This window comes from Aspergillus ambiguus (assembly GCF_047715705.1).
Source record: "Aspergillus ambiguus strain CBS 117.58 unplaced genomic scaffold BDV59scaffold_38, whole genome shotgun sequence".
NCBI lineage: Eukaryota > Fungi > Ascomycota > Eurotiomycetes > Eurotiales > Aspergillaceae > Aspergillus > Aspergillus ambiguus.
Window position 1 is genome coordinate 89,595 of NW_027395551.1, and position 128,397 is coordinate 217,991.

Here is a 128,397-nt window from a genome sequence, read left to right on the forward strand (position 1 = left end):
CTTGATTAGGCCTGGGTAACCCATTCTTGGCAGTGGCTCCTATGATTCGGACGGTAGACGCACAATACACTTCAAAAAGTACAAATTAAAGGGGTGTTGCACATACATTGATTGCCTGGTGGCTGTATTACCTGGAGAGACGGATGCGCGATTTATCAACCAAGGTTTGTCTATGCGTGGAAGAATTGTGGGGTAGCTTGAACTGTCTCATTTTTAAGCTCACGCCCGTTTTGAAGGATAGGCAGTGTCTCGCCACTAGTTCATGACAGGAAGGGAGCTGTAAGGGACAACGGGAATTTTTATATAGTAGAAGAGTCCGGCCCATCTTAAACTTTTTCAGGAATGAATCAGTACATAGCGGTGAGCCATTTGCTCAGAAGTAACACAATATCATTCCCCATAACAATTAGATCCACCCCTGGCACTGCCTCTGGGGTCGGCATAGAGATCTCGATCAAGGGAGAATCTCACAAGCCGAGTATAGAAGGAGTAGGATAATCTGTTCTGCCAGCATAATTTGTGCTACAAAATTGATATTCTTTTGTACAACTTCAAGCGTTATAGGGCGACTTGAGCCTGCTATAATCTACGAATATTAATTCTGTCCATTTGCAGTCTTGGTCTGGAAACACAACATCACAATCACACATCATCGCGATGCTCTCTCGCCTGAAGGCCTTCTTTCTGGGGCAACAGCCAGAAAGTGACCGCATCGAGGTCTCCAAGTACAATCCGTCAGATATCATCACACGTGATGTCTGCGTTATTGGCGGCGGTGCTGCAGGGACCTATGCTGCAGTCCAACTGCAGCGAAAAGGTAAGAGTGTCGTGGTCGTTGAAAAGGAAGCCCGGCTCGGGGGACAGACAACCACATACATTGATCCAGACTCGAACAAGCCGATCGAGTATGGGGTGACCTGGTTCATGGACCTGCCGGTGGTGCGAGACTTCTTCGCGCAACTTGGAACACGCGTCACCCCCTCCAGCTTTACATACAAACTCGACTACTACGATTTTCGCACGGGAGAGCAGTTTCCACCCATATCATCGGCGGAGGATCAGAGAGCTGCGCTGGAGAAGTATCACGCGCTGATGACTGCCAAGTATCCATTCCTGCGGCTGGGGTTCTACTTGCCTGCCCGCGTGCCAGAGGAACTCCTCCTACCCTTTGGGCAGTTTGTGCGAATGCATAACATGGGCTCTCTGTTGCCTTCGCTCGGTGGATTGAACTTCCTTGGCGATTGGCTGCGACAGCCAACCATATACGTGATGAAATATCTTAATATGGACTTCGTGACGGGACTCGCCCAGGGCTTCCTCAAGCCGGAGAACCGCAACAACAGCACAGTCTACGATACCGCACTTGCTAAGATTGGCACAAATAACGTTCTCCTTAGCCACCGTGTTCTGGCGGCAGATCGTGTGGCAGACCCTATGTGGACTTACCTCGAAGTGCAAGAGGGGACGGGGGAGAACGCAAGCAAGCGTCTCATCCGCGCGCAACGTATTATCTTGGCCGTACCGCCATTGCCCACCGTTCTGCACGGTCTCGATCTAAGCAGTCAAGAGAACGATCTTTTCAATCAATTCCAGTACACTTACTGCTACACCGGAGTGGTGAAAATCCCGGGGCTGGGTTCCGATATCTGCTACGTGAACCGCGGCTCGGCGGACCCTTTCGCCTATCCGCGAGTGCCGAACCTGTTCGTCTTGAGGCCCAGCGACGTTCCTGAGCTGTTCACCGTTCACTTCGGGTCATCAACGCCGTTGTCGGAGGATCAGCTTAAGCGCGAAATCATTGGCTCGATTCGCAGCTTCCGCCATATCACCCCGGAAATCCGCATCTTGGGAGACCACAGTCCGTACCAACTACGCGTTCCCGCCGAGGCTATAGCCAACGGTTTCTACCGTGACCTCAATGGGTTGCAAGGACACCGGCGCACGTACTATATCGGTGCTGCGTTTGAGTCCCATAATTCGCCGCAAATTTGGGAACTCACCGCTCAGATCCTGGAAAACGAGCTGCTCCCGTCGCTGAGCAAGTGATTACCGCCGGAGAGTGGGGAAATGTTCGTCCATAACTTGATCTACATTATCAACTAATCAGACTCATGTTAACTTCTTGTGCCCTGTCTATGGAACGCCGTAGCTGTGCAGGCGCTTCAGCGGGTGAAACAGGAACATCTGAACGTCTGAAACCATAAGCCCAAGTGAACACAAAGAACAGCGTAAAACCATCCAAAATGAAAAAAGTAACTGCAAAACAATATGCCTTTAGCAAGCCTCATTTGCCACCAGCTAATCTATATCTACGCTCTTCAGACGCTTTCTGCCTTTCTCCGTCATTCCATGTAGTTGTTCAAGGCTATACATTTTTGTGTTTATGGATCGAAGGGTTGCTAGAGGCCCCTACCGGAAGACATGTCATAATTTATTATGACCTTGTTGTTTTGCTAAGCCTCAAGCAATCCTGGTACTTTAGGTTTTCAGCGGAGGCAAGGAGTCTGAAGTACCATATGCCGGGTTCCAACGCCGTAAGAATACCCAGGTTACACAACCCTACATTCTCGATATTATAAAGCTGTCGTACAGAGCAGCCACCACTTCTGGAGCTTTACAAGAGGTACTGCGAAGCGGTGAGACAGATATGTGACCTATTTAAGCCTCTGCATTCACCTAAGATATTTCCCAAACAAAACCAAGCAAGAATACTCAGAAACCCAAAACTCTCAATACAAGACAAGCTCGTGGCCCATAGCTTGAGAGACGCAGCTTTCCACGATGACTATCAGTTCCTCTAAGACCCGACTGACCGAGGCCAAGGGTGCAACCAACCTCAATCCATGCAGTGTGCTTTCCCGTTATGGATGCTTTTCCAGTGAGCACGAATGGCAGTGGTGGCAGGACTCAGGGGCCCTGATGGCTCGATTCTTGGAGGTTTGCGAGTACGATCTCAATGAACAGTACGGATATCTATTCTTTTTGCGCCAGGTAGTGATTCCAGCCTTGGGCCCTTATCCGCCCCTGCGTCGATCTTTCCTTAATACCGCCAAGATTGGGCTTGAACTGAGCGTCAATTATGAAAATTCGGGCCATCCTACCTTTCGAATGACTATTGATCCTACAAGTGCCGATTCCGGGAACAGAATGGACCCTTTCAACGTCCGTACTGTGGATAAAATCGTCGATAAACTTGCGACAATGAAGCTGGAAGGATTTGATACAGTCTTGCATCATCGTTTTATGGACGAATTCATTATTTCTGATAAGCAAGCTGAAACAATTTATAACGATACTACGGCTAACGAGCGTATTACCACGGCGATGTTGGCTTTCGACTTCAAGGGCGGAAATGTGGCTGCCAAAAAATACTTTTGGCCCCAGATGGCATCTCGGGCATCTGGCACCTGCATTTACGGTATGCTGCGTCGTGCTCTTTCTCGACTCGATGACAGGATGGCGAACTTATCTGCAACAACCCTCGTCATGGAATATTTGGAAGCTAACAATCACCTCCATGAAATCGTCTTTTTCGCCTGGGACTTGGTGGATGTGTCTAAGTCCAGGCTGAAACTGTATGCTTGGGAAAAGGATTTGAGTCTTGCCAAAACCAGAGACCTATGGACCCTTGGAGGAAAGCTGACAGGGTCTGATATTGAGAAAGGTTTTGAGCTTGTTGAGCAGCTATGGAATATCTTGAATATGGGACAGCGGAAACCCTGGTTGCCGTTCTTGGTCAACTACGAAATTAAGCCTGGTCAAGACCAGCCGATTCCCAAATTGTACTTCCCTGTCGACGACGGAAATGATCTTGAGGTCGCGCAGGCGATCGCTCGGTGGTTTCAGGTTTTGGGCTGGCACGACAGAGCAAATATGTACGTGGATAATGTGCGGTATTTACAGTAAGTGGCCATTGCTTGATTCATTTGCGGCCTGGTGATTCCAAAGCTGATTCTTGTTGCTCTCGATAGACCAAACCGGGACCTCAGTAGGACATCTGGACTCCAGACTTGGGTCGTATTTTCCTTCAAGGAAACAGATCCTTATACAACCATTTACTATCACCCTTTAGCTAGCTACCCGACGCCCTAAATAAGCTATTTTAGGGTTCCCTGGCTGGTAGAAATATGCACATCTAAGGGCACAGTGAAATTATCCTTATGTTGTTTGATCACATCATACGGCGGTCCAACATGGCCCCTTCACAAGAATTCAAGATGCCACTAGGCCGTTTTACTGCCTTTAATTTTCCATTTTAGACTCTTCTATCTCTGTAGTAGATAAATCTACATTCTTTCGTACGGCACAGATTTAAGGGACATCTTGCTTCAGCCAAAGGGAGTTGAAAAGCTTGGGAACTTGAAGCGAGAACACCTGCCCGCATATCATAATTTCTTGACATGTACCACCTATCACACTTTATCACACCTTTATCTGTTCTACACGTTTGTCACATGGCTGGTTGGTGTTTAACTGGGTGGAAGCTTTAATCGATAAATATGCGAAGTCCAACAACCCAAGACATCGAACAAGATCAGTTTTACCACTTCGACAAAAAAAGAACCTATTCCTACTACCGTTTATGCCGCCCTAGATTTCTCTTTTGTCTGTTTCCAATTGCTAGCCGAAATCTGACCTTGTGTTACTTTACGCCTTGAATATATGTATATAGACTGCAAAATCTACTACCTCAGCTGGAACTCCTCACAATTTACAATTCAACTCAACCCGGCCATACATTATTATCATGGCATCATACGCCAAATTCCACTACCTAGCATACCTAGAAAACAAAGGTGCCTCATTCAGACTACTCAGCCCTCCACTCAACCCCTATTTATTGATCTGCCCCGGCTACTCGGAGCGTGCTCAGGTCTGCTCAGCCACACCGAATATTTTGATAGAAAGCAAGTTAAGGTGTGCACATTAGGGTAAACATAGGTTCACCCGCACATCCTTTCAGTCCCAACCCTGTGTTTATTGCATTTGACCCCTTAGATTTACTACGTGAAGAGCAGCTATGTCAAGGCTGCTGAATGGCCTATCCCATTAGAATATGGCCTGATCAGAATTTTCTCAGTTAACACAATATTGGAGCAGTCATTAATAGGGTTATCGGGTAAACAGAGATGTGCTATTATTCATGCAACTCATACCCTCTGATCGGCTTAATAGCGCTAACTTTTTAAGAATGTAGGATTTATAACTACTTAACGCTTAATCAAACTATTCTAGCTCTAGTTTAGATTAAAAGTAAGATGCTATATAGTGACAATTAGAGAGGAGACGTAGTCAGGTTTAGGGTGATCAAGTAAATACTATTCCACAATAGAGGTATCCATTTATATATATTGAATTATTTCAATCTAAATATTATATTTCACTAGCCTATACAATCGAAGTACCCCTGGTGTGAAGATTTCTCCTTTTCGGATATTTATCGCAATAGTAATGTCAATACTATATCCCTAGTGCGAGGTGCTATAGAGATCGTAGCCCTATTACCCACACCTAGCCCACACCTTGGTTTTAGAGCAAAATTGGATTGAGAATTTACCATGCGACTCTAGTGTAGCTTAAGCACGGCTGAGCGAACGCGAAGCCCTGTTCTTCACACCCTATGGTCGTATGTGCTTATTTCAACAGGCTAAAGACATGTATATTAGGATGGAAAGAAATCAGGCCTGAATATTTTGATCTCAAGAGCACCTGGCTTTGAGAATAACGAAGTCACCTGTTCTACATTCTAGGTATCTTTGGGAGTGCTTTATATGAATGGTACCACTTATATCTGATTCGAACGGCTCCCAAGGTTTCTACACCCCATAGTATCCACGCCGTACGCGTTAATATATTCCTCTCTACCAACTTCCCAAATCCTAGACATTGTGGGTATAAAAGGTCCGGCCATTGCCCTATCAACTAAGCCCAGGCCTTTTGATCTAGTGGTAGAATGGTATCCCCATGAATATATTCCAACAGGATCTCCTGCAGATCTCTGGCGGTAGCCTTGTGGGTAGTAGTTATCCAGTTTTACACTGAAGAACGTACGGAGTAAAAGATAACGTCAGAGCAAGTGTCGGTCTCCCAAGCACATTACCTAGCTATATATACAGTCAGTCATAAGTAATCCAGTCCAAGCCCAGTACCGAAATGACAGGAAACGGAATGGTATTATGCTGAGGCTTCAACCAAGCAATCCCTAACACAAAGAAAGAAAGGCGTACAAGTCCAGATTCCAGTCCCTCCAAAATAAAAGACGAAAACGAAAAGCGCCGTACTAATGCAAGCCATGGACATATCCATACATCAAGCAATCTCTCCATGTCGATGGATCCGTCCCCTATCGGGAACGTTGTCGTATCATAAGAATCACAATAAATTCTTTTGTTCGTCACGTCGTTGGTCAACAAAGGAAACACCGGAGCGAATGACCGTGCCAAGAGGACAAGAACTGCTAGATCCTCGTCGGGAAAAGAACGCAAAAGGGGATTGGAAAACAAATATAGACAGAGAATAAGGAACTAGATTATGATATACAAAAAGGAACAAGTCTATTTAGGTGAACCCAAGAGGGAAAAACACCAGGCTCAAGATCAAGCGGCAAAAAATCGAGCCGTGCGTCCAAGGACTTCACGGACAGAGTCGAGCGTCGAAGGCTCATACGACCGACGAGGCGGTAATGATGGACGGTACAGTTTCGTCCCGGTGATCCCCACGGTGTCATTCTTGCCCGGGGCTGGGTTGGGATCGCCGTCATCGTTGGGTATCACTTTGATGCTAGAACTGACCGAGGCTGAGTGGAAACGCGAGCTTAAAGGCAGCTGATACTTCACCACACCACGTACGATTAGGTCGAATGGATGCTGCATCACACGCTCCCATCGTTCGGTACCGCCTTCCTCGGTCTTATTTCCCGGCCGAGCCAACCGGATCTGGCCCTTGGAGTTGGCCGGATGGTGATTCCACGGTGACGGATCGAAAGTGAGGGGGGAGTCAAAATGGAACACTCGGCCTAGCAGCATTGTCTGCGGATCGCCTGTCGGGTCTGGATCCATAGGATCGGTGCCGTGATCCACGCCATCGCGGATATGGACGGACTGGGTTGACGCCTGCGCCAGACATTCCGAGTTACCGTTGCAGCGAACGACGCGCGCTCGTTCAGCCCGTTTCCGCCGGTCCTCCACCCGGGGGAAGGCGCTCATATCAGACCCATGATCTCGCCAGAATTGGTCCGTGCCGACATATCGGCTCTTGGCAAAGATATTCATGTCCATGTCGTCAATCGCCACTGGGAAAAGGTTCGGGTTGACGGCCTGTACGCTGAGATCCAACATGATCTCCTGTTCAGACGCAAGAATGTTCTGAATTTCGAGGATCTGCACGTCGACGAGGCTCTTGGTGATGGCCACAATGAACGAGGCGGCCCCTCCCACGACCAACAGGGCTAGTATAGCAATCACCACGCAAGCGCCATACCGGGAAAAGTAGCCCTGTTGCCGTTGTTGCATATACTCCATCTGGCGCAGGCTGGCGCTGTTCGGGCGACGGTTGCCGTGACGGCTTCGTGTCATGCGCGGGGACCCGACCAGCGGGGTGCGTTCATCATCAGCGCCTTCAGCGTCAAAATCGTAGCCGTACATATCACCAGCCTTTTTGGCACTGTTGATGGTACGGTAGTTAGGGGCAGTTCGAGATCCAGGGTGCCGCGACTGTCGGAATCCACTGCCAATAAAATGCCGGGGGGACTTATGAGGCTGGGACTGAGGGAATGGGGAGTCCCCGTCGAACAGAGATGGGTACATGTTATTGTTGCGGCCATATCGTCCAATGTGATAATGGCGAGGGGTATGTGAGCCATTTCCGTCGACGCGGGAGTGACTGCGGGCACTCTCATCACCAGCATCCCCGTCCACACTGCTCGTGTATGTATTGTTGGTGAACTTCATGCTGCGTTTGCCGGTAACGCTGTGATTCCCATCCCGCATTCCGCCACGCGCGCGACCACCGAGTTGGTCGACCTGGCTCGCCATAGAGGTGGCACTCGGCGTGCGGGAATGGTATCGATTCTGCCGAACCGGATACGGATCTGGAGGGTTCGATTCGTACACAAACGTCTCATCGGAATCAGATACGTCTGCTTCGTCAACAGCGCTCGCCACTTTAGCCTCGAAGATATCTGCTTTGGACGATGCGGCGCCGCTCGACAGGGCGGCGGGTTTGCGGGCACGTCGCTTCTCTTTCTTAGGGCGGATGGTTTCCGTACTGGGCTTCATTCGTAGAGTGCCGGAGTCGACACGACCGGAATTGTTTCGATCGCCCGTTGCCACCCCCAGAGACACCTGGGGGATGGAGCTGACCGTTTCAGTCTCAACGATCATGTTTCGAACGGACCCGTCGGCGGGTTTTCCACGACCTCCGCCCAATGACGTTGACGACCGCTTGGGCATCAACGTGTCCGAGTCTTTGCGGGACGCTGAGGAACGCCGATGGTTTTCTTCCATCTGTTCCGCCGAGCTCTTGTTCCCTCCGCTATCACTCCCACTGTCCGGCGTCTGCTTGGGCGTCTTGACAATCGGGTCTTCGTCGATCTTTTGCAGGCGAGGTTCTTCCGTCAAGGGCTGATGGAGGACAGTATCGGTTGACGGCGTAGACTGGTCACTGGCCATCTCCTGGACAGTCTCCAAAGGAGAGACGGGCCCATTGGGTCGGTTTACGGCGCGGGGTGCCGTCCGATCTGTCTTAGAAGGGGGTTCGTCTGGGAGCGGTGAGGCTCGTTTGCTGGATGTATTCGCGAGGTTTGGCTCCTGTTCCGGCCGTCGAGATGTAGGCCATAGAGGCATATTGGGCTTTTCTGGGCTAGGGACATCGGTGGGTATTTCGACATTGGACGGAGGGAGGTTGATGACGGGAGGTTTGGTGGTCTGGGACAGAGGACCCGAACCGGAAGATTGGTTATTTGTGGACCGATTCGGACTGCTATCGAGACTGGCTTTGCGCGGGCGAGACGAGACGCGGGACTGGGAAGTGGAGTGGCGCAAACGTTGGGGGGAGCGGACGGGAGAGGATTCACGGGAGGATATAGCCGAGTTTGTCGTCGACGTGGGAACGGAGGCGCCAGGAACGGAGGGAGTCAGCTTTGGCATTTGTGAGGTGATGGCGGCCTGGGTCTGCGGATTAATGGTCGAACGTGGCAGTTCGCTCATGTCACCTCCGGTGGGTGATCGCCGGGATGCAGGTAAGGCAGCATCATCTTGGGCTCCTCTGGATCCACCGGAGGTCCCATTGGTGTAGGGCGACCTCCCGGATTCCGCAGCCATGGTCTTTGTCGAGTCAGCGCGGCCTGACAAGACCGTGAGGAGTTAGGAGATCCGAGAGGGAACCGGGAAGCTAGAATGAAGAGGACAACGACGAATAATACGGGAACCGAGGAATGAAAAGGGGGAGCCGTTGTAAGCGGTGACCACAAGGAGAATGTAGGGAAAAAAAAAGTATTATGGCGAAGGTCAGGAGATTCCAGTCTCGAAAGGGGATAGGATGAAAGGGCGGATCCAGATAGAGAACCAGCCGGAACGGTTGTCGCACAAGGGTTGAAGGGGGAAAAAAAAAAAAGAAAAAGTATATAAAAAAACACACGTTACACGGGTCTGGCAGTCGAAGCACGAATAGGCGATGACCACATGCTGATGAACGTGAAGAAGTGCGGAAGATCAGAATCGGTGAAGAGAGACGAACTTGGTCGAACGGGACGACGGTGGGAAATAGCGACAGAGCGGACCGGATGAATTGTTCGCAAGATATTCAGGAGAGAATCGAATAATAACCCAGGCCGACGAAAGTCACGGAGACAGATGGCACAAGGTACATATCTTGATCAGAAGACGGTGAGATGGAACGTCTAGAACGCCAGCGGATTCAACCCTGTATGGCGGAAAGCCTGCCGATCCAAGCGTGCGGGAAGAGGAGGGGGAGGCCTCGGGGCCCAGCCGTTTTCTGTTGATTCGTAGCGTCCGGAAGGCAACTCAAGTGTCAGGCGCAAGGAAATCCAGGCGTGGTGGAAGAGCAGCCAGGTCCAATAACAGCCACCCACGTCAAGAGGCGACGAGGACTAGTGGGGGAGACGATGTGGGCGGTTGCCGGGGTGAAGATGTTGTCGATGGGGTGGAGAGGAGACAGCCACCGCGATTGAATGCAAAGGCAACAGGAGAGTAGAAGACCGGTGGTTGATGGGAAGATGAAGATGAAGAGGGAGAGGATGTTGTTGTGGAGAGAAGACGAAGATGAAATTCGACGAGGGAGGAAGAAGTCGGACCGCGGGTATTGGCGATACACAAATACGTGTAATATTACAGGAGTGACACGGAGGCGTTCAGTACCCATCGTCATCTCCTTACATCCCACCCCATAAAGTCATGATGAGGTCATCCAGATGCCATCCCATGTTTTTATTTTTATTTTTATTTTTTTTTTATTGTTCAGGAGGATGACTTTTTGGGTTGAACAGATGTGCAACGATGATACAATCCGTCCCAGAAGAGACAAGAGATGTCCAGGAATGTTCAGATACAGATAGACGAGGCGAACTCCAAGTATACGGCCCAATCGGGAAATCCTCGACTGCCCCAACACCGAGCAATACCTTAGATGTACCTTATATACAGACAACCTCCCATCTATCAACACAATCAATACAGTGACTTAATCAGACCAGGTCTAGACAATCTTGTACACCCGTTTCGCAATCACAAACGACGCAAAAGCAAACAGGACCAATCCCCCCGTAACTACATCCCATGTTAGCATATAGTCTGCAACCGATAGAAAAAGGAATCATACTCGACCAGAACCAATGTAGATTGTCCACATCCTGTCCAGGGACCTTTACGTTCATCCCCCACATGCCGCAGATGATGTTCAGTGGGACCACAATCGTTCCCAGCACCGTCAGTTTCCCGAGGACGTCGGCCGTCTGCTCCTGGCGTTCGTTCATCAGGATGTTGATCTGCGCCAGGTAGTTGCTGTGCGCCCGCGACAGCAGCCTATAAGACCATAGTTAGCAAGGAACGGTCTTCAACCCGCAAAGGAGAAAGATATGGCCATACGTCTCATAGTAAGTTAGACTGCTGGTCATCGTCATAATATGATCCTGGATGTCACCCAGGTAGAGACCGATCTCTGACTTGGGCGCCACTTCCCACTGCTCGTTGCATCGTTTCGCAAACCCTTTCACCACATCCGCCTTGTTGCTCAGCAGTCGGTACATGCCCATCACCTTCTTCCGACACACACCGACTCGACGGAGCATCTCCCCAGGCGCCAGCGACGACTGCGCCTCGTCGCCGCTCTCCTCCTTCCCATCGCTCTCAGGCGAGTGCAGCCGCATGATCATCTCGTCGATCTCGTCGACCTCATCCTCGATCGACTGGATCAGCGGCCCGAACACGTCCGTGATGTCGTCAATCAGCGCGTACGAAATCCAGTCCGCGCTCAAGATCAGGTAATCCATCAACTGCCGGATGCGACGGCGCACGTTGGCGGGATGTGGCGTCGGCGAGAAATGGAACGACAACACCCCGTCCCGGAACACCACTACGTACATGTTCACCGGCTGCAGGTAATTCTCACTGCTGGGGTCCTGCTCGAATGTGCGGTAGTTGACGAAGTAGTAGTTCCGGAATAACTCCACCTTTTCTCGCGCCTCCTGCATCATGATGTCCTCCGCTGTGAGGGCATGGATCCCGAACGCCTTGGCGATGACTCGCATCTCCGCGTCCGTAGGGCTCAAGACGTCCAGCCAGAAGGTTGGGCGGGGTCCGTACCGCTTGGTCCTCGGGGGAGGCGCCGGCGGATGAGGAGAGGCGTCAACGGAGGTACGCGCTTCGGATACAGCTTCGCTGATGATCGAGGCGCGTGGTTGTTGCCGATCAGACGACGGGCCTTTCGTCCCAGGATCGGCTGCGACGTGGTTGCCGTTCGACTTGATCTCTGCTGTACTATCGGCGAGACGATCGTTCGACTCCGCCTCGTCATCTTCATCGGAGGACATGTCTAACTCGGGCGGATCCGGGATGAAGAGCTCGCGGAAGCTGCCTCCTGGCTGGACCAGTTCAGAGATGGTCTGCGCGTGGATCGTGCTCTGGAACTCTTCGTTGAAGTAGGTGAACCGATAAGGCACCTCGTCTTCCTCGCGTCTCCACAGACGGTACTGCGGACGCAGGCGACCCTCAATGAGGACGGGCTCGCTGATTTTCTTCGCCCGCAGATCGCCCGTTCGATCCTCCTTCTCCTCACGGCTCCATTCTTCCAAAACCGACAGGTCCGGCCATTCACGACGCCGGCGACGACGTCGTTCGCCCGCCCGCGCAACCCGCGCCTCCTCTTCGGCCAGCACGGAGGCTTCCTCTGTCGGGAAACATACGTCTTCCTCCGCCGGCAACGTGCGGCGTCGACGGAGCTCCGGTGTCGGTCCGGGAGAGGCAGGGGATGAAGGGGGGGATTTCTGGAACCGCTTGGGTCCACCCTCCATGTCAATGACCATGTCGTTTGAGCGGGAGAGAGACTCCATCCGATTGTCGATCGACTTGGCAATGGAGAAGTCGAAGTCCGCTCCTGTCACGACGGCATCGTCATACCCCATGTCCGCACCCAGCTTCGGGGTGCCAGGCATAGAGGGAGGGTTGTTGATATCATAATCGCGGTCCGGTTCAGGGAAAGCTGGGCTGGAGATTCCTCGCGGGGAACGGGGAGAGCTGGATCGTCCTGACGAGCGCCGCCGGCGAAACGAGAAAGGACTCGACTTGGAATCGGTCCCGTAACGGGCAAAAGGAGGTTTGTGGCTCGAAGTAGGCCGCACCAGTGGTGTACGATCGTTCACTTCTTCCAAGACGTCGCTATGGTCCTCCTCATGGAGTGTTCTCGTGGCCGACGGAGGGTTTCGAGAGCCCATATACGTGGGAGTCGACAGAGACCCAGGTCGAAATGACTGAGACAATCGACTCTCGCGGCGAGGCATCATAGGTTGGTGCCTATATAGAGAAAGCGAACGCGTCAGTCCTGTACACTCTGGCGGCCCGGATGTGAGACGATTACGACGTACCTATGATCCAACAATGCTTCGCTCTCCAGACTAGTGCTGCTTAGATCCCTTCCCAGCTTGTAGAATGGCAGGGCAGATTGTGACTTGGTCTGATCGGCGGCCATCATATCCCCCGGTTCAGCCACCGACGGGCGAGGAGCCCCCGAGTCGGGATCCTCTGCACTGAGGAAAGAAGGCCGGCGATCGCGACGTTTCCGCTGGCGATTTTTCCTCCGTTTCGCCGACTTCTTCGAGGTCTGCTTACCGGAGCCCTGCGGCGCGTCCGATGCTGGAGCCCTGCCCGGCCGAGGGTCGGTGGACCGACCTTGCTGTGGGGAAGCCGGACTGGGATTGGCAGGCTTTTGATGTAAGTTTGACGGAGAGCCAGGCATCGTCACGGACCGGTTTGTTTCCGGAATGATTGGCGACGAGGAAGTGTGTGTTGGAAGGACGCCTTGTTCCAGGCAGCTCGGCTTGCTGGCACGATAATACTCCGCCCGTAGGCACTCAAGAATCCAATATATCCCTCCCAGATATTACTCCAGTCGCGACAGTTTCAACGAAACCCAATTCAACATTGTCATCGACCATTCATGGAGACGCCAGGCGGGGGACGATGAAACCTCCGAATGACGCGGGTGGCGAGATGCAAGGGGAGCACATAAGGTACAATCGGGGCGTAAGACAGAGGCGCGAGTGCATCGGCAGGCAGATGGATCAATGGCGACGATTGGATAGGGAATCAGCGCTGCAAGGAAGACCAACTGGCGTGGTGGTGGAGGGGGAGGGAAAAAGTTGGATGGGAGAGAGGAGGAAGTTGGCAGGCGGAACGGATCATCGAGAGGGGAATTGCCGGCGATGAGGTCAGCACTCACCGCTCTGGAAGTATACGCAGGCGTATTCTGAGGGCTTACACTTTACCTAGGGATGCTTCTCTCCACCTGTGCGGATGTATTAAAATAATAGACGGTTTTGATGTCTACATACGACCGTGTCTATCTAGCACTCTGAAGTAGATCGGATCCGATGCAATTGCATCATACTGACGCTACATACCTTGGCGCATACCACCGCAGCGATCGACAGTCAACGTGTACGCAGTACCCAAAGGCTGAAGGAAAAAGGTCGGAATCCTATCAATACATTCGATACTATTTTAAAAACACTTCATAGCTCATGTACATGCAACCACTCCCATATGCGGTGGGTGGACAAACACTAGAATAGAAAGGGCCGTAACATCATCAGCTCTAAGATGTTGGCATCATCATGGTCATCATCAAGAAATTAAGAAATAGAAAACATTAAGAAGAACAAAAGCCGCCCAAAGGTCCCCAGTTGACGCCGTCCCATTCCAGAACAACCACAGAAGGCCCCATGATCGAGTGTGACGCCTCAGATCACGTTGCTCATGTCCATGGTGGATGACGGGGCAATACTGTGGACCGACTTGGTCGCATCAAGGGACATGCGATCGCTACTCAGAATCCGGTCCATCTTCTTGTCCTTGCCGGGCCGGGCAATCAGGACTTGCGCCGGACAGACCACCACTTCGTCTTCGCCTTCGCCGGAGTCGTTGCCCTTCTTCACCACTAGCGGGAAGAGGACGACGCGGACCACAGCCTGCTGGGACTCCAGCTGCTCGTTGGAAGTTGTCTCCCCACTGCGCTCATTCATCAGTGAGGCATTGAAGTACACCTGGCGGGCGAGGTCCCCATTTGTATCGTACTCGGGCTGCAGGGGCGGCAGCATAATGTATTCGGCGAGCTGCGTGCGCATCTCGATCGAGAGGCTGACCGCGACCCGGAGTACTTTGCGCAGCGACTCCAATAGTTGCGCTTCCACGTGGCTTGGTGGAGGCAAGATTCGAGACAGCGTGTCGAAGATCTCCAAGGCGACCGCTTCCGTGTCGCTCTCCCGTTGGCGGGCAAAGGTTGGTCGCTTCGCCAGGAGGGTGAGAGTGGTTGCTCGCCAGCGATGGATGGCCGTCCGCGGGCCCACCTCGGTGAGCTGTTTCTCTAGGGATTTCAATTTTTGTCGCTGTTCCCGGTCCATACCGAACAGGTACCGGGTGAAGATGAACTCCCACACCATGGTCATCACGACCGACATGAACACATCACGTCGCCGCACCCGGTCGGCAAGGTAGACGTCGGCATCTGATCCATCCAGGATGGCATTGTCAAAGCGATCCGCGATTTTTTCGTCTTGCAGGTCGATGAGCTTGCGGCAGCGATGATGGTCCGAATGCTTGGAGAAGCGCAACACCCATTGCTGGACGTGGCCGCACAGTTTCTGACAGGCGGCATCGAAGTAGTCCTCATCGCGGAAGACAATGACATTCTCATGCATGGAGGCGGCGATTTGCTGCTGGAGCTCTTTGACCTTATCGCGCGCACTCTCAAGCTCCTCCCGCAGCCGACGCAGCTCGGTGTTTTTCTGGGTCAACGCGGCATCAATCTGCTGTCGGATCTTCTCGTGGAGGTCGGTCGACAACTGCTGGTTCTCATACCGCAAGACTTCAACCTCACGGGAGGATGACTCGCGCAGGGCCTGGAGCTCGGCGACATGAGCGGCGGTGAGGTTGGAATTGGTGGTTGAGAGTCCCTCATTTTCCTCTGTCAAGCGGGACACTTCCTTCTGGAGCCAGTCCACTGAGTTCCTCAGCTGCTCCACCTCGGACACCCGATCACGCAAGTCGGCATCGCGAGTGTTGAGGGCATGGTCACTTTTCCGGCGGGCGACGCTGGCACTGCGGAGCTTATCCTCGGCAGCATCCCGGGCCGCCAGTAAGAGACGATTTTCGGAGATGAGCTGGTCGAGACGGGATTCCAGCTCTTGAAGATGTTGCATACTTCGGCGATGACGGATACTGGGCGGTCGGCTGGGCGACCGAGGCGAGCTGGGCGTTTCGCCCCAACCCTCCTAGGATAGTTAGTACAAGGAAGTTAGGAAGCAGAAAAATAAGAAAAAGACTTACGTATACATCGGTCATACTGCGAAGGGGCCGTTTGCCCTTGTCGGTGAGCGGATCATAGGAAGAGGAAGAAGGAATGTGCTCGATGCTCAAGTCGGTCGGTTGAGGGGGCGACGGGGCGGGTGGCTGGGCTGACCCGACCCCCCCGCCAGCCGCCTCGTCTTCTTGCATTTGACTGGCCGCCCGTAGATCGCCGCTTGTGCTGCGGTTCGTGCGTCGCAGCGATCGCACTCCTCCTCCACCGCCGCTGCTGGCGATGCTGCCCACACTGCTGGGTCGGAGGATCGGCATGTCCTGCTCGGGGGTTTTTAGGACCTCGGCGGATCCGAAAAGCCCTCGATGAAGCCCTCGTTTCTTCACCTTGGCCTCTCCGCTTCCCCCATCGTCGGGTTCGGGTGTGGGCCATCGCTGACGGTCCAATGCATTGTCGGTGAATTTACGGACGGGAGTCTGCGGTCTGGGGAGGACATGTTCAGGCTTCATCTCCAGACGGGGCGTCCCGTGGGCTTCTTCCATGGTTCGCGAGCCCTTGGTTGTCTCCACCCGTTCATGCGGCTCGTCTTCCGCAATCGTATGCAATGGCGTTCGAGGGGGAGAACCTTCCATTGTGGATGGCCCAAGGGGGGGCGGTGTCTTGGCCGGGGGAACCGGAGTCTCTTCGTCCAGTGACCAGGCCCGAGGGGGGTGGTTGTGCCGTCCGTGTATAGACGGACTGCGGCGAAGCTCGCAGGAATCAGGGCTCGCTTCTCGGGGTTCATCGGCGGGCACAGTGGAAACCAGGGCAGATATCGATTCACTGATAGGGATAGGCGCATGTAAAGGAGCGTATGGCGTCTCGCTACCTATAGACCGGGACGCCTCTGGACTTCTGGGCATCGTAGACTCTAGATGTTCCGCTGTAGACTGCTGTGCCTGACTGTAGTCCTGCGCTGACGACGGGCTTGGGATATACCCACTGGGCCGGTCGTCAGTTGCAGTTGGGATGGGCGCCTCCGAGGCCAGGAAATCACGGTTGGCTTCGTGCCTGGCCTCATCCTCAGCCCCATCTTTTACCGGACGCAAGGACTCGGTTGACGTAGGACGTTTGAACAACCCCCGTTCTAGATGCGGAAAAACGTTCGCGACTTTGCTTTGCTTGTGAGGGAGCACTTCAGCCTCCTCCGTTCGTCGTTTTTCCGGGACAGACTTCGTATTAAGTTCCGGTGCAGTTTCATCGGGGATTTCCTTCACCTCAACGTGTGCCTCTTTAGTTGACTCAGGGACACTAACATCGATGATTTGCTCTCCTTCGGCCTGGGGATTGTTGTTGTCTTGCGTCGTGTTCGCAGCCGGCTCATCAATCTGCTGGGCTACTCCCTCGGGAATGGCTGACTCGTCGAACTCAGCAATCGCAGGCTCAAACGGTGTGACATGGTGAGCCTCAGGAGATGATTGAGGCGTCTTCTCCACGGGTTCAGCTTGGCCCTTCTCCCAGTCTATCGTAGGCCAAGTTTCTTCCTCGCGTGCCCCCGTGGTATCCACAGGCACCTCAACCTGGCTTCCGTCTGCGCTCTTTTCCTTGCGCTTCTTCTTCTCCTTCTTAGACATCTTTCGTGAAAGTAAAGGGTCCTCAGTCAAACTTTCCTCGATCGGAATAGCCTCTGGCTCCTGATGTGGTTGGTCCTCCAAAAGCTTCTTTTCCACATCTGGCTCGGAGGCTTCTAACTTAGCCTGCTGCTTGGCCTTCCTTTTCTCCTTCTTGGATAACTTCCGGGCTACCGGAACTTCCATCTCGGGGTTGGTTGAAGAGCTTTCAGGGAAGTCTCCAGCCTTACCAGGGGCCTCCACTTCCAACCTAGCCTCATCGCCACTGGTTAACGGTTCTTGCTGCACATTCTGTCCAGCAGGCTCTGCAGTCTCCTTTTCTTCAATCGGAGCATCCAGAGACACGGTTGGCTCCGTCTCCTCAATGGCCTTCTCTGAACTCTCCACAGGTTGCTTTTCGACTTCCTCAGTCAGCCCTCCAGCGTGATGTCCCGAATCTTCCAGTGTCTTAGTCTCGGGCTCTGCAGAAGCTGGTTCGGTAGAGACAATGGGTACAGCCTCAAGGAACCCTTGCTCTTTAGCCTGTTTTTTGGCCTTCTTCTTTTTCTTCTTGGATTCTTTGCGGCTGAGAGCCGGCTCCTCCATCACTTCTTTCGGGGGTTCTTCATTTTTGTCTGCTGGAGACTCCACGGGCATATCCACATCCCCCTTTAGCAACTGATTCTCTTCGGCCATTGACTCTGTCTCCTCAGGCTTGTTTTCAGGAGTCTCCTTGGTCATATCGACATCCTCTTTTGGTAGCTCTTTCTCCTCAGTCACTGGCTCTGGAGCTACCTCCATTGTAGAAACGGTTTCCTTTTCAACATTGCCGCTTTCAATTGCTGGCTCAACATCCCGTATATTCTCTAGCTCGACGTCCTCGTGGAGAGCCGAAGCCTTCTTATTCTTTTTGGCCTTCTTTTTCTTCGTAGCTACCGGCCAAAGCTCCTCTGCTTGAACCTCTGTGCCGTCCTCCTTTGAAGGCTCTTCGCGTGTAGAATCCTCTTGTCGTTCTCCCACATGAGCTTTGGCTTCTGTCACATGCGCAGCGTCCTCTGATTGCGCCTCTCCAGGAACAGTCGATTCTGGTCCTTCCCCATCGCCTTCAATGGCCACTTGAGCTTCTTCAGAGGAAGTGGGTAGTTGAACTTCTTTAGTCTCAGGAACCTCCTGCTCCGGCGCCTCAAATTTCTCCTGAACAGGCTGCTCGAGCTCAATATCGGCTTCTTGTTGGCCGGCCTCTTCAGTGGGTTCTTGCATAAAAGCCTGGGCCTTCTGCACTTGGCGCTGTTTCTTCTTTTCTTTCTTGCTCAGCTTCTTGGACAACGTCACAGGCTCTGGCGTCTCAACCTCTGGTAACATAGCCTTCTCTGCCTTCGGCTGCTCTTCAGCTGTCTCCGTCTGAGCGACGACTTCCTCAGGGGCGGCGGAGGTCGATCCTGCTGTATCAACAGATGGCACATCTTCAGCTTCTTCCTTCCTCTGGATATGCTCATCTTGCTGTTCCGCAGACATATCACCCTCTTGATTCCCCCGCACCACAACCTCTTCGTCATGCACCAGCACCTCCCTCGCCGCATCATCGACTAACTCCTCACTACCTTCAGCGGGTAGACCGCGCGCAACTACCTCATCAGCTACTCCCGACTCGATGATATTCTCATCAGCGGACTTCGTTTCCTCGGGAGTAGCACCCCCAACCTCAGCCTCAGGCGCGGGTGGGGGAGGAGACTCGGATGAGGTCGGTGGCGGTGATTGCTGCTGTTGCTCTACCTGCGAAGACACCATCTCATCAGTCCAAATCATATCTTTATCGGTGTCGGCGTGCATCTCGGTGCCGTGGGACTGATTGTCTTTACCGTGATCTTCAGCAGGGGCGATTGCCGTCTCAAGCGAGGGGTGTTCGTCGGCGGGCTTCGCGTCTTCGACGGGGATGTCGCGTGTCGTATCGTTGGCCATCTCGGCTTGAGGTAGGTCTTCGATCGGAGTGGGCTCGGTCGTCTCAGCGTCGAGGTTCTTGGATTGGCGCTTCTTCTCCTTTTTCTTGGCTTTTCTTCTTTCTTTGGCCGACATTGTCGCCATTGCGTCTTCTTGTGGGGTTTCCATCTGTGTCTGCTCTTCTGGTGCATCTTGCTGGGGCTCTTCATGTGCCACTGCCGGTTCAGCCTCAGGAATGGCTAGGTTTTCCTCCCGAGTCTCGGCCTGTTCTTTGGGCTCATTGGCAGCCACAGGCTCCTTTGGCGTCTCTTCTGATGTCTCAGGTTGAGGCTCCTCTTGGGGAAGAGTAGACTCGCCAGGGCTCTCGGACTCTACCCCAGACAGCTTTGTCTCGGTAGTGGGCGTCTCGACCTCCTTCGCAGGTTCGGCCACCGGTTGAGGCTCATCGGCTTGCTGGTCTGGTGTGGGAGCGGCTTCCTCGGTTAACTCGACAGACTTCTGTTTCTTCTTCTTTTTCTTGTCCTTTTTCGACTTCGGTGCCGTGGCTTCGGGTTCGGTATCCACCGGCGTCTCCGGTTCGGCAGCTGCTGGCTCTGACGAGGGCTCTGTTTCGACCTTGTCGCCTGTCTCTGGAGAAGCTGTCACAGTGTCTTCCTGAGTGGTATGCGCCTCTGGGTGTAGATCTGCTTGCTGGGGTACTGCAATGCTTTCTCCCTTCGAGTCACCCGCCGGGACATCCTCTGCTTGCTGGGGTTCCGCGACACTTTCTTCCTTCGACTCCCCAGCCGGAGCATCCTCTGATTCTTTCACTTCAGATTGGACTTGTTCGGGAGCCTCCCTGTTGATAGATGTAGACTCTTCCATTGCAGTGTCCTGGGAAGATGGCGCTTCTTCTTCAGCATCGGTTGGCGCCTTGGGTTCTTCATGCTCTGCCACAACAGGGGAGGCCTCCTCGGACTTCTCGGCAGGAACAGGCTCGGGCATTTCGGAAGCCTCAACGTCAGAAGTGTTGGTACCTTCCTTAGTCTTATCAACAGGCGCATCTTCAGCAGCCGGCTCTGTGGTCTCTTGGGTAATATCGCTAGCCTCGACAGCCGGCTCGCCAGGCTCCACAGGTTGAATCTCCGGCTCCTCCGTGGCAAATGAGACCGACTTGCGCTTCTTTTTCTTCTCCTTTTTTGCCTGCTTCTTGGACATGGGCGGCTGAGGCTCTTCCACAGCTTCTGGCTGCTCTTCGAGCTCCACTGTACCTGGTGCGTCCTGCGAGGTAGATTCAGCGGAGGGTCCTTCAGCCTGCACCTCAGGATCTTTAACAAGTTCTGGTGAATCAGTCTCAGGAGCGGGCTCTTCAGGCTTCTCTCCGGAGTCAGCGGGAGCAGCTTCTTCCTTAGGTGCAGGCTCTTCAACCGGTTCCACAGAAGCCTCTGGAGCCGCAGCAACCGTCTCTACCGCGGGCTGCTCCTCAAGGGCAAGAGACTGGCGCTTCTTCTTTTTCTTCTTGTCCTTCTTTGACTTTGGAGTGGGTTGCATTTCTTCGGTGGGAGCTGCGTCCGCTTCTGTCCTTGGCTCTTCGGCCTTCTGCTCTGGGACGTTCTCGTGTGCCTCTTCTTGAACTGGTTCAGAGACTTGCCCGTTTGACTCGTCCATTCGCTCCTCTTTACTCGGCTCATCAACCGCTGGTTCCGAAGGTTCTTCCTTCAGCTCAGCGGTCACAGGCTCGTCTTTCACTTCAGTCTCTTCTCCAATGACAGGGGTCGTTTCCTGTTCCTTCTCCTCCCTCTGCGCCGGAGCTGGCTCTTCGCCCACTGGTTCCTCCGTCATATCCTTGGATACGGAGTCTTCTTGTCCTTCTGTCCCAGAAACTACTTCCCTCTGGATGGGTTCATTGGCAGCCTCATCAATTGGTCCCTCAGCCACATCCTTGGAAACCGATTGTTCTGGTACGTCAATCGCTTCAGCCACTTCCTTCTCCGATGGCTCGGGAGCAGCTTCGACAATTGGCTGTTCTGTCGGAGGCTCCGAGGCAGCAGCGGGTTCCTCCGCCTCGACGTCAGCAGCAGCGACGAGTGCTGCGTCCGCCTCGGCGGGAGTCGGTTCGGCCACTTCCTCTGCAGACATCTGCAGTAAAGCCGACTGCCGCTGCTTCTTCTTTTCTTTCTTTGCCTTCTTCTTCTGGGCGGCAGTCATCGGGACAGTTTCGGCTGGTGGTTCCGCCATCTCTGTGGGCGGTTCGCTCTCAGCCGGCTTCTCCTCTTGCTCCGGCTCCTGCTCCGGCTCCGGTTTAGGCTCCATATTCGCCTCCTGCGCAGCAGGCGCAAACTCAACCTCACGTTCAGCTGCAGACTCAGCCTGAGGTTCACCTTGTAGTACAGCCTGGGGTTCAGACTCAGCCGGGACAACCTCCGCAGACTCGATAGGGGATTCAGTAGACGGCATGCTCTCATCTACTGTGGAAGAATCACCGCCGCCCTTGCTCTTCTTCTTCTTCTTTTTGTTCTTCTTGCCCGTCGATGCCGTTTCCCCCGCATCAGGTTCACCGGCTGTCTCAGGCCCATGTGGTGTGTCATCATTGGCCTCGGCGGTCTCCACAGGCTGCTGGCTAGACGGCTCGTCCGCTGTCGCAGGGGTGCCTTCAACGTCCGTTGCCGCTGCAGGTTCCTGTTGGTCGTCGTTGGTGACTGGCTCGGGCGGTGCCTGGGCATCGAGGCTGTCGCTCGCGGGCGCCGGCAGCTCACCGCTTGTTCCGTCGTGCGGGGGCTGCACGGCCGCGTCTTCTGCAGGTTCGGGCTGCGCTTCGGGCGTTGGCTCGGCTTCAGGCTCCACCGCGGAAGTGGATGATTTGCGGTTCTTCTTTTTCTTCTTTTTCTGGGAGAGTTCTTCGGCGGGCAGTGGCTCTTCGACCACGGTGGCCGTCTCTGGGGGAACTTCAGGCAGGGTCTCGGGCTGCTCAGACTGCGGGATATCGTGTGCTTCCTTGTCCTCAATAGCCTTCTCCTCAGAACCCTGTTCGGGCTGTCCAGATTGAGGGACGGCGAGTACTTCATTGTCCTCCGGAGTTTGTTCAGGCCTGACTTCGAGACCCTCTTCGCTTTTGATGGCATACTCCTCCTCAGCCGAAGGGATCTGCTCTGCCTCCGCGGCAGCCTTCTTCTTGTCCTTCTTCTTCTTCTTTTTACTGCTCTTGCGTGATAAGGAAGCATCGAGCTCTGGATCTTGCGTCTGCGGCACGGTCTGCTCGGCCGCTGGTACCTCAGCGGCAGGATCTTGTTCAGGCGCGGCCTCTACACCTTTAGTGGCAGAATCGACGTCCATCTGCGGCGCTTCGGCCTCAGCATCCTGCGTCGCAGCAGAAGCAGGCTCATCTTCTTTGGGAGTATCGTCCAGAGCCTTGGGCTCCGTAGAATCAACTCCAGTCTCCTCAGGTTGCTGCTCCGCAGGGATCGTAGAAGGTTGTTCGATCTTCTCCTGCTCCATAGTAGGCGTAGGCTCAACATGGCCGGTCTCAACCGGAGTCATAGACAGATCAAAACTCTTCTCATCCATCGCGACAGCTTCACCCTGCACGCCGTCATCCACGTGAACCTCTCGGGTCGTGGCCTCAGTCTCAGCCTGCCCAGTAGACATGCCGACAGCTGGAAGATCTTCTGCCAGCGCGCCCTCCACATCCGGAGACCTCGCCCTCTCTTCTGTCGGCGTGACAAAGCCATCCGTAGACTTGGGCGTATCCTCAGTGATCTGCCCCTCTTCTGGCTTCTCCATGGCTGCGTCCGCAGGAAGGACGGGCTCATCCTCAGCGACCCCGCCCTTGTTCTTCTTTTTCTTCTTCTTATCGCGCTTTGCCTTCTTCGAGGAGACCGAGGCGACGTCCGCAGTCTCAGCGTCGGGTTGCTGCTCTTCCACATCCTTGGCAGGTTCACCCGGTTCAGCAGCCTCCAACGAAGAGACCGGTTCAACAGACGGCTGCTCTTCGACCGTCATGGCAGGCTCCAATGCAGGCAGCTGCTCCTCCACTGCCTGTTCTCCCTCCAGCCGGGGGACCTCCTCGGAAGGAATAGCCGGCGCCGGCGCAGCACTCGTATCGTCGGGTGGCATCTCCACAGCCTTGTTCTTCTTCTTCTTGTCCTTCTTCTTTTTCTTCTTCGACGTAGAAGGCTCCACGGGGTCTTCCTGCACCGTAGCTTCCGGAAGGTCCCTCTCTCCAGGGACAGCCTGCTCGGGGATCTCAGTTTCGCTCGCGCGGGCCGCCTCAGGGTCCGGCTGATTCACAGGCGTCGCGAAGACACCCTCGTCTCCATCGTCGGGCGTAACGCCGGACGGCGCGTCCACAAATACAGCAGACGCAGGTGACTCGGGCACGTCCCTATCTTCCGTTGCGGCGGGGCCATCCCGGCCTGTCTCGTGAGGCGTATCCTCCTCCTTGTCGACGGCCGCACCGACAGCGGCGGCAAGGCCGGCGCCAGCAACGGCCACCCCGGCGATGTCACACCCGCTGGGACTGACAGATCTCTTGACGGTGGGGGTGGTCTTCTCCTGCGTCGGGGTCGTTTCGTCGACGTCCTCGCTGTGGATCATTTGATTCTCCGGGGTTGACGGGCGCGAGGACGGCAGCGCTGGGAGATCGGTCAAGTCTAGGTCGTCGCGGACGCCGACAGCCGAGCCCTCTGCGGAGGGCAGTGCGCCTAGAGTCGGGGACGGGGGCAGCTCGGCATACGTGCTGGGGTCCTGGAGGAGCTCCGAGGGCGAGTGGAATTCATACTTGAGCTGGTCTTTCCTGCTCAGCGGCGGCTGCTGTTGGTGACTGAAGACGGCGGCGGTGGGGGTGCCCTGCCGTGAATCGAGGAAGTCATGCTCGCCGTGCGGCGGCGAGGCCGGTGCCGGTGCCCGGCTGTCGTGAACGTGGTGGCTCAGATCGACGCGTTCCCAGCTCGTCTCGTCTGGGAGAGTGGTGAGGTCTTCGACGGACGCGTTCGCCGAGGACGTCTTGCTCGAGGGCAGGGACGGGAGGGGCTCGTCCTCGGGCGCCTCGGTCACGCCGTGGCGCTCTACGAGCCACAGCGGCCGGATCTCGCGGGAGTGCTTAAATTCAGTGGAGTTGGGCCTGCGATGGCGCGACTGCGTCGGAGAGCCCGTGGACGGGGAGATGGGCGAGCTGGCTGCCGGCGTGCCTGGGGAGGTTGGGGGGCGACGGAAATGCAGAGGCACAGCGGTTGGCGATCCCGTAAGATGCAGGACAGAAGAGCGTCGCGATCGCTGGCCTTCTTCTTCGTCGTTGTCGTAGTAGTGGCCGGCGGCGGCGGTCTGCTGTACGGGCTGGGGCGATGTTCCCATAGTGTCGTCTACCGCGATGGGCAATTCACGACTGTCCTCCAGGAACGGCTGGTCTTGCGATATCTCCCGGTCCTGTACGAAAAAGAGAGAAAAGGCGAGATTTCAGTATATGTATGATCAAAAAGTTCGTTCAATCGTTCAATATGGGAATAAGGGCACACATCATGATGTTTACAGGCGAATGGAGACCGAAAAAAACAGCTAAAAACTATACCTTCTCGTCCTCAGCCCCCTCCCCCGAATGCAGGATTCCTTCATGTCTCTGGCGACGTTTCTCTTCCCGGCGCTGCCTGCTAGACTTGTAGCTCTCAACGTTAAAGTTCTCCTTATCCTCGGCCAGCTCTCCACTGCTGCGCCGACTGGACGATCCCTCTCTCCGCCGACGTCTGGGCCCATCAGACGTCCGAGGGCCAATCTCCGACTGCACCTCGCGGGATGCCGGTCTATCGTCGGAGGATTTGTTGCTCTCCACCGGTTCGGAAACTCGCGATCCAAACAAGCTGCTCAGGAACCCGCCAGACTTCTTCTCCTTCTCTTCCGCACGCTTCTCTTTCTCCTCGCCCTGACCGATCCGCGCGGGAGAAGAGATGATCGAGACCGAATCGTCCAAGTCATCGCCACTGTCCCGCTTGGAACGACGCTTGCGGCGCTTCTTCTTCCCTTCAGTGGCGCCTTCTTCAGCAGCGGGAGCCGGGGCATCTCCCATCACGTCGAAGTCATGGGTTCTTCTCGAATCGTCTTCGAAGTCACCGGGCATGGGGGCAGAAGCGACGGATCGGGTGTCGTCTTTCGGGCCCTCGCGAGAAGTCTCCGGCTCGAAACCCCCAGGCATGGAGTAGTCCTCGGGAGCCGTCTCTGCTGCGTCCTCTTTCTTCTGGCTCAGTTGCGCGATCACCTCCTGCGCAATCGATGGTTGTTCGGGCTGCGACTTATTTTCTCGATTGGTCATGAAATCCGGCTCATCGTACAAGGGTTCGCTCTCGATGAACTTTTCCTGGGGCGTATCTACCTCTCCTTCAACGAAGCCCCGCTGGCCATCGCGGCCGGGAACGATCTCGGTCCACGAGTCGATCTTCTCTGCACCCGGCGGCGAGGACCGTGTATGGTACATGGGGTTATCCGTGACGATGGAAGGATTGAACCCTGTAGCAGCTGTTGCGGCAGCGATGGTCGCAGCAAATTCCACGTCCGTGCCAAAGTCTTTTGCAGTGTTTTTGGGCGAGTGAGACTCATTGCTCCGGGGAATCTCCTCAATGGGAGAAACGTCTCTCAATCCACGCTGGTGGTCTCGAACAGCCTCATGGTCAACCGATTCATGATCGGAGGATGTGGATGGTACTTCATACTCATGCAGCTCGTGCTCTCCCCACGACACCCGGGAACCTGTCGTCTGCCGCTCGGCGATCTTGTCTTCGGGAATCACCTCCGGCGTGGCGGGAATCGGCGAAGTTGCTCCTCTGACAGAACCACTCAGGCTCTGCGGGGGGGTGGGCTCGATGATCTTCAGGGAAGGCACCGGCCATGGAAGGGCATTGTAATCTGGATGCAGCTCCTCGGTGAGAACCTGTGACCGCTCACTTGCCGGAACGGCTTCAATGATGGTGGGCATTGAAGTGGGCTCGCGCTGGGCATAGGTGTCGGGACTGTACCGCAGCCCCTCAGGAGCGAAGAACTCGGCGTAATTCTCGTACGTAGGCGTTGGTCGAGCTGGCTCTGGGTACGTGGAACGCCGTGAAGGCGACCTGTCCCGCTTTGGATACGAACGCTCCTCCGTGTCGTCGGATATGGGGAAGCTGCCAACAGACGATTCATCTGTCGTACGGCGTCTCTCGGCTCGGCGCTTTTGTCGACGTTCGTCGTGACGCTTCTGGCTCGTCTCAGACGAGTCATCATTCGATGTCTTTGAGAGGATGGCCGCGGCGGCAACAGCACCCATCGTTCCAACAGCGGCATCGCCGATCCAGGAGGTCGACTGTTTTTCTTTGTGTCCTCTGTTATACTCATCGTCATCGTCACGCTCACGGCGCCTTCTTCCATCGCGGTCGTCGTACCGTCGACTCTCACGCTCGGCGTCACGACGCGCCATCTCACCTTCGCGATCCACAAGTTGGACCCCGTCATAGCGATCCGAGTCGCGTTTCGATCGCTGCTGACGAGCAGCACGCCGCTCTTTCTCTTCTTGCTCGTGTGTCAGATCGAACTGGACAGACGGCTGCTCCCTCAGGGTAGAATGACGCTTGAGGCCGGTTGCAGTCACTCCCTCCAATGGTTCCGTATGGGGGACCGGTGACGAATCGCTGCGTCTATGAGGGCGAACGACGTTCGACGGACCCTCCGAATAAGCTGGCTTCCACTGCGTCTCTCTCGACGGTTGGCCGTAGTTGTATTGTCCAAAAGAGTTATCGAAGATCGGAGGGCCAGCTGGGGCACTGTAAGCGTGGATGGATTCGCCTTGAGAAGTATACACGGCCTGAGAGACCGGAGTCACAGGCTGAGGCTGCTGAAGAGGAATGGCCCCGGGCCGAACGTAAGCTGGCTCAGGAGGCAAGGAGGAGATATTGACCGTCTCGTAGCGGGACGGGTCAGCCGTCGGGATTGGCGCCACTTGCTGGAGACTTCCTGCGCTGCTGGTTCTAGCGTCCCGGCTGTCCGTCCGGCTGTCACGATGCCGTCCAGCCAAGGCGGCGGCTCCTAACACTCCAGCTCCCACGCCCGCCGCGGCAGGGAGATAGTCCTTCTTTGGGGTCCTCTTCTTCTTGTTCTTTTTGCTGCCCCATCTCCAGCCCCACAGCGACGCACTGGAATCAGACGAATGTGAAGAATCGTCCCCAAACCTTCCAGTGTCCCCGAATGCCAAAGCCGAACTGACACTAGAGGACGACTGGTCTGCGGAGTCGAGATCTTCCCAACCCTCGTCATTGGTAGCAGAAGAGGCATAGTCAGAGGGGCCGGATCTCGAATCCTTGCCGGCTAAGATTTCACCACGGCGCCGGCCTCTGTGGTGGGATTTTGCGGCCAAAGCAGTCGCGGCAGCACCGAGTCCCAACAAAGCAGCGTCGACGTCGCCCGAGTCCTTCTTCTTACCCTTCTTCTTCAACTTACCGGGAGACCTCCTAGCATAAGCGGATCCAAACGCCAAATCATTATCCACGGACGACGACGACGAGTTGTTGAAGGAGAAGATGCTTCTGCGCTTTTTGGCGCGCCGCTTCTTTCGATTCTCGGAAGAGGCCGTGAAGAAGGAACCAAACCCACCGGCGACGGGCCTGCGAGCTGGCCTCGAGATATCGACGAAGGACGAATCTGACGACGACGACTTCCTCGACTTGCTCTTCCGCGGAGACCGGCTCCGACTCCGGCTGCGATTACGAGACTTCGCCAGCGACATGGCCGCCGTGCCGACGGCGGCTCCGAGGGCGGCATCTCGCAGGGTATGCTTGGATCCGGAGGATGATCGCGAACGCGAGCGAGACCGTGGCCGATGGTCTTCGTATCTGGTCATGTGCAAGTCGGGGTGAGAGTGACGGCTCCGACGATCGCGAGATCGGCTACGGCTGGATCGACGATAGACACCTCGGGATGTTCGACTCCGTCGCGAAGTGGAGACACTTTCACTGTCGTACGATGAGCCAACGACCTGGCCGGTCCGAACGCTGTAGGTATCGTCAAAGTCTTTGTTATTGAAGAGCGACTTGACTGCGTATCCGGTTAAAACTCCAGGGAGCCAGGAGCTTCTGGATTTCCGGCGGCGGCGGCTTTCGTCCTCAGAGGATGCGTAACGGCTGAGCTTATCCACTCGGGAACCGCTACTGTAACGATCGCTGGAGCGGCGCCGAGGTCGATAGTGGTGCTTTCGAGGCGCATCCCGCGAGGTCGTGCCCGGCTCGAAGCAGTACTTGCACACGCCGATCGTCTCCGTGTAATCTTCGTACATACCAACACCCTCGGGATCGCGCCAGAAATCAATGAATTTACCCAGCGGGCCCCGTTGTCGCGGCTGGAAGGCCAACCCTCCGGCTGGGAAGGGCGCCCCGTGGTAGACGGCAGCATGGTGAGGATGTGATGGGTGCGCGGCGTAGCCCGCAGCGGCCGCGGCCCCAGCTGCAGCATACGGCGGGGGATTTGAGTGCGGAGGGTACATGGACGGACCCGGGTAGCCCAGTCCGTTCAGAGAGACATCGTCGGGGTTTTGCATGGTGTATTGCGACACGTCCGGACTCGACGAATGGTGATGGTGACCCAGCATATAACCCGCCGCTGCACCAGCAGCTGCAGCACCAACTGCGGCGCCCGTCCCGTGCGAGTGGGAAGGTTTGTGAGGAGGCTTTCCGGCAGGGACAAAATTTGACGGTGATGCGCCAACCGATAACTGCGGCGAATCGGGGTCGTGGCCATCCGATGAACTATGTCCGGCTGCATATGCCGCAGCGGCGCCTACTGCCGGTCCGGCGAGCCCTGGAGCCTGCACCGTTGGCTTCGGAGGTTTGGACGAGGGAAGATTGCTCGACTGAGGCGGAGGCTGACCTCCAGGGACATCATTGTAGTACGACGCTGCAGCCCCGAGCTCTCCTATGGTACTGGGCTCTGGGGGTGGGTTCTCAACCGGCGAAGCTGGCTGCAGGTGCGCCTGGCTATTTGGGATGACCAGAGGCTGTTGCGGACGAACGCCAGGCTGGTCGGCCACCGACTGACCCTGGTCCCCATAGTATTCCGCAGCTTCCCCAGCCGGGTTGGGAGGGCGATACGGCTCGGCCACATAGGCAGGGAACTGGCCGGGGAATTGCTGCTGGACATGGGGATCGTAGACGGTGGGGGAGGCCTCGAGACCGGGACCGGTGGTGGTGGTCATACCGGGGAATTGGTGATCGGGGGTGGCCATGATGTCGGCGGGAAATCGCCCGCTGGGGGCAGTGTAGGTGTCGCCGGACTGGGTGCGTCGTCGCTCACGACGACTCGTGGTGCTGGCGCGATCACGACCATCTGCGTCACCAGATGGATCGTCGCGGACAGGCTTGGTCCGTTCGCGCTCTCGACTTGGCGATCGGATGCGCTCGCGCCGGCGGGAGCTCTTCCCATCGCGATGGCGGTCGCGGGAGTCCGTATCGTCAAGATCTCTGCGTCGGGAGGTGCGATCCGATTCCGGGGGGAAGATACCCGGGTCGGCGGTGGCATAACTCGAAGCGACCGAGTCGCCGGCTGCACTGTCTGCATAGCGCTTACTGCGGCTGCCCGAGGACGGGTATGCAGACAGATCGCCCAAGCCGCGGTCCCGGTCGTCACCCCGGGAGGACTTGCGACTGACAGTCGAGGAGGCTTTGGAGTCTGCTCTGCGACGCGAGGAGGAGGAGCCTTTGGCGCTGGAGCGGGAATCGGAGGAAGAACGGCCCCCGCCCATGAGGGCCTTGAACATGGTGGGCAGAAGCGATCAATCGATCAGAGGGATGCCCGGACAGGTGGGAATGGCATGTGGAGGGTGGATTGAGGGCGATGTATGGAGGAGGGGGAAGATGATGATGATGATGATAGATGGAATTGGGGGGGTGGTTGGGGAGGAATGTAAGAAAGTAAACAATAATAAATAAATCGAGGTGTGGAGAGCTGAACCGTGGTTCTTGAGTCGAAAGGCCCCAGCGGTGTCTTAGCGGCAGTGGTTGCTCCAGACACTCGGCCACTAGGGGATCTAGCGTGGAGATGCGGTCAGATGCGGTGAGATGGAGTCCAGTGAGGGTATGGGGGTGCAGGGAGGGAGTAGAATGTTCGATACGAGGAATGGAAGAATGGATGGAAGGATGGATGAAAGAATGGAATGGAAGACGGAGGAGGAATGCAGAGAAGATGAGAAGATGAAGCGAAAGAAGACGACGAAGAAGATGCGAGTCGGAGAAAACGGCGGTCACGTGCCATCGGCCAATCAACATCGTCGTCCATACACACGTCATACAGGGCCTGAGAATAGTTATCGACTTGGTTAGAGAAGTATGAGTAGACGTATATACCCCTAGGGACTGGTTGATGGATATAGATAATGATATAGATAATGATATAGATAATGATATAGATATTGATATGGAGAGTACCATGGTTCACTCTCCGATCCATGGTTCGTCACGGAGTACCCGATTAGGATAATCTACAAGCAATCAATCAAACAAAACATGCGCAGAGGTATCAAAAATCCAAGCCAAAACCCCATCACTCCTCTACTCCTCCGCCCGCATCAGCCGCTCCAACTGCAACCGGATCCCATGCTGGAACCAACCCGGGAACCCTCGCAGACACTTGGCCAGCCAGCCCGTCGACCCAGGCACCAACACATGGCCACTCTCGCCCGTCAGCACCTGCGAGACGATCGCCTCCGCCACCGTCTCTGGGTGCAGTAGCGGGTTCATCCACGTATCTTCGGGGGTCAACCGGCTGATCAGGGCGGTGCGGGTGAACCCCTGGGTGATTAGCACCGAGCGCACGCGGGGCGCCTGGTACCGGGTGACCAGCTCCGCGGCGAGACCCTCGTGGAAGGCGACGGCAGCGGCCTTGGTGGCGGAGTAGTCGACCATGTTGGGCGTGGTGGTGTAGCCGGCCTGGGAGGCCACGGTGACCACCATGCCGTGGTTGCGGCGGACCATGGCCGGGAGGAACTCGCGGGTCAACCAGTAGTGGGAGAGGGTGTTGACCTCGAACTGAAGGCGCGTCTGCGCCTCGGAGGAGCCGAGGATGGTCATGCCGCTGCAGAGGCCGGCGTTGTTGATGAGCACGGTCGGCTCCCCCATCGTGGTGCGGATCTTGGCCGCGGCGTCGGCGATGGCCGCTGCCGACGTGATGTCGCATTCGTGGTAGCGCACCGTCGGTGGGAGCTTGTCGCCGTCGTGCGGCGGTTGGATGTCCAGAATGGCCACCTTGATGCCGCGACTGCCCAGGAGCGAGGCCACCTGTCGCCCGATACCGTTGCTCCCGCCCGTCAGCACCACGACCTCCCGGTTCCAGTCGTACCGGTCCGAGACGCCGTTGTTAAGGGCCCGTCGGTTCATGGCGGCGTTTACGCGCCGCAGGACTGCCAGCGACGCGAGCACCTTGAGAGCCTGGAAGAGCCGGGGGTACTGCTCAGCGACATCCTTGCCCTTGGCGGTGTAGTGCGCAAGGAGAAGCAGCGGGACGGTCTTCCATGGGGACAGGACGGTGCGCTGGAGGAATTTGCCGACCACATCGGCGGTGAATCCTGTGTTGGGTGAGCTGGACGTGCTTCAAGACGATCCGGAAAGGGGGTCAGGAAAGCCGACGAGATGGGTACCTTCTCTCGAGAACCGCGGTGTCTGAGACATCCTACGTGCTAAGGTACCAGGTAGGTATCTTCCGTCACGACCTGGTCTTGCAGAGTCCCCAACCGACAGCTAGCCCCTGATGGTATAAATAACGAACCCATGAGGGCGGTCTCCCTCGTGGCGCGAGTTGATCGACCATAATGCGGGGAAAGAGGAGCGGGAATCAACAGCCGACCTCGGCAGACAGATTGGCGTCTTGTGCTTGTGCAGCATCACAACTATTCACAACGGCCTTTATTCAAAATAAGTTACTGGCCCTGTGCAGATGTCTGCATGTCCCAAAAGATCATGAAAAGGGCCAAAATCAAATAGAACTCAATAACCGGGGTAATCGCAGTGTCTCAGTACCATGCATCTGTCCAGCCATCAAACATGAACTCCCCAAAATGTACTTCGCTGTATCGGAGATCGCCTTCAGATCCGCTGTAAATGCAAAAAGATGCCCCCTGGAAGCCTCTTGGGCCAAAATGCAGTAACGCCAAGAAACGCCAAAGAAAAGAAAGCCGCCAGATGAATGTCCAAAAGTCCGTCCCTGCAAGAAACAAAAAGAAAACAAAACGATGGATGCGTGCGGTCATCCCGAGGGACGAGTCATAGTGGTGGTAGCGAAAGTGGCCCAGAGAGGACGTGTACTTGAAAGATCATGAATGGGACTCGGTTTAGTGCAAGACGAAGTCTCAATCATAATGCGTCGTGAAGCTCCCAGCTGGTTCTCCGAAGATCTTCTCGTATATCTCAGTCAAAATGCGGGCATCGGCCCGCAAACTGGGAGATATGTAGCGGCTTTGCAGCAGGAAATTGATCGTCCGCTTTAGAAGCCGCTCGAGATCGTTCCGGTCTACTAGCTCGGACAGGCTGGACATGTAGGTGGCCGATAACACCAGCATATTCCCGAATTGCCTGTCATGCTGTTAGCGTGTTCATAAGCCAAGCGGGCGTATGGCAACATACGCGTGAGCAGTTCCGAAGATGTTGGTCACCACCGGCCGGCCCTCGATCCCATCAAAAGCCTCCGTGCTCATAATGGCGGAATCAACGCAGACTTTACAAGCGCGGCGGAGTTTGGCCGGCAGCTCGCGATACGTACACAGACTTCCGGTTGGGTTTGAAGGTGGCGGAGGGTTGCGCGCGGGGCCCGTGTCACTCGCCAAACGCGACATAGCGGTCGCGCTTTGGCTATGGGTCATAGACGGAGAGACGTGCTGGGATTTCGATCCCGAGGCAGGAGCAGCCGGGGCGGACGGGGAGTCGATCGACGAGGCGCGGACATTCGATTGTCCGGCGTAGTGGAGTGCGTGGTAGAGGAGCGGCCGATGAATGATATAGCGGGCTCCGTAATACTTGGCCCGCATACGGGCGACGTTAATGTCTTTCGACGGGGGGTCGCTATCTTTCCACTTCATGATCTCGGGGAGGCTACTCCGCCATAGCTCCAGGTTCATACTCAGAATCTCCTGTACATTGGACGACCAACGCGTTTGACCTTGTTCTAGGGAGAGATTAGCCTGGGCCCGAAGGAGGTAATGTGTTGGGGATCTTACTTTCGACCTTGTAGAGGTCCGTATGTACACGGTTAAGAACCTTGCGCAGATGAATTTGCGCCGAGTAGAAAAACATCATCATCGTGCTGGGTGCGGAGATCTCGTTCGGCAGGGTCAGGGTGAATCGACCCTTTGGAAGAGCAATACGCGCTTCAGACCGCGAGATCCCACTCGCGGGGAGATCCAGTTCGGCCAGGATATCGCTTGGCAGTGTTAACGCCTGTTCGGGCGGTGCAGGGGATATGAGCTTACCTCTCCAGCTGCAGACACGTCCAGTAGGCAAAATCATACAGGTCCTTCACAGGACCATCCCGCATTTTCTCGTACCGTTTTCTATTAACGATTAGCCTTGCCGCTGGGTATAGGGAGGGTCGATAGCATACGATCGAACAAGAACTTGACAGGCTCTCGCCGCTTGGGCGATCCATCCGTGACTCTGGAAAGGATGGGCCAGCTGGCCGGCATACAAGCCGGCGAGCAACGCCGCCTGCACATGGTGCAGACCGTTAGCCCCTTGGAGATTCCCGAGGATGCTTGTGGCATAGGCGTAGAATGCCAAACCAGGAATGACATCCAGATTGCGCAGGTTTCGATCGTCAGGATAGGGACGTGTCTTTCGGCTATCGCCCATCCAGGGAGAGTTGAACGAGGGAGGCTTCGAGTGGAAGCTACTGGTCTGCGACGCCACCACCGAGTCGGACCCGGCGGGAGAGAGTAGGCTGCGCGTCGAAGGACCCGGAATCTGTTCCTTCCGAAAGTCCACGAGATGATCCATCAACGGACCGGGGACGGGTCGGTCCCGCACCTCGCAGATACAACCCAGAGCCAGGACCAGCAGGACGATGGCGTTATCGATCGACTTTTCAATGATGATACTTCCCGGTTCGGCTTTTACCGTGGCAGGCGATCCTACATCACATCCGGCGCCATGGAGCGCTTCGCAGGACCGCTTCCGCTTTGCGCCGCGAGGGATCTCCCCACCCGCGCCGGGGCAATACGTGGTGATGAAGAGTTCGATCTTCCGTTCGAGATCGTTCTGGTCCAGGAACGGATGGAGCTTGTGCAGGTGCTCCATATAGCTCTTGTGGTAGCGACGGATGGCATTCGGGGTGGTCGTCACCCGACCGGCGTCGTCTAGTCCAATATCCGGCAGCTTGGACTGCGGCTGGTTGATGCCACCCCATGGCCCCGTCGGGGAGGGATGGTGGTGGTGCATGTACATTTCCTCCACGGCGGCGCTCGGGTTGGTCGAGGGGGTAGACACCACCGGGTCCTCGCTCGTATTGTCCCCCTCGCCGCGGCCGTACACGCGGATGAGGCCACGGTCTTCTTCCAACTTCATGACATAATCTTCGTCGTACTCCTTGGGCTCGAGGACCTTTTTGATGGAAGGCCATAACAGCAGCTTGTGGGCGGCGGTGGTATGCTCGACCGGGATCGACAGTTCGCCGTCCTCGCCCGTGACGAAGGCCTGGTTGCTATTGAGGATATCGTTGGCATTTTGCTCCAGAACGATCTGGCCGGTCTCATCCTTGGCCAGCTTCGAGTCCTGGAAGGCCTCGGCGGGATCCTCCTTGAGGATGTGCTGGAGGGTCTGTTTCGGGGGCTCCTTGGGGATGATGAGGTTCTGGTCACGGAGGAAAGTAGCGGGGTTGAGCTGGCTCAGTTGCATGCCATTCTCAATCTGGATGGACTGGAGCTGGGACATTTTCTCTTCCAGGCGATCCTCCAGCTGTTGCATGCGGTCGAGGAGAAGCTGGGTGGCTTTTTCTTGCCTGCCCGGGAGATTAGCAGGGATTTCACCGATGGACCGGACAGAAGCCAACTGACTTATGGGGAGGGACTTCTTTGTAGACGCAGATCAGATTGTTCTCCTTGCAATGGCTGCATGCGGGACGTCCTTCGTCGCATTTTGCCTTCCGGGCTCGACACTGATCGCAGGCCTGGCAAGCGTCGGTTAGCCGAGATTGTGCGTATGGGGGCCAGAGGGAACCTACCTGTTGAGCGCGAGCGGCTTTCCGTTGTTGACGAATGCCAAAGGCCGGGTTGTTGTAGTAGCCGGAGTCGTAGGGAGCGGGCGTATGAGAGACCTGGGGGGGGATCGGGGTGGAATACTGGGTAGGCGGCGGAACGGCCGAGGGCGGATCCCCGTTGGAGGGAGCATCCGGGGGCGCAAAGGGCATTCGACTGCGATAGTCAGGAGGGGCAGAGTGCGGCGAAGGCTCATGCGGTGAAGTCCCGTTGATGGGGGGGTAGGCGGCGGCGGCGGCGGCGGCGTGTGGTTCGGGAGCGGGCGGCGCGGGCGGCGCGGGCCCGGGCATGCTCCCTTGTCGACCATAGGGACCATCGGGGGGCAGTTGGGGGAGCTCTCGGTTCCCCATGACGGGATAGGCATGGGGCGGTAGAGGCGGCTGAGGCGCGCTGGAGGTGCGACGCTGGTCGGCGGCGGGATGATGGTCGAAGGGAGGGGGATGCGGGCGCCATGGTTGTTCATACATGACCGGGGTGGTGGCGGGAGGAGGATGCGGTCTGTCAGGATGAGGAGGGATGGGATGCATGGTGGGCGGAGGAGGGCCGGAGAAGGCAGGAAGAGGTTTCGGCTTGTCGTCGGTAGCGATGATGTCCATGATGGTCGGACGGGCAGTACGGGCAGGGACCGGTTGCCGCAGATCGACGGGATGATTGAGAGTGACCGACATGTAGTTAGGACATTGTGTGGAGGGAGAGAGAAGAGAAGAGAAGAGAAGAAAGGCGCAAAGAGCGGATGGTACGATGCGGGAGGGATTGATGCCTGATGGGAGAAAGACGAAAGATGAAGAGGACAGGAATAGAAGGTAGAAGGTAGAAGATAGAAGGTGGAAGATAGAAGATAGAAGATAGTGGAGAGAGGGAAGAGTAAGAAAGAGAGAGAGAGAGAGAGAGCGAGAGAAAGAGAGAGATGCAATGCAGACACACAGACAGCAGGTGGAAGTGTGATAGTGACTGCGAGAAAGTGACTGATCGTTTGGTATTGGTTTTACAGTACGGTATGGATGTAATATCCTGGCTAGTCTACCTGGGTAGATATTATTGAAATTATCGCTAATATAATAAATCAACTCCAGACTTATTGATACATAGTTTGTACAGTTATCAGACCCATGGACATGACATGCATCCTGCCTAGGATCGGTCGTAGAACCTTGGAATCATGACCTGGTACCGAGTAACAAACCACGGATCATCTGAAAACCTGGAAAAGAAAGAATGAGAATCAGAAACTAGCTATACCTACCGTCCCAACTCCATGGCTGGCGGGTCAAAAGAGGGGCCTCGTAATGATCATCCTCTACCAGTATCTATCTAATCATCGTGAACAGAGTATGACCCATCATAGTACCCTAGGACCACAGCGTTTGTCTTCATGCCATTCTTTTCTTCTCCTTCTCTTCCCATGATAATGCTCGCCAGGTACCGAGCTACGTCATAAGAGCGATCCTACCAACGCAAGGAGCAGAAAGGATAAATCCCCTTCTCCACCAGTGTCACCGATCTTCTTCCCCCCCAAACATAATTGACACCATCACTCCCCCCAACCCAAGAAACTCCCGGGAATATGCCGAACTCCGAATTGCCCAACCGGGCAGTTCTGTTCAGGGGAATGAACCTCCTCCCACCCGCTGGAATGGATGTCCCAGTCACGGGGCTCGCCACTCTCCTGGCATGTCTTATCCCTCCCAGAGACGCAAATCCCCTCTCCGGACGAAACGGCTTCAATCATCCAATATTTGGGTTTCGACCCAACTTCCCTGCAGCCAAATGTCCGTCGCGGTTTCAACGGTTTCACTTGTCACCCGTCCGGTTCCCCCGAGCTGACCCCGACAGAGTGGTCCAGGCAGATCATCTCAGCGCCGTGAGGATGCTTTAATGCTCCTGCCCCTGATAGTCCGTCCACCTTTCAAACTCAATCCCCCGTAGCCAGCTCAATAAAGTGTATCCCGGAGCTCATCGTGCAACAAACACAGTAGAAACACGATCCATTGGATCCCCTCGTACGAATCCCTTACCCCGTCACGTACGCTCCAAGTACCTCTAGGTACAAGATCATGTATCATGCGAATCATTCCCACCTACCGGGACCCCGACCAGAGCCGCCGCCCTTCCAACCACCTGCTTCTCCCGGTCCAGTCATCCCTCTGAGGGTCCTGTAGCGCACCCGGATACCCAGCACCTCCACACAGCCACGTGGATCATGATGGGCGAACACGACGAATCTCCAATCCGCCGAAGAACCCCCATCCACCGGTGCGGACGACGATCCTTCTGACTTCGCAACGGTGATGCCCGGTCGAAAGGAAAGCCCGCCTGGAACTCCGCCCGACCACCGGGGTGAGTTGCCTGAAGTTAATCTAACCCAATCGACCGGTTACCAGTCCAGAGCGAGCCAGCTGGGGCGGACGGTCTGGTTGACAGATGGGAGGGCCGCAGATTGCCCTGGTCATTGACGGTAATTCAGGGACAACATCCACCTGCATGGGCCGACAGGCCACAGGGTTTGTGGCGCGGTCGTACTGCTTCCTTATCTGTGCGACCCGACAACCTTGAACCGTCTGGCGGTTTTCCCCAACCGTCTAGCTGCTTCGCCGGTCAACCTGCCTCCCAACCTGACCTGACTGAAACCCCGCCGCGAGGGGTGTCAAACATGCATCTTCACTTCCAAGATTCCTCAGTGGACGTCACACGGGGGGGTGGGGGGAGGGTTGGTTCGTCGGACTGACCTCATTCCTCGCAGGAGAAGGAGGGGTGTGCATGTTCTCTAGCCCGATGGGGTCCACGCTGGTCCCCGAGGTGCCCGAGAGAGGGAACTTAGGTCGTAAGGTAGGTCCCGTCCCAGGTCCCTAAGGAATGAGACATGTAATTTCCGCGCAAGCAATCACTCGGCGGAAAAGTCAACTGGCCATCATGGGGAGTTGAGTTGCACTGACCGCCACAATGTCATCTCCGAGATCTCCCAGCGTCTGGCCGTGGTGGGAAACCAGGCTCGTTCGTCTGCTGATGGACAAGATCAAGGCGCACCAATCTGACCCCAATGCGCGTCGTGCCTCATCGCCACTGGACCTGTCACATTTCCACCGGCCTGGACCTGCCACTGCTGCGAAAAGCATACCCCTTTGGGTCTCTCCGCAGGACGACCGACAGTTCTGACATCCGTGACTGATATCAGGGCATGCTCCACCCTGAAATCTCCGTCGACGGAGGGTATGTGTCTCTCTCTGCCATGCGGGTTACGGGACAAATGTTCTCCCGCAGCATCCCAGAGCAACCCATCACCATGTTCTGCATCGGTCCCAATCGGGAAATCCCCAGCAACGATCTACCGCGTATGTCCAGACGTCGCTGTCGTCTGTCTGTCAACATCTGGACCAAGCGTCCCACCCAGCACTGTCGCTCCTAACCGCCCTCGCAGTTCGTGTGAACCGGCCAGCGTGGTATATACATAACCACAGGACTGTCTTCAACCCTCCGGTACTACTCGGTCCTCCCTCCGTTGGATGCTCGACTCGAGGCTCAACAACCGGTCAGTGCCTCAGGGCTGCCCCGACAACCAACCACGCCGTCGACCACCGTTTACTCTTCTGGGTATCACCGCGTCAAAAGTACCTCTTCCTCCCGTCTCCCCTGATCAACATGGCCTGTCCAGATCAACACTGTCCAGGAAATGGTCATTACTCGGTACCTAGTATGTATGGTATACATACATACATACTCCAGCGGTACCTAGATCTACCGTCTGGTGTAGGTCCTCTGCATTTGATTCCCCCGTAGACACTACACATCACGTACGATCACAATGCCTTACATCCTACCTACATACATCTGCAGATCCCCAGGAGAACCTCCAACCTGATCGGAGAACAGTTCCGACCCCAGACCCAAGCACATGACACCCTCGGAAATGACCAGATCCTTCTACACCCAAGCCAGCCTCACTCTCCATCCCAATTCCCATTGGCGCCCTGACGGTCATCGACCGTGCAAATGAGAGCATCCTCCAACCTACGGACCAGCATGCCCAAGGAAGGATTTGGTCGCCTAGCCCGTAGCCCTCCCTCTGCTCCGCTACGAGGTATGTCCGAGCGGTCGCACGACAGCCCGTCGAGCCAATGCCGAGGACGCGTCCGACGGAGGATAAGCGTCGACTCGACGAGTCGATTCGAAGGTATCATGTGCAGGAAGCGTCGCGGCTAACCAGCCCCGATGGGCCAATCAATCCGGGGCGATCGCATGCAGGACCGCGGATCGGGGTGGTGCAGGGCGGAGTCCTGGATGGAGTCTGTCTACTCCGTACGGGGGATGTATGCGACCCATATGATATGCGTGGAATGTGAAATAGAAGGCGAAGTAAACTGGAATGAAATGCAAATGCGATCTATGGACAGACACGGACGGGGTTATAGCTGCGGATAATCTGAAAGATTAGTATACTATGTACGGTGTACGTGCCCAGTCTATAAACATCGCCCCCAAAACATCCATCCGCTACTTCAGCTGCGCCGCAGCATGTAATGGAATATACTCCAGATCCCCTTGAACACTTCCAGCCGGTCCTCGCCATCCAGGAGATTGTACCACCGGGTGCGACGCAGTCTCAGCTCGTGCCACGCCTGCTCCGGCGTGTCGAGGTCGCTGTCCGGGGGGAAGTCGCTGTGACCCGTCGTGACCAGGTCGAGATACCGGCGATGAACGCGCAGATGCAGGATGGCCAAGTGGTGGTTCACCGACGAAAGCATATAGATCTGTAGAGTCAGCGTACACCTCCCAACCAACGGAACAGAGTAGGACACACTCACATCATCAAACGGACTGTCCCGCTCCTTGCCAATCTGAATATATCGCATGCGCCGGTCCCACAGGCTCGGCCCCGGCTGGACGAGCTTCCACTTCTCCGCGTTGGACATCTTGCGGGAACTCCGCCGTGACCCAGACGGCCGCTCATACTTGGACCGTTTGCGCGACGAGCCACCGCCGCTACCATTCTCCGTCTCCGGCTTCTCATCACTGTTCGTCCCATTGTTCGTAGTATCGCCGACCGCGTCGTTCGGCGCGCCTCCCCACCGCGGCGACGTCGTCCACCACTTGCCCTCGCCCGGTCGCACCTCGGACGTGCCCTGGCGCGCGCGCTCCTGCGCCGCCAGGAGCATGCCTCCGATCTCGCGGAAGAGGTCGCACGTCTCGCCCATGCCGGCGCCGGGCGCGTCCGCCTCGCCCCGGAACGCCGTCTCGGGCCGACACTGCGCCACAAACACGGGGCCCTCCATCACACCGCTGCGCGCCAGCTGGCGGTCGCGCGGGGACCGCGCCGCCCCGAATGTCTGTCGGACAGGGAAGAGCAGCGTGCGGACGGCCAGTCGCGGTGGGAGAATTGGCAGCGACACCTGACAGCCAAATGGCCACGCCGCCATCTCTGCTAGCGCCCGCACCGTCTCCTCACGGATTTCCTCGGGCATCTCGTGGCCGGCGCCAATCCGACGACCCTTGTACCTTGTTACCAGCTCTGGTTGCGGGTTGTTGTTGTCGGTGGTGGTGGGGGTAGTTTCCGGTGGGCAGTCCGCGCATCGGCTTGTCTTCAGGTCGACGTCCATGGGGTTCGTGGCGGGCGTTTCGCTGTCCAGCTGCATCTTGTCGGAGCCAGGCGCGGGGTCCGGCGTCGGCGGCCGCTCGAAGTATTCGTCCAGACTGACGTCCCAATACTGCGCCAGACGCTCCAGGCCGACCCAGAACTTTCTCGACTGAGCGACGCGGGCTCTCTCGCGACCTTCGCGGGGCGGCAGCCTGGCGACGTCGCGGAAGGCGTCATCGTTGTCAAAGAGCAGCTCGGTCTTGAGGATCTCGAAGCGGTCCTTGGCCGGGTACGGGTTCCCGTTTTCCAGCAGGAATGGGGATCCGTCCGGCATGACGGGGGCGGCATGCGGCGATGTGTCTTCCCATGGCAGGGGCGGGACGGCAGCCTCCGACCCAGGCCCCTGACGGACGATCTGAGCGGCGGAAAGGTCAGGCTCGACGCGGACGTTGAAGGCCTGGAATTTCTCGCGTGAAATGTCCTGGGGCTTGCGGATGGAGGCGAGGATCTGGTGGATGTCTCTCAGGGCGGTCTCGGGATCATGGCTGTCGGGGCGGACGGGCGGGTCGTAGGCGGGGAAGTCGAGGTCTGTCGGGGGCGGAGGAGGACGACGTTCAGTTTCGGGCTGGGCACCCACTGTTGGCAGGCCTGGGGGATGTCAGCTGCATTCTCGTAGGTGCAGATGGTGTAGATGCGAAGTGTCATAGCGGTTGGATTGTTTGGTCACGTTGGCCAGGAAGATCTGGGCAGATGAGGACACCAATGTCTTCCCCATGTCTTCCCCTATGAGATGACCGATTGGACCATTCAACCATGAAGCATGATGGATGAAGAATGCCGGGAGAGAAGATGTCGGGATGGGATTGTTGTAGTCGCATTTCGGGATGTGGAGGACAACAGAGGCATCTTACCCAAAGCGCTACTCCACCCGAACATCATCATTGTGGGTTAGGGGAAATAGAATAAGCATAAACAAATAAGGATAAAAGGACGAGACCGCAGTCTAGGTTAGTCACAACAGGCCAACCCGCGGATACCCAGCACCAGAAGGTTTGTTGGCGTGTAGTAGTGCGGACATATGCGGAGGGGTCAGGGGCAGTTCCGCATCAACGACGCCTGAGGGACGGAGAGGGAGGAATTGGGCTGGCACCGAATCCCAGGAAGCTCGGAGGAGGGGAAGAGAGAATAATTGTAAGATGAGATAATATGAGAGGGGAGAGAATGCAGAAGAAGAGGAAGAGCAAGAAGGCGAAGGGAACAGCGATGCAGTGGAGCAATGCCGTTAGACGATCGGTGGTGGATTCTCATGGTTTCGACCCCTCAGGAGACGCTGTTCAGGCTATCGTCTGGGTCTTCCCGTCCAATCCCGGGAAGAGAGACGAGGGTTTTTGAGCCTAGGATGGCCTAAGTCTTAAGTCGTATGCAGTGCACCAGGAAAGGCACTCCTCATTCTTCGCTTCTCCACTGTAAATTGGTGGCCAGAGGGTGGAGTAGCCAGGTACAGCGTATCGCCATGGGTCGAAAAGTGAGATCGAGCTCAGTGATGTCGCGTGTGTGTGGGATGAGAATGGAAGTATACGCGAGACAGACGAACAAGTCGGATTGAAGTAGAGACGCAGGAGAAGTCGAAGCGAAGTTGATGTTGATGTCGATATTGATGATGACGAGCTGATTGGCTGTTGTGTGATTCCCGAATAGGAAGGTAATAGTCATCAACATCACATGACATCACATGATACGTGTCCTCATTCGGTTAGACCGGTCCGTCCCAAACGGGAAACCCAACACTTTCATACTTCAACGTCTTCGTTTCTTCTTCGTCTCCAACTTCTTCCGCTTCTTCAACTTCAACTTCTCCTTTATCTTGTCTCAACCGTCTTCACTGTCCATCTGCCCTGCTTCTGCCAATATGTTGCCTCCGCCGCAGCAACCAGGGGCATCTCTGTCTTACTTTGACTTTCCCCCCATGCACCCGCTAACGCCCACTCCGTCCAGGATTGGATCTCCTTGATGGATTTGTTTCATCAGTTCCTCCGAACACACATCCCCTGCTTCATCCTTGCCGAATGAGGTTCCGGGAGGCCCGAGTCCGGTTCCTCTCTCCGCATTTCCCTCCACGCGCTCGCTTAAACACGAGCCTTCATTGGTGTCGGCCATTTTCCCCCTTTCTATATCTCTGCAAGCCAGCCAGCTTCGCTTTGTTTTTGTTTTGGTCTCACAGTTTGCTGCTGTGCCTTGGCTAATATCTTGTCGACCGGTCCGTCGCGGTCCTCGGTTGACATCCCACCCCGCGCTCACGACGCCTTCTGTGCTTCACCATCCAGCCTTGAAACGGCAGGACTGACGCGGGCGATTGCCTCTGACGCCTATTGTCATGGCCTGCCTGGTGGCTCCCAACTCCCTGTAAGAGTCAAGCAGGTTTGCATGTGTCTACCCGGTTCGTGTTCGTCACCATCCGCTCCTTTGACACGCGGCAATTCTTTACTACCCTGGCTTCCCAGCCGTCTTGGTCTGCATGGTTCGAGTCATTCATTCCTTCGCATATCATTCTTTCATTAATATCACTCGATTCGCCTCTTGGGCCTCAGGGCCTGCTTGTGCCAATGTCGAGCTCCTCAATCATCTTCCATCAGGGCTTGCGATGCACCAAAGTCCCGCGGAGGTCTGCCCCAGCCAGCTCGTCTTTGCCCTCACCTGTTACGAGTAACACGTCTATACCGGATGCCGCTGCAACGCAGCCTACAGCACAGGCCTCAGAGGCGAATGATCCACCTGCATCAAGTACTTTGTCGACTTCGTCGGTTCGATCGCCCGTACCCATTGTTGTGGAGTCAGGGACGACCACCACCACCGTAATCTCAACTAGTTCGACGACTGGTTTCATATCGTCTCGTACAACTTCAACCGCACGCACTCCCGAGATTTCTACGGCATTGGAAACCCCAACAACACGCACAGCGTCTGCAACAGATCCTTTCACCCCAACATCAACATCCGCAGGAGGCAGTCCCTTCACAACCAACACAGATCGACGCACAACCAACAGCGATGAATCCGCCTCTCTCCGCACGCTCCTGGGCAGCGTCTTCGGCGGTATGGCCTTCATCATCCTGGTATTTCTCGCCTTTGTTCTCTTCTACTACTTCCGGCGACGGAAATCCCGCAAGAGCTGGGCTTTCAGCCCGGCCGAAAAGCTCCTGCGCAGCGGCCGGGGATCCCCAAACTCCCCCACCAACCCGCCTCACGGCCACCAATCCAACATGTCTTGGTACTCTGACAGTTCCTCCATCCGATCCCTGTACAACTATATCGCCACGCAACAGCACCCCCTGATGAGCAATCCCCCCACTGCGACTAGCACCCGGGGACACAACTCCCGCCATTCCAACCCCTTCTCCGACCCGGTTGACCACCCTCGCCACTACCACAGCTCGCACTCCAGCCTCGAGGGCCACGCACGAGGGCCGCTCATTGACACCAGCGATCCGCCGCCCATGCGACAAGCCGTCCTCCCACGACGCGCTTTCTCCGCGGACTGGGGTACTGCTCGGCCTGGGCTCGCAGCGCCCGAGTTCCCTTTTGCCTCGTTTGACGAGAGATCCATCCACAGCAGTGATCGCAGCCTGGGCAGCACCGTCATCTTACCCGGTCGCAGCAGCATGGGGAGCAGCCTGCAGCGGTTCAGCTACCAGGTCTCCCTCGCTGAATTGGGCGCCCAGCCGGGTGCTCCCGTTGCGAATACGCCCGGCGAACCGGTTACCCGCGTGAGCACTCGCAGCGACCCGTTTGATTTGGAGGTTCCGGCGAAAGCGATGCATCGACGGAGTTCGGGAGCATTGCCTGGGACGTTACCGCAGGTGTAGGCTCCTGCGTTGTATGATTTATGATGGATGGGTTTCGGATTAAAAAGGTTCAAGGTTGTATGAGATATGCGATATGACACGACCCTATGATTTCTTCTGTTTGGTGGTCCCGTGATCGATCGGTGTAATTGTAGTGTTGGTTTGGTGTAACATAATGTTTGTATAATAATGATAGGCATGATTGGAATCTAGTTCGAATAGGTGACGTGATATTGAACGAGTAATCGTCTGAGTTTTCTGCGTCTAACGGCTACTATACCGAGATATATATATCGGACCACCGTACCTCAATAGACCAAGCATCGTCAAAGTACATATACCATCTTGACTAAAGCCGAAATATATATCTACTCCATGTACACTACTATTACTTGGACATAGGTCTGCAATTGACGCCAACCCGAGTAAATTGCACTATCGTTACCATAAAACAAATCATAACAAGCCGTCCTAGCGGCAGAAGACAGAAGGTTGAAAGGATAGTGCATATAGAAACAGACAGGATCAGACGCCAGTCATCCCCTCTATCAAGGACAAGGCCGATCGATCCGAATGCGATGCCGACCCCGAGGGCCGCTCCAGATATCGACTCTAGTCCGCGAGAAAACAAGACCATGGATCAAGACACGAGGAAAGAAAAAAAGGATTTTTTTCATTGACCGGATATATTTGCCCATCGGGTTTCGATCGAGGGTTTTATTTATGGTGGATTTTGTTCGCTCGATGTCATTATTTCCCGCTTCCTGCCCAGTTTCTCATCATCTCCCACTCCCCGTTTCAACCTCCGCACCGCCATAGAACGTCGTCGTTAAAACTTGAGAGTCGATAATTTACTCCTGAGTCTCGCCGGACAGAGCGTTGCGCTTGGCCTCCTGGCGCTCCTGGCGACGCTCACGGAGAGCCTTGTTCTTGGCACGCTTAGCGTCCATCTCCTCCTTGAGGACACGCTCACGGTGGCGCTCGGCCTTGGCCTTCTGGATCTGTAACACGGGAGGGTTAACATATGCCCCAGGAGAGAGGTGGGGGCAGGCTGGCGATAAGGTGACTTACGTGCTCGATGAGGGCACGCTTGTGCTTGAAGGTGTTACCCTTGCTCAGGTGGTACAGCTCGTGGTAGAGGTGCTTGTCGATCTTGCCGGCGGCACGGTAGCGGACGAGAAGACGACGGAGGACACGCATGCGACGCATCCAGAGGACCTGACTGTAGGGCGGAGGAGAGAGAGTCAGCAACCGTCAAACGAATCGATGGTGCGGATCGAACATCCATCCCGCGCGGTTTGCATTCTTCTTCAGGTAAAGGAAAAAGCAAGAACCGGTCGCACGGATTCCGTCCCTCCTGTCACTTCGATGCCAACTAGTCGGACTGCATACCTGGGCATACGGGCCTCCTTGGTACCCTTACGCTTACCCAGACCGCGGTGTCTGCCGATTCTGCGGGCCGCGTTGAGCTCACGGGCACGGGAGCGGGAGTGCATGGTCACGGGCTTGCGGATGATGAGGCCATCGCTGACGAGCTTGCGGATGGTCTGGCGGGAGTTGGCGTTGGAGATCTCGGTCATCTCATTGGGATCGAGCCAAATCTTGCGCTTGCCGCAGCCCACCACGGAGGCGGCGAGGCGCTTCTGGGTGCGAAGGTTGACCCTGGAAGAGAGGGAGTCGGTCAGCGAGGGATCTTGCGAGGGGAGAAACAGGGCATCCTGGCGGTGGTGATGGCGGCAGCAGGTGGAATATTGAAGTGGAAAAATCATTCCACCACCGCCAGGACCGACAGGAATATGACCTCCATCGAAAGGACAATAATTCCCCTAGGCCCCAAACACGGTCAGAATGCAGAGATGGACTCACATCTTGAAGTCGGCGTATCGACGGTCGTTGGCGGATGATGTTCGTTGCACTCGGTCGACGGTGGAATTCGCTGGGGCTCGACGAGTTTGAGATACGGGCGGGTGGATTAGCTAAGCCACTGTGCTGCTAAGCGAGAGGCACGTGATAGGGTTACACGTGATCTAGGGTTAGGGCAGTGCGTGGCGCGTGGCATTAACCCCATCACATCAGTATATGTAGTATGCAGTAGAGTATGCTCGGAGTATACTCGATACTCACCCTCCTAAGGTACTTACTTGATCACTGGGAGATATACCCTCTTCTCCCCCTACCCTAGACCACCCGAACATATACTCCAACATGTTCGAACTCATGCTCCCTCCTCGACCCCCCCCGGTCAGGGGTGCAGCACATCGTAATTTAGTCCCCCAACAGCCAAACATCTTCAACCGTCACCACTTTACATACACACTAGTGCGCGGCCCCGGATCCTTTCAGGCACATCCTTACCTAGTTGATATGTTTGGTTCCTATTTTCAGGCTGGGGTCGATATCCCCTTCATGGTTAGGCCCAGACGCGGATCGAAGTATAATGATGGGATTCAAGGCATACTTGCGGAGGACGGTCTTCCAACTCTTCTTCCTCCTGGTCTGCCAGCTGCCGTTCCAGGCACTTAAGTGACAGGATTCCTCATGAGATCCCTACGTTCTCCTTGAGCACCGCTGCCATGGCTTCATCTTGCCCGCATCCGTTTCTGGATGAGTCACTTTTTCCAAGCACCGGAGGGTGTGAGTGCCCTCTTCCATGCGGAGCATACGCACGTGCCTGTTGTATACTCGTGCTGACAGTATGATAGCGGTTACTGGCCGATGGTGTCAACCTTGGAGGGGGGTTTCCTGCTGTGTCCCATGTCCCATCAGCTACTGGAGATGGGAGCATGTTATCTGCAAGTCGAAGAGTGAAACGGCACTCGATCGCGACTAACAATTGCCAGGGCTCGTGGATGATGTGCGTCTTGCTCTATGGCCGAGCATCCCAGTGCTTCTCTCGCTGGTCTGGCTGTTGATTACCTATGCCATCTTTCCCACACATCTGACCGAGCGCCACTACCTGAATGTTGCCCCTGTCGTTGGATTTGTGTGCATTTCGGTATCAAACCCCATCGTTCGACACTGGCCTGGTGACTGACCATCCCAGATCGGGTTCATCATTCCTTCACGAGGCTACCCCCGAGAATGCTACAATGCCATTACCCCCAATGACATGAGAAACGACGCTATATCTGCCCTCACGGGTATCGTATTATTCTTCGGGGCATGGGTAGTGATCATCGGTGGTGAGGACCCTTACGCCTGTACTTAAAAGACCGCCGCTGACAATCCTAGCCCTATTCCGATCTGTCGCATTGCATCTCACTGTCTGCTGGGAGATCAAGCCCAGTCGCATGTACAAGAACCTCTCCCTGTCCATTATATTCATCGGGTCTGCTGCACTTGTCGCCGTCCTTCTGTCAGTTAGTGGCATGCAGTACACATTCGGTCGGATCTCCTATATAGTTCCAAACTTTGACCGGGCCACTTTCTGGGGCCCGCTTCTGGGCGTCGCCGCTGCCTCTCTCATCCTCCAGTTCATAACAATCACATACTGCGTCACCCTTGTCCTCAGGCCGTGGTTCAACTATCAGATGCTGCGTTTGTGGGGTTACACGCCTTCTCCTGACGTAGAACGGGTGCTCGGCGTACAGCGAACTGCACTGCGAGTCCGAAATGTTATGAAGTTGCAATGGAGGAACAGTGCCATTACCGTCATCATTCTCACCTACGTCTGCTTTCTTGCGGCCGTATTCATGCAGCTGCGCAAATTCCCAGATTACCCTGAATCAGACCGGCACGCCTGGTTCAACTGTCTCGAATCATCAAAAGGCAACAGGCTCTCTTGCCTCCCACTGGCCCGACCATTAGGCCCAACTGAACCCGAATTGATCGCTGTCTTGTTCCTGCTCATCGTAAGTTCTTATCCGTCGGACTGCCGGGGCCTGCTGACCCTATGTTTAGATGAGTGGAACCTTGGCCATTGCCTTTTTCTTCCGCGTTTCCATGTATCGAGCCTGGGTCAGCTTGTTCAAAGGAGAAACGCGCGCTCCTACCCCCGATCATCGATTAAATTATGGATTTCGACCGGACGGTGCTGGCTCGGACGTTGAAATTGCAACCCGGGCCTCATCCGGTCGATTTAGTCACTTTCCGCCAAGTGATGCTGGCAGCCTGACGAAAAGTCGAGTCACGCCTGCTTCTATGACATAGTTACGGCCTTGGGTAGGGAGGGAGCGTAGGGTATTGCCATTCACATCTGACGAGGACCCTGCCAGCTCTCTCTGTGTATGACCAAAAAGTGTTTATGATATGGAAACCTGGATGATTGCTTGAGACTTGATTTACGGCCATTATTCTGCCTAGGAAACAGTTAGCAACAGCAAAAGCATGTCGCAGTTTGCTCTGTCTGGGACCCAACATCCCCCATCAGCCCAGGGGGAATGGCCAGGCCCCGGTCAAGGCGCAGTTCCACCTCCCCTCCCCTCGGGTAAGACTAAACACCCCGAAATAAAGATCAGAGTCCAATCGACAATGGCCCCCTCTGCTTTGGCAAATCCCAACCGATCCTTTCCCCAACCATCCCATTTAGCCCCAAGCCAGTGTGTGTCGATCGCGGGACATTACTCGAATCTCGAACAAGCTCATGAGAAGGCCCTATGCGGGGTTCTGGGGTAGCCCCTGCTGACCGAGAAGCCAGGTACGAGCCGTAAGGATCGACAGACCGCGCTGCTAACATGTTGACGGGACATTCCAATTTGCGTTCGAACGCCCTCGTATACAACAAGGGTCGTCGGGACGTAGGTGCCGCGGGATTCGCGCTAACACACTGCCGTTCCGAGGAGGATTGACTGCTTGAAGCTGGCCGTGGAAGATACCTACCGCATACGAGATAGATGCACTCGGGACGAGCATTCACGCTAGTAATTATACCACAGATTTCAGAAAGGATTGCTCTACGAAGGACTGACTCTGTATTGGCCAACGCAAGACCTTCGCTAATGATCTAGTTTCTCACAACTCGAAAATAAGGGTAACATAAACGATGTACGAGGACCATGTATAACTGCTACATGAAGCCCTCCGACTCTTCCACGGCGTCAATTGGGTCCATCTGGCCTTTGCCGCCAACATGCACCCGAGCAAGATGCTCCTCGGCTTGAGCGCCATCAAGGCGTCCCTAGGACTCGCAGCGGAGCAGAAGACCTGCTCGCTCCCTACCACCGACGGCGGCAGCTTCGAAACCGCGACTCCAGAAGAAGTCGGCCTGACCTCCGCTGAGGTAGACGAAGCATTGGCCTATGCCAACCTCCACGGCCGCTTCTCCGTCCAGATCTTCCGCAACAACTGCCTCGTCGGCCGGGGCCTCCTCGACCCTCTCACGGATTCTCTCCCATGGCAAGTCTGGTCGGTCACCAAGTCTGTCGTCGGCATGCTCGCCGGCATGGCCATCGCGGACGGGAAGCTCGACATTGAGCGCCCCATTAGCGACTACCTCCCAGACGAGCCGGGCTGGGGTGATGCCGCCCACCGCGCCATCACTGTCCGCGAAATCTTCACTGAGACCTCCGGCGTCCAGGAGGCGCTTATCGCCGAAGCCGCCACCGTTCTCACTGACCCCAGCACCATCCAGGAGTTCCTGGCGCAGCGCATCGTCCACCCGCCAGGGTCGTACTTCGAGTACGGGCAGCGCTCCGCCGACGCCGCAGCCTACCTCGTCCAGAGTGCCGTCGGCCGCGACCTCCAGGAATACGCGCAGGACCGCCTGTTCGGCCCGCTGGGTATCGACAAGTCGTCCTATTTCTGGCTGCGCGATCGCTCCGGCAACTCCTACGGCTATGCCTGGCTGTTCATGGCCCCTAAGCATCTCGCTCGGTTAGGCCTCACCATGCAGAATGGCGGCCAGTACGCCGGCCGCCAGGTCGTCCCGTATGAATGGGTCCAGGCTGTCGCGACACCCTCGCCCCGGAACCCCTGCTACGGGTATCTCTTCTGGAACAACCGCGGGAAGCCCTGCACGGGGGCCAATATCCCCATCGCCACGACCGTCCAGACGACCAGCGTTGGGAGTGCGCCGCATGACCTGTTTGCCATGGTCGGCGCGCTGCAGCAGAACAACTTCATGATCCCCTCGCTCAACATGACTGTCACCTGGACCGGGCTGCTGGGCGACACTGCGCCGAATCTCTCCGTGTTGCTGAGTGCCGCCCCCGGAGATCTCTATTATAACTTCTTTCGGATCCTTATGCGAGCTGTGGCCGACAAGGACGTCCCGGACGCAGGCCCGTACCAGTCACCTCCATTTAGCCTCGACGTGAACCCGTTGAATTATTTAAATCCGGAGGTCTTGCGGAACGATATAGTCTCGAACCCGCATTGTAATATCCTGTTCTGCAACGGCAAGATGCCTACCGAGGGCTTGCTCGAGAATCTCGAGTCTATTCTTGGTTACCGGCCGAGTTGGTAGAGGTAGGGTTGATGGTTTCTTTTCTTTGCTTATACCTGTATATTGTTAGGCAGTCTTCAATAGATGTAAGTAATGTTATCCACAAGGCCAAGCGGACGAACCTAGCAGCCTGGTCAAATGCTTCGAGGACAGACACTAATCAACTTTTCATGTACAACCCAAACAAGGGTATAGTCTAGCTCATGCAAGGACTACATGCAATCAATGAATCATAATCACTCGTCAAACGACGATTCCCCCAGATCGACCTTCCCGATACTCCACAATTCCTTCTCATCATCTGCCTCATCATTGGACAGGCCCAGACCGCCCTGTCCACCTTCCGCTTCCTTGCGCTCACGCGCCTGGGTCGCAAGGCGCACTGCAACCCGCTTGAAATAGTCCGACATGCTCCGTTTCGGTCCCGGAGGCAGCTCTGCCCCCGGCCCAGCCATGTACTTGTCAAACACCGCGCTCTCGGACTCGACCACCGAGAACAACGACAGGAAGGCCGCCTCGGCCGCCAGCTTGACGGGAATGACCATGTCACGAACACTGGCGAAGATGGGCGGCGCCAGCAGCGCCAAGTGAGGCCGGGTCATTTCCGGGTGGAGACGGCTAACCGTCCGGATCACGACAAGGGCCAACCGCCTCGTGTCCGAGGGGGCGCCGGGCTGGATGCAGGGCGCCAGAGCTTCGAAGATCGCCTTATTCGACTCGAAGTTGCGGTGTTCGTCTTCAACCAGGAGGTATTTGCCGGCGGCCAGTACGCTGTTGTCGGAGACGAAGGGCTGTGGGGACTGTCAGCAAGCCGTCAAATTGAATAGAGATCAGAGATACTTACGTCCTTGTTAGCGATACCCTGACAGATAGTTGAATGGGTCTCAGCTGCGAAGCTCTCGGTCAAGGAAGTTGGAGACTCAACCAGCAGGGCGTTGAGTCCCAACACAGATGCATGCGTGAAATGTGTGGTGAGGACGCGGTTCCTGGAGTGGTGGATGTGTTAGACATTTCAGTATCTCTAAGAACCAAACATAATAAAGGATATACGTACTTGATGAGTGGGCCCGACGTCGCAGACGGCAGCACTTTGACAAGCGCACCAAGGAGTCTGGCGTTGGTGATAGCCACAGCGTCTGTGGAACAGTTAGATGTAGAGCATAAGCCTGTGCCGAGGGAAACTCACCCGTCTGGTCGCTAGCATCATCGTCAATAAGCCCAAGGATAGCGTTCTTTGAAGCCTCGCTCATGTTGGCGCCAGCCTTGCCGACAACTTCTTGAAGCGCCTTCATCATGGCGTTTCGCACGCCAATATCAGGCGTCTTGGTGCCAGTGATAAGCTCTGTCCAGTATATCAGCATGGATACTGACCATGTCAGTAACAAACAAGACCATACCTGCAATAAGAGGGTCGACTCTTGGAGTCAACGTGATCAGGATACCAAGGCCCTTGGCAGCTCGGTTGCGCAGAGTCTCGCTGGTCGTGTCGGCCAAGCCACGGGCAAATGTCCGCTGAAGCTGGGGAAGGAAAGGCTTCACAGCCAGTGGGATCTTCTCTAATAGTTTGTTAAGCGTGAAGAAAATAGCACCTGGTAGATCGCATTAGCATCGTCTCCTCGAAAAAAGGATAGAGGGAAGTAGACGCCCTTACATTTGATATCCACCGAGCGCTCAGAAACGACACGGATAAGCGGACCGGTAATCTGAGTGACGAATGGCTTCAAGAAGTCGGCTCCCGTACGATCAATGATATCGCCAATGGCGAGAGCAGACTGCGTGCGCTGCTCCACACTTCCGTTGAGAAGACCCTGCAAGAAGATGGGCAGGACTGCGGTGATACCCTTGGGCAGGCAGAAACCAGGGAGGTCCGCTCCAGCGACACCCACTCCCTTGAGGATTTGGCGCGTGGGGATGGCAAGAACCTCCATCTCCTCTTTGCGCATGTGGGAGGTGAGCCCGCTCATGGCGGCCCACGCGGCCTTGACAACTTCCTTGTCGCGGTCATCGAAGGAAACCAGCAAGGCGCTAATCAAGTCTGGGTAGTATCTGGAGAAGTCGATATCAGATTCAGCGAAGAACTTCTTCAGATGCACGGCGGCCTGAGCACGGCGGTGATGGTCATCATGCTTCATCAGGGTGAGCATCGCGTTCATAATAGCGTTAAGACCATCGTATTCGTCCACGGACACCAGAATCGTGTCGAATGCGCTGCTCAATTCCTCGCGATGCTCATCGTCCTTGGTGGAGAGAATATCGTCCATAAGGGCGTTGAGAATGTTAGGCAGCCGGCGCGTCATCGCCGAGCTGGCCACTTCAGCCAAAGAGGCAAGTGCCTTGGCATTGAATGATGAGATAGGAGAAGTGAGCAACGTCGGAATGAGGTTGGGGAGGATGATGTTGGCACGCGTCTGCTCGGTGAGAAGAGTTAGGAGGGCAGACAGGGCCTGCTCGGCATCCTCATCATTTCTCAGCAGGAGCAGAAGGTGAGGCAGGACCTGATCGACAGCCTTCTTGCCCAGGATTTGCTGGAGGGCATCGAAAGCCTCTGCGGCAGCCTCACGAACATCCTCATCGTTGTCAACCAGCGCCACACGAACGGTGGAGATGAGCACCTTCTCGTAATCTTCGAGGGCTTCGGGCGAGGCAGATGTGATAAGTTCCTTAAGAGCAATGCAAATACCCTGTTTGACGTCCACATCGGGCGAGGTTTGCAGACCATCCTCGAGAAGGGGCAGCAATGTAGCGAGAACAGATTCGCCAGCCTTCTTGATGAGGTCTCCAAGCGCGTTGCTTGCAATGACCTTGTGCTCCATGTTCGAAGAACCGAGGCGCCGGATAATGAGCTGGGATAGGGTAGGCACCATCTCCTTGAGGGTCTTGGGAGAAGCGACCAGCGACTTCCATACGGCCATGGCGGCACTCTTGACGAGACCAGATGTATCGCAGCGGCAGATGAACAGCGCGGACAAGACCTTGTTCCTCCGTTCTTCTCCAAGAACTTCGAGCAAGGACTGTCCAGCCTGGGTGGCCTCCTCTTCCTCCTCTTCCGCATCCGCCTTGGCTGTGATACCGGTAATGCTGAAGAGAAGATCTCCAACCAGCTCCACGGAACTCAGCCGAATGCGGTAACTGTCATCCGCAAGGCCGCGTTCAAGCTCAGGCAGAAGAAGGTCGATAGCCTTGGACGAGAAGTTCTTGACCAGAAGGCGACCGGCTCTGAGCGATGTCTCACGGATGGAGTCAACGTCATCGGCCAAACCAGCAAGAATAGGCGGGATGATCTTGCCGAGATAGGTAGCGAAGCTGTTGCCGAAGCAAGCGGGAAGGAAGATGAAGAGAGTCATGAAACCTTCACGAACGGCAGGTTTCGAGCTAGACACATTCTGCAAGATTGTAGGCAGAGTCTCCTCCAGTCTGGTAGTACCCAAGCCCGCAAGGACTTCGGACAGAGCTTGAGCAGATCCCAACCTGTCACCGGCACCGGTGTCAGACTTAAGTGTAGTCATAAGGTTAGGAATGAGGTCAGGAAGAGCGTCCTCTCCAAGCTTCTCAACCAGTGATCCAAGAGCCTTCGAGGCGGTAGCGCGTGTCGTGGGCACAGGGTCGACAATGGCCAGCTGCAGCCCAGAAACGATGATTGGCAGATGAGAGATCAGATCCTTGCGCTCGGTAAGATGAGCCAAGCTGCCGATGATCTGAGCCGATTTCCTCTTGGTATTCGATCTGTCGCTGAGACCACGCTCAAGAATGCGAACAACCAGTGCCAGAGAAGGAGCGTCCAGGTAGTGGACGAACGACACCTTGATGAGAGAATCCAGCGCCTCATCGGTGTATTTTGTAGGATCACTGAGGGCCTTGAGGAGTACACTGACAAGACTCTTGATCTCGGGGTTGCTGATGACTTCTCCGAACCGTTGAAGACTGCGATTCGCGGCATTGCGGACTTCTTTGTGGGTATCATTGAGGACCACCGTAAGCGGAGGAATGATATCAGGCAAGCTCGCCGCCAGCTGTTGCGGGTCGAGGTATGCCATTGCGCCGAGAAGATCACAAGCTCCCTTCTGACTACGCCACTGGGTATCATCGAGACCGTCCAGAAGGGTGGGAAGAATCTGCTTCACACCGTAAGAGCTGAGGTTGGAGAAGCATGCCTTTGCCGCGTCAAGACAGGCATCACGGACATCCGCATTGACATCGCCGAAAAGAGCGAGCAGCTGAGGCACAATACGGATAACGTAAGGTTCAAAAGTACGGCCAAGGATAGTAGCGAAAAGTTCATAAGCCAATACGGAACCTTGTCTCTGATGCGGCTCTTTCTTGTTTTCACCAGCATCCTGCAGATGAGCCATAATTCTAAACTCGCGAAGTGTAGAGATACCCCTGCCTTTCACGATACCAGCAAGACCATATGCAGCACCGCGCTGGGTGGCGTACTTCTTGCTCTGAAGCAGTTCATCCATCATCTCCTGGACGTACCCTGCACTATGAGCAGCGGAGAGTCGGATAAGAGGCGGGAGGCATCCGGACACTGCAGATTGCACACTTTCGGAGGGAGTAGGGAGAGTAGCGAGGAGTCTCTTGATGACTGTCTGCAAGCGGGGATCATCTGCCTTCAAATGGCGGGCGAGAGATCCGTACAGTACAACCACAGCCTCGTTGAGCAAGTCAGAAGTTTCGCTACCCTTGTCCGATGTCTCCAGCGTAGTCTCCAGCAGCCTCATCAATTCCTCAACCTTCTGTTGGCCGCGGGCGGCGATGACGGATATACCGCTGTCGGCCATCTGGGTCCTGACTGTGGAGCTACGGTCGATGAGGGGGCCTCTCTCGATCAGGAACCTGAGGAACTCCACGATCTGGTCGCCTTCAAACCCGTCGGTCATGGCGCTGAAGGCGAGTGCAATGCCGCTGCGGAATTCCCAGTGATCGGTCAAGTCAGTCTTGATGGGCATACCATACTTGTCCTTGGCAGGCTCTTTGGGTCTTGCTTCGAACTCATACTTCGCCTGCAGCTCCGAAACGATGTCGCCAAAGACCGAGGGGTTGGTCTCAATAGCATGGGCCAAGGCGCGAGCGGCGGCACCACGGAGCTGAGAGTCCTTGGACGCGAGGTATGGGATGATCTTTCCGTATGCAGTTTCATCCACCTCCAGCGCGTTCTCTTCCCAGATGGTGTCAGCAATTTCGGCATTCTCCTCCACATGGTCGTGGCATTCCAGCCAAATGTGTTCGGAAAAGTCAAGGTCCGTCAGATCAATCTCGGTAGAAACGACCTGCAGCACAGACGTACGCACAGAGACGTCCGGGACGATGGTGCCTCTAAGGAGAACAGCGAGTTCATCCTTGGTGATGTTTGGCGAAACACACCGGCAGAAATCGAACAGAGTATCTTTAATGAGTTTGTAATGCTGAGTGTATCTCTGCATCGCCGCGAGCAATTGACTGAGGGTCTCCAAGCGAGGAAGACGTTCGTCGGCGACTGTTACATGGTCAGAAAAAGATCTCCAAACAATCACACATCAAGCAAAAACACTTACATGAGAGCGAGTGGAACTTCAAAAACTCAAGGGCAAGCAGAACTTGTTCACCCTCTTCCTCGCCCTTAACTTCATCAATTCCATTCCGATCCAAGACCATGAAGATCAGCGGAAGAATGTAGGCCAAAGATGTCGTCTCAAACGAGCGCTGATCAGAGGCAAAGCGCAGACGATACAGGATTCGAGTCACCAGTTCTGCAGAACAATTAGTGTTTACGCTCGATGGCAAGGTTTGACAACTTACGTCCGAGAGGCTCAGCCTCCATCTCAGGGGGAAGCTGGCTCTGACCGACGGCACGGAGCGTAGCGATTCCAACAAAGGACCGCAGAGGTCCGAGGCGCGTTGACAGTTTCTCAGCGCACTTGACGTACGCCTTTGAAACCACGTCTCCAGCGAAAATACCAACACCGGCTTGGGCCAGGGCTAACAAGGAGCCGACTGCAGTGTTAATCCAGCCTTCCGCATCGACACCGGGCCCACTAGCCAGGCCCTGTATGATGCCAGCACCTCTTTCGATTCTTTGAACCTCGTAGAGGACGTCCTCACGGATCTTGGACTCCTTGGCGAGTTGGGCCTTCACCTTGGATTGTTCGTCGGGGGAAAGTTTCTTCTGCTTCTGGCCCTTCTTTTCGGCAAGCTGCGCCCGCAGCTCTTCCTCCCACTTGAGAATGTCATAGTCCTTGGAATTCTTGTCAAATGCACCCTGCTTGGACTTGGTGCTAAGGACATCCACGAACATAGTGCCCTCTGGGGTACGAGCAATAGCAGCATCGGTGGGAGTGAACTTTGACAGACGGGAGGCGTCCAGGTCATCACTGATCTGGTTGACGAGCAAAGGAACCATGGTGTCTGGAGCCACGAATGCGAGGTCTCCCGCGGCGCTCCACAGAGCATCCTCAACCTGAGGCACTTTAGACCTGACAGGATCATCTTGCACTTGAGTCAATTGCTTCATGCAATCATCAGAGAATTCACGGACAAGGTTCCCAGGGTCGACGCCACTTCTCAAGCACATGGCAATCCAGGAAGCGCTTGGAATCAACTCTTGGCGGCAGATAACAAGGAGGTCGATGAACTGGGCCTTCAAGTCTGCGACTACATCTAACGTCTGTGCATCAGCGGCCAAAGGAGAAATCGCCTTGGTAACTAGATGCAAGAAACACGAGCTCTCTAATCCCGCAGAGATCGGCGCAGACTCTTTCTCGCCGGTGCGGAGGGCCAGAATCCAAGCCCACAGAGCGTCGATGACGATGCGGCTCATGCTCTTCACGTTCTTGAGGTGCACGCAAGACAACGTAGCAGCTGACTGGTCCCTGATACGCGTGTGGATACCGGGGAGCGTGATAGCGAAGATGAAGGCTTGACCCCACGCGGTTTTAGCTGCGGCTTCGGCCTTTTCGAACTTCGCACTGGTCGCAACAGCGGCGAGAGCCCGCACCATCCATTGCACTTCTGTTTGCGAAGTCATTTTGGTGTAGGCCTTCGGGTTCAGAAGGAAGGAAGGCTTGGGGCAGAGCACCATCGTTTGAGTGACAGTCTCCTCCCAGACCGACTTGTCGAAGCCCTGCGCCGACGACAGCCGCTCCGCAATAGCGAGGAAGACATACGCAGCGGGCAATGACCCATTCTGAGCGGAGGGCAAGGGATTGGACGATACTTCCTTGAACAATTCCTTCATCTTAGTGATGAACTTGGTTGAGAGGGGCTCGATCTCAGGATCGACCAACGTCGTGGGATCAGCGCGCCAGAAGACTCCGCCGACGCCATGTTGCCAGAGTCTCCGGAATGGAATCCGCTTCTCTGCAATGCCCTTGACAATAACATTTACTACGTCGTCGCTAATCTTCACCTTGGATTGGACCAGGAACGCCAGATGCCAGCACAGAGCGGCGATCTCGTGCTCCAGGGCACCCTCGTTGGCCTCCTTTGTGAGGACAGGAACCAAGCCCTGAACCACATCCTTCGAGACATCGATCGAGGGGGGGATATCCACAAGTACACCGGCATAAGCGGCGCGTTGCTCGGGGTTTGTGATTTTTTGCGTCTTCAAGGGGGCGACGACCTCGCCGGCGATCTTTACCAAGAAGCTGTCGTTCTTCGATCTCGTGAGCAAGAACATGAAAGACTGAACGGCGCCATCCCGGATAGCCGCATTGTTGGACTTCATGTTCGAGAGGAGGTGCTTCAGCAGTCGAGAGTGCAGGACTTCAGACAGGTCGATCTCGGCGGGGAGGGCGGAGCAAAGAGCAGGCACCAGTCCACTGAAGACCACCTCGGGAGACCGCAGCATGGATTTCTCCAGTGGAGGAATGACCTCGGACGTCAGGTCGTCGTAGGAAACGAAGTCAACAAAGAAGTCACCCAACGAAGCGGCGATATGGGCAGGCGGCGCGGTCTTTGACCCCACGAGTTCCTTGACATAGAACGCCAGGATGGCCTTCTTTTCCTCCTCCAGGATGGGCTTCCGGGCCGGAAGGCGGGCACAGACACCGGAGATCACGCCAAGGAAAGGAGCATTCTTCTGTCCGGCGGTCGAATCGCTGGTCAATCGACGAACCGACTGGCGGATGGCCTCCTCCCCATACGTTTCGGACGAGAACACGGCCCGCAGGGCACGGCGAGTGACACGAAGGGCCGACTGCTTCACGGCAGGTCTTGGGTTCGCGGCGAGACAGGTCTCTAGCGCTTTCGCATCCACCGCGAGGATGTCAAGGACGAGCGCAAGCGGGGTATCGGGGTCATTTCGCAGGATCTGCAGCAGGATTGAACACCATTCAAGCAGGACAAACGCGGAACTGGAAGCCAGACCGGGTTTCGAGGCCTCTGACTGCAGTTTCTGGGTAAGATATTTGACGTCGTCGGCTGGAGCGGGCGCCTTCAAAAGCGGGCGCAGGCACTGCTGGGCGGCATGACGAGAGGCACGGTCGACATAGAGAGGGTAGGTCGTAAAGAGAAGGCCAATGAGGGCCTGATGGGCGTCTTGGGGGAATTCAGACCCTGGAGAAGTCAGTCCCAAGGCATTGAACAGGGGGAAATGGAGGGAGAAGTCGGAGATGGCATAGACTGACCGATTCGATCGCGGAGATCCTGAAGCGCACGAAGTCTGCGAGAAGTCGAACTCGAGAAGAGAACGACGCGCAGAGGCTCCAGGTCTCCCGCTTTCACCTGATCCCATGGAAAATCGTCCATGTTAGGTGGGGAGCATGTCGGAGGGGGGGAGTGGTTGTTGTGTAGGTCGAGGTGGTGGTGGAAGAAAAGAATATGAGGTGGTGGTTGGCCGGCGCTTTACTGCCTTTGGTCTCCGCCGCGGACATTGATGCGGTCATAATTTTCCTCCACCAACTGCCACCATCACTACCACCACCACTGCCTTTTCTCCTCCCATTCTCTCAAGTATCAGGAATACTATCTCTGTCATCCGCATGATCTGCTACTAACCCCCGTTCTATCATGCCCCCTAACAACAAGAAAAAGAAGAAGCCCAGCGCCAATCCTGCCCGCGGCTTCGCTACCGTCTCGGTGCCCTCCAAGCCCAAATCTACTGACACTACAGCTCCTACGTCCACCGTCGAATCCAAATCTGTCTCGGAGAGTGAGCGGCCCACGCCAGCCGAGAAGGACAACCCCGTCGCGGAGCCACAACAGCCGTCGTCGCTGCAGAACTACTCCCCCGAGGAACTCGAGAGACACCTCGAGGACGCCGAACTACAGCTCCTGGTCGAGAAATATGCCTCCAAGTGCAAGAATGATGCCACCCGGCAGGTGTCAAAGCTGGAAACCGAGCGACGGATCTTCCGGCAGCAGGCTGTCTCGCTCAGCCTGTTAGAGTGGTTCCCCGCCGAGGTCCTGGAGACAATATTGAATCTGGCGGAGACGGAAGAACGCGAATTGAGTCCCCTGTCCGGGCGAGACCCGGCCGGCCTGAAGAAGTCGGCCTCCGATGAGGACCTGTGCATGAGAGTCTGGACGTTAAAGGAGACTCTCCTCCGGCTGGGGTTCCCGGCTGAGAAAGTAGAGGAGTCGTTAAAACATCTATTACTCTATTTTTCTGGTAATTTTGCCACTTCCTATAGGGACATGGTGTGTAATCTGGACGAGGCCCTCGACTGGCTCGCACTGCACTGCAGTCTCGACGAGTTGCCGTCCTACACGCAGACGGGGGCCCAGCTACGCACAGACGAAAAGCATATTTCCTGGATCTCTGGTAAACCGAAACGATGAGCATTGCGCTGTGACTGGAGAGAGCTAATGAGCACCAGATTCTCAGCCAGCGCAATCTTCTCCCAAGTTGACCCAGAATGATAGCAACCCAAAGCAGACCAAAAGCAACGTAAAGGAGATGCCCCCTCCGGCTTCGAGCTATGATTCTGATAGCTCTCTGGATCCGGACACCCTGCTGCCAAAGTTCTTGGAACTCCAGACTCGGCTGTATAACCTCCAACCCGAGATCTTTGATAGACCGAAGAAAGGGAAAAGGACCGGCCGCGAAAACGGTGCTAACGCTAGTGCGGAGGATCAGCAAGTAGCCAAGCTCCAGCGGAAAATCGCTAGCATTGAGAATGATGTGCTATTTGACAAGGCAGAAGCCGAGTATCGGTGGAAAGAGAAGCTGGACCATCTCAGAAAAGAGGCGGCTTTTCTCCGACAATCGCAGCCGAAAGACAAGCCCGAACAAGATGAGGCCAAGGAGTCCGACGACAAGGAGTCGGAGGGCAATGTCCCGCCGATGGAGGAGGATGGAACAGCTGATCTCCTGGGGGATATGTTCCAGGCCGAGGAGCCCACATTGGAGAGTGGCGTGATTCTGGAAGAACTGAGCAAGGTCGTGCTGAACATGCGCGACTTTGGTAAATGGACTGGTCTCAGCCCTGGGAGGGTTCTGGAAGAGACCTGCAAGGCAAGGTATGTAGCTTCCCCGGTTGGGAAGCCCTGAAAGCTGAGATCGTCTCTACGGCAGGGACACCGGATGCAAAATCATCTACAAGGACTTTTCTTCCTCCAGTCATTCCAACCGCAAAGCAGTAGAGGTGCGATGGCCGAAGCCTCAAGACCTCCCTTTCCCGCTCGAGTTGGAACATTTGTCGCTCAAATCGAGTCCTTACGCAACCTTTGTGTCGATGGACACCATAGCAACGCCTACGTCCCAGCAAGCGGAGGCTTTTGTTTCAACTGTTGCTCTGTTCCTCCTCTCTTCGCAGAACTCTAAAGAAGGAAGATCCTATCTCCGTCTGCCCGCCGTGTGGAGAGAACTCTGGACCGAACTCGCCAACGCCAAGAAACTCCAAGAAGACGAAGCTGATAAGAAGACCGTCAAGAATTTGAAACAGCTGATCCAGGAGAACCATGGCACATTCGAGGACGATGTCGTTCTTTCGGATAATTTCCGCAGAAGAAACGGCACTCCCAGCAAGACGGATGTATTGTCCAAGGCTGTGAATGGCAAAGAGTCCGGTCATGACGACCAGCTGCAGAGACTGTGGATGGACAAAACATCCACCCCGGCTTTCCAGCGTATGATCCAAGGTAGAAAAAATTTGCCGATCTGGGACTTCAAGGAGCAAATCCTGAGCACTCTTGACACCCACCATGCTCTTATCATATGCAGTGAGACCGGTAGTGGCAAAAGTACACAGATCCCCTCGTTTATACTTGAGCATGAGATGCAGCAGGGCCGTCAGTGCAAGATATATGTGACTGAGCCCCGCCGAATTTCCGCTATCTCCTTAGCAAGACGAGTCAGTGAGGAACTCGGAGAAAGCAAAAATGACGTTGGAACAGCCCGGTCCCTCATTGGTTTCGCTGTCAGGCTGGAAAGCAAAGTGAGCCAATCGACCAGATTGGTCTTCGCGTAGGTGTCCCGACAGCATTTCCTTGGATTTTCGACTAACCCCATCAGAACCACTGGAGTTGTTGTGCGGATGCTGGAGCGTCCCGAAGACTTCCAGGATATTACGCATGTCGTCCTCGATGAAGTTCACGAGCGTTCCATCGACAGCGATTTCCTGTTGATTGTCCTGCGCCGTCTGATGCAAAAACGCCCGGATCTGAAATTGGTGTTGATGTCGGCCACGCTCGAAGCCCAGCGCTTCTCCAAGTACCTCGGCGGTGTCCCTGTGCTCAATATCCCTGGACGGACCTTCCCAGTGGAGACAAAGTTCCTGGAAGATGCTATAGAATTGACAAATTATCGTCTCTCAGAGAATGAGTCTAACCCCAATTTCGACGAGGACACGGAAGAGATGGCTGCCGAGACGGCTGAGGGCGATACGTCCGGAGGCCTGCTGCCAACGCTGGATGGATACTCGAAGCAGGCCCGAGAGACTGTTCTCAACTTCGACGAATACCGCCTCGATTATCAACTGATCAAGAGATTGCTTGTGCAGATTGCGTCGGCCCCGGAAATGACCCGATACAGCAAGGCGATCTTGGTGTTCATGCCTGGTATGGCAGAGATCCGCCGCCTAAACGATGAGATCCTGGCCGATCCCACATTCCAGACCGGATGGATTGTTCATGCGCTGCATTCATCCATTGCCAGTGAAGATCAAGAGAAGGCGTTTATTGTACCGCCGGAGGGAATGAGGAAGATTGTCATTGCCACAAACATTGCCGAAACGGGTAGGACTCCCCCAGCAATGTTGTTGCCGGATTGTTAACTTGTCCAGGTATCACAATTCCGGATATCACGGCTGTCATCGACACTGGCAAAGAAAAGACCATGCGGTATTCGCCTACCCCTCCATGTCGACCAACTAGTGACTGACCGCTTTCAGGTTCGACGAGAGACGGCAACTCTCAAGACTGGTTGAGATGTTCGTCTCGCGGGCCAATGCGAAGCAACGGCGCGGTCGAGCAGGTCGAGTGCAGGAGGGCATCTGCTTCCACATGTTTACGAAGCATCGGCATGACAAACTGGTACCTTCACTCACTGCAGTGATTAATGTCTCGAAACTAATAGTTTGCAGCTCCCAGAACAACAGACTCCGGAAATGCTTCGACTCTCCCTGCAAGACCTTGTGCTGCGTGTCAAGATCTGCAAGCTAGGCGAAGTGGAGCAGACGCTTCTTGAGGCTCTGGATCCGCCGTCCTCGAAGAACATCCGGCGCGCGATCGACTCTTTGAAGGAGGTGAAGGCACTCACGAACACTGAGAATTTGACGCCGCTGGGAATGCAGCTGGCCAAACTGCCGTTGGACGTCTTCCTTGGAAAGCTGATCATTCACGGAGCGTTCTTCAAATGTCTAGACGCCGCCATCAGCATCGCCGCTATCCTTTCTTCCAAGTCTCCATTTGTCAACACCATGGGGTCAAATGCTCAGAAGGACCTTGCACGGTTATCCTTCCGGAGGGGTGCGTGACTCACAATTCCACATAAACCCCCAGATACTGACTCTTACGCAGGCGACTCTGACCTCCTAACGGTGTATAACGCATACTGCGCCTGGAAGCGTACCCGCAGCACGCCGGGAGTGAACGAGTACACTTTCTGTCGCAAAAACTTCCTTAGTTCGCAAACGCTGCTGAACATCGAAGATATCAAGATGCAGCTTGTTGTGTCCATTGCTGACGCGGGCATGCTGAGTCTGGATCCCCAGCATAAGACCGCCCTGAACCGGTACGGACAGGCCTATCCCCCCAACTCATGAGCCTTCCCGCTAACCCAGACACAGAGCCCGGTCAGGCGGGCGCCAGCGCCAGTTCTTCACCATCCCGGAGGAATACGACTACAACAGCGCCAACGACATCATCGTCAACTCGGTCATCTCCTGGAGTTTCTATCCGAAGCTGCTGACCCGCGAAGGGAAAGGCTGGCGCAATGTCGCCAACAACCAGACTGTCACGCTGCACCCGACGTCGGTGAACAAACAGTCCGATGCCGCAACGATTAAATGGGTGTCCTACTACCACATCATGCAGGGCCGCAACCGTAACTACAACGCGTTTGAGACGAGCGCCGTGGACGAGTTTGCCATTGCTCTACTGTGCGGCGAGGTCGAATTCAAGGTATGCACGCATCTACCGTCGTCTCGGCTCTCTACTCGTCCGGTGCTGACCTGTCCCAGATGTACTCCGGGGTGATTTCCATCGACGCGAACCGGATCCGGTTCGCGGTGCGAGACTGGAAGTCAATGCTCGCGTTGAAGCTGCTCAGCGCTCGGATCCGCGACATCCTCGCGGGCACGTTCCGCGATCCGCAGAAGAGACTCTCGTACAAACAACGCCAGTGGATAGATATCTGGCAGCAAATCTTCTCGCAGGCGGGGAAGCGCAGCTCGTGAGGCCACGGGTCATGCAACAACGGACGACAATACGTTTGACGATATGCTTTTGATGATAGACGGACGGGCTTATAGGGCGGACATACATCGGATCGTACATATCATGGCGAGCATACACAGCATCATGCATTGGCGTATGGAACGGTTCATAGAACAGGTGTAGATGGAAGGCGACCGGGGAGTTCCTTGTTGGTAGACTGCACGGATGATGACTTGCTATGAGACTGGCTTACGGGGTTTAAGGGCACTGTATATATTGCTATGTCCGACGAGGGCATCCACAGGTACCTAGATATGGAGTACTACCTATCTGCGTGCAATCCCATAGCACAAGACCGCACGGCTATCGAACCGCGACGCAGGACCGGCCCTCCTCACCACGAGCTCCATGTGAATGCTGTGTTCGCATCTGCAGTGATCGACTGCAAGATGTGACTGTCTCCTGTCATCGGGTCGAGTCTACGAACGGTTCGTGAACGAGCAGGCAGCATGTGTGTGGCCGATGGCAATGACGGCTCAAACAGAAACGAGGGCCTCGTCACTGGCCCTCTCTACAGACGTCGTTCTCGCAGTTTGGTACACACCATAAACAACAACCGATCCAATCCGACTGGCCGTCAGCCCAACATCTCCCGCCGAAGCGGTAAACGCACACAACCCCCCCTTGCTTCCGACACAACAACTGTACAACACATCAATCATGACGTGCCCGGGTCACACAGCATTCCAGCACCCGTCCAAGCAGGGTACAGGTAACTCGACGCTCGGTTCCCACGGGGGTAGTAAGAGGAGGGGAAGCAACGACGAAACAGGCAAAAGAGAGGAGGGGAGGAGAAGAGGGGAAAGGGAAAAAGACGGTGAAGAGAGCGGTCAAATGGCGTGGCTGGCTGATCGACTTCAATAGGGAGTAATGATTGACCCCGGGAGGTCTCGTTCTCGTTCGATATGTCTTCGATCGAATCCTTCGTGTGGAAAGAGACGTTGTGGTTGCTGCATGTCACGACTTGTTCGGAGAGGGCTTATTGTTCTACGTCATTGTCGAGCTTCAACCGGTTGATTCAGACGTGCATGATCTATTGCTTCGGTACAGATATGTAATTTTATTCTCTGCACATCAAGAGGATCGTGGGCTTGACTTGAGACATACAGCGATCCATACTTGCATACATAGATTGAAAATTGGACACTATCCAGATGCTCGTGACCATGCGTCTATGAATAGACCAGGGTAGAGGGACTACTGCATTGGAGATCTTATTTTGGTAGATGATAGTCAATTAAGTGCCTGTACATGCGATATATATATATATACACCTTAGGTATCTGCACCCAACATGCAACACACCCATGAAGTATAAAACTTGCTCCCAAAACCGGATGAATATACCATAATTGACCAAATAAAGTAGACAGGCCAACATGGACTCCACAGCTCAGTCCAACCCGCACTTAATCAAATGGTCCTCCCGATCCCAGTCTGCACTCGCATATGCACCACGGGTCGTTGCAGCTGAAACCTGGATCCCGTCTCCATTCATCGTCTACGAGAACGCCGGGCCAGAACCAGCAGGATCGGCAAGGAGGGGAGAAATCCACGCTCATAGGAAGCTGCAGAAATAAAATCCCTCTAAAAAATATTCCTACTGCTGGACGGTCGAGAGAGACCCGGGGTCTGATCGGATCCTGCGGTCAGACAGGGAAAAAAAATATTACCCAACAGGCCCGGGCAGGAGGCCTATCCCCTATTCTACGCTTTCATTCCCCTCCAGCACGATCCAGGCAGACGGAGAAACAAATCATTACAGAAACGGTGCTGACGGTTCGCTGCGTCAACGGTAGATGGCCCCGTGTCGCCCGAACTACGTGGTCGCTCCCACCGCCAGTCGATCGTCCATCCGTAAATCCACCCAGCTTGTGCAGAAATATCCACCTCCACCAATGGTGTGGGCAGCTCGGAGGGGTCCGTGGGTTCCTTTCTCACCTGTTTTTTTTATGTTGTATCGATCGCTCTGGAGCGGAGCATAGCGGTTAGTGTCTGGAATGGAGCATAGAGCAGAAATGAACAATCATAGTCATGGATTTTCACCAGTCCGGCCCGTTCTTCGCCCCCTCTACCCCCCCGTGGAGAAGGTGCACTGATAGGGCCAGACGCCATTCAGGTGACAGGGATTCATCGACGGTGTTGCACGCTCCATCCTAGTTCCATGATCCGGACATGGATGTTGGTGTAGGAAGGAAAGACTTTGCGCTCGCTGATTTTTCCGCAATCGGTTGGTGGCCTTGCAGTATCTAGCGTTCTTGAGATCATTTGTGCTACCCTGCTGGATACCCTCCTGAACGAAATCCTTTGGATCCCGAGGGGATGCGTGTAGATGGATGTAGATGTCTCGTTGCTAGATCTGGTAACCCAGGTTGGAGGATGCGGTTCGACCTCCACACAGCTGAAGCTGTGACGGCGATGCGGCATGGAGACGTCACGACTTGAATGGCCCGCCAGGCAGACGATCTCCTCTCTTCAGAAACCGCTCGCTACTGCAACAGGCAAGTCGACCGCCAGAGCCCATCACTCGTCCTCCACTCAGCGGCCCCCGATCGTGCAGTCGATCTTTGTGCACGGGTAACTACGGAACATGCAATGTAAGGTTAATTACCTGCGTGCAGCTCGGTCAAGCTGTTGGATCCTCCGCCGCCCACCAGCCCAGGCCAAACGAGACGATACGATGGCGGCCGACAATCGGATTGATGGAGGGATGGAGGGGGGCTTCCTCTGGGAGAGGCGGGTCAGGCGGGGATGATTGGCCGTGCCGGCTCGCACTAACGGCTTTTCCCAGGATGAATTTGCCTGGCAAGATTTATATTTGTGGTCAGTGGGGGTTGCCTGGTCTCACGGGCCGCTCGGGGGCCGGTTTCATCTTGATATTGGAGGTTGCTGGCCACGGGGATTCTAGAAGGTGGCACAGGGTGAAGTGGCCAGCGGACGTCCCCCGATTGTGGCCGCGAATCCATTTGCTACCTGGCTGGAAGAAAGCCAAAAAACACTGTAAGACGGCCAATTACCCCGGAATAGACACTACCGGATCATGGCCGAGAGAGGTCCGATACGCCATACATGGGGGCGGCGACGGCGTACAACCCCAAGTGGATATCGTTCCCAACCGGCCTGAAATTTGGTTTCCGACAGATGTCAGGGGAACCAGGCTCATGGATCGTAAAGGATTACTCCGAGAAACGTCAGAATGCACGGTACCTGCTTGCTGCGGTTCGACTGGAGCAATGATGGGGGCAGAGTTCGCCGCGGTGGTGCGGTGCAGATTGCTGCAGGTACGCTTGACGGTTATATTCTGGCTCGCCATGGATGCGGAGTGTTTCTCGGACATCCATCATATCATACACTGACATATCATGCTGATGTCCTCTTGAGTCTGCTGGAGTATGATCCGTATGATCCATAATTCCTGGACCCCCACGATTATCCGAAGTTTCCCCCTCAACATCCAAAGCGAACCCTGAGGTTTTCCCAGAACCGCTGAACCCGCCGTGCATTTACGCAGTTGGTCCTAGCGTCTCCAACCAGGATAGTCATAATCGAGACGACTGGTCTTCTGGCCGACTTCATTGACGCCCGGTTGACCCCCCGGTGGTCCTTGGCGGCTGACCAGTGCGGTGCGCTGTCCATCAACCGTCGAACTAGTGATTTAGTGGCGGGGCCTGAGGGGGTGGTCTCCATCCGTGGTGGACTTGCCTTGGAACTGATTTGATTTTTTGAACTTTCATTTTATTCGGCTCCATGGATTTCCTCGGGGCATTGTGATGTCCGCTCTGGTTGACTGTCTGGCTGAGGTCTCGTTCGGGATATACTACCTTCATCCCGGGGCACATTCGTATTTTTCCTACACTGAGACACAAATAGGAGGTACAATAGGCGAACAATCTTAATGATCGTATTGTGGACTAGCATTCCGAGGCAAGCAGCCCCGCAAGATCTGCTGGATGTATGTACGACGGCTGCGGGTGTCGGGCCGTCGGTAGCGGACTTGTCTATTTATTCTTTTGCACTTGCCCTGCGTGACGAGATCTTGACAGGGACCGGGGAGAGGAGCTCAGATTAATTAATGGCCAGGAGAGCGCTAAGCAGCCAACAAAGACCTCTTCTGTTGTTTGGCCGTGTAGATCTCAATCTCTGGAGCTGGGGGTTAGGTTGTTTTTCGAGTCAGGTTGACTGACGGGGAGAGATTTACTACGGGTCTTGTCCACGAAAGTCGATCACTGCGACCTCTGAGAGGCACGTCCAGTGGGAGGCGGAGGAGCTGGGGGGAGCCGTTTGGCGACTCGCAGAGAACACGGACCGCTTTGTGCATTGTGCTCTGACAGGGAAGCTGATTGATATGCATTGCTTCGGTCGGACTGCAGAGATCTATGGTACTCTGTACTGGCAGGACAGGTGGGTGGACGACATTCCCGAAGCAGCTCTTCTGGAATGGATGGATGAACCCACCACCACCCACAAAGCTCTTGTCCGGATTCCCTCGCAAAGTTAGAGAAAGTGTCTTCCAGCGGTCAGTCTGAGACTGTTGAGCCCACCATTGCCCGTGACCCAAGGGTGACCCAAGAAGGGCATCAAGTGACGCAGCGCCCTCTGAGTGGGGGAGAAACTGGACTAGCGGCCTCCACTGCACGCAAGGGGTTGAGAAGGAGGGGAAGAGGAATTACAGGAAGAAGAATCTTGCGCATTTGGAGGAACTGCTGGGAACAAGGAATTTACCTTTGGTGAAGAAGCGGTGAGGCCTGTTGGTGTACAAAGTGCCTTTCACCCTTGCCTATCGGACGATGCGAATAGAACCGATAGAATGATCCTATTGTGTTTCCATAAAAAAAATTCACCAGAGAAATAAAAAAAGAACAGGGTTTACGGACCTTCCTGGGAGTTAGTTACTCACCGTATCTACGCACTAACCGAGTCCCAGTGCGGAGAAATGGCTGCGCACATTCGTCGATCTGGCTTGGATGGCGTCCATTCTCTGTGCCACTCGAGGAATGTCCATAGCGGATGACCGACAGTCTGTCAGGCGAATGCTGCTGCGTTGGGACCGGCCCCCTGGGGCGTCTCAACATAACCTCAGATTCAGAGTCGCATAACATGGCATAAGATTTGGATGACAGGAGAAGGGAGGCAGATTTCGCTCATGCCGGAATGGGGACTAATTTAGGCACCGCCCGAAACAGGCAATTAACTCTCGATTCATCACATCAGCACTGGGATGGATTGTGTATTACATCGGTAGCTGTGAAACGTCCACCTCAGCCTGGACGGGCCAATGGAGGCAGGCAGTTTGGCGGAGAATTAACCCTGGAATGAGGATGTGATGCTTCTGGGGAGACTTTCTCCGTGCCAGTTGGACTATCCACGGGGTTGGGTTTCCTTGACCGACTCTGCTTGGGACGCTGATGTATCCAACACAGCGTCCGATTGGGAAACGAGCTCCTCGGTGGAGGGAAATAGAATTGCAATCCGGACTAGGGGGAGCACAGTCGATCAAGGGAGGGATGATCTTGAGGCTGGCCAGTGCCAGATACCTTCCTACGGACTCTGCTACTAGCTTTCATTTCAGGTTGAACTATTTCGAGGAATCAAGCCGCCGCTGGGAGGATAGGATAGGATCTGTCCAGACCTGTCGGAAATTAGTCACTTGAGCAGAGGCACAGAGGTGACCCCTATCTGGCCGACGGTCTGATCGACTGTTGCTCACACGCCACTGTGACTTTCGTGGTTCCTTCTGGACCACTGGTTCATCCCTGTAGGCTGCATGAATCCCTGCCACTTGGGCGCATCCTGGTTTGATTTTGTTGGCTGTGTGACATGGAGTGGCCTCGCTTGCTTGCATTGGTGCATTCTCTGATGACTTGCTTTGATTTTGTTATGATGATATTAATATTTGATTTTCTTTTCTTTTTCTCTCTCTCTCTCTCTTTTATTTTATTTTATTTTTCGAAAGGGGGATTCCAGAATGACTCCGATTTCCTCCTTTCGATCGAATCTATCTAGGACTCTCCCGACAGGTCCAATCAATAGTTCTCCCGGGGGAGGTAATTCGTAGCATGGGGACCACAAAAACAATCAATAACAATCAATTCATCTTTTCCCACTTACATATGACCAGTCATCCATGGATCAGGGTGACTTGTCAGCCGTCTTTAGGTTGGCTGGAGTCCCAGGCGGGCCCGCACCCTAACGCCCTCCAGATCGTCCCGAAAGCCTTAACCAAATGATGAGGGCTGTCTTCGCACACCCTCGGCCAAGACCAGCATCCATGGGGGGGGGGTGCTCCACTTGGGCTGGGAGCTATTCTCGCGGCGTTCCTAGTCTCGGAGCTCTCGTATTAGTGTCGTGACGAGGCCGTGAGATGATGGCCAGTCAAGAACCGGACCGGATGGACGATTGAAAGCAAGACTTCTTCAAAGGGAGAATGATCATAGTGGGAGCGCCAATTCAAACACACCCCTGCCAAGTCACCGCCAGTTCTGGACGGTTCGTTGGTCTGTGGTCGAACGCTTCCCGCTTGTACAGATTTCGTGATCCACACACCGTTTCGACGGCGGCGGCAATCTTGCATCCATTCTCGACATCCTGCGGAGATTCCGATATCCAGAGATCTCGTTAATAATGCATTGACCGGGTCTGGATAATCCCATCTGGACGATAGATAGATAGGACTACCCAAGTGAAGATCGAATTGCATCTGCGATAGTACCTACATCCGCTAAACTACCAAGACTGCTGCACCTTGCTGTGCAGTGGGCGTTGCCTGTCGCAAGGCGATCATGGCTCGTGCGGAATTACGCACTGTATATCATAATCTCTCTTCCTTCGGGAGGAATTGGCTTCAGACGGCCGTGAGGGCAACCGGCGTCTTCTCCGTGGGAAACGCTGCGGTCTGTCGGCCGGTGGGACCCGAACTACTGAACGGAGGAGGAGACTTCTCTGATCTATCTGGGATGTGAATGACATTGAGGGAGAAGAAAATTAAGGGGAATTTCTCCTCGAATTAATGACAATATTGCCAGCGCTATTGATCGACCCTCCCCCCCCCTCCCGATTTGGGGTGAAGCGGCGATCGATGACGGACGGCGGCCATTATCATTATGCTTGAGAATTATTATGTGACTTCGTCTAAAATTCGAATCCAATCAAGAAGAAGGCCTGCTGTTCATCCTTTCTGCCTTGCTTCGTGGCGGTTCTGCTTGTCTGGACCCTGTAAGAGTGTAAGAGATCCCACTGTGTCTCGTCACGGCTCCACCGACTAGTATTTTAAATCAGCGGATTTCTGATTATTATTATTATTTATTTGGAGGAATTATTTATTTATTATTCAGTGCTCTTTTATCATGAAAATCATTTCCCCTCCCGAGGGATTATCTGCTGATTTTCTTCTTTTTGGCTCTCTGCCATCGTTCAATTAATCCCATAGCATTTATTTATTGCTTTCAGTACTTACACACTGGCTTTCTCGGTCTCTCTCTCCTTCTTCTTCTTCTCTTCCTTCGTCTACCTGCTATCGTCCCCCTCGTCGTCCCCGTCTCTCCTCCCCGTCCCTCTCAACTTGTCTCGACTGAACCAGAGCCCGAGACCTTGCAGCTTCCTACATCTGCGGTCTCAAGGAGAAACCACACGTGCCGGTAGGTGTTCTCTGGAGGATGTATACATAAGTACATCCATTCCCTTGCGGCCTGCATCCCGCCGTGTCTCCCAGCCATATTCTTGCTGTAATATCTATACCGAGAGAGTGTCTAGTATCCACTTCCCAGCCTCCCGCTAATGCCTCCCTGCTTCCCCTCTTTTCTCCCTTTACTGGTAAATCCTGCGTTTGCTGCCCAGCCTCTTTTCCACCGCTGCCGGTCCACATGTCTGTCGGATTGAGCCTGCTCTGATTGTCTGCTGGCTCGCCGGTTCTATGCCTTTTCTCGGGACTGGGCTTTTCATTTTTCAATTATTTGGATTTGGGTTATTTTTGTCTATCCCTTCCGTTTGACACTTCCTATACATACATCCGTCATCTCTCCCTCTTCCTCCTCCCCCTCGGTCCTGATGACTCGACGTTAACGACTCCACGATTGCTTAGAGACAAATCTGCTCCGACGTTGATGCTGGACTATCACGTCGGCCGCCCTCTTACGATTTGATACGAGACCCATGATTATCTGATTTGGTTGAGCGCCTGGATGTAGATTGTCCTTTACGATAAAAACGATCCATTCTGCGTCTGATCTTGATTTCTTTCCCCAAAAGCGAGTTGCATGTCGGCCTGTCGCATTCGGTGATCTATCTGTCTTTCTTACTCCGACTCCGACGTTGAACCGACCTCGTTCAACGTCCTGCTTTCCTCTTCTCCTTCGAACCGTTCACCCCGGCCAACCGAAAAGCTGGAGCTGCCGTCGATTTCGCAGGTCCACACCCGAGGTCCTGTCGATATTCCCTGGTATAATCCACACGCCGCCGAACGACCGCTGTTGGCTGGCGACAAACTCCCGGCTCTCAGTCTCCCCACGGCCTCGCAGCCGCCGCTGTCGGGCCAGTCCTACCGGACTAGCTACGAAGACGTGTCGGCGCCGGCCTCCAGCAACCCCAGCGCGCGCACCAGTCTATCCGGCGCTGCCCCCGTGGCCAACGACATCAGAACCCCGCCGCCATCCGAGTCGGCGCCCCAGGACTATTCCATCTCGCAACAGCCCGTGTCCGACAGCTACTACCCCAACCCGACTCCCCTCGGCGGCATGAATTCCACCCAGCCGTACATGGATGTGCATTCGTCCCATCTCTCGTCTGCCCAGCCCTATGCATCGCAGGCTGCGCCCGCCGGTGGGATGGCCCACTATCCGGGATATCACCAGCCGCCCGTGCTGCAACCCGCCTCAACATACGGTCCGACAAGCTCCTATTCGCAATACGCCTATCCCAGCGGTGTCACCTCGTCACAGCCGCCGCCGTCATCCATGAGCAGCCATGTCCCCACGCAGCTGTTGCCGTTGCCAGGTAAGCACCGTAACCATCCAGGTCCCGAAGGGAGGGGGTGTCTGACAGCTGCTAGTCACCAACCATGGTGTGCCACCTCCAGGATACGGTAACAACACTGGAGCTCCCCTGCAAGGCTACGTGTACGATGCCACCGGCCAGAATGCTCCGCCGGGCGCGAAACCCCGAGTCACAGCTACGTTGTGGGAGGACGAGGGGAGTCTTTGTTACCAGGTGGAAGCGAAGGGCGTGTGTGTCGCCCGCAGAGAAGGTAGGTCGGCCCATGGATGACGAACGGCTTGGACACAGACTGATCTAGCTAGACAACTCCATGATCAACGGTACCAAGCTGCTCAATGTGGCGGGCATGACCCGAGGTCGCCGAGACGGTATTCTGAAGAGCGAGAAGATTCGCCATGTGGTGAAAATCGGCCCCATGCATCTGAAGGGCGTGTGGTATGTCTCCTGCCAGGTTTCGAGCCGCAAAAGACGACCGGACTGACGTGCATAGGATTCCCTTTGAACGCGCACTGGAGTTTGCAAACAAGGAGAAGATCACCGACCTGCTGTACCCCTTGTTCGTTCGCAATATCGGCGGCCTTCTGTACCATCCAACCAACCAGACTCGCACGAATCTGGTCGTACAGGAGTCTCAGCAGCGACGCTTCGAGGGCCCTCCCACGGGACGCCCGTCGGAGGCGCCCCAGCCGCCTTCCCTGCACCATCACCTTCAGACGCCAGTGCCATCGCACCTCGGTCAACCGGGCAGTCGTCCGGGCCTCGACCGGGCGCACACATTCCCGACTCCGCCGGCCAGCGCGTCGAGCCTCATGGGCATCACGCACCAGGGCAGCTCCTACGAATGGAACAGCCAGGGGATGAACTCTGGCGTGCCCAACACGCAGCCGCTGTCCATTGACACCAGCCTGAGCCATACGCGGTCCATGCCGACCACGCCGGCGACCACGCCCCCGGGCAGTAACTTGCAAGGCATGCCGTCGTATCAGAGCCAGTCCGGCTATGACCTGTCGAAGCCATACTACTCGGCCGCGCCGGCGTCGCACAGCCAGTACGCGACGCAGCAGCCGCTGAGCCAGCCGGGCATGGCGTCGTACGGCCAGAGTCTGCCGAACACGTACATCAAGAGCGACATGGGGCCGCCGTCCGCGCGCACGCCGGGCCAACCCGAGTCCGACGCAGATGTCAAGGCTGCCGATCGCTATGCGCCGCCACCCAACGGCCACCCCGGCGAGACGGTGCCCGAGCACGAGTCCGACTACGTGCCGCACGACCCGGCCCGCTACGGCACAAACCAGGGCTCCTACACCTACACGACAAACCCGTCCGTGGGCAGCCTGACCGGCGACCACTCGCAGCTGGCGCCGGAAATCACCGGCTCGCCGTCGCAGCAGAATGGCTCCGGACGCATGACGCCGCGCACCAGCACCGGACCCCCGCCACAGTGGACGTCCGGCTACAACACGCCCCCGCGCCCGAGTGCCGCCGCCAGCAGTCTGTACAACATCGTCAGCGACACCCGCGGCACGACCAACGGCGCCGCAGACAACTACTCCGTCGCGTCGACTGGGTACTCTGGCATGAACGGCTCGCTGGGGACCGGCAAGCGGATGCGCGAGGACGACGAGGACGATGTCGTCGACCAGCGCATCGTGCGGCCCGACAGCCGCGGCGGAGAGTACGAGCACAAGCGTCGTCGCACTCTGACCGAGACGCCGGTGGGCGGACCCGTCGGCGGTGGCGTGTCGCTGGGATTGCAGCCGATGAAGGCTGGTGGTGCCATGCCCCGACGTCGTTGAACGTTTCCATGATGAAGAACGAAGAAAACAAAAGAATTAATGACCCGCTGTTTGGTTTTTCTTTTTTGGCCTGGTTTTGGGTTGGTTTGACGGGATGTTCGAGCGCATTATGGGATTACGACTTGATAGACTTAGTTCACTGCTTATTGTGCATGCTGCATGGACGCACGCATGGCATGTTCTGCCCAGCGTCAGATGGGCGGGTTTCCTTTGTTGACTTGGCTACGGTAATGTCGGATGGATGTCGCGTTCTTGGTATGAATGGTCTCTGCTTTTCTTGACGTTTGGCTTCCCCCTGCGAGGCCATATTTGATGACCATGATGTGACGAATTTCCTTGACGAGACTATACTGTTGTGGCTTCTCTCCATTCATGCATTGGGTTTGATGGTTTAGGCATAAAATGGGATTTACCTATACGTTGGAGTAGTGTAGTGCGATGTAACGAATCTGCACTGGCCAGCAACCGTGCAGTAGTACTAGGTGATGACAAGAAGACCATTGTGACAGCATACCTGCATTACCAGAGGGTTCTATCTAGGTAGATAAAAACACAGGAGTGAGGCGCTTGCATTACGTGCCCATCCTTTTGTCCGCTCTCTTGGAAATCAGGTCGCTAATTATCTCCTCCAGATAATGGCCCATGTTGTAGTGATCCTCGTCAACCTCATGCAAGACCGACTGTGGCAGCCTTTCTGCCATAAATCGTATCATAGAAATCGGAGCATTGACATCTTTTGTGCCATGCCAGATTCGGATGCCAGGATATGCCATATCCTCAAACCGGAACCCCCAGTCTTGAGTTAGCAAGCGTGCCTCTTGAACAAATGCAGCAGAACCCTGCGCAAAAGCCTCCAGAGATGTCCGGATCATACGCTCTCTTGCCTCTCGGGTTGACAAATTGACCTCTGACGTCTCTTTCTGTTCAGATTGATTCTCCTTCTCACGCCTCATGCTATCGATCCAATTATCAAGCCACCTTTCCACCGGCCCTGTCGTTGCAACTCTTCGGAGCACCATGACAAGCAAATCCGACACGGTTTCCAGTGCCGATGGGAAGGATGTCGCGGCAACCGCTGTAATCTTCCTGCTCATGGTTACGTCTTCGGTCCCGGCTATCCATGGAGGCGCCCCAGCTACGACACCCACAGCAGATAGCATGCGAGAGGGGAGCTGATGAGCACATGCTATCGCATACGGACCACCACCGGAACCGCCCAGAATTGCAAATTGTGACAAACCCAAGTGAGACGTGAGGGCCTGGACATCCGCTGGCCAGTCCGTGATGCTGCGATTGGGTTGGAAACTGGAGAGACCAAATCCTGGGCGATCAGGGACAATCAGACGGAAGCCGTGTCGCTGGGGATATTTGTCGAATCCCCAACCTTCGAGGCGTGAGGATGGAAAGCCGTGGAAGTAGAGGAGAGGAAAGCCAGTGGAACTGCCATATTCTGCGTATCCGAGCGTGCGACCGTCTCTGAGAGTCAATGTTTGGTGCAAAGCTGTCTGTGATGCTAGAGAGGGACAGTCGTGATTGTATGATGGGAGTCGTGGTTTCGGCGCGGCGGAGTACCTCATGATCGAAGCAGTTCGCATCTTTCCAGGTTGGAGAATAGTACCTTGGATTGTCTTTAACATTACGACTAAGCTGTGGCTCCCTGGTCTCCGGTGTTGGTTAAATACTCCTGTCTATAGCAAAATCCTAGGTCTGGCCTGAGACGTGATCGTAATATACGAATACGACCACGACCACGATTACGACGTAGGCTGGGGCCGCGTTGGGATAGGACTAAAAGCAAGTAGACTCGCTTTAGAAGATCCTGGATTATTGGACACTAGATTGATACTGCACATGTAGCTGCGACTCCCTCATGACTTTGCGCCATTATCGGCAATTCTTTTCATCAATTGCTGCGCCTGTAGGATCACATCCCTTTTAGCTGCATTTCGGTCACTATTAAGCGCTCCACTTGAGACCTCGTCGACAAGAAAGGTACCAAATTGGTTCGCCCACCATATGTCATGCCCGAGACGTTCAACCAGGACCCCCCAAAACATCAATATCAGCAGCGCGATATGATCATCGCCTTTGACGGCTTGGATATACCCCTCGCCAGCCATGTTGAGCCATCCCAGAGCATATCCTCGGTACACCTGGCCAACACATTTCTGAAAGCACTCCTGCAAAGCCGTCAAAGCCTTCTTGCATGCTTCCCAGTACGCGACCTGCTGCACTCGCCGCTCATGCACGTCAAGAACTGTCGAGACGATCCTTCCGTCGTTCAGCGTACTTAGCTTGGCCAATGCGTCCGCAAGCAGTGGATCGAGAGGTATGCAAGGTAATTTTTCGAACGGGATCAGCTTCTGAACGTACGCGTTCTGGCTAATATGTCCTTCTTCAGTCTCGGCGACTTGGACACAACCGCGAACCAGTTCAAAATGGGTTATAGCGATGTGTACTACGCTCTCCTGGTTATCGCCTGAAGAGTCTCGTGAGAATTGCACAGACGCCAATGCAAGAACCATCAGCATCAAGGAGAAACACAGCATAGCTGTGTGGGTTCCATGCGATGGAGCAGATAATCGAGAACGGAAACCGGAAAGCGCAACAACTTGGTACTCTGTCGCTACTTTTACGTATTTGCTATGGTCGGACTCCTGCTGCTTATCGTGCTTCAGAAGATAGGCGATCTCAAATGCCGACAAAGCTAGCAATCCATTCAATAGAAAATCGTGCTGCAGTGCCAGGACAGGCACAGTGGCCTGCCAGAGCTCATCGTCCCCGGAGCCCGGGGTACAGCAGCTCTTGTACGTTCTTGTGGACCACTGATGCATGAGCTGCAATTCTAACCGGCGCTTGTCAGCGGGGTAGATTGGATAGACTCGAATGGGGTTGCCGGCAGTCTCCGGGATTTCCTCCGACGAGCCCTGATTGTGGATTGCAGGCGAGACTCGTGAACGGACATTGTCCTGTGCATATTCGCAGTCTGTGCCCCGGGTCTTGCACCGACCACAGGGTGGCCCTTTTTCATCACATTTGACATGACGGCGCTTGCAGGTGACACAGCCGGTGTGCGACTTTTGGTGAGAGCGCCGCGTGGGCATATCGAGACAAGACACTAGCTACCTCACCAGGGGAGTATGGTACATATACTCGTAGAGCATGCAACAGGAAGTGCACGTAGATGCATGTAGGTGCAAAATCTGCCGCCACCCCGCCTCACAGAGTCTGTTGCATGTGATTTGCCTGGTCAAGGACGATCAACACCAAGAGCAGGCGATATACTTCATTGTAACATCACATCCCGTACTCAGGTCTTTACGGCGAGTGCTGCTAGCGAAATGCGCCAGCAGCATCTATGCTGGCCGATGTGCAATCCCGACAGAAAATAGGCGTTTTCCCCGCAGGGAGATTTAGCCCGCTCTTGGATCCCCCGACGACATGCGCCTTTCTGGGAAGTATTCCCCGACCACCGGAGGGGTCGAAGTATACAACAGCAGGTTATAAAGGCCATCTCGACTCAAGGCCCTGTCCGGATCTCATCTCTACCAAGGCATCCTCCCCAAGATGTTCTCGTTCGCCCCGTATGCCACTCTGCTGGGGCTGTTTGCCCTGGTCTACTTCATCATCGGGCCTTACGTTGCCTACCTGCGCGATCCCAAAGGTGCATATGCCCGTCTAGATATCCAGATCGATGACCCCCGGCTGACATCACAGGCCTCCGGAAATATCCCAACTTCCATCCCTTGGCAGGCATGTCGGCCCTGCCGTTCATGATCATGGCCTCGCGGGGATTCCGCTCGAAGGAGCTCTCGGAGATGCATCAGAAGCAGCCGGTGCTGCGCACCGGGCCCAACACGCTCTCCTACGGCGACGCCCGCGCCATCAAGGACATCTATGGCCATAACACGAGGTGCATCAAGGACCCGTCGTACATCGTCACGGCCGGCTCGCACTTCCACCTGGCCGACGTCGTCGACAAGCCCGAGCACGCCCGCAAGCGCAAGGTGCTCTCGTCCGCCTACGCGCTCAAAAACCTCGAGACGTGGGAGTATAAGGTCAGCGACAAGATCGCCAAGGTGGTCGCGCACTTCGACAAGATGTGCACGACGCCGCCGGCCAACCCGGGCATCACGGCTGGCACCGTCGCCCCCGACCCGGCCGACCTCACCGTCGACTTCCGCGCCTGGACCAACTTCTTCACCCTCGACGCCATCGCGGACATCGGCCTCTCCGAGAAGCTCGGATTCCTCGACGCCGGCAACGACCAGTGCATCGCCGAGCGCCGCGACGGCACCACCTACACCGTCGCCCTGCGAGAGGCCCTCTACCCCACTGCGCGCAAGCAGTCCCTCCTCGTCTGGGACTACGGCTGGTACCCGACGCTCAACAAGCTGGCCAACCTGCTCCCGTCCTTCCGCCGCATGCAGACCTCTGCCGACAACTGGGACAACATCGTCTGGCGGCGCACCATGCAGCGCCGCCGCCGCTACGAGGCCGGCGAGCGTCTTGATGACTTCTACCAGGCCCTCATGGAGGACAAGAACGGCCGCCCCAACAACCTCGAGTTCGGCGAGGCCGTCGCAGAGGTCAACATCATGATGAACGCCGGCAGCGTCACCACCGCGATTGCCATCGCCAATGTGCTCTACCATTTGCTGCGCAACCGGGCCTGTCTCGACAAGCTCCGCGACGAGATCGACGCCGTCTTTGACGACGACGATGAGGAGGAGATCATCGCCCCTTACGACAAGGTCAAGCACCTGCCGTACCTGCGCGCCTGTCTCGACGAGTCGCTGCGCATTTTCCCGCCCACGCCGCACGGCCTGCCCCGTGAGACGCCCCCCGAGGGCGCCGACATCCTCGGCCAGTGGGTGCCTGGCGGCACTTCCGTCAGCGTGTCTGCCTTCGTGGCCCACCACGACGAGCGCGTCTTCCCCGACAGCTACCGCTTCCTGCCAGAGCGCTGGCTCGGCGAGGAGGGCAAGGCGCTACAGCCGTACTTTGTGGCCTTCTCGGCGGGGGCCCGCTCCTGCATCGGTCGGAATATCTCGTACCTCGAGCAGACCAAGATCCTGGCCACGCTGGTGAGACGGTACGAGTTTGCGTTGCCGCATCCCGGGTGGGAGCTGAAGCGGCTGGAGACGATGAACTTGATCCTGGGCGAGATGCCGGTGAAGGTGTGGCGGAGGGAGCGGCCTATAGCTTAGAGAGATTTTGGATACGATAGGTTATGATATAATGATCCGTTTATTGGCACGAAGGTATATACATAAGTGCTAAGTGCCTCCACCTCGTACCAACCGTAATCCGAGTCGTACTTGAAAGCAAAAAGTCGTAAGACGGCAACGGCAAGCCGGTAACAGACATTATCATATCATCCCTTTGTGTCTGGTTCCATGACCCGGCCCTGCTGCAGAGACATCGTGCGTCAGCTACGCCTTGACGGATTTATCTGGCGTGGACGCCTCGTCGCTGGAGCCGGAGCCAGCGCCTTCGTACACCTCACCTACCTGCATGCGAGCCATGCGGCGGGCCACCTTGGGCGGGTCGAAGATGCTCTTCGACTGGGCGAAGATCTCGTCGATCTCCTCGAGCGAACGGCCCTTGGTCTCGGGGAAGAAGAAGAAGACGCAGGGGATCATGAAGGCGTTGATGACGGCGAAGATGATGTAGTAGCGGTTGTTGATGGTGTCGAAGCCGACGGGGGTGACCTGCGCCAGCAGGAAGTTGAACACCCACACGGTGGCCGTCGACACGGCGTTGACGGCGGCGCGCACCTGCAGCGGGGCGATCTCGGCGGCGTACAGGAAGGTCAGGCCGGAGTAGCCGACGGTGAAGGTGAACTGGAAGACGTAGAGGAAGATGACGGCGACGACGAGCGCGCCGGTGTTGTTCTTGGTGGAGGTGGTGCCGGCCAGGATGGCCATGGAGATGGCCATGACGCCGGCGCTCCAGAGGAGCAGGGGTCGCCGGCCCAGCCGGTCGATGGTGAAGAAGGCCAGGAAACCGCCGAACGGCTGGGTCAGGCCCATGGCGGCGGCGAGGATGCGCGCGCGGACGGCGTCGAGCCCCAGGTACTGCTCAAAGATGGTGGTGGCGTAGTAGGTGATGAGGTTGACACCGCACATCTGCTGGAACATCTGGCCGGTGGCGGCGAGGTAGGCGCGGTGGAAGAGGCGGGCCTCGCCCATGCTGAACATGTCGCGCCAGGTGCCGGAGCCGGCCTTGGCCAGGGAGGCTTCGATGTCCTGGATGGCCGAGGAGACCGACTCGGAGCGCTCGTCCGAGTCCTGGAGGGCGGCGAGGACGCCGCGGGCCTCGTCAACGCGGCCGGTCTTGATGAGCCAGCGGGGGGATTCGGGGAGCATGGTGATGAAGAGCATGGCGATGAGCGAAAGGAGGATCTGGAAGGCGAGCGGGAAGCGCCACGAGACCGAGTTGCCCTTGACGAAGTAGAAGCCCAGGTCGATCCAGAGAGCCCCCGTCACACCGATACCGACGAAGATGCCGTCGGTGACGACATTGGAACCACGCTTGTGCGCTGGGGAGATCTCACTCTGCCACACCGGCACCGTGGCGACGTATCCACCGATACCCAGCCCGAGAACCAGTCTCGCGACGATGAACTGGGCGAAGTCAAACGACGTGGCCATGAGGATGGCGCCAATGGCGGTGATCAGGTTCGTGATGAAGATGACCTTGCGGCGACCCAAGGCGTCGCCGAGATGGACGCAGGAGAGAGCACCAAAGATACCGCCGACGGTGTAGAGGGCGATGACGGTGCCTGGCATGTATACGGTTAGGGCTTCCATCCGATCAATCGGCCAACGACGGAGAGGAGCTCACCCTGAATCTGGGAATTGTAGTTCCTCTGGGCCCCCTCGGTGTTGATGGTGTCCATCTGGGGGAACTGTTCATTGAACGCATCGAGAGTCAACAGGCCACCGGCCACACTCATGTTGTATCCATAGCAGACAAAGGTCGGACACACGACCAGCATGACGGCGGCGCGCAGGAGGGCATTGCCGCGCAGGCCCAGGTACGGTTTTAGGCCCATGGTGTCAGTGGAGAGGTCAAGATCATGCAATAGATGCAGTAGTAGAAGAAACAGAATCTCACACAACTGGGGTCGCCTGCGAACCTACTGTCCCCGCATAATTCCCAGGTTTGGGAGCACCCAGGAACGTCAGGTAATATACAGAACTGGTCTATTCGGCCATCGCCGCTTGCCGTTGATCCACCAGGACCGTGGACGACGATCCACGGTCCAGGCGGGGGGCCCCAAGGACGCACCCCAGACCTGCCAGGGAGGGCAGACGCTTTGATGAAGGAACTAGCAGCTCGTGTTGGACGCCGGACTGCATGCCATGCCACGGCCATCGTTTAAGTCGTCTTGGATGAGTCGAAGACGAGTGACAGAGATGTCTTGCCGACCACATCCTGAGCCCTGCCAAGTGCGCTTCCGACGGCCGGAGGGAACAGCAGGGCAGATCTCGGGTCCCCCCACAAAAGTCTCTCTCGGAACCGAGCGATATTTGGTCGAGCCTCGGGAAGATGGAAGTCTCTTGGCGATATCGGCAGATTAGTGCCCGTGGAAACCCCGGCCCCGTGATTCTGTTAATAATAAGTATGTGGCCGGGTCGATCGTTATCATGGTGGAGGGCACATTACCATTTATTATTAGAAGGTTGATTACGATTGACTTGGGGGTTTTGGAACGTGGCATGTGTCCATGCAGCGTGCATAGCCAGATATCCAGATGTGCACGCCAAGGCATTAGCATATTAACGGTCTCTACCGGATCGTATAGATCACCGCTGCCACCTGCAGATATGCTTTCCTAGGAGAAGTCCAACGCCGACGAACCGGCCCACTCCGACTTCCCGGTTGAATAGGGGGTCTGGGGTAGAATCTGGGGTAGCAGTGATGCATCACGCAGGATGCCACTAGCCAGGGATTCTTACCTAATAGCTGACGCAGGACCCTGAGTCTGCGAGGCGGAATTGAGTTTGTCGGGGAAGACCGGACATGAGGCGTTGTGGGAGGAAGTTGGCGGTTGGAGTCCTGCTGATGGCGCTGGCTGCGACGGCGGCGATGGCTGTTCGACGGATGCCTCCGGTGAGTGTCGTGAGACAGGAACAGTCTGCCAGTTGACAGGAATGACAGTTTGGAGTATACTCTGAGGACTGGCAGAGGTACCAATACGAGCATAATCCCCGCGATGCAAAGAGAAATATTCCGCATCGGGCAATATTCCCCCCGTGACTGCTGCAGCCCTAAATTGACCACTTCATACTTCATCTCCATCTCCATCTCCATCTACTTCAGCTTCATCTTCCTCTTCGTTACGAAAGCAGCAACTCTCTCCGCCGTCTCTGGAAATCAATTCCCGTGCCCTTCGACCCTGTATAAATATCCTCATGTCTATCTCCCCCGCCATGCTTCAACCAGGCATCCACCATGCAGCATCTCGCGCCTCCCCTCGAATTGGACACCCTCACCCCCACCGGCATCGCCGACTATGTCGCGCTCGCCATCTTCTCCCTGGCAGGCGCCGCCTATCTGTCCCGGGGCTTCCTCTGGGACCAGCCCGATCCCTACGCCCATCTGGCGTTTGAGCGTCCGCAGCTGAAGAACGGCGGCTCGCTGCACGCTGCCAACAAGGAAACGCGCAACATCGCGCAGAAACTGGCCGAATCCGACAAGCAGATCGTTGTCTTCTGGGGCTCGCAGTCGGGCACGGCCGAAGGCTTCGCCAACCGACTCGCGCGGGATATCACGCAGCGGTTCTCGCGCGGCGCGCTCTCCGCCGACCTGAGTGACTTTGATCCAGAGTCCATTGCCCAGCTGCCCGACACGGTCATCGCCATCTTCATCCTCTCGACCTACGGCGAGGGCGATCCCAGCGACAACACCACCGAGTTCTGGGACTGGATCCAGAAGCGTCCGACACAGGACCTCGCCCACCTGCGCTACTTCGCCTTCGGCCTGGGGAACCGCAACTACAAGTTCTACAACCGCGTTGTCGACGTCGTCGTCGACGCCCTCAACGCCCGGGGCGCCTCCGCCCTGCTCCCGGTGGGCAAGGCCGACGACGCCGAAGGCGCCACGCAGGAGGACTTCATCGCCTGGCGCGACGACCTCTTCGCCGCCTTCCGCCGCGACCTGGGCTTCCCGGAGGCCGAACCGCAGTATACGCCGGCCCTCGCGGTGGAGGAGGACCGCTCGCTGGAGCCCATTGACCTGCACCACGGCGAGCCGGACGCGCACATCGCCCGCCCGGGCTGCTCCGCCGTGCGTCCGCTCCGCGTGCTCTCCGCCCGCGAGCTCTTCCACCCGGCCGCCGGCCGCAACTGCATCCACCTCGACCTTGACCTCGCCGCGCAGCCCGAGTTCACCTACAAGACCGGCGACCACCTGGCCATCTGGCCGCCCAACCCGTCCGACGAAGTCGCCCTGCTCCTCGACACCCTCGGCCTGGCCGACGCCGCCGCCGTGCCCGTCTCCATCCGCGCCCTGGACCCAGCGCAGACGAAGCTCAAGATCCCCTCACCCACCACCCTGGCCGCCCTCCTCCGCTACTACCTCGAGATCGCCGCGCCCGTCAACCGCGACCACGTCCGCGCCCTGGCGCAGTTCGCCCCCACTGCCGACGCCAAAGCCGCCCTGCACGCCCTCGCCAGCAGCAGAGACGGCTACGCCGACTTCGTCGCCCGCTCCCACGTCACCCTCGCCCGCCTCATGCACCACGTCTGCCCGCACCGCCCCTGGCCCGTCCCGCTGGCTTACCTCGTCGAGACCCTGCCCCCGCTGCAGCCGCGCTACTACTCCATCTCGTCCAGCAGCGTGATCTCACCGCGCCGCGTCTCCATCACGGTGCTGGTAGCCGCCGACCCCGTCGCCGCCGCCAACCCCGCCCCGGTCATCCGCGGCGTCGCGTCCAACTACCTCCTCGCGCTGCAGCGCCGGCTGGCGGAAGACAGTAACCTCCCCGCGGGCGTCTCCTACGACCTGTCCGGCCCGGCCGCCATGCTCGCCGAGCCGGTGCAGGTGCTGGCGCACCTCCGCAAGAGCAAGTTCAAGCTGCCCCGCGGCAGCGCCGCGCCGCTGATCATGGTCGCCGCGGGGACAGGGCTGGCGCCGTTCCGGGCGTTCCTGGCGGAGCGGCGCAAGCTGCTGCAGATCGGGCGCGAGATCGGCCCGATGGTGCTGCTGTTTGGGTGTCGGCGTCCCGACCAGGATTACATCTATCGCGAGGAGATCGAGGAGATGCAGACAGCGCTGGAGGGGAAGCTGCGTGTTGTGACGGCGTTCTCGCGCGTGGAGGGTCAGCCGCGGGTGTATGTGCAGGACCGCTTGCGCGATGTGGGCGACGAGGTCGTCCGGTTGCTGGAGGAGGGCGCCACGCTGTATGTGTGTGGGAGGGCGGCGATGGCCCGGGAGGTCGAGGGCGCGGTGGCCGCGGAAATGGCGCGGGTGAAGGGGTGGACGGAGGAGGAGGTGGGAGAGTGGCGGCGGGGGATCAAACGGCGGAATAAGTGGCAGGAGGACGTATGGGGGTAGAGTAGATATATATATGAATGAATGAATATGAATGAATGAATGAAACATGAAGCTATACAGACATTCGGGCCTAACCCGATTAGGCAAAACATCAACAGGCGATCCATGGTTCTACTTCAACCTCATCTCTTCTCCTCTCTCTCCTCCCTCGTCTCCTCCCCCTCATCTGTCTTCGACCATGCCGCTGCCCCCCTTCAGAAACCACCTCCTCTTCGATCCCTGGAATTCCGCCTCCACCGGCCACCAGCACACCCGCTCGCCCGTCACCAACAACCCACACTGGCAGCGTCTGCGCGAGCAGCGTCTCGCCGCGCAGTTCCAGCCCGCAGCCCCCAGAGCCAGCCCCGACTACCGCGAGCAGACAGGTAGACCGTGCGATGAGAGCCGCGAGCCCGGCCAGCGGGACATCCGGTCGATGTTCAAGGCGGACAAGGGCGTCGACGCCATCCAGCCCCAGCAGAGCAAGCCCGCGCCGACGCAGCCACAACCCCCCGAACAGCATCTCAGGCCGTCGAAGACAGACGCCCCCGAGCGAGGGCCACCCGAAACGCCGAAGCAGATCTTCCAAGGCATCACCGTCTACCTCAACGCCCCCGGCCATCCCCTCCTCTCCGACCACAAGCTCCGACACCTCCTCGTCACCCACGGCGCCACCGTCTCCCTTGCGTTGACGCGGCGGGTCACGCACGTCCTCGTGGGACGCCCGAACGCCGGGTCCGGCAGGGGCGGCGGTGGCGGCGGACTGGCGGCGGGGAAGCTGCAGCGCGAGATTGCGCGCGGGGGCAGTCGGGCCGTCAAGGTCGTCTTCGTCGAGTGGTAGGTCTCCCGATCTGTTTCTGGCTGTCTGGGTCGGGTCCGGGGTGACGCTGTGCTAATGGAGCAACCAGGGTGATGGAGAGCGTCCGAGCGGAGAAACGCCTGGCTGAGGCGAGGTTTGCGATGCATGTTGCGGCGCAGGGACAGAGACGGCTGTCGGTTCGGCCTTGACGTAGAGAATGTTACGAATACGATGGTTATGCACATGTTATGACAGATACCCGGTGCGCCGAATGCTAATGAACAAAATCCTCTATATTGGTCGTATATACATTATCATTATCAGTGTCAGTCGTATACACATCGTTACATGAACGTCCCGCCGGCCCGTCGCCAACCACGACCCCGTCCCCCGCTCTGTCCAGACGACAGCGTGCCCGCGCTGGCGTCCGACGCGCGCCGTCCTTGCCCGTCCACCGCCGGATCATACGGCGCCTCATCTGGCAGCGGCGGCAACGGGTTGCGATGCACCCGCGCCGACGACGCGGGCGGAGGCCCCGGCATCGCCTGACCACGGTCCCGCAACGCCGCGGGCAGCCCGAGCCCGCTGCCCGCTTCCTCGGTGCTGTCGCTCGAGTCGGTGCGCTCCAGCTTCTCGTTCAGAGACGCCTCTGCGGACGCGGCGCGCACTAGCCCCAGACTCTCCTCTTCCGAGTCGGAGTGGCGCTTGGGGCGCGGGCGGTCGGCGGAGCGGTGCGGGGCGTGGTGCGCCTTGAACAGGTTGAAGGAGAACTGGCGTTTGGTGCGCGGCGACGGCGACAGCGAGCCGCCGACCGGCCCCGGGTAGCTCGTGGTGAGCGGGTGGGGGGCGTCCTCTTCGCGGATGGGCTCCCAGGTGCCGCTGGAGAGGCGCGAGCGCAAGTCCGACAGGATGGAGTGGCTGCTGTGTTTGGTGTCCGGGCGGGGGTGGTCCTCGTCGACGTCGTGCTCCGGGAACCGCGACATGCCGAGCGGGGGCAAGGGGGGGTGGACGGACGGGGCGCGGTGCATGGTGGGGCCCTGGCCGAGGACGGTCCTGCGCCGGCGCAGGCCGTCCCATTCGATGACCTCGTTGGGACTGGGCGGGTGGTGCTGGTCGAGGAGACGGTCGCGGTAGTAGCGCCGGGCCTCTTCGGCCTCGAGGGTGCGACGGGGGGTGGACAGGCGGCGGATGAGCGAGGCGGCGCCGCGGATGGAGTCGGCCTTGGGCTCGCTCTCGGGTTCCTCCTGCGTGGCGACCTCGCGGATCTGATCGAGGTCACCCTTGAAGATGGCGGTGTCGGGGACGTCCTTGGCGGATTTGGAGAGCTGGAGGATGACGACGCCGGCGCAGATCTGCAGGAACCCGAGGATGACGGTGGCGATCTGCATGCCGCTACCTTTGAAGCCCTGGAAGAGGATGGCGGAGGTGATGATGGTGGCGCTGGTGAAGAAGACGTAGTAGGTGGGAGTGACGAGAGCGGCGTTGAAGATGTTGAGGGCCTTGTTGAGGTAGATGATCTCGGTCAGGAGAGTGGCCACGACAAACACGGCGAGGACGTAGAGGAACCACTGGTTGAACTGCGACTCGCCGTTGATCTGGGCGAGGATGGCGGCGCCTAAGCCCTGGGTGGCCACAACGCTTAAGCCGCCGATGGCGCTGCAGATACTGATGTAGACGAACATGCTCTGTTTCCCGTAGCGGGGACCGGCCCAGACGGCGGCAAAGATAGCGCCAACGATGATCACGCCGGCGTAGGAGAGAAAGCCCGGGGCGATGACATAGTCCTTCATGTCCTGGATGTCGGAGACGGACGACTGTTCGGGGGCGTTCAGGGCGATGACGATGGAGCCCAGGATGCAGGTGAAGCAGCCGACCTTGCCGACGAAGCTGAGACGCTCCTTAAGGAAGATGGCCGACAGGATGGTGGTGACGACGACGGAGAGGGCGCCGAGGGGGGTGACGAGGATGGCGTCGACGAAGGCGTAAGCGACAAAGTTACAGATCTCACCGACGATCATGAGGGTCATGCCCGTCCACCACCAGGCATTCCTGAGATAACCGTAACCCTCGCCGGCTTCCTCATTGTACTTGACATTGGCCTTGAGCAGGCCAATCTTCTTGATGACGAACGAAACGCCGATAAAGAGGCCAGAAGCGACAGCGAGGGAGATGCCGATGGCCTTGTAGGAGGCCGGACGACTGGAGTCGGAGCGAGCATGGAGATCCATTGACTGAGGGAGTCAGGGGAAAAGGAGAGAGAGAGAGAGATCAGAGAGTGGATCTGCGATCCATGGGCGGTTAGACGGAGACTGAGAGATTGAGTTTGGATGACAGACGGCAAGGCGGATGGAAGTGCGGAAGAAAAGGAGCCTCCCGGGAGATCATTCCAAGGAGAAGAGGAGTATGGGGGCAGGAAGACGAGGAATGTAGGAAGAAGAAGAATGAAGTTGAAGCTGAAGCTGAGTTGCCGAAAGCGGACGAGGTGGCTGGGAGATTAGTCATCCTATACATCCATGGATCTTCTTATTATATTCCTCTTATATTAGTATTCTTATATTATAAGGACGGTTATATTACGAGTATTATATTATAGGACGGTGATATTAAATATATTGCATTCGTGGATTCTCCAATATGAAACACTCGACCCATGGTTCTATACATTACGCTTGACTCCATACTCCATTACCCATACAATCATCGCACATGATAACTCGGCTTCCGCTGCTTGTTCACCACCGGCGGCCCTTCATCCACGGGGTATGGCGGCCGTACTTTCGGTCCTCCATGCGGAATCACCAACGGCGCCGGCATGGGCACGCCCCCCAGCTCCCCCGGTTCGTCAGGATACGGAATGGGGGTCTTGGGGGGTACCGGGGGAGGAGACAGCCCGCTGTGGACATGCTCCACGCTGATGCGCGGAGACGGCTGCGAGCCGGGTCGGCTGCTGTCCAGATCGCTGACGGAGGCCCGTCCGGACGACGGCATGCGCTGGTGCTGCAGGTCCGGCGCAGACACCGGCACAAAGTCGCCCGGCAGTTCGGCGGGCAGCTCCACGGCGATGGGATTCGCCGGCGGCGGTACCGTCAACTGCGGACTCTGCATGATCGACGAGGTGTCGTCGGCGGAGGTGGCAGACGAGGCGGCGAGATCGCTCTCCGCCTCCGGCCGCCCACCCCGGGCCGCCCGCTCGTGCATGCGCTCGATCTTGGCAAACTTCACCCCGGCGTCGAGAATCTGCTTCTTCACCTCCGGTCGCGTCAGGTAGCGACGCGTGTTGGTGCTGATGTCGGCCAGCCGGTTCCACTCGTTCATGCCGAACTCGCCCACGCCGACCTCCACGTTCAGTCGGTAGTAGTTGTCCTGGTTGACGTTGCGCTTGGACAGGTGCTCGCGCAACATCTCCCGGTGGATGTCCTCGCAGCCCTCGATCTTGGCGATCAGCCGGCGCCGCGCCTCGGCAAACGTCCCCATCGTGTCGCCGAAGAAATCCTCCCACCACTCGTGCTGCCGGCTGTTCGTCCCCGGCGGTCGCCGGCCCGTGCCCACGCTGATAAACACCCCGACCTCGCGCCCGGGCCATTCGTTCACGGTCGCCTCGTCGAGCGCCTGCGGTGCGGGGTTGTAGGTGCCGGCGCCTTCGTCGATGAACACGTGCTGGCCGATCTGGATGGGTTTGAACGCGAGTCCGGTCGCCGAGGTCGCCCGACCGGCCTGCCAGACCGTGCAGTTGAACTCGGGCGGGGGTTCCCGGCGCGAGTCGTAGGATCGGAGGAGGACGGAGGAGCCGTTGCGGGTGGTTCCTTTATACAGAGCCGTGACGGCGCTAGAAAAGTCAGCACGACAGCGGACGGAACCAGCGGGCAGAGAGCACTTACGTTTTCGTCCGGTTCTCCCGGCTGTCATACAGCAGCGCCTCCGGGTTCCCGAAGCGCAGCCCGTTGATGAAGGTCGAGTTCCGCTGGGTCACGGGGTTGTTGGAGAACGAGCCGGTGGTGCTGAAGCTGGCGCGACTGCCCGAACGCTGCGGGATCGACGAGTTGGGACTGTACATGGCGCTGGACAGGGAGGGGCGGCCACCGGCGCGGCTGGGCGACAGATCATTTCCTTCGTTCTCGTAGACGGTGTGTTCGCGCACACACTCGCGGATGGCCTCCTCGAGCTTGGAGGCCTTGAAGAGCGTGGACCGATAGGGGATACCGGCGAAGGTCTTGTCGGTTTCGAAGACGCGGCGGGTCATGCGGACGTAGACTTCCTTGCAGGTTTCGAGGTCGAGGCGCAAGCGGCCCAGCATGAGGGCGATGAGGCCGCCGGTGCCGGTGCCGACGATGAGGTCAAAGTGGTCGCATGGCTTGGGGATCTGGTCGCGGTGAGGGGGTTTGCCTTCGCACTCGACGTAGACGCGGTACATGAGTTCCTGGAGGATGATGAGCATGGAGTAGCCGCGGACCCCGCCACCATCTGGACCGTTAGTCGTGGGGATTCGGGAGGGGGAGGGCGAGACTTACCGAGAGAGAGGATGCGCAAGGGGGGACCCTTGGTGGTGTCTTTGCGACGGAGGTTGACTGGGTCCATGGTGGCCCTGGATGATATGATGATGGCCGCCTATCGTATGTGGGGAGTGTACAGTTGGATGATGGCGTGGACAAGTATAGTAGAGGGAGAAGATACAGAGTGGAGAGGGGAGAGAGAGAGAGAGGAGAGAGGAGAGGGTGAGAGGAGAGGGTGTGGAGAGGGAGTATAGAGAGAGAGAGAGAGTCGAGTGTAGAGAGAGAGTAGAGTGTGTGATGATGAATCGTGACTATTCTTAGTTTCCCTTTCGGGAACCATGGGTCGGGCTGAGTCAGCCGGCTCTCATTGGTCGTGGCGGTGGCGGTGCAGCGCCTTATGGGGCGGTGCATCTCGGCAGATCGAAATTTCCTCATTCGGACACCAGATGACCTCACGACGTCCACTTTCGCTCAGGTACGCATTTCAGCTCCCATGGTTCATTCTACCTCTATCTCCTACAATGAGGCCCGTCCCTGGATCACATCCCGCACCAACTTCAGTGCCTCGCCCGCAAATGCCACCATGTTCTTCTCTCGATCAGCGCTACCCGTCTCAACCTCCCGCGTATACGTCCCATGCGCCGTCGACACCGCAACCGCTACATAGCCCCTACACCGTACGCTGTCAGCGTCCGTTCCTCCAGCGATAGAGACTACCTACGGAGTCCGGTTTCTCGTCTGTCCCCCTGTCGGCCCGGCCGTTCCGCTCTCACTCACCGTGTAGGTGGATCCCAACGTGTGGCGGACATGATCGGCCAAACCAGCCACAATGGTGGGCGTCGGTCCGCTGTAGCCTTCCAGGTGGGCGGGGGTCCAACCGGCGAACGCGACCCGAGACTCCAGCGTGTACACCTGTTGACATGAGCAATCGTTCCTTCCGCGCGTCGATGATGGAGAGTACCGTCAGGCCGCCTTTATAGATGGACGATGCGCCCGGCGAAGCCAGGAGACAGGCGGAAATCAGCCCACCGGCTGCCTGCAAGAGTCAGCGAGTTTACGCAGCATCCGCCAGATCCACCTACGGTCTCCGCGACGGAGAGGGTCTCCTTCCGGGACTTGAGGAGCTCGAAGACTTCCTCAATCAGGGGACGGAGACTGGCGGGGGGAAATTCGCTCATGGTGACGGTGTAGGTACGTGCTTGTACTGTGTAGGCAATGAAGCGATGATTGATAGTTCATCGGATAGATACGGATTTATTAGTCAGATCCTAACTAGCTAGCCCGGTCACGTTCTCTAAAGGCTGACACGCCTGCAGCGTATAGACAATTCGAGTCCATTCCGTCTTGCTCGGATTCCACCATGTATGCTTGGTTGATCTCTGCACCACGATATCTCCTCGCCGTATGCGCCTTCTCTCCCCTGAATCCAGAACTAGCTCAACCTCCCCCTCCAGCACACACACATAATCCAGACTCTGAGAGACCAGCCACTCGTCCGGCGGCGCTGGTCTGCCCGGCGCAATGTCCACCACCCGGAAGACAGTGCCATGGGGGGTCACCGGGCCTAGATCTCCCCTTGCAAGAGTTTTCCGGTACTCGGCGACGTCTTGTTCGTTGTTGAGATTCGCCGGGAACTCGGAGGTGGTGTAGGGAACATTGAAGAAGACTTGGTCTTTCTCCACGGGGTCCCAGGTGCTTGACTCTGCGCACAGGATGACGCCTTTGCCGGCATCATTGTGGGTAGTGATATAGCGGATGAAGTTGGGGGGGCGAGGGACCTTCTCAGCCATGATGTCTGGAGTATAGAGTGGATGTCTGGAGAGAAAGTCGGCTATTAGGATCCATGCAACTATATATCACGATAGCACTTGCACCCATGACCAGGTCATCAGGGTGATGATGGTGCTACACACGCTCTAACGAAGAAACAGAAGAAGTAGGGAAACATCCATCATACACCCTCGTGATCACTTCAGCGTGGTCAACCCCGGCCAATCTACAACATCAGCATCCACCCCACAGACAACAAGAAGAAGAACACTCACCATAGACCATCCGGTCCTCCACTCGTCTGGACACTACCACCTCATCACCCACCCGCACCCGTGCATGCTCCGACCCCCGGTCCAAAAACACATACCGTCCGAACACGGGACTATACTTCATCCCGCGGTCCACCCGCCGATCCTTCATCAGCTTCTTCAGCACATTCCCAGACTCCCCCTTCCCCATCGTCCCCGTAGCATAGTCCACATTGATACTCTGGCACCGCACACAGTTCGCCGTCAGCAGCAGCCGCGCCGCCTCCCGGCCGTCCCCAACCGTCAACTCCGCCCAAAAGTCCTCCTCGAACGCCCGCGCCGCCCCGGACACCACGATATTCGCCCGGAACTTGGTCACATCCATGGTCTCGCCGTCCGGCAGCCGCGCCGACACGTCGTCCACCGACGTCGTCGACGCAAGCATGTACGGCGCCGTATCCGCAAACGTGATGCGCTCGTCCGCCCGGCCTCCCCACGGCCACGGCCACAGCGCCATCGCCGCCGAGAGCAGCGCCGCCGCCAGCGTCGCAATCACGCCCGGAACGACCCCGTGGAGCGCCGCACCCTCCCCCTCCCCCCCTGCCACCCGCCCCGCCACGTTCAACACCAGCGTCACCCCCGCCAGCACCGCCACCGACCGCATCGACACCACCGGCACGGATGCGGCAGCCGCGGCGTGCGCGGGACTCTTCTCCGGCGCGAAGCTGCCCAGCACGCGGCGCGAGTGCGGCCCCAGATACGCCAGCACGACCGGGTACCCGAAACACGCGGAGAACCAGTCGTTGTAGGCGGGGCCCATATCGTAGCCGGTGGTCGGGCTGCGGTGCAGCGTGATGGGGAGCTTGCGGAGGCCGCGGGGGTCCGGGGTGAGGGGAACTTGGAGGGTGCGGGTACGGGTGGGGTCGTCGGGGGAGGCGCCGGGCGGACGGTAGGTGACGATGATGGAGCCGGTCCTGGGCGGGCCGTCTAGGGTCTTGGAGGGGGCGTGGTTCGTCGGGGTTGGGTAGATGAGGTCGGTCAGGAAGAGGGACATCTCGGGGAAATGGGGAACGTGCATGTTTTTGAGGGTGGGGGAGCCGTCGGCGGCGCGGTCGACCTTGAGGAGCATGAAGCGACGGTCATATTGGAAGCCGGTGCTGGTGAGTTCGGCTTCTGAGAGGGAGACGCCGCGGAGGGATTTGATCGGGTAGACGTAGAGCTGTGGGGTTAGTGGTGTTGATGTTGGTGATGCGGGAGAGAGTGCGTACCTGGCTGATCTGCATAGCGAGAAGCCGCGAGGATACGCAATTGACTCTATTCTGTGGGGGTGAAAAGGAGAGGATAGAAGGAAAAAAGAAGAAAGTAGACAAGAATACGGAGAAGTTGAAGGAGTTGAAGGGATGGAGAGAATGTGAGGGAGTGTGTCGGTCGAGTCTGCAACCGGAATTGTCCCGATCGGGTATGGTGTTTCCCCGGGCTTGGCAAATACGGGGAAGCTTCAAAGTATGGAGTATGGAGTATGGAGGATACGGCATAGATAGATAGTTTTATTAAGAAGGACGGTCAGATACGGAGGGATCCTGATGGTACAGTTGCCCAAAGACACGGTGTAGTCAACAGCCTCAGTTCAGTCGTAAGCAAGAGCTACTCCTCGGACAGCAGCGCCCCCAGAATATGCTTCCCCTTCTCGGCATCGTCCCAGGGCTTCAATCCAAAGCAGATCATAAATTGGGTCCATCCGCCGTAGCTTTTGACAATGGCCCGTTCGGCGGGAGAAAGAGGGGGCTCTACAGTGGTGCGTATTCTCAGTGAGATGTATCAATGGATGGGTAGCGGACACGTACGAAGGCAATCGGTCTCAGGCATTGCTGTCACAAGCGCCTTGATGGTGTTTGGCAGATGGTTCTGGAGACGTTCAAGATTGACGAAGTTGGGGAGTTGGTGGTGAGAGAAATGCACAGCGCAGTACGTACTGCAGATGCAGTATATATATTCCCCATTCACCGCCTTTTGCGATGCCTCAGGTCCTAACCATCTAGTCCACTAGCCGCGGTCTTGGAATCGTAAAACACCCAATGCTAGGCCTACGTAGCTCCATATCTAAACATTGATTCATTCATACTATCTACATTCATAAAAAGGCCTGAACGCCCAGATGAGTCCGAACCATAACAAACCAAACAGCAAAACAGTTACTCCTCCTGCCACGGCAGACTGAACGTACCCACCCAGTCCTCGACCTCCTGTCTCAACAGGACAATGTCCGAGATCTCCTCTCCCTCACCGACGTACTCGAGGAACGCCTTGACGGTGTTGGGGTTCTTCACCCCCCGCGCCGCGGCGCTCTCCTTGGCCAGCTTGTCCAGCTTCTGCGTGATGATGACCGCCCGGTCGACGATGTCCGCCACCCGGCGGAAGTCCTCGGGCGTGAAACCGCGGGTGGTCATGGCCGGGGTGCCCAGACGCAGACCGCCGGGCTTGAGGGCGGACTTGTCACCGGGCACCGTGTTCTTGTTGCTGGCGACGCCGCACAGCTCCAGCACGCGCTCGACGCGCGCCCCGTCCACGCCGCGGTTCTTCAGGTCCACCAGCACCAGGTGGTTGTCGGTGCCGCCGGAGACGATGTTGTAGCCGAGCCCGCCGTTGCTGAGCGGGCTGCCGAGGCGCTCGGCCAGGGCCTGCGCGTTGGCCAGCACCGTCTCCTGGTACGTCTTGAACTCGGTCGACTGGGCCTGCTTCAGGGCGACGGCCAGCGCGGTGATGGTGTGGTTGTGCGGACCGCCCTGGTGGCCCGGGAAGACCGACGCGTTGATGGGTCCCTCCAGGTCGTACATCTCCGGGTTGCCCTTCTTGTCGGTCCGGCGGACGCCCTTGCGGTAGAAGATCATGGCCCCGCGGGGGCCGCGCAGGGACTTGTGCGTGGTCGTGGTCACCACATCAGAGTGGGTGAAGGGCGAGGGGAGCACGCCGGCGGCCACCAGACCGGAGATGTGGGCCATGTCGCTGAGGAGGTAGGCGCCGGCGGCGTCGGCGATCTGGCGCATGCGGGGGTAGTCGATCAGCCGGCTGTAGGCGGAGGTGCCGGCGATGATGAGCTTGGGGCGGTAGAGGAGGGCGTTCTTCTCCAGCGCGTCGTAGTCGATCATGCCGGTGGACTCATCGAGCCGGTAGGGGAAGGTCTCGAAGTACTTGGAGATGAAGGAGATCTTCTTGGTGGGGGTCTGGTAGCCGTGCGACAGATGACCTCCGTGGGGCAGGTCCAGACCCATGAGACGCTCATGGGTGTTGAGGAGGGCGGAGATGGCATAGAGGTTGGCGGGAGAGCCGGAGAGGGCTGGAGTTGATGAGGAAGGGTCTCGGTGTCTGGGGATGGGAGACACTCACGCTGCACGTTCACCCCCCACTCTTCGGGGTTCAGACGGAAGGTTTCGAGGGCACGTTGCTGACAGAGCCGCTCGGAGGCATCAATGTACTCGTTTCCGCCGTAGTATCTAGCCCCGGGATACCCCTCGGAGTACTTATCTAGGGAGGGGTCAGTGACGTGATAGAGGATGATCGGCGAGCAACCGGGACGAACTCTGCATCACACTTCCAAGCGCATCCAGGACGGCTTGCGAGGTGAAGTTCTCCGAGGGAATGAGGTTGATGAAATGCTTCTGGCGTTTTTTCTCCTGTTCGCTGTCAGTCCAGGTGGGCCGCATGAGGCACATGCGGGGGAAACGACCTGTTGGAGAATATTGTAGATTGTCGGGTCCTCCTCCTTGAGATGGGCGGAGAGAAGCTGTGCAAAGAAGGTGAGCAGCGATTCCAGCAGGAATTGAGGCGGCCACGTACATGCTGCTGTCCATCGCGGCTGGAAGAAGAGACCCCGCGGGCGTGGAGAAGGGAGGGGAGCTGGGTCCGGGAGACGGAGAGAGCTTGAGGAGAGCTTCCGACACGCGGGAGCGCGCGGGTGAGGGGACCGCAACGGGCGAGCATTGCGGAGGGATTGAGGAAGAGGCGAGGACAAGTGAAGATGAGGAGAAAGAGGATGGAGAGGGAGAAGAAGAAGAAGTAGAAGAATATGGCCGGAGTAGATGAGCTTATCGGCGGCCGTCGGAGAAAGTCACGGGAGTTGCCCGCGGAAAATCCCAAAGAGGCATAGCTTCTCCGAGGGCCGGACATACGTTGTTCCGATCCGCTCGCTTACGTTTTTTTCTTCTTCCCTTTTCGGATCCTCTTCCTCTTCTTCTTTTCTCTTCATCACACAACTAAATCCAAGATGAAGAAATGGCCTATACTGCTCCGTTCTCGGGGATGATTTCGATTGTTCCTGGGCGCTGCTGACATGTCCCGCCATTCACCATCCGTTAGGGGCAAGGAATATCGGATTGGATGTTGTGTATTGATTCGGGGATACTGGGCATGTTGGAGTCCGTACGTATGCTGTGAGATGCTTCCGGTGGATGAGGATGATATCTGTTATCTCTATCCAGATTGCATGATCGTCAAAACATTGTTATTGTCCACTGCTTCTGCGGTGTAACTGTAACTGATCGAACTGATCCACTCGACCTCAACAATCAACGGAGTCCTCCGTATACCCTCTAGCCTCTACCCATACAGATCAAGTCGATCAAAACAGTCGATCTGAGACGTCCCTTGCCACCCTTACCGCTACGTAAGACATGATTTGGATCGTCTGGGCCTTGCAGGAGGCCATCTGCAGGCCAACTCAGCTTGATGGATCATGCGTTGGACACGGCTCTCGTAGGGATGAGATGATGAGATGTACTCCGGAGTACAACCATCTGCCGTATCTGCCGTGCGCACACTGCGCTGCCTAACGTCCAATCTGCCACTCGCACTATGCCGGATAAAGTTGGGCTCTTGCATATCCAAACAGGAAAGGATTCTCAGGGCGCGAAAACTCTGCCCTGCTGGTGACGGGATCTCGGGGTCTTCAGGACGACTGAAGATGGATCCTGATACAGCTCTGGAATGGAGAAGCAAGGCTGTCGACCGGCTGCCAGAATGTCTCGTATCATCGACAGACAACGACATACTGTTTACATCTCTGCACATCGACGTGCATCCACTCCGTCCACGCCGTCGATTTACGCCGGCTCCGCTGAAAAGGGGGCTGATCCGGTTTAATTGCGGTCGTGGCAATAGTTCGCCAACCCTAAACTCAGGAACACTACCAATAACAGAGAGTTCCCACCAAGATGCATCTATTTCCACCGAGTTTCCCCCCCTTACTGCACCCCAGAGCAATCACATCAAGACCACATCCAGAATCATAATCAAACTCCCCAGCCTAGTCTCGAAACTAGTCCTCTGGACCCGGTTCCAGCCCCGGTTGGTTTCCCTTATATGGCCCGTTCCTGCTCATCTCTCGTCTTCTCTCTTTCTCCTCTCCATCCAGTCAGTCTCTATCAAACTCCCCGGTATACAACCGAGTACATTCTTTCTACCCCAGTCGCTCTTTATACCTTCTACAACTCCAACTTCCACCTCTGTGAATAAATTTTTTTTTATTCTCCAACCGTCACCATGCGTTTCTCTCTGTTCGCTACCGCTGCTACCCTCGCCGCCGGCGCCATGGCCAGCGTTGCTGCTGAGGAGCCCGCCTCCACCGTCGTCGTCACCGACACCACCACCTACTGCCCCAAGTCCAGCAGCACTGTACGTATACTTCCAGAGTCCGGACGTCTGGTGCGCGCTAACATCCTCAGCCTGCCGCTGGTGCTTACACCACCACCCGCCCCCTGATCACCACCACCGTGACTCGCTGCAACAAGTGGTATGTATATATGTATATATACCTCTCTTGATATACACCGTACTGACAACCCAGCTCTTCCACTCCCGTTGCCACCCCCTCCAGCTCTGCCGTCGTCGTTCCCACCTCCTCCAAGCCCCTCATCCCCACCTCTGCTCCCTCTGGCGTCGCTCCCTCGTCCGCCTCGGGCTCCGCGACGACCCCGGCTGCCCCCGTCTTCACTGGCGGTGCTTCTCGCGCTGCTGCTGGTGCCGGTGCCGGTCTCGCCACCGTCTTCGGTGTCGTGGCTTACCTCCTGTAAGCGGTTGGGTGTCTGGTAGTCGGTCGGTAGTGGACGACTGGCTTAGTTTCCTTCGCTATCCTTCTCATCTGATGGGAGGGGTAGGCTGATTGTTGTTCTATGGATACGACTTAGCCTTATTATTACCTATTCAACTTCTTCCGCGGAGCTTCTGTTCATATTGTGATTCCTGCTGCTTGTCGTTCATGTTCCTAGCTGTTTATACATTTTTAATGGTGCAATGACCAGCATACGATGGTAAACATAATAGTATCGATCCTCCCCTCTCCTCCCCCATCTACATCTAGATCACAACTTGGCTTTCATCCGTCCCTCGAAGTACTCCTTCACACGCGCCCGCGCAACCTCCACCACCTCTGCATCCTCCACTGTCGGCGGCACACTCACCGCGGCATCATATCTCCCCTGCGCGGCCTGCTCAACCAGCTCGCGCAGCACCCGCCGCAGCGTCTTCCCACTGCGCGTCTTCGGGATCATGCCCCGGCCCTGGATCATCCCGCCCAGCGACGCAATGGCGCCGATCTGCTCGCGCACCAGCCCATTCACGGCGGTGAACAGCTCCGCCGACGGCGTCGCCGGCAGCGCCCCAGATCCCGTCCGCGGCGTCACAAACGCAAAGGGCAGATGACCCTTCAGGGCGTCCGGCACGCCGACAACGCTCGCCTCGCCGATGTCCGGATGCGACAGGATGGCCTGCTCGATGGCGCCCGTGCTGAACCGGTGCGCCGCCACGTTGATGATATCGTCGGACCGCGCCATGATATGCACGTAGCCATCCTCATCCACCATGCCCGCGTCCCCCGTGTCCAGCCACCGCCCGCCGAATCGCGCCAGATACGACCGGTAGAACCGCTCGTCGTCGCCAAACAGCCGCGTGAACCCCGTCGGCCCCAGCGGCATCCCCAGCACCAGATTCCCCATCGTCCCCGCCGCCACCTCGCGGCCCTCGTCGTCCACCACCCGCACGTCGAATCCGGGCATCGCCAGCCCCGCCGCCCCGGCCCGCACGCCCAGCGGCGTCACGTCCCAGTCCCCCGCAGTGGTGGTGGTGGGCCGCGCGGCCGCCGCGCTCCGCAGCGCCAACCCCGTGATCGGCGACCCGGACTCCGACGACCACCAGTTGTCGACGACCACCGCCCCCGGCGCCGCGTACTCCGCCAGCAGCGTCTGGTAGGCGCGCACGATGCTGGGCTCGCTGCGCTCGCCGGCGAGGAACAGCGCCCGGAGCGTGCGCAGCCCGCCGCGCGCCGCCACCGTCCGGAACAGCGCGTGCTCCGGGTCGTCTTTGCGGATGGCGCGCATGGCCGTCGGCGCCGTGAACAGCGTCGTGACCCGGTGCTCCTCCACGATGCGCCAGAATGTGCTCGCGTCCGGCGTGCCGACTGGCTTGCCTTCGAAGAGGACGGTCGTGGCGCCAGCCAGGAGGGGCGCGTATAGAATATACCTGGACCAGCCGTCAGTTTTCCGTCAGGGGGAAGCGAGAGAGAAACGGGGCGAGGTGGGTGCGTACGAGTGGCCAACGACCCAGCCAATATCCGACGCGCAGAACATCACGTCGCCGCGGCCGTGCACGTCGAAGAGGTACTTGATCGAGAGCTGCAGGCCGACGGCGTGGCCGCCGGCTTCGCGGACGACACCTTTCGGCAAGCCGGTCGTGCCTGTTCGCTACCTTAGCGCTCTGGATGGAAACAGCCGGGGAGAAGGGAGGGTCGAATACCGCTGGTGTAGATGATGTAGAGGGGGTCGGTGCTCTTGACAGGCACGGGCGCGGCGCGGATGCCGCGCATGCGGGCGCTCTTCATCAGCCGCTGCCAGTTGCGCTGGCCGCCGCGCTTGTCCGGGTGATTCCAGCGATGCTGATCGCGTTGCCACACGAGCACCTTATCGGGCTTGTGGGCGCTGGCGGCGACGGCGGCCTCGACGAGCGGCCGGTACGGGATGACGCCCTTGCCGCCTTCGATGCCGCACGACGCGGTCATGATGGCTCTGGGCCGGGCGGCGTCGATGCGCTGCGCCAGCGACTTGGGCGCAAAGCCGCCGAACACGGCCGCGTGAATGGCGCCCAGGCGTGCGATGGCGAGGGCGCCGATGAGCGCTGCCGGGATCATGGGCACTGGAGAGGACGTTAGCTGCGCTCTCTGGGTAGATATTACCGGGATGGGGGGGGGGGGAACTGTAGTGTACTGTAGATGATGACGACATCGCCTTTGCGCACGCCCTCCTCGCGGAGAACCCCTGCCAATACCTCGACCTCATCGAGTAGCCGGGCGTAGGTGTATGTCTCCTTGGCCCCTGTCACGGGCGAGTCCCAGATGATGGCAACGTCGTCGCCGTGCCCGGCCAGGACGTGGCGGTCAACGCAGTTGTAGGTAGTAGAGATCTCACCGTCCGGGAACCAGGCCCAGTGGTCGTGACTGATGCCGCTGGGGAGGGTCTTGGTTGTCCGGCGCACGGCCTCTGAGGGTTTCTGGTGCCAGTGGAGTTGCTCCGCATGGTGAGCCCAGAAGCGCTCCGGGTCTTGCAGAGAGAGCCGGTGGACGGCCTGCTGGGGATGGGCCATGCTGTGCGTGGGATTATGAGATTATGTAGAGGAGGTTGATGGATGCAGAGGATTCGTGGTTATGAGAGCCCCGAGGTTTGTATGTCGGGCGGAGTCGTGCGGGGATGCTGTACGCCGTTGCCAGGGGTGGCGTAAGATTACAAGACGGGGTGAACAAGAATGTCTGGCTGCTGTATTCTATGCCCGAGTCTGGTTGAAGCTATTGAAATAGAAGTCAACGGAGTATACGCCATAGGGCGCAATGGAGGAGTGATAGCATCCGCGAAGGGATGCCAGACAACGATCTATACCGAGGTCCAGCGGACATTCATATGGATCCACACCGCTCATTCTGCATGAAGATCAACTCCTTGAACCTCTATACCCCCTCCTCATGGCCCACAAAATGAGCCTGTGTCACCCATTTTGTGTTTTTGTAGAGGGCATAAGCGTAGGACAATCCAGGTGAGGATATAACTCAAGCGTCAACAATCATAAGCGCCGGATGAGGGGCCATGGTGGCTTCCAAGGGAATGGTACCCCATGCCGGGAAACCATCAAGATGCGTGTGGAGGCAGGGCCCCAAATTGATGCGGCTTTCTGGGATGAAGAGAGTGCAATCTGTGCTGCTGTCGCGTCTGATGACACTATTGCGGTGTCAGTGCTACTCCGTGCAGGGTCTAGTATCAAACTGCTGAATCGGTATACCGACACGGTCGTCAGCAGAGCAGTATACAGCGGCTCCATATTCCTTTGGATATTAATTGACGCTGAAGCGGATATCACGACGCGGAATATCTCAGGATCGACGATCCTGCATGGCGCGGCGAAGTATAGAGACTATGTAGATTCTACAGTATACGCGTGTTCTAGCAGACGATATTGCGCTACACTTGGCTACTTACAGCGAAGATCTGAGCCTCCCCCTGCATTGAAGGCCACCGCTCTAATTAATTACCTACCGAGCAAAAATCTACGAGCACCCCGACGCCTGCCCTTCTGGCTCTGTCTCACCCCAAGTATTGCTGGTTTGTCTTACAAACCATTTGTCAGAAATGCGCTTAACCCCCTTGGTCGCGGGTATGGGGTCTCCATGAGGCATACATCTCCTTCCAGCTCATGCAGCCTCCTGCGGCAATTGTCTCCTGTCCAAATTACACTCCATATACCTAGTCCCGCCTGCCCACAAAAACCACCTCCACACCAGAATACACCGCCTGGTCCGTGGTGAGGCAATCATCGGCGATTGACACATTACCAAGCCTGGTGGCAATGGCTTTGATCCTTCTTAGTGATTGGTCTTTTGTAGCATCCCATTTGCCTGGACAAAGTATTTGGCTTCGTAACTCAAAACAATTTGCAAAGGTCGTCTTCGCGATGTCCAGTTTCCCTTGGCCTTCCAGCGCATTTCCAAGCAAGTAGAAACTCAAGGCTGAATCGAGATTTAACTGTCGCTCTTTATCGTAGCTGAATTCGCTACCCAGATTATACACACGTAGGCACAAGCGCCGAGCCAGAGCTTCCATGTCTCTGTGTCTTTGCTCTCCTTGAAGCCACCTCAGTGCAGTATGCCATAACATAAACGCCTCGTGGCTGTATGGTCCCAGTTCAGCATCTACCCCGTTGAGAATGCGCTGGATGTCATCCAAATCTCTCCCGTGGAAGAATTCATAGAATGCCCCTCGGTCCGCCCTCGGAAAGCTCGCTTGGTTGTAGGAATAGCAGGCTTTTGCATCGTTCGCTCCGGTCCTCTCATTCCATACGTGTCGGCAATATGCATCGAAGGCCAGGTATAAATGGCCTGTCGAATCGAGCCCTAAGTCTACCAGAGACTCGAACATGATCCTGCGGGGGTCATTGTGCGACATGGTTTGGGCTGCTAGACAGACAAGGCTGTGCGTGATCGACGCTTGGATATCAGTGAATCCGCTTCTCTGAATGAGGAGTAGGATTCCAAGTATGTCGGAAAATTGCCGATGGTGATGGTTTTGAACAATAGAGCCGTGGAGTGTGAAAGTTTGCCGCATTAAGGCCTGGCCTTGTTCGGGCCTCCCTTCTTTGAATCCTCTCAACGCACCGGAAACCATGTTGTGCATATTACTGAGCGCGCAGAGGTCCGCTTTCATTGTAGAAGTCCTCGCATAGAGGCCCCGATCGCCCGGCGCCCAACGACCACTGTCGAAGGAAGATTCAAAGTGGATCCGAGTATAAAACAGCAACCGCCGAAAGCTTCGAAACTGATCCAGCTGCGTCAGGGCACTGAACGTAAACGGAAGATATATAAATGAATATGTGATCCTGCGAGTTGGTTGCAGAGTCACTCTAAGGTGTTTACTGCTGTTCTGAAAATTGTCCTCCACCTCGCGGTTGTCCAAGAGCACGCCATTCACAAAAGCTAGGCATGACCAAGGGGGTGCTGCTTGGCGAACCTGATCCAGGACATAGTGCGCTTCCTCCGTATGAAGGTTTTTGGTAATACCACGGGTCCTCAGCATCTGCTTCAGTTTATCAATGCTACCTATCTCGTCAGGGTCATGGAATATTACCGACAAATGGTGGGTGGGTCCTGAGTGGTTACTCACGTTATATGGAGATCATTTCCTGATTCTTGCGATAGATGCTGGAGGATCTGCGGAGCAGTCCATTCTTCGAGTAAGTACAGGTGCACGATCTTCGCGAGCCAGTGATCGGGAAGCTGCCGATTCCGACGGCTATTCATCATGGGCACAGCAAAGATATCGCTTCTCGAGGCCTATGTGTCCAGCTTTCCAGGGATATTTTGGGTAATGGATCCCTTGTGGATCTTTCTCTTCTAGCACAGTGACGGGTTGATCCTTAACTCCCTCTCCCCACGTAAGACAGGGCACAAATTGAACTTGGGCACCAAATATATTGCAAAACATCCCCGGAAGACAGCTCGTCTCACCCAGGCGGCACCCAAGAGGAGGATGACTATCTCATATTCCAATCTTTCCACCAACCAACCCCGCCTCGCCCCAAACCACACCCCGGCACGAGCATTCCGGAGTTTGTTGCTTCCAATAATAATAATTCCGTAGAGTACAGTACAGCTCAGCCTCGTCATAACCCTTCATCGGGTCTGACAGCGCTAATGCACAATGCACACTTTTACTCGCTTCCATGCAGAGCTATTCCCATTTAGTACCAATGTTCCCTGCTTGACCTACTCTGTATGCTCTATGCAAAGTACTCTGACCGCCGAAGAGCATCAGGTGAGGACAATACAACCATGAGGAGACAATTCTTGCGCAAAGATAATGAAGGGCAAGATAAGTTATAAATACCCTTTACCCTCTCCCCGTGGGCTTCTGCTTCTTGACCTCTCCTTCTCATCGCGAAAGGAGCTACAGATCAGACAGAAGCCTCATCGATCTTTGTGACCATCACTTGTTGGACTTTTTCTATCATCATTCATTTCTCTGGATACCTCCACACCATGTCGGCAATCACATCTACCACGGCTCCTACAGCGGCTCCTCCCGTTGTTCCTCCACGGGAGATCAATGTCCAACCAAGGAGGCAATGGGGCAAGATCGTTGTGTCTGCTGCCCTCGGCGGCATTGTTGCCGTTGTTTTGGCACCGACTATTGCCGCCGCCGCCCCAGTGGGGGCTACATGGTTGATTGCTTCCAATATGACCGCTGGTATCGTTGGTTCCGTCACCACAAGGATGGCACGAAATGCCATCGGAGCCGATGTCACCGAGGTTGAATACAACCCCCATCGAGCACGCTTGAGATTTCGCTCCGCTATCATCAATCACTTTGATGTGTATCTCGACCCAATTATCGATTGTATTCGATCCAACGCCGCCGGGTCTTTTCACGAGACTACAGCTCTCACACTGACTGGAAGTCTGTCCTTTCTTGCACAGCTGCTGCAGCAGAACGTGCAGGAGACGAGTGATGTTTACCTGCGATATAACTACCAAGTCGTGCCTCGCCGCAATTCACCTTCTCGTCCCGTGGACGAAGGAGTTCCCCCACTTGATCTCCCGGTCCACCACCAAGACGCGGTAGCCACACTCCGGTTGAACGAGCCCGAGGGCGTTCTTGACGGTATCGGCGGCGCTGTTGTACGAGGAGCAATTTTCGGCGGAGGAATTGGACTTATTGGCCAGGCTTTGGGGCAGACTGGGCCGCTGTTTGAGCGAATGTTTGTTCTCGACACTGCCCCTGGAATGAATATGGTTTTCGCATCGGAATCGGCCAGTGCGGCGGCAGACCCTCTTGTCAATTTGATTCCAGGACCTTCTTCTGAGGAGAGGGCGGCTTATCTGATCGAGCTCGTTGCAGAGATACAGCTTCATATCAACCGCGTTTCGCAGTGTGCAATTAACAATGGAGTGGGTCTAATCTATCAGGTTGAGTTGGGGATTCGTCACGAATTCGCTGGCAGCAATACTGTCGCTTCTGGTGATAATCGCAATACCGTGTGGAACCGTTGGGAGGCGACAGTTGGAGTTTGAATGTTTTGCATCCGCCTCATGCAACTATGCTGTAGTCACCTTGATATCCTCGAGGACATGCTGGTGGTGGTGGTGGTGGTGGTAGGAATGAATGGAGTTGGATAAATTCTCTCGTTACTAAACATCGCTCTTGAATTTCCAGCTATGCATTACAATTTGATGTCTTCTTGCACCTCTTACGATAAAAAGTAACGAGAGTCGAATCTTAGCCATACCAAGGATTCAGTACAGCAACGTTTCAATTGGTTACGTCTCCAATTGACAATACCCTAATACAATGTGGAATACGCCGGGGAATTGGCGTTGCAACGTCGCTCTTCATGAAAAATGGAATTACATGTAAAACACGCGACTCGAATTCACAATCTCGTGGGATGAACTGTTCCTGGTTAGCTAGTATGCAATACCAGATGTTATTAGTTTAGTCTAGCGGACGCTTTTATATGGCCCTCCGCGGGAGGATCTAAACCTGATCAAGGGGCTCCCTTTTGATTTCTTTTTCGGTGACATTTTCTTCCGCCGACCTCATCGTTGGCGGACCGCCTTCTCACTTTCGTCTTCTTTAATAGGTGATGGCGGCCGTTCAACCACTTTCTCTTCCTCCTATTCCATCTCCTCGTGTTTCTTCTTGGGACAATGGTACCCTGCAGCTGCAATTGCAACGACCGGAATGATACAAAGTGCAACCAACCCCAGTAGAAGGGCGTAGACCGCAGCTCGCTGCATCGGTAGTTCATCTTATACTCGAGAGACTAATATCTCCTCCATCTGGGTTGTAAAGTTTTTGCAGCCGATTGGAAGGGGCGACCGGATGCTGATGGACTTGAAATCCTCCAGGGACGGAAATTTGACACTATTTCAAACATCAGACAGCCATGAGCATTGATTAGCGTGGTTGCAGATGGAAGTCAGCAAAGTTTAGTATAGATAACTTTATAGGGCATAGAGATATCATCCCATACAACAAAAAAAAATGTAGAATTATATAAAATCTTGAGTTATGGCTGGGTCTAGTATAATCTGTTCTTTACAAAGGCCCTCTTCCTAGAGCTTTTTATCCTTGTTCAAGAGACAAAGATTTCGTGAGATATACAAGTGTATAATAACTATAAATTATACTTATAGGGCATATACCATTAGAGCCCATTACTAGAGAGCCCTGGATTTGTGATAATTTGTCTAAATAGAAGGTCTTGCAGTATTTTTAGTCTTTACAGTTCGCTCCTTGAATGTAGCTATTGCCTTAGGTTGAGGTTAGTCTATCAATCAGTTACCTTCCTCTTCCCCTAGACATTGTTGTGACAGGGAGATAATAGCGTAAGATAAAAGAATTTATTCCAGCAGGATTTAAAAGAATAAGCACGCAGCAAACCTTACGGTAGTATGAGGTGTTAGAACTTAGGACACAGGAGTAGAAGAGACCTCTAGGAGGGCAGGGCCTTTTCGTACCATGTACCGGGAGCGCTAGCGGACTCCAAATTCTACTCTATCACCTAGTGGACTCATCGTTACTACCTAAGTAAATCAACTAGAATTCTATTGTGGACACAAAGGGAGGATGAAGGTCAAGGGTAAGTATTAATATTAAAGAGGTAAGCAAATCACCACAGATGGGTGAGTAAATCACCTGATTCACCCAGGTCAACTTCTTAAAGCAGCAATGACTGAAAGAGGCAAGAAAGGGCCCTCGTAGTTTTTTAAAGGATATTGATACCTACTTATGTGGGCGGTGGACGTATCCGCCCGCGCGGATAATTCTCTTATAGTTAGAGACTATGACTCCGGAGAAAGCATGCTCGAACAATTCTATGTCTGTATGAGTGGCACTGAAAGGAAAGATACAAATACTGCAGTAAAGTAGGTACGCTAGGCTGGACGCAGGCAGTGACGCGTGGCAGAAGGGCGGTTAAGTCGGGGTTGTTTAGCCTCGATGCATAGCTCTCATCGCATAGTAAACCATGCAACAGTGACCGCAATGGCAGTAAAAACACCCGCCCATCGAGCTACACCCCGCTTGATATGGTATTCTGCCACTTGATCGATTGCCTTTGAATCGTTGACCCACGGGAACGGGATGTCTGTCGGCACATCCTTCCCCAGCGCCCTACACAGCGGTTCCCAGCCTTCCTTCACGTCAAAAAACACCAGGCGATCTTCTGGCACAACTTCTTTCAGCCAAGCAATATGACGGTGGTATATGTTGAGGGTCGATTGCTCTCCCTCGTAGACCCGATCCCATGTTTTCGCGAGGAGATTGATGTAATCAACGAAATGTCTCATCCCCGGAAGCGGTAGGAGGACTACTCGAAGGAACGACATGGTTGCTAAGCTGCGAATCTGTGCATGGCTCTCTGCCCACGCCTCGGGATCCCGGACTGTATAGATTACTTTTGCATCGGGATAGAGCTCCATGAGTTCCGGCACCAACTGCGAAGCCGGGGCGTCGGTGGTGGCAGCGTATCCGTCCAATGTCTGTTCCATGAGAGTAAGGCATTTCTCTCTGTCTTGCGGCTGCCCCTTCAGCCAGTGGCGCAGGATCCCCATCCATGCCTTTATTTCGGATGCGGGCCCCATGGTAATCTGCGTTCCGCCATGGTAGACGGGACCTGCAAGAAGGACATTCAAAGCGCTGCTGAAGGAGGCTGTTCCTGTCCGAGACAGACCGGCCCCGATAACCTGAATTCTTGTTCCTGCTTGTGGGGTGGAAGCTGTCTGACCCATGCTGAACAAGAATGAACAGAGGCACCTTGAGTATGATACGCGTCAATACAGAGGGCACTCGTGGCTAGGGGGATGGTGTAGGGGAGGAGGCATGTACACACGGGAGGAGAGAGTGGTGTAAGTAGGGGCGAATTTCACTTTATATACCCGTACGACCCGTGCCTAATTCAAAGCCATCACTAGTGCTTATTGACTTGGCCCACGCCTAGAATCCTAGCCAGTAGCAATGTGTTGTAGAAGAGTTGGATGTTGGTTGACATACATTCTAGTTCATTTCTCGGATATAAGCATCCGACCATCTCTATGTTAAACCCTGGCCCAAGAAGGTAGTAGCAAACAACTTTAGCTAATGGAAGCATAATATTCTCTACAGAAGATAGCAAGTCCCGCAAGGTGTATCTGAACAAGGAAATACCATTCATAACAGGAATTCCCTGTGCAAGTGAACAGTATCGACCTTTAATGATTAGGGCAGGTGGCCCTATTATGACATTCATTCCTGCCCCATGGGCTTCAATGCGTACTTGACAAGGAAGGATCGTTCCTTTGCTATTATTTGGCCAAAGTGGACGAACCCACTGCATCTTGCATACACCACATCCGTGAAATCCCACTTTACATCAAACATCTTATTTCAGCATATCCACAAACATCGAACCGTACAATGGATACCCTCCCCAATATCTACAGGCAATCCGGCCTTGACTGGATCTCTGTGTGGCTCAGAATCCCAGCCTTTGCCGACAATAGGTACCAAAGCACCTTCCATCAGCTCCTCAATGCCTACCAGGCTCTCATAAATCGTCATGGGTTTGCGTACAGCTACACTCCTCTGCAAGACGACCTACACGCCGTCATTCTGAGAGTTGAGATCCTTCTCACGTCGGTTGAGCCCTTTGAAGCATGCCGCATCCTTGCAATAGACGAGATATACGCGAGACTTGTGCAATTGTATAAGATTCAAATGGGGAATAGTCCCTTACTTTAAATGGAGGGAGAAAGGAAGTCAGTTCCAAGATGGCACCATTTGATAGTTGATCAGCCCGTGGAGATGCTATTGTGAAGGAATCCAACAGACACATCATCATTACCGATGCAAAAAGTTGCATCAATCTGGAGCTTATTGTGCAAAAACGTAAACCAACTCTCCTTGATATGTTTCCAGCACCATCAGACACAAGCCAAAAGTCCTCCTTATCCGATGGATGATTACAAGGTCTCTCATTCAGAGTAATCTGCGGAACCTGCGCCTTTTGTCAAGTGAAGCCTGTTCATATCACTACGTATATAAAAAGCTGAAAAAAAGGGAAAGAACTTTGATTTGTGTCGTTCTCTACGACTCCTTATACGTATGTAGTTCTGAGAAACCCTAAGTTGCATTACGTCTCCCACTTCATTATAGCCGGCAATGGCATAACCAGTATGCGGAAGTTGAAAGAACTAATCTCGCGTAACACCATTCTTTGTTGGCAAGTGAAGGCACAAGCGGAATGAGCAAGCATTCTTGTTGAATCATGAAAAGGGAAGTTATACTCATATACCAAAGCCGAAAACGAGAAGTCCATTTTGATAGACAGCCATTACCCCAACGTTACCGTGTACTGTGTACTACTAGAGCAGGAATGAGTATTCAAATCCGCCGGGCTCTGATAGGAATCAGCGCATTTCGAATCACCTGGCTCGCAAGAGGCTGATGGGCAGCCTGAATCATCAGGGGTCACAGAAAACCCGGAGGTGATAAACCGGGAGTTTGCTGCAAGATTGATGGAGGACAGATCCCAATAGAGCTTGTCCCCGCTCACGCTGTATTCAAATTGAAGAACACTGGCATCACTCTTAGAAGTGGACATCTTGACTGAAGTACCTCCAGTCGACCAACTGTCGGTGAAGGTACCTCCAGGAGGCACGGCCTTCAGGCTCCCCGGCTTAGATGTGGTGGTCCACAAATACACAGTTATACCTAGGTTATTCACAATCTGGATCCCACTACCAGAATTTGAGGTCGAGCTAGAGCTAGAAGCAGATGTGCTACTTGAGTGTTTCTGAGGGTACGGCATGGCGGCTGCAATGGCAGCGAGGACGATTAAGTGAACGAGCTTCGAGAAGATCATCTCGGACGAATGTTTGCTTAATTGAATGAAATGATGTAGCCAAGGCACAAGAGACAGGAAATGAGCTGAATACGACGAGATTACAAGGAAGATATTGGTTAGGAGACAGATAGTTTTACAGAAGAGCAGAGCCGTCTAATGCTGCAACGAGGCCTTTATTTATCCCCTAGGATGGAGTTACGACATCGACACATATACATCATGCATGCTCAGTGGACGTAGTTTCAAGATCAGTGCTAGCCTTCAGTGATTCGGCCTTGGTTTAAGGCACCAAAGCTAATACACGATGTTCTAGAATGCTTTCTACCTTTTGGTTGAGCTGGAACGTACGCGTTCTAGTTCGCCCAGGAACAGGAAGGAGACTGAGGAACCTGACATCATCCCCGTTCTCTTCTTTACGCTCTATGGTTAGACGCACAATGTCCTGCATTAACATCGACAAGTCTAGAACCATAACTGCCCTTGTTGAGCCTGGGCGATGTACCTCTCAGATTCTAGACTATGCGTCTGGTTAGTCTTGTGAGTGCAGCAGCGATGGCGTATGTTGGATAAAGCAGAAGGTCTAGTGTTGATGAAGAAGCGGTAAAAATGCAAGATAAGTCGACAGGAACATAACGAGTAAGCTGTCTAGCCTTGTAGATTCGTCTTAAGCATATTCTAGATCCGAGGCAAGTAGAGCTAAATAACACCGAAAGCAATTATCATGTTTTTTGAAATAATCCCGATTGACATTCCTTTCTGATTTGCGCCGACTTAGTTCTTGATAAAATACCCTTATGGATGGCACTTGACTGCCCGATCTGATCAGCTGTGAAACTCCCATAGCGCGAGAGTAGGCCATTTGGTCGTTCAGTCTGCCACAGCCATAGAAGCTGCATCCGTACTAAACCCGTTTTATTTGGTGTTCAAATGTAGGCAGTGAAACTAGATATTCCTGCTCTTCTCTTATTAGATGCTTCAGATGAACGCTATAGCAAAGTACCGAAGTAAGAGCCGAAAAGAAGTACGCTTGGAGCACTTATTGGAGACGCCCGGCACTCTAATTTAATCCGAGAACTATCAATCAGCGGTGGTCTAGCTGTGAGGAAAAGGAAAGAAGTGGTCTAGAAACGGACACCTTGTATGATTTCATTGGGAGGGAGTTTTATTCCACTCAATCTCGTACTTAAAGTCATTCTTTTGTTTTTATAGCTAGAACTTGATGTAAACTTCCAGAAATGAAGAAAGAGAAAAATTGCCACAAGCGTACAAACGTTTCTCATGAAGAGGACTCAAGTAGGTAATATAGCGTTGGATTACGATTGTTTAGCAGGCAATATCCGTCTATCATGTCACCATTGCGTAGGAATCATGTAATTCAAAAGGACCATTCAATTAGAAAGAACAAAAAAGTTTGGCCCCACCTACATTTATAAGGTAGTGTCTACACCTCCATGTTATTCTGAATCGGATCTCTTACATTGCCCTTTGCCCCGATGCTTTATCAAGTATGATATCACTAAGTCTTTCCTACGCCATGCTGTAAGCTATTGATAAAATGGGACCTACAGATGAAGATACTTTCAGAACTGCCGAAGGAAGATGCCGGAATTCCTATCTATGTAGACTGGCTCAGAGGACTTATTCTCATACCGCAATGGTCATAACGTCTAATACTGACTATCGTAGTTGTTGTACAAGCCATCAGTTCCGTTAGACAGTTCAATTACCAAACAAAAAGGCTCACCGATGTAGAAATATATTCTGAGAGACATCCTTCCACTGTGTCTCTTTATATGGAGCTCATCGGGCGGACTGTCCAGTATTGGCCGCATGTGCATGGTAGGGTATAGATTCAGGTAAGGCGAATCGGTGAGTAAATACTAACTCTCCGACCCGGCGGCAGTCTGTTAGACAGCTGCTCTCATTGTGTAAGACATGTTTGGCGCCATACTACAAGACATGTTCATGCAAATTACTAGATGGTGTTCGGAGTGCCTGTATGTTATTGATTGTATTAGACGCGCGTATGCAGCTACATGTGTCCCATGCCACATTAATGGTCCATGTTGATCAGCATCGTAGGCTTTTCTCGTACATCCACCATGAACGAGGAGATTTCATTCTATACACGGTGGTAAGATCAATAGATCTTCCATCAAAAAAACAGCACATGGGCCGCCCCAGGTGTCGGAATACAACACTAGACCACTGAGTCCTTCTGTAGGGGTGCTCCGCAAGGGGTTTCCGTTCGAAATTCTGACTCGAGTCGAAGCTTCTGCTATAAATTGGCGGTCGACCACTTGCCACGTCTCCGAGACATGAGAAATGATTCAGGATTTAGGTAGCGGTGACTCGAAGCTTTCCCCGTCCTTGCATACGGAATTCATAGTATCACTAACAACTACAAGATCAGAAACCACTAATGTGAAGTATAAGAGCCGCAGCGCCCGGTGGTTTCCAAAAAGCAGTCCCTATAACTGTCTGTTATATTTCCTATATGCGTGATTTGCTCGACTTTGGTACTTACATGCCGCTCCGATGACTGGTCGAAACATGGTTGCTGAAGCTAGATCAATAGTTTCTTCCGTTGCCCAACTGACTCGGAGGTACAGTGGAAAGGTTAAAGCTGGGCAGAACGCCGACTAAGGGATTGCGTCAACCTTGGCCGGTCGGAAGTGGAGGTTCTTTCGCACCCCCAGAATCCTTGATCCATCAGGTAGCGCTATCGTACAGTATTACCGCGTCATTTGACTTGCTGCTTGAGCGTATAGGAACGTATCCCTTCATGCGTTGGCCCAGAAATGAGGGTATCATAAAACTATTTGCGCAGGTATTGTTCCCACCGTACCTTTCACTCTTCTTACCGAGTCCTAACTTGACCTAACATTAGTATCGGAGGTGCCATGGAGGAGTCTGTATCTTTCTACTAGATGAGCCTGAGGCCCGGCATATATCGACTCAACGGATTAGCGCTTCTGCTGGATGAAACACATGAAGCATGGATACATTACCTGTGAGTTGTTTGGTAACTTGGCCATTGGCCCACCACTATGACTGCTAACATTTGATGTTGACAAGCTTGATCCGTTGACTCGTGACAGGGTTGAGTGGCAGGAGCACAAATACTACGACAAGCAGCTAGTTAGGGGTGAGGATGTCTACCTTCTGAGCTATGTCCTGATGGATGTCCTGATGGAGGATCCGCATAGGTAAAGTAGACTTTATTCAAGCCTTATACCGTGTCCCTTCATGCTCCGAGTACCACAATTTCTACTGTCTCTTCCTGACAAGCCTATTCGCAATGAATCCTGCATAATGACCGGCAACATCGTCGAGGCCATGATGCCCAACTAGTCCATTTTCTTGATAAATGATGTTCTTGTTGTTGTTGCTACACCTACTGCTCGAGCTAGGAGTTCTACATCTGTTGTCTTGCCTTGGGGTATGTTTTAGAACATGGGCGGAATGGCAGGGAGTTTTTTCTCGCGTATCCGAAGCTTCAGGAGGCCGCCTCCCCGTTAAGAATTTGCAAATTATGGATTCTAAGCGGATAATGATTGAACTGCAAAGAACAGCTCTCCAGATATCCTAAATGACACCCATGCACGGTGTGGTTCCAATATTGTGTGAAATTAACTTCCTCTTGCTCGACGTGGAATCGGTGAAATTGCTGCGGCGTTAATGAGTGGAATGGTATTTGACCCACGTTTGAGATCATCGATCGATTTTCCGTGATCGACTCTTTTAGTGCAATCTTGATACGACTATAACTTTTTGCTCCATGGGCAATTATCCTGAGGAAAAGGAATGTCATGAAGCTTACAACCGTATCCTGTGGGTTTCCCCTAAATAGATTCCTTGTTCCGGAGTATAACTACAAAGTCTCTAATGAACGAAGAGAGATCTGAGGAGACCGGGAGAACATCTCGCCTGTATTCACGATTGTCGAAGCCAACGAAGTAGCTTCCACAGTTGTCATCAACCTGGAGGAAGTGAGAACTTGGATCTCCCACTCTTTCTCTTTGACAATGGACCGGATCAGCAGCGAGTTCGGCAAGCTAATGCGTACATCGCTGGATAAAAGTTTTGTCTGAGTCCCGTTTAATGAGAAGAGAGAGTCGAAGTCACCATGAAGATGGTTTACCAAGCAGCCAAGCTCACTACCAGACGGCCAGTTGGTACATTCGGAGACAATGTCGGGAAATTCCACGTGACTATACTTGGAAATGTGAGCATACTGCTTGTGCAGGTACTGGCAAAGCTCATGAACGGTCCCATCTCGCTGTAATTGCACGCGCATGGGGACACGGTTAATACAGGGTCCAAGAATTGTCTCCGCCCCTTCAGCAAGGACATCACGATTGTTTATCACCAGTCCAAAAGTGACATCCTGATGCCCTACTAGCCCTGCTAATATGAAAGAGAAAGCAGCATTCACGAGCGTTGGAAATGTGATACCCGGCGGAGGGGTAGGAAGGTCGCCAACCGCTTTGCCCGTCACCTCAGCCACGTCGCTATTGATTGAAAGGCTTGGACGATGAAGAGTTGTCAGAGAAGCACCTTGCAGGTAATCTTTCCAGAATTTGAGAACATCCGGCGACCGACGCTGTGCACAAGTGTATACATAGTGAGAGAAGGGAGTGACGTCAGGAACCAGCAATGAGTCACCCCCGTACGCGTCGTTTATGTCGGCAAAGAGGGAAGGCAGAGAAAAGCCGTCGTATTGGGCATGTGACAATTGAATTATAAATGAGTGTTGTTTCTCTGATTGGGAAATCAACGCAAACCTGGCATGCAGCTGTCCCGAGACGAGAGACCTGCAATTGCCCAGTTTACAAAAAGCCTCGGAGGCGACTTTTAGGGGTTGGTTGGTTGAAGAATGAGAAAAATGATTTTCTGGCTTCTGACGGACAATCTGTACAGTCTTCCCTCTGAGCTTGGCAAATACCGTGCGCAGGGAGCTATGTTTCTGTACAACTGCAAGGCAAGCCTTTTGCAATCGATCAACATCTACCTCGCCAGTTATGAGGTAACAGAACGAGGTTAGTGTCCACTGGTTGAGGAACCATTCTTGTAAATCTGTCACGGGAAAGATATCAAGAACATCATCTTTCGAGCTCAGTCCTACTTGAGCGAGTTCCAGTGAAGTCAGACATGAGAGATCATAATCCAGGAGTGAATAGGGACGCAATGATGGGCCTTTAATGGTAGGCTCGCCGACATGTTTGGAAGATCTAACTCTCTCCGCAAGATGAAAAATGGTGGGAGACTCGAATATGTCGCCAATCTTGAGCTCAGTACGAAGGCGCCTGTTCAGCCGAGAAATAATTGTCGCAGCCGCAAGGGAGTGCCCGCCAAAGTCGAAGAAGCTATCCGAGATGCCAATATCAATGCCAAGCACCCTGGCAAATTCTTCTGATATTGCGCGCTCAAGGTCGTTCCTGGGCTGTTCTTTGGAGAGTGTCATCTGCGACGGTACAGCAAGATCCGCCATCCTCCCCAGTGCCTGCCGGTCAGTCTTTCCAGTATTGCTGATTGGCAACTGGTCCAGCACTTGAATTACAGCAGGCACCATATATGACGGAAGCTGGTCCGATAGGGCCTTGCGCAGCTTCATTTCGATCTTCTGATTCTTCCATCGTTTCAGCCGGTCAGTCTCATCTTGACTTCGTGGCAGCCCCAAAGGCTGAGATAGATCACATGTCTCATTGATTGTGACGAAGCTCACTAACCCCATCTCTTGTCCTTCTTGTTTTCGAATCAAAGTAGCAGCATCGTGGACAAAGCTGTGCTGAAGTAAAGCGCTGTCGATTTCGGCTAGCTCTACACGATTGCCTCGAATTTTTACCTGGTGGTCGATTCGGCCAAAGTGTTCAAGCTGCTTATCGCTAGGTCTTTGGCGAACCAGATCACCTGTACGGTAGGCACGGACTATTTCCTTCCCAAGCTTTACACTCACAAATCGATCAGCGTTCAACTGGGTGTCAGTATATCCTCTAGCTAGTCCGTCGCCACTGACGACTAGTTCACCAATAACACCACTAGGCACAAGCTGCATTTGCTTGTCCATGACAAACGCAGTAGAGTTGGACACTGGTTCGCCGATGGGAACCCCGTTAATGCATTTTTCTGTTTCTGGAATACAGTATACTGTACTCAGAACACTATTTTCAGTCGGTCCATATGCATTGCAAATTTTGGACTTAACAAGTGGTCTGGCTCTGGCCAAATCCTGTGGGTCGAACCTATCACCTGCCACAAACAGTGTATCGAGCGCACCGATTGTATCTGGCGATTCCCGTAAACACTGCTTGAACAATGCTGTGGAGATCATAGCCGTTTGGACACCTTCTCGTCGGAAGGTATCGCCAAGTGCCTTATAATTCAACACGGTGGTTTTATCGATGCAAATAAGTGTACCACCATTCAGAAGTGCGCCATAAATCTCCAATGCCGACACGTCGAAAGCGATTGTCGTCATATGAGCAACGGGTCTCGCGGCCTCTGATTCACTGACGACATTAGTCTGTTTTACTAATCTGACGATGCCGCGATGCTCCACAAGCACCCCCTTTGGTTTGCCTGTCGACCCTGAGGTAAACATTATATATGCGAGACTTGTAGCTGAGGGAGGGATGCACAAGTGGCGGACGACAATGGGCTTATTTATAACGTCTTGGATCCGGGCCAGAGTGATTTGCTCCATTTTCAGGTCAGGGGCCTGCACATCGCGACCAAGGAGAACAAGGCGGCAGTCACTCAAAGAGCCTAAAATAGCCTCAATACGACTAATGGGTGTATTGACATCCAGTGGCAAGTACGCTAGGTTCGCCTTTAATATTCCGAGGAAAACGACAATAGTCTCGCATGATCGGTTCGCAAAGACCCCCACTGGTGTCTCCGCTGGAAATGAACGCTGTGCCAAGCAGAATGCAACATGGTTGGACTGATAATCTAACTCACGATACGTCAACTGTGTTGAGGTATCCTTGACGGCCGTGCGATCTGGGCAAGCAATGACCTGCTTCTGGAACTCCTCAATGAGGCTTGAATCCCGTGGATAGTTGGTCCAGTTGGTCTGATATGAGCTCATGGGACTGAGCGTAGGGCAGCCATCCACCAGTGGGATCGAGTCAGAGAATGCAGACGGCTGGGAGAGCGCATATCGGAGTACACTGCGGAACACAGAAAGCGTTGTGTTGATGGTCTCAGGGACATATAGTTCTTCTGCGTAGGTAATTCCACCTTCAAACCCGTCCTTTGTCGGATATAGGTGGAACTCAATGTCGAATCGGACAGAAGGCGAAGGATTTAGGTCTTCCATTTGAACACCCTCTAAGCCAAATCGGCCTATATCCTGCTGCGAGTGAACCACAAAAGCCATCTGAACTAAAGGATTCCGGGACATATCGCGTCCTCTCTGTAGCTTGGATACAATCTTCTCAAAAGGAACATCCTGGTTCACCAACGCACCAACGACATTCGATTCGACCGTCCGCATCACCTCCTCGAATGATTGATCCTCGACTTTTATGCGGATGCACTGCATGTTTGCAAAGAACCCAATCAGTCCTTCCAGCTCACGACGATTTCTATTGGCAAGTACAGTTCCCATTGTCGCATCCCGGATGCCGGTAAGCCGGTAGTGTGCAATTCGGAATGCCGTTAACAGGGTAATAAAGGGAGTGACCTTGTGTACTGCGCAAAATCGATTTAAATCGTCGTATAGTGATCCATTGATGTTGAACTCTTGGTAACCCCCGGCTCCCGAGGGTAAGGCCGGTCGAGGTTTATCACACAGTAGCTCAGCTGGCTGACTACCGTCTAGCTTGTCAACCCAGTACTCGAGCTGTCGCTCGTGCTCGGCAGCCTGCTCCTCTTGTCTTTGCCAGATGGAAAAATGGCGGTATTGGATTGGCAGTGGGGCGACCTGTGATAAGGGTGATTGGCCTCGTAATGCAGCACTGTAGAAGAGGCCCAGCTCTTGACGAAGGATGTCTACCGACCACCCATCAGATATAATGTGGTGTAAAACAATAGATAGGACATGATCTTTGGGCCCTAGGCGAAATACTGAACGCCTCCACCCAGGATTTGATTTCAAATCAAATAGGATCGTCTGCTCCTGTCGCAGAGCATCTGCGATGTTTCTCACCCCACGGGAAGGTACATCAATGACATCAAGTGGTCTCGGTCGAAAAGGATGAATGATCTGGACGGCTACGTCGTCCTGATCGTCGAATGTGGTGCGAAGAGATTCATGCCGCTCCTCCAGGGCAGACAAGGCTGCTTCTAGTGCATCAATCCTGAGGTCACCCTTGAATCGTGTGGCAAACGGCAATGCATATGCTAAGCCGGGATTCAATTTCTCTAAAAACCACAAGCGGCCTTGGGCAAAGGACTGCTCGATTGGACCTGTGTATGGACCGTTACATATAGGTTGGTCCGCTTTGGTTTTTCCGAATTGACGGGCGAGTTTGGCGATTGTTTGCTGTTGAAGAATAGCCGGAACAGTAACTTTAGTACCGTTCTTCCGACAACGGTTTACGAGACGCATGGCAGACACAGAATCCCCACCCAAAGCGGAAAAGCTGTGATGAATGCCAAACGAGGATGGTTCAATCTTCAATACTTCTGCGAAAAGTGAATGGAGCTCATTCTCCATGGGAGTGGTTGGTGCAATGATATGAGAAGCTTGTGATGGGTTACGCTCCTCTAATTCTTTGCGGGTGGACGTGCGAATGATGGAACGGAGTGCCTGTCGATCGATCTTCCCAGTTATCGTCAACGGAACCGATTCTAGGGGAATATAGACGCTGGGTCGCATATAGTCAGGTATAGTCTGCTCCAAAGATTGCTTGATGACAGGAACCGCCTCCGTAAAAAGTCGCATTGATAGCGATGCATCTCCTTGGAAGTAAAGAAATGCAACGAGGATAGGAAGACCATTGCCATCCGCTGGGACAGAGGCCTCTGCAATAGTGTTCTTTGTCGACGGATATGCTTTTCGGATGTGGTGTTCGACTTCTCGCAACTCGACCCTTTTCCCTCTTATTTTGACCTGCATATCCTTGCGACCGACGTACTGTACACTGCCCTCTCGAATTTGTACCAAATCACCGGTCTTGTAGAATGTGGAACTGGCATATTTTCCAGCATCTGCGACCTGGTACCATGCAGGATTCTTAATGAAAGCGCGTTCTGTCTGGGAAATGTCGTCGAGATAGCCTGTTGCTAGCGCCGGGCCCCTCACTACAAGCTCAGCAACAGCACCTGTTGGAGCCAGCTGATTATGATCTTTTGGATCTACCAGCCAGATTTCCGCCGTCGGTGAGGTTCCTAAGGCTCTTATATCGGCTGGGCTGGTAATCCGCGGTGAGACACAGCAAATACCAGCCCATTCAGTGAATCCGAGCCCTTGCAAAAGGTTTACCTTGGGTGCCCAAGTGTTGAGAAGTTCTTCGCTCATGCTTTCCCCTGCCAGCACCAGTGTCTTCATGTACTGGGGTATGCGAATCATGGACATCGCTGTAGATGGAGTAAGGATAGCCCAGCTGATCTGCATCTCATGGGCGAAATCGGCGAGTGTGTTCAAGCGGGACTCTTGTGATGGGATGCAAATTGTCGCACCTGCCGCTAGAGAGCCGTATATTTCGATCAGAGAAACCCCAAAACTATATGACGCAAACTGCAACACCCGACTTCTAGATTCGATCTTGAGGGCAGTATATTGGTTTGCCACGTCAGACAATGACGCTCGGCTAACAACGCACCCCTTTGGTTTGCCGGTGCTTCCTGATGTAAATATTATATATGCCGGACTTTCGGGGGAGGTTGGAGTGAGATCATCCGCCTGGCCCTCAAGGAGCGCCGACGTTGCTTGATCAGACATGATGACCACGGTGCCGGTAAAGCAAGGCGATATTTTATCCACTGACTGTGCGGATGATAAAACAACTTTTGCCCTTACTTGGGCGATGATTCCCCGGAGTCGTTCCACAGGCTGTGAAGGGTCTATGGGTACAAAAGCACCTCCAGCCTTCAAGATAGCCAGCTCTGCCACGACTGCCCACTTAGAATGGGCCATCAAAATCGGAACCATGGTTCCAGAATGAACACCGAGCCGTTGAAGGTGGTTTGCCCATTGACTTGTAAGTTGATGCAATTCGAAGTATGTGATGGTCCCATCCCATGCAGAGATTGCCGGCTGCTTCGGACGCACGCATGAATGGATATAAATTTGTTCCGTCGGAGACAGCGGTGGGGACTTTTTCGTAAAAGCCATGGTGGTAGCTGTCGATATCTAAGATCAAACAGTTTAAAAGGTATAACGCAGGCGGCTGTAGTGAGTGGCGAGTCTTTAAGAATAGTAATACTGAATGGTGGTAAGCATGTGTTCAGTAAATATACCTGGCCCTACTCCATATATCTGAATGACGAGACCCTTATCATTCAAAACCTCCTTACTTTCTAAGTCAACAGGTAAAAGCACGATTAGGGCTGGTCGACCTAGGCATCAGGGCTATATACGTGGGTTCAGCAATGCGACATGTCTTATATACCTTGCATCTTCGCAACGTGAGCGAATATGTCCAGTTGTCAACTGCAGTGGATTGTGAGACTAAAATACTAGACCGTAGTAAGTTTCTTTTATCTTATCTAACAACTCCTTACTTTCAAATTAAAGCAAATGAAGTACTATAAGGTTATTTTATTTGGATAAGAGGGCTAGGTACTAGTAAGGTAAAATAATTTATAGACTGTATGGTTTCGCACTGTGAGCTAGTATAACTAGTAGTTAGCTGAAGCGGATTCTTGCTGAACGGTAGTAAGCACGTGTTAAGTAGATGTATATCATCTTATCTCCATTCACAAACTCGTGGGTTACAAGCTCGTGGATTGTGAGTCACAGTAAGGGTCAATAATCTAGACTTAAGGTTGAGATGCATAGATCCAGTAATATAATATGTCTTATATGCCTTGCATTTCTGGTAAGCCAATATATCTAGCGATTAGCCGAAGTAGATTATGAGTCTTGGTAAGTAATACTAAACGGTCGAAAGCATCTATTAAATATACGTATCTTATCTTATCTCTCTTTAAAATTCCTTACTTTCTAATTAATGTAGAGAAAGTACTATAAGGATTCTTCAATCTGGATCACAGAAGTAAATACATATAGTAAAATAACTTATATCCCTTATATTTCTGTACTGTAAGTTAATATATCTAGTTATAGGTTGTACTGAACTGTGAGTTACTATAAGAGAGAGTTAGTAATCTGGACTTGAGATCTAGATGCATAGTTCCAGTAATATGAGTATGTCTTATATGCCTTGCATTTTCGCTAAATGCGCCAACATATTCAGTTGTCAGCAGTGGGTCGTGAGTATACTGTAAGGGTCAGCTAATAGTCTAAACTTTAGGTCTAGATGCATAGATCCACAGTAATGTGAGATGTCATATATGCCTTGCATTTTCGCAAAGTGAGCCAATATGTACTGAATGCAACCAGTAAGCGACCATGTTATTTTATATATATTATTTTTTTTAAACTTAGTGGAGACAACCAATCAGTTTAATCACGTAATGTGTCAGGGAAACGTGTGTAGGCGTGATATAGGCTGTCCTTGCCATACCAATTGGTTGATCTGAACTGTATAAATACTGCATTGATTGCCATTGAGCCTATTTTAGGACAGAGTAGACACGGTTAATGAATAAGCACGCCCTATTGGAGGAGAACAGTGTGTTAAACCCAGCAGCCAACACAAACTCTCTTATCTCGTCTCATATTCAGCCTATTTCTCTTAAGAAGACTCACCATTACAATCAGTCATAATGTGTGGGATCAGCGCCGTGTTCACTGCGAAGCAGTCATCTGAGATTCAAACGAACAGCGAGTCATTTGCCAGGTGTCGCCTACATAAGGAAGTGGAGGACAGTTTGGAGGTTGTCAGGCATCGAGGCCCTGATGCTTCCGGAATCTGGGTGAACCATGATGGCCGTATTGGTTAGAATAAATCTTCCTGTCCGGCGACTCCCAAGCTCGTAGGCTAACTGTCTCTGAATCTCAGGTCTTGGTCATGTTCGGTTGTCTATTGTTGATCTCAGCCCCGAGGCCAACCAACCCTTCCACGACGCTCAAGGTGATATCCACGCGGTGGTTAATGGAGAATTTTACGGCTATGAGGATCACCGAGCTGCGCTTTCCAAGGAATATGATTTCCGCAGCAACAGTGATAGCGAAATCTTGATAGCGCTCTACAAACACTACGGGCTCGCGTTGTTCTCCCACCTGCAGGGTGAGTTTGCGTTTGTCCTCTGGGACGCCAGACGTCAGTTACTTTTGTCGGCACGTGACAGGTATGGGATCAAATCACTCTATTATACTGTCGTGGATAATCGACTACTAGTGGCCACCGAAATGAAGTCATTTCTGGCCTTTGGCTGGAAGCCAGAATGGTCCGTACCGAATCTGAAAAGCAGTTCGTGGCAACATAGCTCCGAAACTTTCTTTAAATCTGTACATTCTGTTTTGCCTGGTCATTACCTTCTTAGCAGGGACATCGGAACGTGGGAGCAGAGGCCATACTGGGATCTGGAATATCCTGATAAGGTAAAGATGACCCCTCCCAATATAACTCGTCGAGTAGTGTATTAAGTGCAGTCCACCTATAGAGAACAATAGAAACTCGATCGGAAGCGGAGATTATAGCTGGTACTCGCGAGCGCCTTCTGGAAGCTGTCAGATCTCGCCTGCGCGCCGATGTCCCCGTGGGTATCTACCTTAGTGGCGGAATTGATTCCTCTGCCATTGCAGGAATGGTCGCACATCTAGTCAAAAAGGAGAAGGTCAGTTTGGGAAGTGATAAAAAGCCCGTTTCATCGAAAATTAAATGTTTCACGGTGCAATTTGAGAAAGAATCTGGCACGGATGAATCAGGTTGGTTTATGCTGCTACCCTTGCGCGAGGATGTCACTGAATTGAGGATTTAGATGTCGCAAAGCGGACTGCAGATTGGTTAGGAGTTGAACTCCATACTGCTTTTGTTGATGAGGATGTTATGGTATCGAAATTTGAAGATACTATCTGGCATAGTGAAACTCTTTTTCCCCATGTCAACGGACCCGGGAAACTAGCTCTGGCAGAATTGGCTCGCTCACAGGGGATCACTGTGGTGCTCACCGGTGAATATCCACCCCAAGGTTCCTATGCAAACTTCAACTGACTATGTAACATAGGAGAGGGATCTGATGAACACTTCGCGGGCTATTCGGTCTTCTTTGATCATGATGTATCTCTCGAGGCAGATTATTCATGGCCAGAAGGACAGATGCCAATTCAAAAGCCTGAACCTTTTAGACCTCCAAGATGTTTAGATGAGCCACCGTTGTCGACAAATCGCATGCTGAATCATATCTCGTCAGGGAAATTCATCAGCCGAGTCATTCGCATTCCTTTCTCCAGCTGGTGTGAACAGAACACCTGCCCTGAGACCAGCTTGGCGGAGAGTCTGAACGGGCGCGTCCACGAAGCCATTGCAAAGCATTGGCACCCTCTAAATACGTCTCAGTACCTTTTCATTAAAGCCTTTCTGCCTCATTTTATTCTGCGGTACAACGGAGATAATATCGACATGGTGCATCAAATTGAAAGTCGCCCACCCTTTCTAGATAACCGCGTTACTGAATATGCCAACAAAATCCCCCCAAGCCTGAGGATCAAATATGACCCCGACACTAATAAGTTTCGGGAGAAGCATATCTTACGAGAAGCAATGAGACCGTTTCTTACGGACGAAGTGTATCATCGGAAGAAGCAACCATACATCGGACCTGTCCAATTCAAGAAAGATGGACCACTACACAGGAAATTCAAATCCCTGCTGACGGAGGAGAATGTAGACCAGCTAGGTTTTGTGGATTGGAATACCGTGAGCACTGCCTTGGAACAAGCCTTCTCCGCCGGGGACCCAGGATCTTTTGCTACTGCGACTACAGTAGCTCAGCTTGTCGTTATTTCCCAAAGATTTGGTGTGAAAAGAGCTGAGCCCCCTTTTTGAAATAGCTCCAAATTTGACAGTGGTTCTTACAGTTGGTGATCCACTAACACCCTGTGGAACGATGTGCAATTTGTGCATGTCCCTGAAATATTGGCTCCAGAATATTGGATTAACCACTCCTACGCATAGACCTGGAAGTGATTATTTAATAGACCTGATCAAGTGTTTGAATATCTATTATAATATCTAGAGACACGAAGCATAGTACGAACATGTGATAGACTTGTACTCCCACTGTCCAATCCACAGCAGTCATACACTAATCTAGAAAATACAGTACGTATGCGCATAACTGGGGGACTAGAGAAGGTCACCACATTCTACGTTTGAAGATGCATATATATTGCCTTGGTTTGCGAACTACCCATATCTGATGAAGATACGACTCGTTCCAACCTCTTATTCCTCGCTTCCGGCCGAGTATGGCCATGTCGCCTGTAGCTACGCCTGCTGATGCCACAGCAATCCATGCCGGCTATTTGCATGCCGTAGAAGGGTGGCGAAAACTCGACTTAGCCGTCAGAGTTCAGCATCCATCTTATGTCTGAGAATGCCAGTGACTCAGAGTTTCCAGCAGAATCCAGTATTATGCAGGATGCTGTAGCGTTTGCAGGCCGATTGCGGCTGCTGCGTAAGTGGCAAAGAGAGAAGATCCCTGAGTGTATCCAGGCGCATGTTCGCAAGCGAGGAGCGAGGCCGCTGAGATTACTATGCGTGATTTTGAGCGGCTATATCGGACCATCGACGCCGGGTTGAAAGTCTAGGCCCGTCAAGATGATATTGATATGGTCGAGGATATAGTCAGCATGGGTGCCGAAAAAAGAGAGATCAGCGAACAATGGCAGCCCGCCGTCGAGCCACTACCGTATGAGGGCACTTCGGACAGCGGGCGGCTTCAACAAGCTCATAGAGAATGAGATAGCGTCAACTCAGAACCAACTCCGGGCAGGGTCTCCAAGCAACAGGCTTGACGATACCAACCCCACTCCTGCACATGGTCCCCGGCCTGAGACACATACGCAGTACTGGTAGTAAGATGTCGAGGTGGGTCCCCCGTCCACTAATTTTAGGCTAGGGGTCACGCCCCTAGCTTAGTTCAATGCTTTGTGGGTATGGTAGGAAGCCCCCAGAAGGAGAGATCCTGGATAGCTTATGAATTCAGCGATTTTCACCATTTCACCTGATCGACATAAGCTCTGAGTTGTCCGGTGTACGTCTGTTTGCATGTATTTGAAGACCTGTGGGTCGAGACTTAGAAGCTTGGGAATAAATCAGCCGTCATAAGCCCAACTTTGCCTTGTGACAGCTCTCTCGAGACAGATCCAGGCATGTGACTTTTGTGTCAATTTGACGATCCTGACGCTCACGTGTCCCAATCGTGGGAATTAAAATTGCTATATACACTTTACCGCAGACGTCGACCCTGCGCCAAAGAAGCTGTCCGGGCTCCCACAGGAGCACGTACATTTCCGTCAATACGCGCATCGATAACAGTAGGGGTTCCGACTGCAATTGCACTCTCTATAGATTCGCGTAGTTCTTTCACAAACGACGCAGAGTAGCCTGCGGCTCCTAACGCCCGCCCATAGAGCGCAAAATCCACCTGTGGTATTGAGCATTCCGGGGCGGAGGAGTCGGCCAAATTGGGTACTTGCCGACACATGTTGTAACAAGCGTCATTCATAACAAGCCAAATGATAGGCAAGAGATGCTGCACAGCTGTGCTGACCTCATTTTGCAAGAGCATAGCTCCGTCACCCACGAACGCAAGAACCCTCGTGTTGTCGGATGCAATCCCCACCGCTCCACATGCTGCATGACCCATGGGGGCCTCATGAGTACTCACGCGGAACCGTCTCGGGCGATTGAAGCGCAAATATCAAGTCGTCCATGTGAGGGCGTTGCCCACATCCGCTATAATATGGTAGTCGTGCATATCCAAAGCGATCTCCTGCACGATAGAAAGAACAGAGACAGGATGTATGAGATTTGTTTGGGATCCTTCAAGGGGAATAATATATGGCCGAAGGGGCCACGGGGCTTTACAAGCAACCCGCTCGACCAGACAGTCTAGGAGCTGACTGATTCCCACTTGGATTAACACGGCATGAGGCGTAAGGCTTCGGCGGACAGCCCTATTGGACCGTGTAGTGACTATAATAACTTCCTTGTTCGCCCAGCCTCTGTGGATGAATGAGGAGCTCAGCTCCTCCAGTCGCCACCTTAGGACAATTACTGTGGATCTATCTTTCAATCTGGTGTCGTTTGCATCAACGGTTCCACCTAGGCCTGTACATCCCCAAGCGAGAGCGTGGGTCTCAGGAAAAACCCCCTTTGCGCGTGGTGTAGTGATGACAGGGACTTCATAC

At 54.9% G+C, this 128,397-nt stretch overlaps 39 protein-coding genes across 39 annotated transcripts; 15 read left to right on the forward strand and 24 right to left on the reverse strand.

Moving 5' to 3' along the window:
* Positions 1-657: 657 nt before the first annotated feature.
* Positions 658-2,046, forward strand: BDV59DRAFT_195448 (FAD/NAD(P)-binding domain-containing protein; the record flags this gene model as incomplete). Its single annotated transcript, XM_073692571.1, has 1 exon — positions 658-2,046. The coding sequence occupies one exon, from the start codon at positions 658-660 to the stop codon at positions 2,044-2,046; it is 1,389 nt and encodes a 462-aa protein (XP_073544539.1).
* A 735-nt stretch (positions 2,047-2,781) lies between these two features.
* On the forward strand, positions 2,782-4,092 carry cdpNPT (putative dimethylallyl tryptophan synthase; the record flags this gene model as incomplete). Its single annotated transcript, XM_073692572.1, has 4 exons — positions 2,782-3,354; positions 3,385-3,552; positions 3,592-3,902; positions 3,990-4,092. The coding sequence occupies 4 exons, from the start codon at positions 2,782-2,784 to the stop codon at positions 4,090-4,092; spliced, it is 1,155 nt and encodes a 384-aa protein (XP_073544540.1).
* Positions 4,093-6,558: 2,466 nt separating this feature from the next.
* Positions 6,559-9,675, reverse strand: BDV59DRAFT_103626 (putative phospholipid metabolism enzyme regulator). Its single transcript, XM_073686474.1, has one exon. It carries the CDS (start codon positions 9,318-9,320, stop codon positions 6,597-6,599), a length of 2,724 nt encoding a protein of 907 aa, XP_073544541.1. The 5' UTR covers positions 9,321-9,675; the 3' UTR covers positions 6,559-6,596.
* Positions 9,676-10,415: 740 nt separating this feature from the next.
* BDV59DRAFT_185820 (magnesium transporter CorA family protein) lies at positions 10,416-13,925 on the reverse strand. Its single transcript, XM_073690920.1, has 4 exons — positions 13,097-13,925; positions 11,103-13,025; positions 10,837-11,039; positions 10,416-10,784 (listed from the first exon to the last, which is right to left on the reverse strand). Exons 1-4 carry the CDS (start codon positions 13,465-13,467, stop codon positions 10,714-10,716), a joined length of 2,568 nt encoding a protein of 855 aa, XP_073544542.1. The 5' UTR covers positions 13,468-13,925; the 3' UTR covers positions 10,416-10,713.
* Positions 13,926-14,199: 274 nt separating this feature from the next.
* Positions 14,200-20,009, reverse strand: BDV59DRAFT_103641 (uncharacterized protein). The gene is made up of 3 exons (XM_073686475.1): positions 19,475-20,009; positions 16,056-19,388; positions 14,200-16,000 (listed from the first exon to the last, which is right to left on the reverse strand). The coding sequence occupies exons 1-3, from the start codon at positions 19,760-19,762 to the stop codon at positions 14,471-14,473; spliced, it is 5,151 nt and encodes a 1,716-aa protein (XP_073544543.1). The 5' UTR covers positions 19,763-20,009; the 3' UTR covers positions 14,200-14,470.
* Positions 20,010-24,974: 4,965 nt separating this feature from the next.
* lah (involucrin repeat protein) lies at positions 24,975-30,446 on the reverse strand. Its single transcript, XM_073690921.1, has one exon. The coding sequence runs from the start codon at positions 30,289-30,291 to the stop codon at positions 25,090-25,092; it is 5,202 nt and encodes a 1,733-aa protein (XP_073544544.1). The 5' UTR covers positions 30,292-30,446; the 3' UTR covers positions 24,975-25,089.
* A 484-nt stretch (positions 30,447-30,930) lies between these two features.
* Positions 30,931-32,378, reverse strand: BDV59DRAFT_103666 (short chain dehydrogenase/reductase family protein). The gene is made up of 2 exons (XM_073686476.1): positions 32,167-32,378; positions 30,931-32,094 (listed from the first exon to the last, which is right to left on the reverse strand). Exons 1-2 carry the CDS (start codon positions 32,195-32,197, stop codon positions 31,082-31,084), a joined length of 1,044 nt encoding a protein of 347 aa, XP_073544545.1. The 5' UTR covers positions 32,198-32,378; the 3' UTR covers positions 30,931-31,081.
* A 496-nt stretch (positions 32,379-32,874) lies between these two features.
* Positions 32,875-36,365, reverse strand: clcA (putative C6 finger domain protein; the record flags this gene model as incomplete). The annotated part of the gene is made up of 7 exons (XM_073694559.1): positions 32,875-33,097; positions 33,149-33,686; positions 33,739-33,941; positions 33,991-34,071; positions 34,122-35,513; positions 35,569-35,681; positions 35,736-36,365. The coding sequence occupies 7 exons, from the start codon at positions 36,363-36,365 to the stop codon at positions 32,875-32,877; spliced, it is 3,180 nt and encodes a 1,059-aa protein (XP_073544546.1).
* A 2,235-nt stretch (positions 36,366-38,600) lies between these two features.
* On the forward strand, positions 38,601-39,624 carry BDV59DRAFT_103737 (uncharacterized protein). The gene is made up of 2 exons (XM_073686477.1): positions 38,601-39,123; positions 39,185-39,624. The coding sequence occupies exons 1-2, from the start codon at positions 38,979-38,981 to the stop codon at positions 39,541-39,543; spliced, it is 504 nt and encodes a 167-aa protein (XP_073544547.1). The 5' UTR covers positions 38,601-38,978; the 3' UTR covers positions 39,544-39,624.
* A 638-nt stretch (positions 39,625-40,262) lies between these two features.
* On the reverse strand, positions 40,263-42,280 carry BDV59DRAFT_195456 (uncharacterized protein; the record flags this gene model as incomplete). Its single annotated transcript, XM_073692573.1, has 3 exons — positions 40,263-40,514; positions 40,569-41,986; positions 42,250-42,280. 3 exons carry the CDS (start codon positions 42,278-42,280, stop codon positions 40,263-40,265), a joined length of 1,701 nt encoding a protein of 566 aa, XP_073544548.1.
* A 919-nt stretch (positions 42,281-43,199) lies between these two features.
* BDV59DRAFT_185833 (uncharacterized protein) lies at positions 43,200-45,377 on the forward strand. The gene has a single exon (XM_073690922.1). The coding sequence runs from the start codon at positions 43,942-43,944 to the stop codon at positions 45,199-45,201; it is 1,260 nt and encodes a 419-aa protein (XP_073544549.1). The 5' UTR covers positions 43,200-43,941; the 3' UTR covers positions 45,202-45,377.
* A 158-nt stretch (positions 45,378-45,535) lies between these two features.
* BDV59DRAFT_185837 (60S ribosomal protein eL19) lies at positions 45,536-47,113 on the reverse strand. The gene is made up of 4 exons (XM_073690923.1): positions 47,047-47,113; positions 46,573-46,842; positions 46,252-46,402; positions 45,536-46,181 (listed from the first exon to the last, which is right to left on the reverse strand). Coding segments are annotated over exons 1-4 (573 nt in total). The 5' UTR covers positions 47,049-47,113; the 3' UTR covers positions 45,536-46,031.
* Positions 47,114-47,934: 821 nt separating this feature from the next.
* On the forward strand, positions 47,935-51,583 carry BDV59DRAFT_204979 (beta-lactamase/transpeptidase-like protein; the record flags this gene model as incomplete). The annotated part of the gene is made up of 6 exons (XM_073694560.1): positions 47,935-47,965; positions 48,021-48,175; positions 48,224-48,362; positions 48,412-49,031; positions 49,081-49,210; positions 50,196-51,583. 6 exons carry the CDS (start codon positions 47,935-47,937, stop codon positions 51,581-51,583), a joined length of 2,463 nt encoding a protein of 820 aa, XP_073544551.1.
* Positions 51,584-51,690: 107 nt separating this feature from the next.
* BDV59DRAFT_103787 (putative translational activator) lies at positions 51,691-60,332 on the reverse strand. Its single transcript, XM_073686478.1, has 9 exons — positions 60,166-60,332; positions 57,341-60,094; positions 57,097-57,291; positions 53,214-57,038; positions 52,960-53,151; positions 52,749-52,904; positions 52,617-52,698; positions 52,407-52,548; positions 51,691-52,353 (listed from the first exon to the last, which is right to left on the reverse strand). Exons 1-9 carry the CDS (start codon positions 60,284-60,286, stop codon positions 51,799-51,801), a joined length of 8,022 nt encoding a protein of 2,673 aa, XP_073544552.1. The 5' UTR covers positions 60,287-60,332; the 3' UTR covers positions 51,691-51,798.
* Positions 60,333-60,439: 107 nt separating this feature from the next.
* On the forward strand, positions 60,440-64,161 carry BDV59DRAFT_103814 (putative ATP dependent RNA helicase). The gene is made up of 6 exons (XM_073686479.1): positions 60,440-61,301; positions 61,357-61,999; positions 62,055-62,945; positions 62,994-63,715; positions 63,763-64,012; positions 64,063-64,161. Exons 1-5 carry the CDS (start codon positions 60,548-60,550, stop codon positions 63,858-63,860), a joined length of 3,108 nt encoding a protein of 1,035 aa, XP_073544553.1. The 5' UTR covers positions 60,440-60,547; the 3' UTR covers positions 63,861-64,012; positions 64,063-64,161.
* Positions 64,162-66,640: 2,479 nt separating this feature from the next.
* On the forward strand, positions 66,641-67,477 carry BDV59DRAFT_103840 (uncharacterized protein). Its single transcript, XM_073686480.1, has one exon. The coding sequence runs from the start codon at positions 66,866-66,868 to the stop codon at positions 67,406-67,408; it is 543 nt and encodes a 180-aa protein (XP_073544554.1). The 5' UTR covers positions 66,641-66,865; the 3' UTR covers positions 67,409-67,477.
* A 503-nt stretch (positions 67,478-67,980) lies between these two features.
* On the forward strand, positions 67,981-68,852 carry BDV59DRAFT_103885 (uncharacterized protein). Its single transcript, XM_073686481.1, has one exon. The coding sequence runs from the start codon at positions 68,119-68,121 to the stop codon at positions 68,770-68,772; it is 654 nt and encodes a 217-aa protein (XP_073544555.1). The 5' UTR covers positions 67,981-68,118; the 3' UTR covers positions 68,773-68,852.
* A 4,824-nt stretch (positions 68,853-73,676) lies between these two features.
* BDV59DRAFT_103920 (KilA-N domain-containing protein) lies at positions 73,677-76,268 on the forward strand. Its single transcript, XM_073686482.1, has 4 exons — positions 73,677-74,404; positions 74,460-74,654; positions 74,707-74,839; positions 74,895-76,268. The coding sequence occupies exons 1-4, from the start codon at positions 74,146-74,148 to the stop codon at positions 76,198-76,200; spliced, it is 1,893 nt and encodes a 630-aa protein (XP_073544556.1). The 5' UTR covers positions 73,677-74,145; the 3' UTR covers positions 76,201-76,268.
* A 504-nt stretch (positions 76,269-76,772) lies between these two features.
* Positions 76,773-77,837, reverse strand: BDV59DRAFT_195461 (alpha/beta fold hydrolase; the record flags this gene model as incomplete). The annotated part of the gene is made up of 2 exons (XM_073692574.1): positions 76,773-77,713; positions 77,819-77,837. The coding sequence occupies 2 exons, from the start codon at positions 77,835-77,837 to the stop codon at positions 76,773-76,775; spliced, it is 960 nt and encodes a 319-aa protein (XP_073544557.1).
* Positions 77,838-78,019: 182 nt separating this feature from the next.
* Positions 78,020-79,595, reverse strand: BDV59DRAFT_185877 (Zn(II)2Cys6 transcription factor). Its single transcript, XM_073690924.1, has one exon. It carries the CDS (start codon positions 79,302-79,304, stop codon positions 78,069-78,071), a length of 1,236 nt encoding a protein of 411 aa, XP_073544558.1. The 5' UTR covers positions 79,305-79,595; the 3' UTR covers positions 78,020-78,068.
* A 22-nt stretch (positions 79,596-79,617) lies between these two features.
* Positions 79,618-81,412, forward strand: BDV59DRAFT_210075 (cytochrome P450; the record flags this gene model as incomplete). The annotated part of the gene is made up of 2 exons (XM_073695522.1): positions 79,618-79,864; positions 79,918-81,412. The coding sequence occupies exons 1-2, from the start codon at positions 79,768-79,770 to the stop codon at positions 81,408-81,410; spliced, it is 1,590 nt and encodes a 529-aa protein (XP_073544559.1). The 5' UTR covers positions 79,618-79,767.
* A 54-nt stretch (positions 81,413-81,466) lies between these two features.
* On the reverse strand, positions 81,467-83,415 carry BDV59DRAFT_210079 (putative MFS sugar transporter). Its single transcript, XM_073695523.1, has 2 exons — positions 83,050-83,415; positions 81,467-82,987 (listed from the first exon to the last, which is right to left on the reverse strand). The coding sequence occupies exons 1-2, from the start codon at positions 83,258-83,260 to the stop codon at positions 81,636-81,638; spliced, it is 1,563 nt and encodes a 520-aa protein (XP_073544560.1). The 5' UTR covers positions 83,261-83,415; the 3' UTR covers positions 81,467-81,635.
* Positions 83,416-84,663: 1,248 nt separating this feature from the next.
* BDV59DRAFT_204987 (NADPH cytochrome P450 oxidoreductase family protein) lies at positions 84,664-86,766 on the forward strand (the record flags this gene model as incomplete). Its single annotated transcript, XM_073694561.1, has 1 exon — positions 84,664-86,766. The coding sequence occupies one exon, from the start codon at positions 84,664-84,666 to the stop codon at positions 86,764-86,766; it is 2,103 nt and encodes a 700-aa protein (XP_073544561.1).
* A 178-nt stretch (positions 86,767-86,944) lies between these two features.
* BDV59DRAFT_204988 (uncharacterized protein) lies at positions 86,945-87,753 on the forward strand (the record flags this gene model as incomplete). Its single annotated transcript, XM_073694562.1, has 2 exons — positions 86,945-87,582; positions 87,654-87,753. 2 exons carry the CDS (start codon positions 86,945-86,947, stop codon positions 87,751-87,753), a joined length of 738 nt encoding a protein of 245 aa, XP_073544562.1.
* A 135-nt stretch (positions 87,754-87,888) lies between these two features.
* On the reverse strand, positions 87,889-89,772 carry BDV59DRAFT_204989 (DUF803 domain membrane protein; the record flags this gene model as incomplete). Its single annotated transcript, XM_073694563.1, has 1 exon — positions 87,889-89,772. The coding sequence occupies one exon, from the start codon at positions 89,770-89,772 to the stop codon at positions 87,889-87,891; it is 1,884 nt and encodes a 627-aa protein (XP_073544563.1).
* Positions 89,773-90,139: 367 nt separating this feature from the next.
* On the reverse strand, positions 90,140-92,327 carry BDV59DRAFT_185884 (putative Patatin-like serine hydrolase). Its single transcript, XM_073690925.1, has 3 exons — positions 92,053-92,327; positions 91,423-92,005; positions 90,140-91,370 (listed from the first exon to the last, which is right to left on the reverse strand). The coding sequence occupies exons 1-3, from the start codon at positions 92,117-92,119 to the stop codon at positions 90,242-90,244; spliced, it is 1,779 nt and encodes a 592-aa protein (XP_073544564.1). The 5' UTR covers positions 92,120-92,327; the 3' UTR covers positions 90,140-90,241.
* Positions 92,328-92,468: 141 nt separating this feature from the next.
* On the reverse strand, positions 92,469-93,286 carry BDV59DRAFT_185890 (CinA family protein). The gene is made up of 4 exons (XM_073690926.1): positions 93,117-93,286; positions 92,996-93,070; positions 92,756-92,946; positions 92,469-92,704 (listed from the first exon to the last, which is right to left on the reverse strand). The coding sequence occupies exons 1-4, from the start codon at positions 93,210-93,212 to the stop codon at positions 92,551-92,553; spliced, it is 516 nt and encodes a 171-aa protein (XP_073544565.1). The 5' UTR covers positions 93,213-93,286; the 3' UTR covers positions 92,469-92,550.
* On the reverse strand, positions 93,024-93,931 carry BDV59DRAFT_103985 (cupin domain-containing protein). Its single transcript, XM_073686483.1, has one exon. It carries the CDS (start codon positions 93,822-93,824, stop codon positions 93,303-93,305), a length of 522 nt encoding a protein of 173 aa, XP_073544566.1. The 5' UTR covers positions 93,825-93,931; the 3' UTR covers positions 93,024-93,302.
* A 70-nt stretch (positions 93,932-94,001) lies between these two features.
* Positions 94,002-95,338, reverse strand: BDV59DRAFT_204993 (MOSC domain protein; the record flags this gene model as incomplete). The annotated part of the gene is made up of 3 exons (XM_073694564.1): positions 94,002-94,030; positions 94,080-95,274; positions 95,324-95,338. The coding sequence occupies 3 exons, from the start codon at positions 95,336-95,338 to the stop codon at positions 94,002-94,004; spliced, it is 1,239 nt and encodes a 412-aa protein (XP_073544567.1).
* Positions 95,339-95,699: 361 nt separating this feature from the next.
* On the reverse strand, positions 95,700-95,921 carry BDV59DRAFT_204994 (uncharacterized protein; the record flags this gene model as incomplete). Its single annotated transcript, XM_073694565.1, has 2 exons — positions 95,700-95,842; positions 95,900-95,921. The coding sequence occupies 2 exons, from the start codon at positions 95,919-95,921 to the stop codon at positions 95,700-95,702; spliced, it is 165 nt and encodes a 54-aa protein (XP_073544568.1).
* Positions 95,922-96,247: 326 nt separating this feature from the next.
* On the reverse strand, positions 96,248-98,033 carry BDV59DRAFT_204995 (serine hydroxymethyltransferase; the record flags this gene model as incomplete). Its single annotated transcript, XM_073694566.1, has 5 exons — positions 96,248-97,389; positions 97,440-97,577; positions 97,633-97,726; positions 97,780-97,836; positions 97,890-98,033. 5 exons carry the CDS (start codon positions 98,031-98,033, stop codon positions 96,248-96,250), a joined length of 1,575 nt encoding a protein of 524 aa, XP_073544569.1.
* Positions 98,034-99,453: 1,420 nt separating this feature from the next.
* Positions 99,454-99,916, forward strand: BDV59DRAFT_185898 (putative GPI anchored protein). Its single transcript, XM_073690927.1, has 2 exons — positions 99,454-99,722; positions 99,773-99,916. Exons 1-2 carry the CDS (start codon positions 99,591-99,593, stop codon positions 99,869-99,871), a joined length of 231 nt encoding a protein of 76 aa, XP_073544570.1. The 5' UTR covers positions 99,454-99,590; the 3' UTR covers positions 99,872-99,916.
* On the reverse strand, positions 99,855-102,904 carry BDV59DRAFT_210087 (putative acyl-CoA synthetase). Its single transcript, XM_073695524.1, has 4 exons — positions 102,305-102,904; positions 101,838-102,233; positions 101,631-101,778; positions 99,855-101,564 (listed from the first exon to the last, which is right to left on the reverse strand). The coding sequence occupies exons 1-4, from the start codon at positions 102,678-102,680 to the stop codon at positions 100,409-100,411; spliced, it is 2,076 nt and encodes a 691-aa protein (XP_073544571.1). The 5' UTR covers positions 102,681-102,904; the 3' UTR covers positions 99,855-100,408.
* A 924-nt stretch (positions 102,905-103,828) lies between these two features.
* BDV59DRAFT_210089 (uncharacterized protein) lies at positions 103,829-105,680 on the reverse strand (the record flags this gene model as incomplete). The annotated part of the gene is made up of 5 exons (XM_073695525.1): positions 103,829-104,115; positions 104,155-104,245; positions 104,279-104,834; positions 104,874-105,177; positions 105,641-105,680. The coding sequence occupies 5 exons, from the start codon at positions 105,678-105,680 to the stop codon at positions 103,829-103,831; spliced, it is 1,278 nt and encodes a 425-aa protein (XP_073544572.1).
* Positions 105,681-106,116: 436 nt separating this feature from the next.
* Positions 106,117-107,148, forward strand: BDV59DRAFT_204998 (uncharacterized protein; the record flags this gene model as incomplete). Its single annotated transcript, XM_073694567.1, has 1 exon — positions 106,117-107,148. The coding sequence occupies one exon, from the start codon at positions 106,117-106,119 to the stop codon at positions 107,146-107,148; it is 1,032 nt and encodes a 343-aa protein (XP_073544573.1).
* Positions 107,149-108,962: 1,814 nt separating this feature from the next.
* BDV59DRAFT_185904 (sulfotransferase family protein) lies at positions 108,963-109,963 on the reverse strand. Its single transcript, XM_073690928.1, has one exon. The coding sequence runs from the start codon at positions 109,867-109,869 to the stop codon at positions 109,090-109,092; it is 780 nt and encodes a 259-aa protein (XP_073544574.1). The 5' UTR covers positions 109,870-109,963; the 3' UTR covers positions 108,963-109,089.
* A 1,486-nt stretch (positions 109,964-111,449) lies between these two features.
* BDV59DRAFT_195470 (uncharacterized protein) lies at positions 111,450-111,980 on the reverse strand (the record flags this gene model as incomplete). The annotated part of the gene is made up of 1 exon (XM_073692575.1): positions 111,450-111,980. The coding sequence occupies one exon, from the start codon at positions 111,978-111,980 to the stop codon at positions 111,450-111,452; it is 531 nt and encodes a 176-aa protein (XP_073544575.1).
* Positions 111,981-123,803: 11,823 nt separating this feature from the next.
* Positions 123,804-126,028, forward strand: BDV59DRAFT_195471 (asparagine synthetase B family protein; the record flags this gene model as incomplete). Its single annotated transcript, XM_073692576.1, has 5 exons — positions 123,804-123,975; positions 124,040-124,581; positions 124,644-124,908; positions 124,962-125,153; positions 125,208-126,028. The coding sequence occupies 5 exons, from the start codon at positions 123,804-123,806 to the stop codon at positions 126,026-126,028; spliced, it is 1,992 nt and encodes a 663-aa protein (XP_073544576.1).
* Positions 126,029-127,433: 1,405 nt separating this feature from the next.
* Positions 127,434-127,853, reverse strand: BDV59DRAFT_205002 (thiamine diphosphate-binding protein; the record flags this gene model as incomplete). The annotated part of the gene is made up of 1 exon (XM_073694568.1): positions 127,434-127,853. One exon carries the CDS (start codon positions 127,851-127,853, stop codon positions 127,434-127,436), a length of 420 nt encoding a protein of 139 aa, XP_073544577.1.
* Between the last annotated feature and the right edge of the window lie 544 nt (positions 127,854-128,397).

Bases quoted from the DNA above. Each gene is read 5' to 3' on its own strand.
- BDV59DRAFT_103840 (XM_073686480.1), top strand. From the start codon at position 66,866: ATGCACCACGGGTCGTTGCAGCTGAAACCTGGATCCCGTCTCCATTCA.
- BDV59DRAFT_103641 (XM_073686475.1), bottom strand. From the start codon at position 19,762: ATGAAGAGCCCCAGCAAGATGCACCAGAAGAGCAGACACAGATGGAAA. The intron at 19,389-19,474 runs GTAAAGACAATC...GTGTCTTCGCAG, and splicing joins CGCCCCTGCTGAAGATCACG to GTAGAGCAACAGCAGCAATC. The intron at 16,001-16,055 runs GTAAGTCTTTTT...TAACTATCCTAG, and splicing joins GCAGTATGACCGATGTATAC to GAGGGTTGGGGCGAAACGCC.
- BDV59DRAFT_103814 (XM_073686479.1), top strand. From the start codon at position 60,548: ATGCCCCCTAACAACAAGAAAAAGAAGAAGCCCAGCGCCAATCCTGCC. The intron at 62,000-62,054 runs GTATGTAGCTTC...TCTCTACGGCAG, and splicing joins GAAGAGACCTGCAAGGCAAG to GGACACCGGATGCAAAATCA. The intron at 63,716-63,762 runs GTAGGACTCCCC...TAACTTGTCCAG, and splicing joins CACAAACATTGCCGAAACGG to GTATCACAATTCCGGATATC.
- BDV59DRAFT_185890 (XM_073690926.1), bottom strand. From the start codon at position 93,212: ATGAGCGAATTTCCCCCCGCCAGTCTCCGTCCCCTGATTGAGGAAGTC. The intron at 92,947-92,995 runs GTACTCTCCATC...TCATGTCAACAG, and splicing joins TCTATAAAGGCGGCCTGACG to GTGTACACGCTGGAGTCTCG. The intron at 92,705-92,755 runs GTAGGTAGTCTC...CGTACGGTGTAG, and splicing joins CAGACGAGAAACCGGACTCC to GGGCTATGTAGCGGTTGCGG.
- BDV59DRAFT_103985 (XM_073686483.1), bottom strand. From the start codon at position 93,824: ATGGCTGAGAAGGTCCCTCGCCCCCCCAACTTCATCCGCTATATCACT.
- BDV59DRAFT_103666 (XM_073686476.1), bottom strand. From the start codon at position 32,197: ATGTCTCAGACACCGCGGTTCTCGAGAGAAG. The intron at 32,095-32,166 runs GTACCCATCTCG...CACCCAACACAG, and splicing joins ACCGCGGTTCTCGAGAGAAG to GATTCACCGCCGATGTGGTC.
- BDV59DRAFT_103737 (XM_073686477.1), top strand. From the start codon at position 38,979: ATGTGTCTCTCTCTGCCATGCGGGTTACGGGACAAATGTTCTCCCGCA. The intron at 39,124-39,184 runs GTCTGTCAACAT...CCGCCCTCGCAG, and splicing joins TCCAGACGTCGCTGTCGTCT to TTCGTGTGAACCGGCCAGCG.
- BDV59DRAFT_103626 (XM_073686474.1), bottom strand. From the start codon at position 9,320: ATGGCTGCGGAATCCGGGAGGTCGCCCTACACCAATGGGACCTCCGGT.
- BDV59DRAFT_103920 (XM_073686482.1), top strand. From the start codon at position 74,146: ATGAATTCCACCCAGCCGTACATGGATGTGCATTCGTCCCATCTCTCG. The intron at 74,655-74,706 runs GTAGGTCGGCCC...TGATCTAGCTAG, and splicing joins GTGTGTCGCCCGCAGAGAAG to ACAACTCCATGATCAACGGT. The intron at 74,840-74,894 runs GTATGTCTCCTG...TGACGTGCATAG, and splicing joins ATGCATCTGAAGGGCGTGTG to GATTCCCTTTGAACGCGCAC.
- BDV59DRAFT_210087 (XM_073695524.1), bottom strand. From the start codon at position 102,680: ATGGCCCATCCCCAGCAGGCCGTCCACCGGCTCTCTCTGCAAGACCCG. The intron at 102,234-102,304 runs GTACACTACAGT...CGTCCTCTCCAG, and splicing joins CGATGTCGTCATCATCTACA to TGCCCATGATCCCGGCAGCG. The intron at 101,565-101,630 runs GTACGCACCCAC...CGGCTGGTCCAG, and splicing joins GGCTGGGTCGTTGGCCACTC to GTATATTCTATACGCGCCCC.
- BDV59DRAFT_185837 (XM_073690923.1), bottom strand. The intron at 46,403-46,572 runs GTATGCAGTCCG...TCCGCCCTACAG, and splicing joins AAGGAGGCCCGTATGCCCAG to TCAGGTCCTCTGGATGCGTC. The intron at 46,182-46,251 runs GTAAGTCACCTT...CCCGTGTTACAG, and splicing joins AGCGTGCCCTCATCGAGCAC to ATCCAGAAGGCCAAGGCCGA.
- BDV59DRAFT_210079 (XM_073695523.1), bottom strand. From the start codon at position 83,260: ATGGGCCTAAAACCGTACCTGGGCCTGCGCGGCAATGCCCTCCTGCGC. The intron at 82,988-83,049 runs GTGAGCTCCTCT...TATACATGCCAG, and splicing joins CTACAATTCCCAGATTCAGG to GCACCGTCATCGCCCTCTAC.
- BDV59DRAFT_185904 (XM_073690928.1), bottom strand. From the start codon at position 109,869: ATGGGTCAGACAGCTTCCACCCCACAAGCAGGAACAAGAATTCAGGTT.
- lah (XM_073690921.1), bottom strand. From the start codon at position 30,291: ATGTTCAAGGCCCTCATGGGCGGGGGCCGTTCTTCCTCCGATTCCCGC.
- BDV59DRAFT_185898 (XM_073690927.1), top strand. From the start codon at position 99,591: ATGCGTTTCTCTCTGTTCGCTACCGCTGCTACCCTCGCCGCCGGCGCC. The intron at 99,723-99,772 runs GTACGTATACTT...TAACATCCTCAG, and splicing joins GCCCCAAGTCCAGCAGCACT to CCTGCCGCTGGTGCTTACAC.
- BDV59DRAFT_103885 (XM_073686481.1), top strand. From the start codon at position 68,119: ATGGAGGGATGGAGGGGGGCTTCCTCTGGGAGAGGCGGGTCAGGCGGG.
- BDV59DRAFT_185833 (XM_073690922.1), top strand. From the start codon at position 43,942: ATGTCGAGCTCCTCAATCATCTTCCATCAGGGCTTGCGATGCACCAAA.
- BDV59DRAFT_185820 (XM_073690920.1), bottom strand. From the start codon at position 13,467: ATGCCTGGCTCTCCGTCAAACTTACATCAAAAGCCTGCCAATCCCAGT. The intron at 13,026-13,096 runs GTACGTCGTAAT...TTCTCTATATAG, and splicing joins GAAGCATTGTTGGATCATAG to GCACCAACCTATGATGCCTC. The intron at 10,785-10,836 runs GTATGATTCCTT...CATGGGATGTAG, and splicing joins TCTACATTGGTTCTGGTCGA to TTACGGGGGGATTGGTCCTG.
- BDV59DRAFT_103787 (XM_073686478.1), bottom strand. From the start codon at position 60,286: ATGGACGATTTTCCATGGGATCAGGTGAAAGCGGGAGACCTGGAGCCT. The intron at 57,039-57,096 runs GTAAGTGTTTTT...ACCATGTAACAG, and splicing joins GAAGTTCCACTCGCTCTCAT to TCGCCGACGAACGTCTTCCT. The intron at 52,905-52,959 runs GTATGGTCTTGT...TATACTGGACAG, and splicing joins AGTCGACCCTCTTATTGCAG to AGCTTATCACTGGCACCAAG.
- BDV59DRAFT_185877 (XM_073690924.1), bottom strand. From the start codon at position 79,304: ATGCCCACGCGGCGCTCTCACCAAAAGTCGCACACCGGCTGTGTCACC.
- BDV59DRAFT_185884 (XM_073690925.1), bottom strand. From the start codon at position 92,119: ATGGACCCAGTCAACCTCCGTCGCAAAGACACCACCAAGGGTCCCCCC. The intron at 92,006-92,052 runs GTAAGTCTCGCC...CTAACGGTCCAG, and splicing joins CTTGCGCATCCTCTCTCTCG to ATGGTGGCGGGGTCCGCGGC. The intron at 91,371-91,422 runs GTAAGTGCTCTC...TGACTTTTCTAG, and splicing joins CGGGAGAACCGGACGAAAAC to CGCCGTCACGGCTCTGTATA.